The 101,388-nt window shown below is 46.2% G+C and overlaps 2 protein-coding genes across 5 annotated transcripts; both read right to left on the reverse strand.

The window, feature by feature from the left end:
• Positions 1 to 9,636: 9,636 nt before the first annotated feature.
• On the reverse strand, positions 9,637 to 57,879 carry TANGO6 (transport and golgi organization 6 homolog). Of its 4 annotated transcripts, none has more exons than XM_035118907.2 (18): positions 57,764 to 57,879; positions 55,502 to 56,157; positions 53,143 to 53,259; positions 52,891 to 53,041; positions 51,019 to 51,155; positions 49,780 to 49,945; positions 48,928 to 49,010; positions 45,744 to 45,856; positions 44,516 to 44,692; positions 40,800 to 40,926; positions 38,278 to 38,472; positions 36,427 to 36,564; positions 33,888 to 34,400; positions 32,850 to 32,907; positions 26,054 to 26,206; positions 17,981 to 18,132; positions 14,314 to 14,427; positions 9,637 to 10,571 (listed from the first exon to the last, which is right to left on the reverse strand). In XM_035118907.2, the coding sequence occupies exons 1-18, from the start codon at positions 57,837 to 57,839 to the stop codon at positions 10,395 to 10,397; spliced, it is 3,303 nt and encodes a 1,100-aa protein (XP_034974798.2). In that variant the 5' UTR covers positions 57,840 to 57,879; the 3' UTR covers positions 9,637 to 10,394. The 4 variants fall into 4 exon arrangements, with proteins under 4 accessions (XP_034974798.2, XP_034974797.2, XP_060132009.1 ...); XM_035118906.2 differs by having other exon boundaries at positions 55,406 to 56,157; XM_060276026.1 differs by lacking the exon at positions 26,054 to 26,206 and having other exon boundaries at positions 55,406 to 56,157.
• An 8,072-nt stretch (positions 57,880 to 65,951) lies between these two features.
• Positions 65,952 to 100,790, reverse strand: CDH1 (cadherin 1). Its single transcript, XM_060276027.1, has 16 exons — positions 100,637 to 100,790; positions 99,844 to 99,961; positions 80,293 to 80,513; positions 79,986 to 80,129; positions 78,804 to 78,959; positions 77,357 to 77,501; positions 76,141 to 76,316; positions 75,671 to 75,799; positions 75,252 to 75,437; positions 74,853 to 75,097; positions 72,491 to 72,633; positions 71,732 to 71,953; positions 70,725 to 70,946; positions 69,591 to 69,721; positions 68,533 to 68,676; positions 65,952 to 67,829 (listed from the first exon to the last, which is right to left on the reverse strand). The coding sequence occupies exons 1-16, from the start codon at positions 100,700 to 100,702 to the stop codon at positions 67,617 to 67,619; spliced, it is 2,661 nt and encodes an 886-aa protein (XP_060132010.1). The 5' UTR covers positions 100,703 to 100,790; the 3' UTR covers positions 65,952 to 67,616.
• Positions 100,791 to 101,388: the final 598 nt, after the last annotated feature.

The following is a 101,388-nucleotide window of genomic DNA, read 5'->3' on the forward strand; positions in this document are numbered from 1 at the left end:
GGAGCCGGCTGGGGGAAAGGGGGAGGTACCGGCTCAAGACGGGGTGCGCGAATGTGAGTGAGTGAATTGAAACATTCCTGAATACATCCCCAAAAAGTCACACCCGCGCAGGCTGGAAGTTGGTATTGCCCTTGCTAGCCATACACCTGGAGAGATACCTCCTTGAAGGGCACACTAAAGCAGAAGTTACTCTCCACCCCTAGCTCGCATGGTGCTTGTGGAGTGTGGAGGTTCACTGCAGCCTAAAAGACCAAAGCGGGATGGGAACCTGCCCCTTTCCTCATAGGACACTGCCAAACCACCCTCTTTCTCAGCCTTCAACAACCCTGCCCCCTCCAGGAGCTTTGAACTACAACTGCCATCAGTCCCAGACAGTAGTTCTTCTCTCCATAAACACGATTTTAACAATGGGTCCGTAAGTGACTGTGGAGGCCAATTCTGGATCCACACGTCCTTTCACAGTGGGGACATTGATTTCCAGGCAGGAGTTGATCACAGTCTGGATTTGCCAGTACCTGGCTGAGTCTGATGGGAGTTACAGTAAAGACATATTGCGGGCAGCAGCCTGGCAAAGGCAACAGTGAGGAGGATTGAAAGGTTCCTCCACATGCAGACTGACGGAGGCTCAAGTTCTTACACACACACTTATTTTCCATGCAGGGACCTGAATAAAAGATGAGATTTCCACTGAGGCATCTCAGCTGCCCTTGCTGGTGGCCCCTGGCATCAGAGAAGCAGCACAGCAAGTCTGAGGATCAGGGGAGGGGGGAGCCTCAAAACCAGGATTGTGAGGTAGCCTAAAGATTTATTCTGGCAATAGCCTTCCTGGCCTGGAAGTCACTGCATCGGATTAGGTCCAAATCATTAGGAGCATCCTTTGTACATTGGATGAAACAGTCCACAAGAGCTCCTGCCATCCTAAACCCGTTAGCCTTTAAGGTACCATAAAAGTCTCTTGTCAGTTTTGCTGCTAAAGACTTTTGCTGCTAAAGACTGATGGGAGTTGTAGTTCAAAGCTCCTGGAGGGCACAGGGTTTTTGAAGGCTGAGAAAGAGAGTGGCTTGGTGGTGCCCTCTCCAGAAGGAGCTGCAACAAACAACTCCCATTGCAGCGTACCCAGTCTTGTTTCTGCCAGTCAGTATTGGGGCTGCAACGTTTCATTGATTAATCAATTAAAAAAGCTTTTAATTCACTATGAAGCTGCCCTCAATAAATCAGGAAGCAGATTTATTTCAATATATATCATTTCCAATGCAAAGATTTGTAAGAAGTGTAAGTGGCTAAGCACAATATTAGAAGGTACATTCTCCCTTCTTCCTAACAGAGGAAATGCCTTTTCCTAGAGAAGATCTGCTGTGAAACATTGTCTAAAAACAAAGTAAGCCATTTGCTTCAAAATTTCTGTTTTTACTTACGCAAATTTAGCCAACTAAATCCAAACAAGAAATCAACAAACAGTCCTACTCATTATACAAATGAGAATCACCTTTTTATTTGCTCTTTTTTCAGTGTCTCTGGCTGAGCAGTCAGAACATCTAAAAAATAAGAAGACTTAAGAACTCCCCCACCTTTATCACAAATATATTTTTCTACAGCCTTTTGACAAAGGATAGAGTTAGCAAAGATGTCATGAAAAACACCAACTCCGCTTATGCTGTGTACACACTTCCATTTACTGTGCATCCAATGCACTCCCACCCTGCTGATGTGGGAAGCGGTATACTGTATAGGCTACACCAAGTTAGCCACAATCCATATCTATCCTGTTGTTTCTTAGGAAATACTGCATTCTGATGCATTTCCTCCCAAACCACCTTCGATCCACACTGAGAAAAATAACGGCCTGGCTGCATTTCAAGTTGGTAATGTATACACAGCCTTAGATGGCTTTAAAAGTGGGGAGATTAAGGGTACTGGGAGTCGCTAAAGGGAAGGATAAAGAGGGTGATGCTGTCAGTGGCTGCTAGCCAGGATGCCGGTATGCTACCTGCAGTATCAGAGGCAGTAGTTGAGGCACATGTGCTAAGAGGTCCCCATATCCTACTTGTGAGCTTCCCATTGAAGCATCTGGTTGGCCACTGTGGAAAATGAGATGCTCAGATAGATGGGTGTTCTTAAGCATTTTTAGTTTTGGGTGATACCTATGATCATTTTGTTCTTGTGTGAGAGAGTTGCAGTGAAGCCAGTGTGTGTGTGTGTGTGTGTGTGTGTGTGTGTGTGTGTGTGTGTGCTGGGTTTCGCCTGCCAAACTTGATTGTGTGCACAATCCTGAATGGGGATAATAACTTTATCAAGTGCTCACACACAAGTCTGTTTCTTAAGAGAATCTTGTCGTCACTTGCCTGTCACCTCAATACACATACACACACAGAGAGAGAGACGAATCTCACACCTCCTTGCTTTCAGATGCATGTGAAATATAATACCCTTCTTTTTTTGTTAAGTTAAACTTAGCAAAAAGGGTTGGGTGTTTGCAGAGATTTCCAAGGAAATTCAGTAACTAGAACATCAGTAACACCACAGTGGAAGGATTTTGTAGAAAAGAGAATTCCAAAATCCAATCAAGCAATGAAGTCCTTTATTAGAATTTTGGATTTTTTTCTAATGGCAAATAACCCTTTTACCCCAGGAAAGCCTAATCTGTTCTCCCGCTCCCAATATTGTTAGATTCCAATTCCAAACAGCCACAGAAAACATGGCTAATAATCAGGGATGATGGGCATCTAGTAACATCTGGAAGTCACAGGTTAGCCACTTTGCCTCGTTTAGCTGCTGCATTAACTAATGCAGAATGGACTCCCCAAGGTGTGTCCAAGTTAAAGAGTTGGCTTAAGTGCACCCTTCATTAGCAATACTGTTGAGTAATCTTATAATCTTGTTCCCCTTGAGTTATTGTTCATGATACCCAAACATTCACTTCATAGCCAATTGTTACTGTTCAGATCATTCCTCTGCTGCTGATTTTTGCAACTTAATTTAGGCTTGTAAACAGCCACTATGCTGGCCACTGGTGGCAAGTGAATTACCTCCAGGCAATGAATCTTTTGCAAACTGGATTTTATCTCCCTCTTTCAGGTCAGGCTATCACATGTATGTTTGGGAAGTTGATCTACTGAACATACTTATGGACTAGCACAGCCTTTGCTAGCCTGGAGTCCTTCTGATGCTTTGAACTACAACTTCCCATTGGCCTCAGCCAGCACACCTGAATGATGCTGAGGTTGATGGGAGTTGTAGTCCAAAACATATAAAGGGCTCAGGTTGGCACGGGCTGCTTTAACAGATAATGTAAGTGAAATGAGCATAGCTGTCAAGTTTTCCCTTTTCTCGCGAGGAAGCCTATTCAGCATAAGGGAATTCCCCTTAAAAAAAGGGAGAACTTGACAGCTATGGAAAGGAGTACAACTGGCTATAAAATCACCTGCATTTAGAAACTGATTGGCAACTGTGGTAGACAGTGGAGGTAAAATAATCAGGTCTGCATCATGGGATCCAACCCACCTCAGGTGGATGCAGTGCTCAAATTAGAGGAGGTCTGTAGTGGGCATATGACTCCCTTACCTACCTTGAGTGATGTCTCACCCAGCTACTCTCTTTAGAAGGCTCTTCAGGGAGGCAAGGGCGCAGGGAAGATTTGGTGAAAATTATGGGGAAGCAGGAGAGTGAGATTATGGATTTCATTCAGCTCTCCTCTCATCTTTCCCCAAATAACTGAAACACTGTGTGGGCAGCATTCACTTTGATCCCTGACAGGTACACCTGAGTCCTGCATCCATTGTTTTCTGACAACAAACAAAAAGGTTTATTTGGGTCCTGAACTGAAGAGGGAAGGAAAGTCATAGTGATGCACTATTTTGCCAGGGCCTCTTCAAAAACATGTAAAACCTGAGAGAGATGAAAGTGTGTGTGTTTGTTCCTAGAAGAAATTTCCCCAGAGAATTCTGTAGTCAGCAAATGACCGGTGGCCCAGGTACGTTTGCGATTTCCTTGAACTCAAAAATCCAGTTGTCAAGATAAACTGGCATGTAAGACTTTAGGACAGAGCTTTTCATGTTGTTCACTTTTTAGACATGCTTTATTTCGTGACACAGTAATTCACTTTTACTAGCAAACTGGAGGTTAAATTAACCCCTTTCCCAGCCCCAGGAGGAGCACGCAGAGTGTTTGCACGACACACCTACACACTGCAGCTGACACACTAACATGTTGCAACACACAGTTTGGAAAGCTCTGCTTTAGGATTTCTTCATATACTATACTGCAAGCCTATCAATTGCAGAACTTAAGAGTTGACCTGCCTGCTTAGTACCCTCACGGCTTCCCTGCACACACATACGCATGCCAGAGATTAGCTCAACATTAATGACACTGTTTTTCTTACCAAAACTACTGTAAAACAACTAACAAGCTTTACTTGGTGTATATTCAAGGAACTACCATGACTTATGAGTCCATTAATCCCTTCCTAAAATCATGGAGCTGGAAAAATAACAAAAGACCACCTAACTGCATCGGATAAACCCCCTCCATTCATATTCATATTCACATATATGCACACACTGCAGAATCTGGACTCTGCAACTCTGATCACTAGAGGGACATACACAAGGCAGGGAGATGCTGCCAAATTCCAGGTGGCTCAAATCAAGGCCCACACTTCATGGGAAAGTACAGACCTGATCCCCCACTTCCAAAGTTACTAGGCAACCTGAGCTTGGGATCACAGGTTCCTAGCCCTGAATACGGAGATCCCTGAAGCCATAGGCAAGAGCAAAATCCTACCCATCATGTCGTAAAAAAGTCACTTCTCCACACCACCCAACATGCTGTGCCTGCCTTGACTGCCCCTAATGCTTCAGAAAGGTGGGTCTATAAGGGGGCCTCTGAATCTTACACAAGGGAAAAGATTCCACCACAACCATCCCCAGTTCACTTGTTCAATCTATGATAGGCCCAACTGAAACATCAGAACAGAAAATTTAGGATATCTTGAGCAATTTTCTCCACCACTGCTTTGACCTCAGTCTGGCTTTTGGTGCCTCAACAGGCCCAGGAAGGTTTTTCAGCTCTGGTGGTTTATGGTCTCCTAACCCCTTCCTAAAATCACCTTCCTCCCTCCTCCCCCCAAGTCCAGGCACACACACAAAAAAGGAAATAAAATAGGTTTTAAAAACTCACAGCTAGGAAATGGCTGGCCTGGCTTCTAAAGCTCTTGGTGCAAAATGCCAGAGAGGTGGAGGCTCCCTGGTCTGGTCCTGCCCCAGAAAGCCCGTTTCTGGGAGGAGAACGTGAGGCAAGGGGTGGGCACTGCCAGGGGCTGAGGAACATCAGATGGGAGGGGGCAAACTGCAGGGATTTCAGGAGAGAGGCCAGAGTTGAGCCTTGCCTTGCTCTCAGCTATCTCTTTAGACCCCACAGCTGTGCCCACAAGCAAAAGCAAACACAGGGTAAGTCCCATGACTTTCCCCCAAAGAATCCTGGGAGTGATTTTTAAGTTTTGCAAGGGTGCTTCTCAAGAGGTCTCCAAATCTCTTTGCAGCACAAAACCCTCTTGGACCTTCAGCTTCCTTGGGCGAGGCTGGTTGGAAAGGTAGGCCTATCCTTCATTTCCTTTCCCTTGCCAAGCCTCCCAAGCCTCCCTTTCAATACCTTCCACCATCCAAAGCAAGTGGTTTTTAAAAAAAAATAAAATAAAATAGGGGGCCTTTGAGAGGCTGACAGTTTGAGAAGCTACTTTTTCTCCTGGGCCTTCCTGATACCCCCTCTCCTCATTACTCATCTAGGCCTTTCCTTCACCCTCCACACAGTCTCAGTGAACTTGTCTAAACAGCGAACCATTAGGTTCAAAAGCAATAAAAGTTTGAGAAGGCCTTCTGATTACGAAAGTTACAAATAATGCCCGTAAGCCTTCTTTAGGCCTTCTGGTTTACTGTGGAGCCATGACACACAACTTGGTTGCTCAGAAGCACCCAGTTGATGCTATCCCACCCAAACAGACACAACTGTTCCAGAGGCACCCTGCAACCTACTAGCCAGTCAGTTAGTGAAATTACTGTATTTACATGTTGTTAAAAGCAGCGCAAGAGGCTTACAGTTATGCTTCTTTCCCTTAGCAGGGGTCAGCAACCTTTTTCAGCCACTGTCCCTCAGAGCTTGTGGGGAGCCGGACTATATTTTGGGGGGGGAAATGAACGAATTCCTATGCCCCACAAATAACCCAGAGGTGCATTTTAAATAAAAGGACATGTTCTATCATGTAAAAACATGCTGATTCCCGGACCGTCCGTGGGCCAGATTTAGAAGGTGATTGGGCCGCATCCAGCCCCCGGGCCTTAGTTTGGGGACCCTGCCTTACAGCCACCCCATAAGATTACTGTGATGCCCATTTTACAGATGAAGAAACAAGTCCCACCAGACGACAGTTTGCCCAAGGTCACTCAATGAGCCCATCGAAGAGCTAGGCATCCAGATCCATTTCTTCCCTGCCTGCTCTCACTGCCTCCCACTTGTAATTCAGAGACAGTCTCAAAATAATGCTGTAAGGGGATCTTCCATTTACAGGACCACACTTTATGCAAAAGGATTAATACAAGCTCACTTGCATCTTTTCAGGAACTGAAGGCAGTGCCTGGGGCTGAGTTTCAGTGTGTGCCACCCTGGATCCAGCGGAGGCACTCAGAGAGCACCGTAAGGGTCAAGCACACAATGGCCAGGAGCGATACTGCGAAAGGGGTCCCTTTGGGGGACACCCTCAGCAGAAACGGCACTTATAAGAGGGTCCCTTTCGGCATGCCGCAGCCGCAAGACACACCCCCTTGGCCCCCTCCCACGAGTTGCCGGGGTCCAGTATCTAGAGGACAATGAGGGAGCAGAGAAAGGACTGCTGTGAGCTTAAGGTTTCCTCTCCTCTTTGCTAGACCAGCTGCAGCAGGAGTTGCCCCGTGGCAAACCACAGGTGCCTCACTGAGGCTGGAGCAGGGACAAGAGTGCCCGTTGGGGACCACAAGCAAGCTCCACACCCTCCACCCAGGACCGTATCAGCAGGTGCTGCCTTTCAAACCCACTCCATTGTGGAATCGGCAGCATTGCAACATCTTACCTTTTGATGCAAAGGCAGCTCCCAGGCACGGCTTCTCACTCAGGGTTCTGTGCCTCTTCAGGAGAAAGGGGGGGGAGAGAAACCCTGCTTTTCCAAGGTAGAGAAGCAGCTTCCCACCCGCTCCTGCACAGGAATCGCCTTGTTTGCAGAGGCGGAATTGCAGCCAAGAAGAAAAGAGACTTTTCATTCAATAACCTTTGGCTGAAGCAAGCGTGGAGGGGCGGAGGAGCCAGAGCCCAGGCAAAATCATCCCAGGGCAGGAAGGTACCAAAAAAGAAAGGGGAAAAAACCAAAAGAGTCAACCTTCTACCTAGGCAAGGCTGAAGCCTTTAAGGGACTCCGGGGACTGCAGCCCCCTGCCCTGGGACAGAGAAGGCACAGAAACCGCCTACCCCAGGGAGTGGAACCTGCAGCAACCCGGCACTCCCCCTGCAAGGACAATGACAGTTTCTGAGCTGCTGCTTCTCCCCCCCCCCCTTTCCTCCAACGCAGAGACTGTATAGCTATTCCTGGAGTCTATAAAAACCATCTCTCTAAACACCCCCTGGCTGCAGAAATAGCTTCACCAGGGTTGATATTCTCAGGGACGGCTTTCCTTGCGTGATCCAGGAACTTGGGAAGAACAATTGTCTTCAGTTCGCTTTCCCCCACCCCCTTCTCTTTCTCTCCCTTTTTTTTTTTTGTTAGCCATCAGCTGCTGGTCCTTCTCCCTGGAACTCATTATTCTGTAGTGTGCTGGTTCCTCACAGGCTGCGGAAGAGTCACATAACAACTGCCAGCATAAGTGCTGGTGGCACAACCTGAGCTCCAAGCATATCCATGGCGCCCCATAGAAAGCAGTCTCTTTACCTGAAGCCGTGGTAGGCTCTTGACAGCAAAGCAGACAGATTTCACCCCTCTGCACCTGCTCCCCCAACCCAGCACTGGTGTCTGTGGGTCTTTGGAGCACCCCTTCCTTCCTGATGGACACCTGATGGATGTTAGCACACACTCCTTTCACAGGCTGCCTGAGGGGTCACCTGGGGACAAGCAGACACTCTCCAGCGGGACTTGCAGAGGAGAAAAAGGAAGGGACTGAGAGCAGGGGCTCAGGGATTGGGCCGATCGTTGCAGGGAAATTGATGCTGGTTCTTCGGAAGGCAGGAGTGTGGAGACGAAGGCAGGGCAACACTATAGTGGGCATTGGTACCATTATGCCCCAAAGAAGCAACCCTTCACCTGGTTTCTTCTCTATAAACCTGGAGTAGGAAACCTATGCACACCCTTGCCACAAATATTGCTGGACCAATGCCCAACAGCCCTAGCCAGCATGGCCAATGGCAAGAGATGTTGAGGGGCCAGGGATGGTGTGGACTGATGCTCCTCACTCAGTCCTACCCTAAACTCTCACACACTGTTCAGAGCCAAGGAAAACACAACAGAACCACTGCAGAACCAGTTTCAGTCAGTGAATCCAACACAGAATCATAGAATTGTAGAGTTGGAAATGATCCCAAAGGTCATCTAGTTGAACTCCCTGCAATGCAGTAATCGTTTGGGAGAGAGGATTATGGACATCCTGATACTGGCCTGAAAGTGTTATTTTATCCCTCTTCCCCAGTCCATACTCTCTCCATTTCAAGTGGCCCATGCCAGGTATTCCCCATGCCCTTTAGCTTGGCCTTTTAATCCTCATTCATTAAGAGTGGAACTTAAGTACATTCAACTTTATTTGACTGTGTTATTTCCTTTCTTCCTCTTTTCTCCATTGCATGCTCCAGGCTGCAAGCTTTTTGCCTATGTGTCTGTGTGAGGTGAAGATGGGAAGTATTTGGCATTCCAGACGTTGGGACTATAACACCCATCATCGCTGGCCATGCTGGCTGGGGGCAATGTGACTTCAGGAACATCTGAGGGGGGCACAGGTTAGCAATCCCTGGTGGAAGGCTCCATGCACACAGATTATACACTATTCATGCAGCTGCTACTACTCCAGATGAGTGTTAGGATCAGTCAAGAGTGAAGAAGCATTTCAATGCATCAGCAGTGTTTCCACCACACAACAGGGTATTTCAATGAAAGTAATTTGCATGAAGTAGGTGTGAGCGTTTCCAGATTGTCAAGACTGCAGTTGCAGCAGTCAACGTTGTTGCATAAGATGACTAGAAGAAGTGTTTCCCTTTAATGCTCTGTGGCACCTTTTTTACTCTAGTTCTCAAGAAAAGGGTTGGAGTGGTGGAAGGCCTGGTCCAGCAGCTCCCATTCCATACCTTCCTTTTATTGCATGGTGTACAGAAAAGGTGGACATATTGGATTTTGCCTTGACTGATTCTTTTTGTTGTCTAGAGCTAAGTTATGAGGCTGCACTAGGTGTAGATTTTGGGGAGGACTAATCAGACAGACAACGTGGCAGTGGCCTTGAGTGCCCCTTTCTAGCCACCACAGAAGGGATGGCTGAGGACTGTTCAAGCTCCACCATGCTATTCTGAGGTGTGAACTTGTTCCCCTCCCCGTTATTTCTTACAATTTTTACAGAATTTCCAAAGTACAATTAGGTGTAAACTTGTTGAGCTGAGTTCCTATAACTGCGTCATGCAGGATTTTTTTAAAAAAGAAATCTGAGCAAACTTTTCTCTGTTGCATTTACAGTCCAAAACAAAAAGCAAAAGGCAGAATGGAATGCCCCAGTCAAGGGCCTGTGAAGGACGGGACCACACTTCAGCTTCATTTCATTGCAAACAAGAAACATCCCATAAAAAGCAAGGAAGAGGATACAAGGCAGGAGTTCACCTAGGGCCAGCTGGTGATTTCACAGCCAACCAGGGATTACAGCCAGGGACTCTGCGATTCATGCTCATAGCCACTCCTCTTATACCTGCTCTAAATTTGACTCCCTCTCCACTGGACACCATCTGCTCCCAGCCAGGTGGGGTATCTGAACCCTGGTCTATGAAAGCATGTACACTTTTCACACAAGAAAGTTCCCCTATTAAATTTATTGCATTGACTGATCCCAGGAGCAGCCCCAAGACAGCCCTTCCCTCCTAAGGGACATCCTTGAATAAGTGTCAAATTTCAGCACAATCTGCCCACAGGAGCAATGTTCCAGGCAGGCAATGGCCCAGTCTGCTCTCAGGAGCCACAGCTCAAGGACCAGCCACTCCCTCACTGCAGACTATCACTTCTGAGGCCACATAAGTTCAAGAGCTCTGCTGCTCTGCTCCCAAACCCCACTTCCCTGAGAGACCCTGGTACAGTTCTGAGGTTTTGCCGCACAGTAGCAGGAGTCCTCTGATCCACTGGGATTTATGCTTCCCTAAGGAAGGACCTCAATCTTCTTCTCAAGAGTTTGACGGGGAAACAGGAGCTCCCTCATGATGCCATCCAGCTCCTCCAAGGCCAGCTGTGCGTGAAGTACAGTGACCTCATCTTGTTCGCAGCGCACCACAAACTTCAGCAGGTGGTAGAGTTCCAGCAGGGCATCCTGGAGAACCTGGGGGCAGGGGGTAGGGGAAGAGGAAAGAGAAAGTTGAATCAGGGTTGAGTGTGTGGGAGTGAACTATTTGGATCCCCAGTGCCTATAATGCACAGGCAGAGTATGGGAGTGTTCTTTCTGAGCACCAAGCAAAGGCTAGACTGGCCTCTGCTTTGTCTTACAATGCTTTCTCAATAGTTTCCCACCTTTTTCTGAAGGATCTGAGAGCCAGAAGATTGTCAGGATGAGGTTCAGGGGGAGGGGGAAGAATACCTTTCCAAATTTCTCCAATCACAGTCTGCATGTGGTACAGCCAGGTAATCCCACCCAGACAAGCTTCTCATTAATGCTCAATGCATTTTCTGCCTCCTCCACCTCCCACTGTACAAAGAGAGTTGTGGCCACTGAGCTCCTGCAGCAGGTGAGCTTTGCAAAGCAACAGAGGCAGGCCTGTCTTGCATCTTGCAACAAACAGGAAGCAGCAGCAGAATCTGAAAACAGAAACTTTTATAGATAGGGCTTGCTGGAGACTGCCTGATGAATGCTCACTTCAGAAATAAGGAAAAGCCCTGTGGCTTCTTGTGTCCACATATCCACCACAGCAGATCAAAGCCTGGCTATAGGAACATACGGTAGGAAGCGACCTTATATGGAGTCAGACCATTGGTCCATCTAGCTCAGTATTGTCAATGCTGACTGGTAGCAGCTCTCCCAGGTTTCAGACCAGGTTTCCTTCCAGCCCTATGCGGAAATGCCCAGTATTGAACCTGGGACCTTCTGCATGCAAAGCTGATGATCTACCACTGAGCTAAGGCACTTCCCCAATAAAGGATTGATAGCCTTTGCCCCTGTTGAAGGTGTGACACCACTTCCTTTTCTGTAACACCATAGGAAAACACCTCCAGCAGGAAAGCATTGTACAAATCTGGGAGATTCCCTCTTATTCCTAGGAACAACTGAGGTCATGATAGTGAGCTGTCCGAATGCTTATTCCCACACCAGGAAAAGAAACACCCATTGGAGAGGCAGAGTTATGTGCAATGTCCAAAAGAACCTTTCATGCCCCAGAAGTCATTCAGCTGTCTAACCAACTGAGGTTAAAGGGCTCCCTTTGCAGCTGCCTGTCAGAAAATAATTTTGTCTAGATCTGTGCTAGAAAATTCCATAAGCCTGATCTGGCCCCTAGAGCAATGTTAGCTGGCCCTTTGTAGACCTGGCACATTCTAGTCAAGGTGTGATAAAATGTTTATAACAGGTAAGAGTGAGGAATTAGTATACACCCATCTATCATCTTTTGGATTCTGAATCTAAGGTGCCACCACTCTGCCTGCAGAGGTGTGCTCTACACACCCTTCTGCTTTGCCCAGGCTTCATTACAGATCCTGAGCACGTGAACTACTGTACAGAGCTACCTGGTGGCAGGTAATGGAGCTTGGAATGATCTAAACAGAGTTGCCTCACTGCATGACACATTGAGAAAAGATAATGGAGATTTCCCAGAACTTTCAATGTCGGGAAAGCGAAACAGCAAAAAAGAAAACGAAAGTCATTAAAAGCCAGAAAGCTTCAAATGGGAACCTGCACCGGGTCAAAATTTGCAAAATTGCAGCCATGATTATGCTGGAGGTGAGAAGGCAACTCTTGTGCTGGGTCAGTTCAAATATGGAATGAGGGCTCCCGTCCTCATTTTCTTTTGAGGTGCAGAGCTCCCCAGAGCCCAACAGGAAAAGCGTCCACTGGCATTAGGATGCAATGGGGTCACAAGGCAAAGAGTTTTGCTCAGCCTGAAAGGTTCCCAATGAGCTTGTGCACTGCAGTGGCATTTGATGAGCTTGTGCAGTGGCATTTGATGAGAGAGCCACAGGAGCAACTAAATTGTGGGCCTGGCCTGCAAAGGTGTGTGCATTCGCAGAGGGCTGGATTTTTTCCCCTTGAAAGGCAGTTGGGAGTGACTTGTGCATAAATGCCCTTTTCATTCCAGGTGCCTGGCACTGAGGCTTCTGCCTGTCCAAAGGTAGAAAGAGAAGCAGCCTTGCCAAAGAAACAGCACTGCTATGCAGGAGAGGCAGAGAGTCAAGCAGCTTCTCTCAGAGCCCAGCATAGCTAGCCCATCCCCACATAGCTTGGCTAGGAGTGAAGGTAGAAAGGAGCAGGAGGAAGAAAACACAGTCCCTGGTCTTCCTGGATGGGGCACTCCCCAGTGTCCTGCCAAAAGAGATCCGCTGGTGGCAGCTTGTCCAGGGCTCCTGGCCTGCACCTGGCCAACCATGCCAAGGCAGCTCCACCTGATGCTGCTGCACTTTGAAACTCAGGTGGGCAGTCTGTAGAAGCCCCAAGTCCCAGCAGGCCTCATTCACTATACACAGCCTCAATACAAGGAATACATCCCAAAACCCTCAGCAGTTTGGCAACTTGCTTATCTCCTTTGGGAAGTTTGCTGATTGTTTTGATTGTTTTTAAATTTTATTACCGGTACTAACCATGCAGAGGCTTTAATGGAGTAACATTCATCTCCCATTCTTAAAAGGAAGTGGCCTGTGCCATATTATTGGGTTAGGGGCAGAGAGAAACTTGGAAATAAAAAACGAACAATTTATCTGTTATGGAATACTGGGGAAAGGGATTAAAATCCAAAAACCCTTCCCCAAAACACTCCTGCTCAATGAAGACCTGAAGATTTTCATTTCTCTGCTGCTACTCTGCAAATGTTTTATACCTGTTTGACAATGTCAGGGGAACTGCATGCATATTATATCTTTGAGCTCCAGTGATATAAATTGGGTTTGGTACTGGCAGTCTAGTAAATACTAAAATTAATAAATCCAAATCTTTCCAAATGTCTTTTCCCCTTAAAAACTGCAAAGGGGATAATGCTTCCCATGCTTTCAAAACTTTAGGAAGTGTTTCCACCTCCCATTGTGTCGCTCATTCAAGGTCACTTCCATCCTTTGTAATAATCAAGGACAAAAGTGCAACAGCAGCAGCAAGCTGAGAATATGGCTGGAGAGAAATCCTAGTGGGAACAGAACTTCCTGGGCCTGGATGGTGTTCCTACTGCCCCTTGCCTCAACTTGGGAGGCAGTTCACCTTGGAAGGGCACCAGGGCGGTTCTAGGCGGCCACACCTTTCATTGACTGCCTGCAGCAACAATCAGATGAATATGATTCTTGTCATCTTTTTTCCAGTGAGTCAATGGCAGTTGCAAATGAAATTCCCACTGCTCAGAGCCAACTTCTGGGATAGAACCCAGCTGTGGCAGTCTGAGCCTTGTTGCAAGAATGCTGCCCACACAGGAAAAGGGAAGAGGCAGCCTTCAGTCTGCTGCCGGAAAAGCTAGTCGTTTATTTTGTTAAGGTGTCACAATGTGTTCAGACCATTAACAGGTCTTATTCTGAGTAAAATACTGTTTGCTCTTCAGTATAGGCTTTCACTTTCAGTACTGAAAGAGGTCCTGTTGCTAGGCTATAGAGGGGAGAAGACCTACAGTTGAAACATGATGGGCAATGTTCACAATATAAACGGCGGCTTCCGGGCACCATCTCAAGGCATGCTTCTCCTTTTACTTTTTGTCCATTTTCTTTGGTGTTGCCCCCGCTCCACTTCTCTTCACACAGGGCACTTGCAGGGCAAAGCACAGCCCTGGGCAGAGATACCTGGGTGCTGGCCCTTGGGGGAGTGGGGGAAAACTTTTACCTCCAGGGTAAAGAGATGCTACAGGGCATCTCTCTTTTGGGCAGAATCAAGAAGGGAAGCAGCTCACCTCCACCGCTCTTGTGCTGAGGCCACGCAGCAGAAGCACCACCACATGGACGGCTGCTCTCCGCACTTCAACCTGACCGTCGGTCTTCGCTATTGCTGTCAGACATGAGGTCACCTGTCAGACAGATAAAGTCATAGGTCCTATTAGGACAGGCAGACTACTTTGCCCACCTGTGATGGTTTGTGGGCTGGGGACTCAGGAGTGCCTGCACAGGAAACCCGAGCGCAAGATCAAAGCCCACCACACCAGAATAATCAAGAGAATAGGAGGTTGAGAAAATGATCTTTCCAGCCCCACCTAAAGACTGAACCTGGGACCTGCTGCATGCAAAGCAGATGCTCTGCCATTGAGCGACAGCCTTTGCTCTCAAAACCCCTTGTGGAATGCTGCACTAAGAAAACTTAAGTGAAATAGAAAAAAAAGTTTTCTTCCCCATCTTGGTGCGAAGAGTTAGTATTGCAAACTCCTGAGCAAAAGCAGCTGCTCTTTCCTTGGAACTTATTCACATTTGTGGCATGGAAACTACCACCCAACTTGGGGTGAGTGGGCAGAACTCCTGTTTCCTGGCCTCCAAGGAGGTCCCTGCTGCTGGTTCTGAAAGTGGCAGAGAAGCCTCTGCCCTGCACAGAGTTCCCCACTGTATCCTCCTTCCTTCAGCTCAAGGGCAGCATTTTCCCCTCCCCCTCTGCAGCAGCTCCTGCTGAATCAGCTGGCACCTGGCCCGCTGCAGAGCCAGAAGCATCCTTCTCTCTCCCTCCTCACACATAGAAAAGTGCGGCTTGAAATCTGCACCAAGCCACCCACAAGAGCTATAGCAATAGGCAGCAGCAGAGCTGTCATGCACAGCTCCTGACACGAAGAGGGCATTCACACCTCCTGCTATTCCAGCTTCAGCACTGCAGGGGGGAGGAGGGGAAGCAGCTTAGTGGTAGAGCACCTGCTTTGCATGCAAAAGGCGCCTTGTTCAATCCTGCCAGGTGACACCTCTCCAATTAAAATAATCTCACATATGTAGCAGGTGATGAGCAAGCTTTCTCTTTTTGCTCAATACCCTGGAGAGCCTGCTGCTGATCAGAGCAGACACTGCTGAGCGAGACAAAGGGTCTGACCTGCTAGATGAGGCTGCTTCCAATGTGCCCAGCAGGATTCTTTCAAACCTTTGTGGGAATGAAGCTTATGATCATTTTACCTAGATACCCTATAATGTGCTTTTTTAATAATAATAAAAAAACCCAGCCTATTTTACTCACAGCTATTGAGGACAAAGGTTGTGTACACACTATGTCTTTAAGGCACATTAAAAGTGCACGCACGCACACACACCCCTCAAATAAACTGGGGGACCGTGGTTTGTTAAGGGTTGCTGGGATTTGTAATACTGGGAGGGGTTAATAATAGTGCCCAGAATTCTTTGAGGGAAAGGTGATTTGAATGTGCTTCAAAGGTATAGTGTGAACACAGTGGTCCAGTTATGGACTTCTTCTCCACCCCATAGCCCTTTTCACATATACGTATGGGTGGTTTGCAGTTTCTCACCTGTGGCAGCAATTAGGATGTCATTCTGGTTTAATTAAACACCAAACATAAGGCTGCATTATGTAGTGTGTGTCTCTGCAGATTAGTTAACCCTAGACAGAGCTTCCATCAGCTTTCTCAACCCAGCAGAAGGTCCAGGGTCAGGTGACCCTGAAATGGCACACAACATGCCTTTGAACTTATCATCCTTGGAGGTAGCCCCCAAAAGCATTACTGTGCAGAATCCAGAGAACTGATCCCTCCTGCCTGTGAATACCAAGATGTACCTGCCTGGTGGGCACATATTTCCATGGCACCCATCTCTATAGCACCGAAGTGCATCATTGGACGCACATAGCATTCATAGCCCTGCTCTAGCTAGTTGTTGGAAAAGTGGCAGAGGGCAATTGGAAAACACAGACTTCTTGGCTGTTAAGGGTCCATTCAGCAACCTTCCAGGCAGCAAAAGGCACACCCTAGCTTCCAGTAAGCCTTACTTACAGGGGTCAGCAACCTTTTTCAGCCATGGGCCGGTCCACTGTCCCTCAGACCGCGTGGTGGGCCGGACTATATTTCGGGGGGGGGGGGGGAAATGAACGAATTCCTATGCCCCACAAATAACCCAGAGATGCATTTTAAATAAAAGGACACATTCTACTCATGTAAAAACATGCTGATTCCCGGACCGTCCGTGGGCCAGATTTAGAAGGCGATTGGGCCGCATCCAGCCCCCGGGCCTTAGTTTTGGGACCCTGCCTTACAGCCACTCCATAAGATTACTATGATGCCCATTTTACAGATGAAGAAGCAAGTCCCACCAGACGACAGTTTGCCCAAGGTCACTCAATGAGCCCATCAAAGAGCCAGGCATCCAGATCCATTTCTTCCCTGCCTGCTCTCACTGCCTCCCACTTGTAATTCAGAGACAGTCTCGAAATAATGCTGTAAGGGGATTTAGAAGGCGATTGGGCCGCATCTGGCCCACGGGCCTTAGGTTGCCTACCCCGTACTAGATACTCAGCATCGTGCTTGGCCTGTGGCTCTCATCTCTGCAAAGGAAGCTGCCTTTTACCAAGTCAGATCATTGGGTCCATCTGGCTCAGTCCTGTCTGCAGTGAACAGCAGAGGCTCTCTTGGTTTCAGACAGAGACATTCCCAGCCCCAGCTAGAGACCCCAGGGATTGAATTTGGAACCCTTCTGCATGCAAAGCAGATGCTCTACCACTGAGCTATGGAGGAGGAGAAAATGCAGATACAAAAACCCAGGAGAGGTTGTGGAGACTGAGGTAGAGTTGTGACTCATTGATAGAGCATTGGCTTTGCAGGCAGAAGGTCCCTGGTTCAGTTCCCAGCATCTCTTAGGGCTGGGAACGTCTCCTGTCTAAAACCCTGCAGAGGTGATGCCAGTCCGCATAGACAATGTTGAGCTAGATGGGCCAATGGCCTGACTCAGTATGAGGCAGGTGTTCTGCAGCTTGACACAGAAATGCATGGTTTTGAGTGTTCTGTCCCTGGAGCACCCAGTTGTGGCTCTGATGGACATAAACTTGAACGACACCAGTCAAACTGCCCATGTTTAATGGAAGATACCCAATTAGCAAACAGCACAGGACAGTGGAGTGTATTAGTGGGCAGAAGGCAAGAGGCACTGGAAAGCATTACATTGAAAAAAAAGAAGCCTGTGAGAATGCCCTACAGCAGCCTTCCCCAACAGTGCCCTCCAGATGCTTTGAACTACAACACTCAACAGTCTCAGTATCACATGACTGTGCTGCCTGGGGCTAATGAGAGTCTTAAACAGGCATCCCCAAACTTCGGCCCTCCAGATGTTTTGGACTACAATTCCCAACATCCCTGACCACTGGTCATGTTAGCTAGGGATCATGGGAGTTGTAGGCCAAAACATCTGGAGGGCCGCAGTTTGGGCATGCCTGGTCTAAAACATCTACCTGGAGGGCACTAGGCAGAGAGAGTATGTTGAAGGGGCTCTCAGAGGCCAAAAAGGCAAAAGGATTTCATAGCACTAATCAGGCCACAGGCTTCCATTTAGGAGGAAGTTATATAAGCTATCCCTTCCAAGCATGTCACCCCAGTAGCCTGCTATGTTCCAGTAGCAACAAAAGCTTTTGAGAGGAGGTGATGTGGTCAATACCTCATGGACCACAGAGCCCAGCTGAAAATGAAGTATCTGGCACAGCTCTCCCAGATTGGACAGGCTGCTTGCCCTAAGAGTGCCATCCAGATCTCTTGCTCCTCGTAGAAAAGTGTGGATCAGGTTGTCTCGGTGTGAGAAGGCCATGTCTCCTGCAAGAGTGGGGGTGGGGGAGAGAAAGGTTCTGATTATTTAAGTCACTCACCTTTTGCAGAACAGAGCTCTATGCTATGGAGAAGAAATAGACAAAGGGATAGAGAATGTATTAAACCTATCACCTATGAAAAATACATAAAACTCTTGTTAAGCAATACGGCTGGGTGGGGGCCAGCACTGTTGATATCTCTTGGGGGAAAAGCGGCCTGCTCCATGGAGGACATGACGAGATGAACAGAGATGAGGAGCCAAGGACAAATGGAGATCCCAGGCTTTTGGCGCGCTGCCACCTCCCTTCCATCAGTAATGCTTTTCCAACTCACGTGTAAACCACCAGACAGTGCAGGTGGTTGGCAGAGGATAGCTCTCTCTGCTGGAGGTGGTAGCGTCACAAAGCCTGGACAATAAAGCTGTGGTGGTTTAAATTGAAAACTTATCTATCACATGGCAATGAGCTGCAGCTCCAATCTAGAAGTCACCTTGGCCAGCGGTGCTCTGCTATCGACCAGTCAAGATCACACGCTTTGGCGAGTGTTCACAGCTGACCAGGCGCCTGGCCCATCTGCACAACCCCCCTTCTTATGCAACCATCCACTGGCCTGTGGCTCATAGCGGCAGCTGTCAGCATGTGTGCCCATGGGCATCTACAATGTGACGCCAATTTTCCTGGACTCACCTCTGACCTCTGATCTGGGGGCGGCCCAGCCTCTTGTGGCTTCTGTGCAGAAGGATCCTCAGCACAGTCCTAGCTAATGACCTAGTGATTTTTGTTCCACTTTTTGAGCAGGTTTCCAGGATGGCTGGTCAGGCAGCCACCTGTTAGGAAAGGTGATGCTTCTTATTGCCCCAAACTCCTCTTCTCAGCCCAGAAGAGGAATCCTGAAGTCAATTCTTGCTGATTTGGGAGCAGATTTTTCTTAATGACAGAGAGAAAGAGTGCCTGGGACTCTGCAGTGCTGCTCACCCTGAGCCAACAAGCAGCACTCCTAGCAGATACATGAACAGCTGCTGGTGCAAAAAGCTCATTTTTTTCAGGGAAGGAGTGGTGTGAACTTCGACCCGGAAGGATGTTTTCAATTCTGCTCTCACTATTGCTTGCCCTTACTTCCCCATCTATAAAATGAGAGGAAGGACACTTCCAAAGTGACTCTGGTCACAGGGGCTGCAAAAGTTCCTGGGATTTTGCAGTAATAGGGCTGTGGGTGTGGAAGTAGCTATATTCCTGTGCCTCAAAGTGGTTGCTGTTAAGATGCCCAAACTCAGAACCATGAAGAACCAACCCATGTAAAAAGGATCTAGGTGTCTTGGTAGACCACAAGCTTAATGTAAGTCAACAATGTGAAAAATGTATCACAGTTTAAGAAGGATATTGGCAAGCTTGAATGTGTGCAAAGGAGAACAACCAAGATGATAAAAGGACTGGAAACCAAGCCTTATGAGGAACAGTTGAGAGAGCTGGGTATGTTTAGCCTAGAAAAGAGAAGCCGTTTTTAAATATCTGAAGGGGTGTCACATGGAGGATGGCGCAAACTTGTTTTCTGCTGCTCCAGAGGATGGGACCTGAACCAATGGATTCAAATTACAAGAAAGGACAGTAAGAGCTATTCAACAGTAGAATAAATTACCTCAGAATGAGGTGGACTTTCCTTCACTGGAGGTTTTAAAACATGTTGGGTGGTCATCTGTCAGGCAGCTCTGATTCCTGCATTGCAGGTGGTTGAACTAGATGACCCTTGGGGTGGATCCCTTCCAATTCTACAATTCTATGATTCTAGATGCATGCAACAGAATAGAATGTGGCTGTCATGTCAGTCCCAAGGGGGTCGGGCAGAAGGTAACATCATGCCTTTTACTAACGACACCAATTTAATGCCAGTCTAAGAGTACGCCAGCTTTCTTTCAAGTTTCACAAAATTATTCATGAGAGAATGGAGAAGAAGCAAATATACACAACTGGGATTTCTGTTTGCCCATTCAGAGGCCACAGCAGACCAAGTGCATTAGAAACAGCAAAGCGTGTAAAAACTAGAGTGAGCAATTCGATTGTGCTCCTTAACCCATGACACAGAACAGCAAAGGGCAACAAGTCTAAAAGGAAGAGCCAGAAGACTTTTGCTCTGTGGCAACTGCTCCCCCACCCACTGCCACTGTGACTAAGTAGAACCAGTGGGGTGTGCAAACTTGCTGCTGCAGAAGTATTGGGTGGGGGGGTGGGGACACGATGAGGCAGGACTGAATGTGGGTTTATTCAAGCACTCAGACAAGAACAAGAGTTACATGACAGGCCATAAGCACTTCTGCACTGGATACACCCTGGTGCTTCCGGCCACACTGTCAGGCAGGCACAGGATGAAAGGGTAATCCCTTAATTTTCATTAGTCGCCTCTCTGGTTCCCCCTGAATTCCAAAGCATACAAATCCCCCCCCCTGGTATTTGTCTCACCTGCATGTCAATGGGACAAAAGGCACACACATAAGCATCTGCCCTGAAGGGGCTTCAACCAGAGGAGGAGTGGGGGAGGGATGCCAGCTGAGGGTAGATCTGCTGTTGCACAGTTACAACCTTTGCTCTCTTTTGTCAGGTGAACTCTTAAGCTAAGAACCAATCTCAAATTCTGTATCTTGAATAACTTGTGCACAGTAAGCAGAATCTTGTAGATTTCTTTATTCCACAAAAATCCATTTTGGCTCTGAGACCAGCACAAGCCCGGCTACCTTTGCACACACATTTTCAGGCAGGCTGTAAAGTCTATAGTGGTAGTACTTGGGGTGAGATGGGGAGCTGTCTACTCTGCTGAAGGAAATTAGCTTGCATCCCTCGGAACTGTTAACCCCCCCCCCCTTGGTGGGATGCAAGGCCTGCAGTGCACCAACCCACCCAGGGTGTCAGAAGCATCTCCCTCCCAGGTGCCCCTCAACTGCTGAGGAGGAGGAGGAGGAGGAGGTCTAATTATTATGATTCTTGCCTATGAAAGCAGCACTTTGCCTGGATCAGGAGCTGAATGAACAAAGCAGGTTCCCTCCCAGCCTCCTCCCCCATGCAGTGAATGATCCCTGAATAAGAAGAGGAAGTGTCTCAGCTGACATCCTGGGGGAAGGTTTAATGTGTTTAAACTCAATTGATAATGCAAATCCTTCAGCAATGCCTGGAAGGGGAAGAGGAGAAGCACCTCTTTCCTCCCCACCCCAAGAGAAGAAAAATGAGACTACACAGGCACATATAAAGCCACAGTTCTAGCTGCTCCCCCCCCAACTCCTGAAGTTACACACAACAGGGGTCAGGTTGCACAGATTCCCTTTCCTTCCTTAACTGTTCCAGCCAGCTGACAGATCTCAACTTGTCTTCAGCTTTCTGCTGCCTGAAGAAGAAAATCTGCTTTCTAATGAGGGCTGACATGAAAGCAGCAGAACTGTTGCAAACCAGCCGCTCCCTCCTGGGATGCAGGCTGTCTGCTTGCACAGGAGTTGTCCCTTTGCAAAAGACATCCCAGAGCTTAGGGCATTTGCTGCAGTCAAGACCTGCAGGGCAGGGTTTGCCTAGGCACCCCACCTCCCATCCTCCTCCTTCCCAGAGCATCACTGGAGTCCTTCTCCTCAGCAACAGATGCATCTCAACCACCATCAGGCAGGGAGGGGGAAGCCAAAAGATGCACAGGCTCCCGGGGCAGCTGCACCCAGCAGAGTTGTCAGCTGCCACCAGCTCCCTCACCCCTGCCAAACGCTCTTGGACTATTTATGCTGAAGAGCCCCAACAGGTTGTCTTGCCTGGTGCTGGCGAGAAAAGCCAGAGGGACAGAACATCAACACACCTGGAGGAGGAGGAGGAGGAGGAGGAGGAGGAGGAGGAGGAGGAGGAGGAAGGAGGAGGAGGAGGAGGAGGAGGAAGGAGGAGGAGGAGGAGGAGGAGGAGGAGGAGGAGGGGGCACAGCTTGGGTTGGTTTTCTGAAAATCAAGACAAGTCCTTAGGAAGTAAGTGACCACCTGTAAAAGGGTGGGGAAGTCAAGTCTAGGGGCACTTCCAAATTATTGTACAATGGTACCTCTAGTTGCGGGCACGATCCGTTCTGGGGTGCCATTCACACCCTGAAAAGTCCGCAACTAGAGCAGCGCTTCCACGCATGTATGAAACACGCAGAATGCTTCTGCGCATGCGCAAAGCGCGCAGAACACTTTTGTGCATGTACGTGCGGCAAAACCCGGAAGTATACACTTCCAGGTTTGCCACATTCGCAACCCGAAAATCCGCAACATGAACCTAATGCAACTAGAGGTATGACTGTACTTCTTAGTCCAATAAATGAACACTACAGTGGTTATTCCAAGGCTCCCCTCTCCCCCACAGAGAACAGCCGCGGAATCCCAAAGGGCTGCACTTGAATGCCCCCCACCAGAGAGCTCTCACTGGTAGTAGGATCTTGCTGTGCCATGATGGAGCAGATGGGTCAAACTTAGGCCCCTTTTGCTTCCAGCAGTAAGTCATAGTTATGTAGTGGTGCAACTCTTGCTATTCCACTTCCACAAAGGCAGCACATGCCTTGTAGAAGGATGTGCTCAACCAACGTTGCTTTGGAAAGGTTTTCCTCCACACCAGAGACAGCAATATCCAGAGGTGCAGAAGGGTTTTTGCCACAGCCAGCACTCCCTGCTCCCTGTTTGGAGCAGAGACAGCCCCAAAGCAAAGCAAAGCAAATCCCAGAAAAGATTAGCAGCAGGGGGTGGGGAAGGAAATCCAGTGATTTTTAAGAATAGAGTCTTAAATAGTGCTGTAGTGTTGAAAAATGTGAAGACGCACAAAACACTTTGGTTTAATTTGGTCTATAAATAGACAGACTAGTTGGTGCATGCCAAATAGGGGGCTGTGCTGACAGCAATGCAAGAACCAGGGTGGCAAGGAGTGGCACAGGCCGGGAGTGAAGTATGACACCTCAGCAGCCTCAAGAGACCCTCATTCAGTCAGCAGCCCCACACCCCTAATGCATGACCAAGCAGTGGGAGAAGCCACAACACACACAGCCTCATAGCTGCAGTCCCCAGGGGTGCTGGGGTGTGTGTGTGTCTGTCGAAGCCCATGGCTGTTGTCGGGGGTCAGGGGGCCTGAGCTCCAAGTCTTTTGCCCTGAGGTGGACATCTCCTGCACCTTCTCCCCTTTATTTTTTTTAATTACTCCCCCTCTGAAACTCAGCCTCAGTTTGCATTAGCACATGCAGATATGTATCACAGGCCTGGGGCCTCAAAATCCTTTTAAGCCAATCACTGAGCACCTAAGTGGCCAAAGTGCTTCCATTCATTAAACAAAACTTCTAGAAGATTAACAATAAAATGCAATGAGAATAGGGCAGAAAGAGAAGAAAATTGTGACTGGAAAAGCCTTCCTAATGTTTAGCTGACTAAAGAGCACTCTTGCTGGGGGCAGGGAAAGCAGGAGAGAACAGCACCTTGAAAAGAAAAAGAAAGAAAAGAGATACAAACAGGAGGGTAAAGCTCTGACACACAGGGGAGCAATTATGCTATTATCTTTAAAGAAAGGGCCCTTTGCCAGCAGCAACTCATCAGTGAGCCAAGAGAATTTTCCAGCAGATGAGGTGTCTGAGTGCACCTTCTTTCTACCTGCAAGAAGAAAAAGCAGCTGCATAGACCAGGCACAGCAGTGGGTAGGAGAGAGTAGAGGGTGTGCGAATCACTGCCAAAAGGGCAACGTAGCACCAAAAGGGTCACATGCTCTACCTTCACAATTGGAGGTAGTATATCTTTGTGGAGGACCTAACCAGAAGCCCAGTGGTGAAGGTGGTTGTGTTGCCATGGAGAAGCTCCCTTCCTCATTCCTGAAGGGCAGCAAAACCAGAGAGAAAGGGGGCAAACAGGTGGGTAGATTCATTCAGGGGATCTGAGCTGGTACTAGCTGTGCTCTGTTTGAAGGCAGTTTTGCAAGAATCCAATGCTACATATGCCTGTGGGACAGGGTTGCTTGTTTGCCAGGCATCTACGAACCTGCTCATAAAATCACAGACCTGCTGAGGAAAACAAAACTCTGGCATTGCTTTTACACATGTGTGAACTTCAAGGAGTTACTTCAAAGAGCCATGGGCTGTATCCAACTAAGTTATCCTTGGACTAGATAAGATTAATGGGCCTAACTTAGCCATGCTCATTCCTTTCAAGGGGTCTGCTCCAAGGAATGCTGGACACAATTCATATTGCTGAATGCCAACAGTTGAGTTGGAACAAAGCCTATAACCAGGTGGTTAATTGCCAAATTTCACAGGCTGGAGCCTTGTCTCTTCAGAGGCCCCATTCTTTGCCCACAAAAGCTAAAGTCTCCAGAATATGCTTTATGCTTGGAGTGGGCAACCAGTCACTCAGAAGAAGCACAAAATATTCCAAATTGCTCTGAGTGGAAGGGCAGTCAGGGTAGATGCAGCTTAGCCCACAAACAGGAGTTTTTAAGCAGGGGGTGCATATTGTACTTTGGAAGCTTATCAGAAGAACAGTAATAATGGCAGACATGCTTCCTCACCACCACAATCACCCCTTTCTTGCAATGCATGATCAGATGGAAGTGTCAGGAGTGTTCTGGGCCACCTGTTCAGTACATAATGGTCAACAGCATGGCCCTGGTGCCTGAGAGTGCACATGTCCCAGGATCCTTTACATCATGCAGGGCTTCTCAAGCAGACAAGCTGATGTCAAATAGGCCAGTTCCCTCAAGGCAAAAAGCATGAAAACCAGAAGAGGTCCTCACCCACTGAACACCTGTTTGAGAAAATATTTATTTAGCTGCCACAGAAGCCAAACCAAGGAGGAAAACCTGTAATCCCCCCCTTTATCCAACTAAAAGATTTAAAAGCCAGTCTTTTAGCCATTTTCTGCTTCAGACAAACAGGTGGGATGCACAGATGGAGAAACATCTGGGCCAGATGGTAATTTAATGAGTTAGGCTCAACATATATAAAGCACAGTAAGGCTAAATTGGCCAAGCAGGATTTGCAGCACAGAGTACAGGGAGCGATCTGTTCACTGGCAACAGCAGTGGACAAAAGACTCAAGATGGCTGTGGTGGCACCATCAAGACTGGTTCGTGCACCGTGCTAAGCTGGCACCTGTCCCCCCACACCCCAGTTGTGCAGAGGAGCTTGGATGCCACCAAGAAGCAATCACTTTAACAAACAAAACCTTTAAAGAAAAGCCTAAGCTCCAGAGAACTCAGCCACTGTCATGCCCAGACAAGTCACAAGGCTCCAGTCTTAGGGAAACAGCAGGCAATGCAGCCAAGTTTTATAATGGTGCCTTGTAACATGCAGGAAACCGGTGGGCAATTCCTGAACTTCCATTTATGGGGAAATGAAGCAAGGAGAAAATTAATAGTGCCGTTAAATAGCATGCACAGATTCTAATACAACTTGAGGCCTAGAAAAAGGAGGTGACTCATTCCCTTAGACATGCCTAATTTTCCTTTGTAAGGGCAGCACATGCTGTGTTACTCCAATCTGTGCCAGAGGACATGACTTCAAAGCCAGGGGACCAGGGTGGGTCCAAACAGTAACTTCCCCTGCTGTCAGTTTGGTGCTTGGGCACCTGAAGGCCAAGATGCTGCTGTGGAAGAAGGAGCAGGGATCTCTTCTAGCACGACTCTGTCCAGGTGGAGTGTTCTGCCCACACACTGAACAGCAAAGCTAGAGACATTTGTAGATTGTGAAGGCTGGGTACCAAGTTGCCAAGGAACATCAATGCTGTTTGGCACTCTGCACTTAGTACAACCAGTTGTGGGTTTTATACCAGAAAATGAGCATTACTCAACCTCCTGGACAAGCATGATTATAATGCCAGCATAGGCCTCCTCAGAGAGCCACATGTTCTGGTGCTCCACACGCTGCTGGAACAGCTCTGGCACAAAATTCCCAGTGGGAGCTGCAAACTCACCTAGTGCCCGTGTGATGCGCATCAGGGCCTCCCCCACTTTCATCCTGGTCTCGACCGTCTGTGCTTCCTGTGTGCCTGGATGAGCGCTCCCATATTGGGCCAGCAGGTAGGGAAGGACTCGCTCTGGGAATGCATCCGACAGCAGCACAACACCTGAAGATCAGGAGAAAGAGAAGCACCAGGGAGTGACATAGAAGGCAAGCATTGGCAACTGTGTGGACTGATGTCCAAGATGCTAGTGGGGGTACTTTGAACTGATGGCTTTTTGAGCCCTTTCCCAGCTCTCCAATTCTAAATCCAGAGGGGATAGCAGAGGAAGCACTGCCTCAAAAGGAGGAGAGATTGAAAATCAGATTCACACAGAGGACTTGGAAGGATTGAGCAATGTGCCTAAGAAAGGTGTAGTTTGGATTTGATATCCCGCTTTATCACTACCCGAAGGAGTCTCAAAGCGGCTAACATTCTCCTTTCCCCTCCTCCCCCACAACAAACACCCTGTGAGGTGGGTGGGGCTGAGAGACTTCAGAGAAGTGTGACTAGCCCAAGGTCACCCAGCAGCTGCATGTGGAGGAGCGGAGACGCGAACCCGGTTCCCCAGATTACGAGTCTACCGCTCTTAACCACTACACCACACTGGCTACACCACACTGAATAGTTTAAAGTGATCTTTTATTCCCCACCTGGCTAATTATTCAGATTTTATTTTTTGCCCTTGTCCAAAGGGTGTTTATGATAGTCTTATTGCCACATTGCCTTATCCTGGGAGTGGGGATTCCCTAGATGTTGTTGAACTCCATCTCCCATCAGTTCCAGCCAGCATGATTAGCAGAGATGGGAGCCACAGTCCAGAAACAACTGAAAACCCCTAAATTCCTCAGCCCTGTTGGCAGTATGGGAGCTTTTCCAGCTTAACACAGCTCTCTTGCAAGGCAAAACAAACCAGAACAAGCCTCAAAAAGGGAATTCCCAACACATGAGACAGAATCACCTCTGAAGCAGAATTGACCTAGGAAACTAGAAACCCCTGGCTTGGCATAGCACCACACACCTTTGCTAACCTGGTGCCTTCCAGATATTTTGGACTGCTGGCTGAAGCTGATGAGAGTTGTAATCCAAAATTAATGTAGGGCACCAGGTTGTCATAGGCAGCAACAAAAGGTGCCAACTTAACCAGCTTCAACTCTGTCCTGATGGTGGCTGTGCCAAAAAAGCCACATTCCCAAAGGGGTAGCTGCATTCATGTGCAGCAACAAGGTGGCAAAGTTCTGGACGTCCTCAGAGATGAGCCGGCAAAGACTGGCTTCATCAGATGCCACCCACAAATCACAATGGCAGAAAGGTGCTACTTACAAAGGTTCATGTCACGTGAGTCACTGCCCCTGGAAGAGGCAAGGGCAGCACCAGGGAATCAAGCCCAAATCTGGCCCACTGAAGAGAACTAGAATCAAGGTTTCCCTTCTGAGTGTGCTCTTAGAAGTGTTGTGTGTCCTACAGCCTTGCTCCAAGAAGTCATGGCAGCATTCTACAGTCAAGCCAGAGTAAACAGTGGGGAGGAAGCACGCGTCACTCAATTGCAAGCTCCACCACGGAACCATCAGAGCAGTGAAAACAGCCCAGGTCCTATTGGGCCATGCCCAACACCTTCAGTTCAATAGCTGCTTGTATTTGGCCTTGAAGGCACAGGTTACGACCTCAACCCTTTGAGATGATATGGATGCAGCTGTCTTTCACATCCCTTTGATCTCCAGTTCCAGATCAGACATGCCTCTGGGCACAGGAAGAAAAAATGGAGGAGGAGGGAGGAAAATGCCCTGGGGATTAGAAGCAGCAGGTTGTTGGGAAAATAGGTATTATGGGATTGTTACATCTGCTAAGGGCATTGTCAGCTAGTGGCGGAGAGGGATGACTAGGCTCCATTTGGGAACTCAAGCACCTGTTGCTGTGCTTGACAGAGATCCAAGGCTTCCTATCCCCATGCTGGGTGGCCTGCCTCTTAGCCTAACCTACCTCATAGGGTGATTGTGTGGATTAATTGAGGAGGAGGAGAACCATGTACACCACACAGAGCTTGGGCAACTTGGGCATCCTTGGCAAAAATGGGGGTTATAAATACAATAAATAAATGAGAGTTCACAGCCTGAAGAACCGTATATGATATAATAACTGTTCCTAACATTTACCTGGAAAGGAAAACTCATGTTTCCCCTTAGTCCAGGCCTCCTGGACCAAGCCAAAGTTTAGCCCTTAAAGCTTCTGTCTGAAAGTGCAAAAGGAAAGGCCATGGATGGGAGCTTGCTGCAGAAAAGGCTGGCATAGGAAGCAGCACTTCATCACAACACATGGGGATATTTCCACCTTAAGAGCTGAGGCTGGCACACGCCACAGCTTGCCCAAGGTCTCCCCAGGAACAGGGCTCCAACCGCCAAGTTGCCCAAGCCCAAGGCCCAAACTGACAGTAAAAAGCTGTGTGGGAAAACCCACATGAAAAAAGAGAACAGGGAGCTCTAGGGCAGAGGGGAGCAGAATTCCTCTTTAAAGAGTTGGTTTGAAGAAGATGAGAAACCTTCTCCTCCTCCAGGAACAGAACCATGGAGAGGAAAAAGTTTCCAATGAGGCCATCTGAGGTAGCCCCTAAACCGGCTCAGCTGGTGCCCTTTGGCTCTAGGGCACAGGTGGCCAACTTCCAGCTCTGAGGCCTGATCTGCCCCGCCCTCCAAGCCTCAAGCAATTTTTTCAGTCCTCAGCCAAAACCCCACCAACTTTGGCACTGGGCGGGGGGGTCGAAAGTGTGGGGAAGTGAAGCAGACACAGTGCTGGAGCAGGCAATACTCTGTGCTCAGGAACGGATGCAAATTGCCCCCTCCTTGGTCACCACATCATGAACAGAGGGGGCAATAAACCCCTTTCTGCTGAGCCAGAAAGATTTTCATTTATGTAGGGCTGTAAGGTAGTTTGTCCTGGATCCTAGGCAAGTCAATTGAACAATTGCATTTTGGGGCCTTTTTAGAGCTCAACAACTTTCAGGGTGTCCTGGTTTTTACTTTTTGAAATATGGCAACCCTAATTTATGTATTTGTTTAACATTTACAGTGCACCAAAGGATCTCGGGGTGGTATACATAGTTCTCCCCCTCCCCTCACAACAACCCTGTAAGGTAGGTTAGGCTGAGAGACCGACTGGCGCAAGGTCACCCAGCAAGCTTTTCAAGGCTGCATGGGGATCTGAACCCTGGTCTCTCAGCTTAGTCCAACACTCCAATCACTACAGGTGGGGCAGGGAAGGCTGTGTGCCTGTGTGTACATGAGAGTGCGCAGGGTGGCTACACCCACCTCTGACCCCCAGAGAGTGTAGCCAAGGGTAAATGTGGCCCTTGTGCCAAAAAAGTTTATGCTGGAAGTGCAATGATCCTGCCCCCTTTCTCAGTTGTTTAGGCTTGCTTCCTTCTGCAGCAGGTAAGGTGCGGCAGTGGGGGCGGCGGCGGCGGCGGGGATTGCTTTCTCTGTGATACCATCCGCCAGGGAGTCTTGAGAATCACAGAAGATTCCATCTCCCACTCTGGGCGCAGTAAACAGTGCTCTGGACACTTCAAAGCTCAAGGGGCTCATTGCAGCGTAAAGCTTATTTTTTTACGGTCCATCACAAAATATCCAATACTGAATACATGCGAATCCCACATTGTCAACAGCAGGTTCAAGGACCACATCCAAGGTACAATTACAATTTCTTCCTGTGGCTCAGACTGGCTGAAAGCTGCCAATATCCTGGTTCTGTGCTCCCCCACCCCCTTTCTTTTGAGAACAATCATGTTACTCATTTCCGGCTTGTAAAGCAATGGGCTAGTAAATCTGCAATGGGACAGCAATACTTTTATGTGGGGGGTGCAGGAGGGAAGACTGTGGGGCCTGGAGCAACTTTGAGGGTGCCAAGCAGTGAGTCAGTGGCAGAGGCTACCTGGCCAAGACTGAAGTCTCTCCTGCCATGCTAATTTTCAGCTGCTTATCTAGCTGGAAATGGCAGGGAGCTGTGTGTTCGGGAATGGGGTGCATGTGTGTTAGTAGCCGGATGGCTCTCTGGGGGAAAGGGCAGCAGGTAAAATGTGACAGCTGCACCACATCTTAGCCTCTCCCCTACATCGTCCCAGCCCTTTTGAGGCAATGCCGACATTACTCTCAAAGCTGAGCCTTTCTTACTCAGCCCTCCTGGCAAAGTGGGAGGGTTCATCAAAGCCATCGCAAAGTTGCTAAACGTGCAAGGATCAATGCTTTCCATGTCACTGGTGGGAGTGGTGAGATGTCTTTCGCCTGCAGGGCACACATGAGCCCTTCACATGCTCAAGCCAACACAAGTACAGGAAGGAAAAGGCAGGGCGAGGAGGTTCCCCCTTCAGCTCCTTGGCTGTTGCAGCCAGAAGGGCAGGTCCTCTTTATTCCCTCTCTCCCACCTTCTTCTACCTGACAGGAGTCTGAGCCAGGGGCTTCCTGCTGGGACTTCCCAGGTGCCCTATACAAACTGCACAGAAAAGGTGCAGCATGAACTTTGCAAGGGTTGAAGACTTCCTCCTCCTGAAGCAACTTTTTATCCATCCATCACCTTATTTATGGGTTTTCTTGCTCAACCCCACAGTACTTTAAATAAGTGTTTGTTACTCATCCTGAGCCCTTAGGATGTTACTGGGATAAAAATCTGAATTATTATGAATTACACTGCACAATGAGGAAAGGGAGCTGGCTCGCACCCAAATGCATCCTTACACTTTGAGGGTGCCAAGGAATCCCCAGAGAAGAAACAGTGAAAAAATCCATCGGTCCAGAAAGCTGGTGGTGGATACTATTACTGTCTCACTTTCCTCACCTCTGTCTCTATGAAAAAGAGGTAGGAGGCCTCTTTCAGCCTCCATTTAGCCCAAAATATATGTTACTCTGCAGTGAAGCTTCCAGGACAGTTTTCAAAAACAAGATAAAAACCCCACAACACATAAATACATGGGAAGAGGAATCCCATACCTCTGTTATGATAGACTGCAAAAGGAGTTTGGCTACTTCATCAGGTTAAAGGCCTATATAGTCAGGTATCCTGTTCTCATAGCAGCCAACTAGATGCCTTTGATGAAGTCCGCAAGCAAGCCTGACTGCAACAACTCTCCCTGCTTGTGATTCCCCACAACTGGTATTCAGAGGTAGACTGCCTTCAACACTGGAGGTAAAACACAGCCATCAGGATTACATGGCTACACCAAGACTGCAGGTATGGGGCAAGTGTGCTCCTTCCCTGCACTGCCCCTGGCTCAGACCAGAAGAATGGCCAAGCTGGGGTGATGTTCTGAGAAAATTCTCTGGTTGCCACCTGCCTAAACAGGGCAACTGGTGGAGAGCCACTGAAGTTTGACCGTATCTCAGACCTCCCTGTGTGGCAATCTTGAGTTCAGCCTAGAATGTTCCTCTTTCCTTCTGCACTATCTGTACACAGCAGCTGATTAATTATGGACCCGGAGACATACACAACATTCATCCAGTGCCCTGCTACCACTGCCAACACACAAGTATGGGGGCTACCTTGGAACGACTCCTCCAGGACACACTGTACAAAGGGATGAAGTAACAGGGAACACAATTCTGTTGAATACAAGATGCCACAGTGCTCGTTTCCTAAGAAGACAGCCAGGGACACTGGCTGCCAGCTCAGTATTTGCATAGCATATCTGCCTGGCTTATACCAGATCACCTTGCTATTCTTCAGAAGGAAGCCAGTGAGAGATTGCTTTGTTCAAGGAATTAGTGGTGGCTTCTCCCAAAAGCAGGAGAGCAGAGATGCTGCCAATGGACAGGAGAGGAAGTGAGAGTTGCTTGACATGACGATGTCCAAGCAAATTGCACAGACCAGTATAACTGGCAATGAGACCAGGCCAATTCAAGTTTTCAGATGACCAAGAAGATTTCAGGGAAGAGCTGTGGCTCTGTGGTAGGGTGCTTGCTTTGCATGTGCAAGGTTCCAGGTTCAATCCCCACATTCCCAGGTGGGGCTGGAAAGGAACAACTCCCTGCCTGAACCCCTGGAGGGTTACTGCCAGTCACTGTAGAGGCAACCCTTGGCTAGGTGACCCAATGGACTGACTCAGCATAAGACTATGTACCTGATGTCAGCTGATGCTCTACTGTGCTCACATGCCCAGTATCTTCACGCTTAGTACCTTTCCAGAGCAACACTTAACTGTCTCCCAGCCACTTCTGGAGAACAAATGCCTCCTTCACATGGGATAAGGAAAACAGCATTTGCTCAGCAGAGCCACTGAGCCGTGAAGCAGCATTTGAATTACCGGTACTAGAGAGTCTGGGGTGTGGGGATTTTCTTTTGTCAGCAACTTTAGCTGATGTTTAAAACACAACCCAGTGAACGGGCTAAAACTGGAGGGAAGCAGGTTGTGGGGCTTCTTGATTTTATTAATGGCTGCCCCTCATTCCTCTTCTTCCAGTAAATTAAGTAGTGTTGTGAAACTCAACATCTCAACACCCAAAAAACAAAAGTGGAACCTGGGCAGAAGCAACCTCTCAAACACCTCCCATTCCTAGGAGTGAGGGTAGGGGATCTTAGTGCCCCTAAACTAGAGGGGCTTTTGGCTTGATCCAAGTAGGCGATCTGTCCTTTTTTTAAAAAAAAAATCATGTCCAAGCAGCACAACTTTCCACTGACAAGGAGCTTGGTGTTGGCCGCTACATAATTAGTCTGGCTAGACAGCAAAAAGCTTCTATTTTCATTCTCAGCAGAACTCAACACAAACAGTCAGACTCTGCCTGCTTACCTTGGATAGCAGAAAGATAAACAAAGGAGTCCTCGTGCTCCAAATTTTCCAAAAAAGCCTGGAAGGATAAAGTCCAAGAATCACCCAACTTGCATTCAAGTAGCATAGTTATCACAGCCTCAGTGCTGATGCCTTCCCAACAGAAGACAGTATCTCCTACATCCCTCATGTCACGCACAACCCCCCAAAAACCAGAGTTTTTGCTAACTGAAAACAGTCAGTGGTATAGCATCTGTTTTGCAGGAGGTGTCCCCAGGATGTATCTCCAGTGGCATCTCCAAGTGTTGCTGGGAGAGACTCCCAGCCTAAAACTGTGAGATGGACCAAGGGTCTGCCTTTTATAAGGTGGTTTCCCATGTTAGCTTAACTGGCAATTGGCGTCTAGGCAGGGAAGAAGGAATCCTGGAGGTTTTTGGAACCCCTCATAGATTTTACTGTTCTGACAGAGGGAAGGGTCAGATGCCCAAGGTTAGAACTGATTTCCTCAACCAATGGGAGAGAGGTGTCTCAGCCAGCATGTGGATGATGCCCTGCCACACCAGCCTGTGTTAACTCAAACTAGAAGTACCCCTGGCATGATGTACCAAAGGAAGAAAAGAGGGTCACACCCCACCAAAAAGGAGAAGGGTCTCCCTCACTTTTCAGGGAATTGAAGACTACTATCTGTTGGAGAGCAAATGCGAAAAAAGGCATGCAGGTATCTAGAAGTGGTTAGAATAGCTTTTGCCAACCCAGTGCCCTCTAGATTTGGACCACAATTCCCATCAGACCCAGCCAGAACAGCTGAGCTTGCTAGGGCTGATGGGAACTGTAGTCCAAAACATCTGGCATGCAGCAGGTTGGCAAAGGTCAGGTTTACTTAAACCAACAGCGACAGCCTTGCCTATGCCAGGGTTTCAAAGTGAGTTCTTCCATGCAGGAACACCCTTAGTTAGGCAGGCCATCACTAAAGGGAGTATGAAAGCAATGAAGGTGCACACACACTGCCGCCTCGTGGGTGTTCTCAGAGGGCTGACACAGTGTACTCAGAGTGTCTACCTTCAGCAGCTTCTCCTGGATCTTCAGGGCTTCCGAGTCCCTCTGCTCTATCAAGCGGGAAAGACTGCGCAAGGCAGCTGCTCGTGCTGGAATGTCCGGGTCATAAACTGATAAGAGGAGTTCTTGCAGGTCCTGAGATCCACAGCCTGGCTCTGCAACAGATTCCCCAGCCAGAGGCCCTTTTGGCAGGTTGGAAATGGGGTCTGTGCCCAAGCTGCTCTCCATGTGGTCCTGTGGCAGAGCCGCCTTGGGGTTGGAGGTCTCTCTAGGGAGCCTTTTGGTGAGGCCCTGTCTTACAAGAGCTCTTGGTTTGACCGCCACTCCTGCATCACTCTTGCCCAGGGTACTTTGCGCAGCAGAGCTGACTGTCTCTGTGGAAAAAGCTCCATGGGTGCAGATGGTGATACGCAAGTCGGCAGCAAGCTCCTGGATGACAGGCTCTGGATGAACGTGGGAGAGATCCTCCAGCAGGGGCACCAGCCCCTTCAGGGAAGCAAAGTCAGCCGGTTTCAGCTGCAGAGAGATCATCAAGCACGTTAGTCCAGCCACAAAGACAGAGGGAATCAGGGCTTCTCCTGAGAATTTTCCCCAGGGCTGAAGGGAGGCTGTGTCAGGAGAAGGAACTGCAGGAAGGAAGCCTTTGCTGTGGTTACCGTTATGGGCGTATATGAAGGATCTGGCAGGGGAGATAAGATCATGCCCCAAGCCTACAGGTGCAAAGAGCAGATGGGGTGGGAAAGGAGCCGCTTTCCGGGACTCGTGCTAAGGGCCTTGAGGTACCGTACATCTCAGGTGGTGGATTGCAAAGTAGCTGGAGAGCAAGCCGGGATGGGCAGAATTCACAGTACATATGCTGGAAACTGTCCACTTGAAATCTGGACAACCCACTGCTGCACCCAGCATTGTTACCACACCAAGAAGCATCTCCCCCTCCCCAACAACTTATTTCTAAGCAGCTTCTTAATGTGGCATTATTATAGTAGTAGATATCTGTAATTTGCCTTGCGTGTTAACCAGAGTGGAGGAAAATTATATAAATAAGATCATCTTCATCACTCAAGGGTTTTCTGGAAACCACATCAGATTTCAGCAAGAGGTGGTGCACATTTTGCTAGGGCCAGTGTAAAAACACAGGTTATGGGAGAGGAAAGAATAAATTTATGTCCTGGACCAAACCCAACAAGCAGCAACTTTTAAAACTTCCACTGTCATCTAGCAACAACCAGGCTATGACAGAAGGACCCAGGGCCTGGCTCCACTGGCTCAGCTAAGAAGACAAGCCATCTTTAGGCTCTTTCCATTGCAGCTGGTTGTAAGAACTCTGTAACTAAGAACTAGTGCCTGAGTTTTCTTTTCCTTCCTCCTCCCTCCCAATCCTTTTTCCTTTTCTGTAGTGCCTTTTACATTGTGAGCTATAAGACAACAAGGGTTGTCTTATCACTGACATTTGTATGCTGTTATGAAAGAGTGATTTTTTCTAAAACGTGGGATAAAAATGCTTCAAAATAAATGAACAAAATTGAGGTTTTACCCCTCACTCAACTTGTTTCAACTCTGGTCAGAAACCAAAGTACCGTCCATCTACCCCTAGCCAATCAAATAACTAAATGAAGTTGAATAACTTCAGCTCAAAGCAGCTTGTTTTTTTGTGGGGCTCCTGCCTACAGCCTCTTTGTAGGGCTACAGAAGCCAACTGGCCCTTACAGCCTTTATTCTCAGCCTTTTAGCCAAAAAGGTTCTCAGAGTAACCTAAAAATATAAGTACTGAGATGGTCCTTGCCTTCTGGTTCACAATCAAAAAAGACATGGCACGTGAGGAAAAATGAAGAGGAGGGAGAAGGGAAAAATAAGCTCAAGCACAAGTTATTACAGTTCTTGAAGTGATAGCTGGTGGTACTGGCAGTTCTAGGTACCTTACCCTTGATAAAGAGCAGATCCTTCCCTGAAAGGCCTGACAATGCCCAGGCCAAGAGGACAAGGCAGCTCCTGGCACATGGTTCTCCCTTCCCTCAGGACAGCTGACTTGTTGGCAGTTCAAATCCTCGCAGGAGGATTTGATAGCATTGCTCACCTCCATCGCTGATGCCAGTGACAGCTCTAGCCATCTCACCCTCACCAGAAGCGCTCTTCTCCTCCCACCCTGCCAAGGTCACATCCAGGAGCAGAACTTGCTGCATTCCGCCCCTTCCTCATGGAAAGAGAGTGCTTGCTCCAAAGGCACAAAGCACCTGACATGGGAGAAGTACTGCATCAGGCTCACTGTTCTCAGGTGGGGCCAGCTCTTTCTCAAACTGCCTTGAAAGGCTGGGTACTGGGTGGGCATCTGCTATGTGAGCTGTAATCTATGCCCACATTAGGCTCCAGCCAGCACTGTTGCCTCTCCCAATGAAGAAAGCTGCAGGATGGCCACACCATGTGCCCTAAGCGTGTCTGACTCCTTGCTGTGGCTACACATACACATCTCTGTCACAGAGATGACAGCAAGGGCACAAGAGCGAACCAGCCCTGATCCCCCCCTGACCGTGCCCCACAGTCTCACCTGCACTGCCCCTCCTAGTATGGCAGCCACCAGTCCCATAGCCATGCTCAGTGTCTGGGCCTCCACAGTGCTACCCCCCGAGCTGCAAGTGAGACTTGCACAGGCCCGCTGCAGAGTTGTTGCCACGAATTCCACAACCTAGAGAGAGAGAGAAGCAAAGAGAGATTATCATGTCATTCGGCTGAAAGACTGCCAAGACCTCAAAGACACACTGTACATCTATCTCAACAAACTCTCCAGAGTGTAACCAGGAGCAATCAAAATTAAGGACTCTTATCCTGAGGTTATTACTCAAGAGTATTCTGGGGCATTCCAGCTACACTCCATCACTGACAACCTCAGGCCACTTCTCAGGCCACTGGGTTTCCGCAAGGAACTACAATATCAACAGCTCCCATCCTTGCCAAGGACCAGAAATTCTCCTTCTGCTGATATCAGCCTGGATTTCCCCCTTGACTATGGAAACAGTACCAGCAGTTTGGGTCTATCTTAATAAAGGTATTGCTCATCTGTGGGTTTTGAAACGATGTGCAGTAACGACTTGGAACCCCAGAGAGTAGGTTTAAAGTGCAGCAAGGTAAGACTCTCTAGACATGCAAACAGCCATATAGCAGAATGCAACTCACAAAGGCTTATTGTCAGGGATGGGGAGATCCTCCAAATGTTGTTGGACTACAACCCTGCTCCCCCATCATCCGTGACCAATGGCCATGCTGGTTGGTGCTGCTGGATCAATAAGCTAGGAAGCTGCTTTATGCCAAGTCAGACCAATGGTCCATTTAGCCCAGTATTGTCTACACTGACTGCCAGGGGTTCTCCAGGATTCTAGACTGGGTACATTCTCATCCCTATCTGGAAACATTGGGGATCAAAACCAGGATCTTCTTCCATTGAGCTATGTCCCTTCCCAGCAGCTACCCAGATGCTTCTGGGAAGCCTTCAAGCAGGGTGCGAAGGCATGGTTGTCCATCATTGTATGCACCTCCGAACATGAAGCTAGGCAGCCCTCTGGCAGGGAAGTCAAGGTCCCCTTGAATTTCTCTACCCTAAATAAAATAAAACCATCAGGGAGCCAACAGATCTCTCCTCTCTTTCTTAGGGCGGCAGCACGGCAAATTATTGTTAGTATTGGTTCTCTTTGGGCATTACACCCATCTCTTTTTCTGATCCCAGAACAGGCATTTTTAAGCCCAAGCAAATTCTCCCTGCCAGGTGTGTCTGGCACCAGGTGTATCTGGAGGGCAAAGAGGGAGGTGGCGGCGGGGAGTTTAGTAACTAAATCCATTAACCAGCCGCCTCCTGGGGAAAACAAACTCCTTTGGGTTTCCTTGACATGCTTGTCTTTTCAACAAACTGCCTAATTATCCAAGGAAAAGACAAAAGGAGGGAGGGAAGATTAGGTTTTGTGCACTCAACAAGTCTGTTTTTGTGGGAGACTATTGGATACTTTTGTTCTTTCTAGGTCACAGATGAAAACTTTGCACCCAAAGCAGCTTCTCTCACTTGACAGTTTTGCTCTCCCCCACCCCACCTGCCACCGCCAAATCTGACAACCAGGCATTTTGCGCAACCTCCTCAGCTCTCTGAGGCTTGAAATTAACACAGCCCTTCCCCCACCCCTTTCTACTGGCCACCTAGCCTAGTGAAACTGGTGCGGCACCTAAGGAAGGAGGAGGGGATCTGCTTCCGCTATGACCACCCAGGCTGCTCCCAAGAATCACTCAGCCTGGGGCCTCTAAAAAAACCTCTGCTGGCCCTGAAGTCACCACCAGTGGGTGATGTGGCAAACTCCCCTCCCAATTGCAGACTTCTTGTCCAATTGCAGCTCGGGAGACCAAGGCCTCAGCGAACCTGTGAGATGTCTGTGAACAGCGCATCCGAGATCCTCTCGCACATCATGCCAACCAACTGCAGCACCTGCAGCTGCCTCTCTTGCTGCTCAAGGCCAGGGCTGCAGCATTGCTCCAGGTCCAGAGGGCTGTTGCAGGAGGAGAGCGGGGCAGACTCCATTTTGGAAGCACCCTGCCCAGCCATGCGTGTCAGCTCCTGTCAGAGGGAGGGGGGCAGAATGGAAGAAGAAAAAAACCCAGGCATTTAATCAGAGGAATGCACATAGGAAAAGGCACATGCATATATTGCCTTGGCATGTCATTGCACTTTGGCCAGCACATCGCTGGTCAATGGGAAAGGAGAAGATCTACAAGGAAGCAGAGGCTTAATTTGTTCTATGAAGACAACTTTCTTCTTTTTCTTAGGTAGACAAGTTGCTTTGGGAAGAGATTTCCGAGGTGCATATGCATGTATATATGAAAATGACAGCAGCATGCATGGTTGGGATCCTTCATCTGTGACAAAAAGCTAACTAGCAAATCCCCTGCTTCATCCCACAGTCATATCACAGTTCATTGAAAGATATTGCAGAAAAGGCCTTAGGAACTTTATACTGAGTCAGACCATCTAGCTCATTATTGTCTACACTTACTGACAGTGTTTCTCCAGTTGCAGACTTCGGTCTTATCTAGCCCTACCTGGAGATGCCAGGAAATGAGCCTAAGACCTTCTGCATGCAAAGCAGGTGCTCTACCACTTAGCCCTTCCTTGTGTCTTGCAGAGGCACGAACAGGTCTAGGACACAGACAGCAGCTGAGGCAGCAGCTTTAGGAATGATTCTAAGCTATTTACCTGCATTTTTACATGCTTTTTATAGAGCAGTGGGGCATACTATGAATTATTAAGTAAATATTGTTGAATAGTAAACACAGAGGAGGGCTGGATAGACACCCACCCACAAACAGGAAGCCCCCCCTCCCCCTGGAGAGAGATTATTCACATCTGTGAAACCCACAATTACACTTCAAAGATTCTCCTGTTGTCAAAACAGCCCCAGAAGGAACAGCAGTTAACCCTTTCCCACATTGACACTGCTGGCCTCTTTTGCAGACATGGTCCTCTGTGCAGGAGGCAGATACAAAAAACCCTGCCATTAGCATCCATCTGTAGCACTGCAATATTTGTACCAGCAAAACTTCACTCTCAGGAGTATGCACATACATTAACCAGCTGCTTTCATTCAAAAGGGGCTCCAGCGAATTTCCAGAGCATCTTTCTTCCCAACTACAGTATATGCCCCACACAAAATGACTAGAGCCATTCCTTGCTTTTTTGCATTTCAAAAGAACCTCACAATAAAGGAAGTTCACAACATTCAACAAACAGGCCAAACCTCACATGCTTTGCATCTCCATCACTGACTCATCATTCACCAAAGACTGCCTCTCACAGAGCTGATGCCTGACCCTCATTTTGCCTCTTGCATCCCTGAAAGTATCTTTGAAGGTTTGGTGTTTGGAGTGGGAGAGCAATCACTCTGCATTAGTTAAATAGAGACTAGAGGAGGAGTTGAGGAACCCACTTTAAGTTACAGGGGTTGTTTTCTTTTTTACAAACTTCTTAGTTTCTTCTCTAGTGTTGCCTGCCTAAAGCTGGGGGATGGCCCTTAAAACCACAGATGGGCTGATGGTGCAGCAAAGCTCAGTGGTGCAGCATCTGCTTTGCATGCAGAAGGTTCCAGGCTCAGTCCCTGGCATCTCCAGGTAGGACTAGGAGAAACTTCCTGCTTGAAACCCTGGAGAACTGCTGTCTATTAGTGTAGCCCAGAGGTTTTCAACCTTTTTGGGTCCACGGCTCCCTTGACCAACTACATTCTTTCTGTGGCACCCCTCTGGGGCTCAGGAGCCCAGTTATGTCACCCCTTGCCTGCGGACCGGGCAGACCCTCACCACTTTTTGAACACCCTCCTTTGTGGAGTGTTCCCTCAACCTCCTCTCTTCTCCCTTCTCCTTGAGAGTCCTCTGGACTGCTGCCCCTAGTCTCTGAGCAGTTCCCCATGCCCCAAAGAGAGGTGCCTCCTCACATTACCCCACAGGGGCCTGGGAAAGCACCCCTTGGCCAGCCCCAGAGGCACTATTCGCCTGGGGGGCTTATAGCCAGGGCTGCTGCAACAAACAGCTGTGCAAGCCTTTGGGAGCCAGAGATGGGATAGGACATCAGAGGAGGGAGGGAAGGAAAGAGGCACAGAGGCCACTGTTGGCTGGAGCACCCCTGGCCATCATTCAAGGCATCCCAGGGTGCCATGGCACACTGGCTGAAAACCAGTGTAGCCACTACTGAGCTAGATGGGCCAGTAGTCTGAGTATAAGAAAGCTTCCTATGTCCCTATGTTCAAGCAGAGAAGGATCTTCCCCATCACCTGTGGTTACCTGATATATATTTTTAACCTGGAAGAAAGACTACTGAACCCCCTGCAAACACACTATTAAACAGCCAGAAGCAACTGCCAAGATGAAGCAGCCCAAATGCCAGGAGGCCCCTACCTTTAGGCAACAGAGGAAGAAGTCTCCGGCTAAGCCACTGCTCTGGCAGTGAGAGAGCAGCTCCACCAGCTGCTCCAGCTGCCATTGCTCAGAGGACACCTTCTGGTAGAGAGCCTCGTCTTCATCGCTGTGAAACAAGAGGCAAAAATTTCACAAAGGGGAGTCACAGCTCTCCTGGCAGCAACTCTGAACATCTTACATTCCTCTTCCAACTTTCTGCAAGTGACCTCAGGCTAGCTCCTTAACAGAGGGAGGATCTTTTGAGCCACCAAGAACAGGCAGCTGTGTTGCCAATCAACAATCTTCAGAAGCACTTGAACAGCTCTACAGCAGCCTTCCCCAACCTGGTGTCCTCCTGATGTTTGGACTACAACTCCCATCAGCCCCAGCCAGGACGGCCATGGCAGGAGTTGCAGACCAACAACATGTGGAGGGCACCATATCCTGAGGTAATGTTTCACACTGCAAAGCCAAGAGTCCAGCAGTCTGCCTGGGAAGTTGATCTGAGAGGGTAGCCACCCAAAAGCATGCCTGCTCTCCCTCATTGTGTGCAGGAAGATCACAGGCCTGTTGACAGCAATGCTCTGGAGCAATGCTCTAACAGCATGCCATGTGAGCTATTTACTGGGAGAGGTTTTCCACTCCCCGCTACCTTGGTTAACAGGATTAGGTTTTGTGCTTTGACTAGCACAAGAGGCCCAAGTTTCCTCAGAGAAGTTTGTGGGGCTAAATACACGAACATTGGGTTTTGCTGCCAGGTGTTTTTTGTTTTTGGTGTTGTTGGCCATCCTGGAAGTTTTTAAAATGGAAGGATGGCACTCGTGTTTTGAAATATAAACATGGCATGGCAGAATGGCTAAGAAGAACTTCACCAGCCTTGCCCTTCCAGATGTATTAGACTACAGCTGCCATCATCCTCAGCTCAGCCAATATGGCCATATGATGTTGGGGCTCATGAGAGTTACAGCCCAAAACATCTGGAGGGCACCAGGTTAAGGAAGGCTAGGCTAAGAGATAAGGAAATTCCTCATCTGAATCTTGCCTCTGCCATACACCACTCTCTTTCTCTCTCTGTCTCAGTCACACATCTGCAACAGGGGGATAATCACACTAGCCTGCTTTACCCGGGCTGCTGTTAGGATCACAATGAGGTGATTTAGGTGAAGTATTTTACACACATGAATGGCAAACTCATGGAAAGCAAGAGTGGAGGCTCAACTCTGCAAGTCAACTCACACTGCAAGCCCAACATTCAAGAGAAGGCAGAGGCAACTCTTTGGCAACAGACTAAATCAGCAGAGGCTTGTGGCACTTTAAAAGGCTAGCAAATAAGGCACAAGTGTTCATGGACTGGAGATGTATGAATAGCTACGGTATCTTCAGTTGGCAGGTAGGGGTGTCAGGGGTGGGGGGGATGAATGTGAACTGGACACCAAATGGCTAAGAAATATAAAAATTCCAGTCTGTAACAATTATGTGCAAAGTGAAGTTACCATTACATCAGTAATTGGTGAAAACACCACCACCATAACATTATGAAGTAAATTAGCACCTTCAACGAGACAGGAAACCACCATCTAACACAGGAATGGTTGCAAAAAGACAAAACAAAAATAACCCCAGGTTATAAAACACAGTGCCCATACACGGGCTTGTGAGCGGGAAAATCTGACACTGAAATTGGTTGAACAAGAAGGAAAAAGGGGAGAGCTTGCACTGCACACTTGGGAGGCCAGAGTGCACCTTCACCCTCTGATTCTCAAGGGTTTGATTCAGGGTGCTGTGGGAGCTGGAGTGGGCCCCTTCAGCTCACTCACATATGCTGGGGTGAGGTAAGGGAGCAACTTTGACATTCTGTTCTCAGCACAGAGCAGCAATAGAGATCTGGCAGTAAATGTCTCCCCCGACCCACCTGAGTAGCACTGCTGCACTGAGTAGCAGCATGGCCTAGGCTGTTAAACTAGACTCCAAAAACAGGGTCCCCCTTCTCTCCTGTTAGGGCTGCCATATGTCCTCTTTTTCCAGGACACACCCTCTTTTTCATGGGTAGTGTCGTCATAGTGATCCATAGTTAAAAGTAGAAGTTGGCAAATGTGTCCTTTTTTGCTCTTCAAAATATGGCAGCCCTACCTGCAGCCTGCCATTAGTATACTGGGAGTGTTTACCATCAGTGCATGCAGCAGTCATTGGGGGTTCTTGGGCTGAGAATTTGAGCCTTCGCTTCTGTTCATTTGCTGACTCCTCAGAGCCAGCCCTCCCTCCAGCCCCTGGGGCTGACTGCTTTGTGGTTTTCAGTTTCAGTTACCTGAGCCTCTGGCAAGGAAAACTTTGGAAGTCCAAGATAAGGCCCACAAGAGCTCCAGACTCCCTTCTCCTTCCTTCCGGCATATCACTCCCCAGTGCTTGGGGCTTTACACTGTTTCATCACTTCATCATTACATCAGCACTCATTCACACAGAAATGAGAACACCAGAAGAGCTTAGCTACTGAATCAGGCCAAAGGGGGCTATCTGGTCCAGTGCCTGGTTCTTACAGGGCCAACCAGATGCCTCAGTGGGAAGCCCAAAAGCAGGACCTGAGCACAGCAACACTTGTGCCACTTGTGATTCCCAGCAACTGGTAATTCAGAAGTAGACTGTCTCTAAAAGCAGAGGGAGAACGTAGCCACTGTTAGCCCTATTCCTTTGTGACCCTTCTACAAATTGGCATGTGCATACACACAACTGCTCTTAAAGACACATAAGTGAAGCAACACCTCCATATGTCCTGTTACTTGCTCAAAAAGCCAGACAGAAGCACTCACTCCACTTCACAGTCTGCAACCACTTATACATGAATGCAGGTGACATGAGTCTGCCCAGCCTCAAGAAAAGCTGTGGCCCTCTTCCCCCAGCATGCCACCTGTGCCAACGAGCCTGAAGCTTCACAAACACCTAATCTGAAAGATTCACATTTCCGTTAAATTTTTTTTGGGAAATGATATATAATGAACTGAAAAAGGTTTCTAAGTACACTTTTCCCAAAAAACCAGAAGCATTTTTGTTAGGAATTATGGGACAAGAGATCACAAAGGAGGACTATACACTATTTTTGTATGCGACAACTGCGGCTAGGACATTGTTAGCCCAAAAATGGAAAACTCATGACTTACCGACGATTGAAGAGTGGCAGACAAAAATGATAGATTATGCGGAGCTAGCGAGACTGACTAGCAGGATCCGGAACCAGGGGGAAGCAAGGTTCCAAAGAGACTGGAGTAAATTTGTGGACTATATGGAAAAGAACTGTAGAAGTTTAAAGACACTTGCAGGACTGAAATAAATCCTACGAATTGACTTTAAATGGGAGGTATAAAGGAACTGCGAGATAAGAACTGAATAGAAAACCAAATGAGGGGAGGGAGGGAAGTCAAGCTCGGCAGAGCATTGAGAATGAGAGATTTGGAAAGAATTGTTAAAAAGAATGATGTATGTGTTGTATTGTTTTTTAATGTTTGTTTGTTTTGTTTATTGTTTTATATGTGCTTTAATTGGAAAATCTAATAAAATGCTTTTTTTAAAAAAGAAAAAGAAAGAAAGATTCACATTTCCAGAAAGGTATTTTAAGGTGGTGGAGTTTGCCACAAGGCTCCATCTCCTTTACTTTGAGAAGACCACCCCAGAACAACATCAGCCTGCAGCCACACAGGACTGGAAAACCACATGCCGTTTCTCACCTGATAGCTTCTCTGATGGTGACTACAGCACCCCCTTCACTGCCTGCCTGAAACTGACAGAGCGGATGGAGCAGGTGGGTGGCTCCTCCAAGCCTTGCAAGTCCTTCCAGGATGGATAGTGCAATTTGCCTCTCGCATTTCTCCAAGAACCATAACAGGATCTCTTGGCATGGAGTGCTACAAGGAAGGAAATGTGGCAATGAGTGACTGCCAGGCAGTCCAAGGGAGAACAAGAATATGCCAATCTGTACCTGGCAGGGTTGAAGAGAAAGGGCAGGTGAACCTGGAAGGCAGTGGACTTCTCCATTGCTAGAATGGGCTAGACTAGAGGAGTCTTCTCTCACTGCTCTAAACTGCTGCATCTAGGCCGCATCAGGGAATCCCAGACCTTAAAGGAAGCTGATTTAGGCCATACCTTTCCTTAACATGAGGCCCATGTATCCCAGGAGAAGGGATCCTCAGGCCTGGGGGTTGAATGCAGTTCTCCACGCCTATGTATCTGACCCTCAATACTCTCCCTAGGGCACATCTCAGTGGTCATTTCACATAGGCCAGGCATGATTTTGCCTTGCTGGAATGTGTCTTTAAATTCTGATAATGCCTCCTGCGTGCCAAGATAGAGGATAGAGAAGATTGTGCAAGAGTGTGCAGAAACAAACCTACTGTAACATTTACATTCATTGCTCCACACACTTTTGCCATTGGTCATGCCCACCACTGGCCTGTGGAAGATTCCCCAAAGGGAACACAACCCTTGGCCAGGAGGAGGTTCTCCACCACTGCTGTACCCCTTGCAAGATTTCCCTAAGCATTTGCCCTTGCACCATTAAGAAGTGCTGGGCTCATCATGCACGTTCCAAGCTGCAGCTGCCAACATTTAAATCCCATTTCCTGGACAAGTCCTGAAGATGCCTCTCTCTCATGAGAAGCAGCATCCAACTCCCTTGGATATGATCTGCCTAACTGCATCCCCAGCTTGTGCCAGCATCAACTCCTTAGAGCAGGAAGTCTGGTCTCCAGGTACTGCTATGCAGCACAAAACACTGTCTCGTTGTCTGTGAATAGAAAGCAAGCCACACATACACACACAAAGCAGCAGCAGCAGCAGTAAGAGAGAGTCATCTGTCCCCATACGAGGGATGTTTCTCCCAAGATGCAGCGGGAGGAAATTTTTTGAAATCAGATGGTCTTTGACTGCAGAACCCTTCCTCCGAGCCACACACCTTACCGTAAGAAAGACACGTTCTGCTTGGTAAAACACCAGAGGGAGAAGATGGTTCCTAGCACAGGCTGCAAGGAATCCAATAGGAAAGCTGTGGGTTCATTGCCAACCACGTACACCTGAGATGAGAGAGGAAGCACCATGGGATGAGTGGATGGAGAGAGACGGGAAGCACACACCTGCCTTGCCTGTGGACTATGACTCACAGAAACACAGAGCAGGGCTGGGCACAAGAATTGCCATCACCTTGAGAGGCACTGCTCTCTGCAAAAACCCTTGAGAAATGAACATAAAGGTTATAGATACAGAAATGGGCTTGGAAGTGCATGGGCAATGAGAGCTAACAGAGGTGTGATAAACCTGGACAAGCTAGGACCTATGCAGATTTCCATAACTGAAAGCTCATTTCTTTGCTCAGAATTCTGATGTATTTATCTAGAGCCATACCTTGAAAGTCAAATGGAATCCGTTCCAGAAGTCCGTTCGACTTCCAAAACGTTCAAAAACCAAATTGCGGCTTCTGATTGGCTGCAGGAAGCTCCTGCAGCCAATCAGAAGCTGCGGAACCCCTGTTGGACGTTCAGCTTCCCAAAAAATTTTCATAAACTGGAACAATCACTTCCGGGTTTGCGGTGTTCGGGAGCCAAAACATTTGCGCTCCAGGGCATTCGGGATCCAAGGTACGACTGTATTTGCCACAGCCTTGTGTAAAGGTGTCAGACTGCTCTGAGACTCTCTTTAGAACTACCATGGCCTGAAGGAAAGGCTGGGAACATCTGTGGCTGCCATCACCCCGACCACTAGCCATGCTGGCTGCTGGGAACTGGGAGTCCTACAGCATCTAGAGGGCTACTGGTTAGTCACATTGTCTTAGACCTTCATGGTATCCCTGGTCCAAGCACAATGGTGCCCTGCCCAGCACGCACACACGCGCACACACACACAAAAGGACCTCTGTGAGAAAGAGATTTCCTTTATAAAATATGGCCTATTATTTCCGCCTCAGCTAATCCCCCATGGAGCCACTCATCCTCAACGAGCATTATTTGTACTCGCTGCTTTCCTGCTAAAGGCCTGAGATGAGTTTCCCACTCTGGCATCAGATGACACTTGGGAGGCAAAGCCCCAGAAACACCTTCAAGCTCCAATCTGCCATCTTAATCTCCCCTCTGTCAGGGCTCTAGCACTCTGCCATTAGCAATGGACCCACCCTGCGCTCCCAGACATTTGCAGAAGTTACAGCGGCCACCGTGCAGCCTCTGGGACCCGTTCCTGCCTGCCAGCTCATTATAACAGATCATTACTGCCCAAGACGCTGTCGAGCAATCACAGTATTTAAGAGCTCAGACTGCCAAGGTGTCTGCCAAAGATCTCAGCGCTGCTGGCTTGTGGCTTGGCTCCCTGACGCATGGGATTGAGCTGCCCAAAACGTTGGAATCGGACCAAGGCAAAGCAAGCTGACCTCCAGGGAAAGAGAAAGATTGCTTTACCTGTCGTGTCCACACAACTGGCTAACCTGGATACAGCTGGAAGGCCATGCCACTCCAAGGCAGCACTGCACAAACTTCATCCAAGGCGGATCTAGGGGAATGCAACTGGTTCGGTCGCACTGGGCACTGAGCTTTTGGGGAGCCTCAGGAATGATGTCCAATTAAAGGCGAGAGGCCACCAAGGTCCTCCACTGACTACATCTATCCGTTTCATCAAGACTGAGGGATTTCTAGGCCCCTCTTCAAGAGCTGGAAATCAGGAGCTTGGTGGGGAGACATTCACCCTGCAGCATCGGCTGCAACATGGGCTTTAAAAGACAGGCAGACAGGCACTGGCCCCACTGGACACTGACAAGGCAAAGGGGCTCCAGTTACCTTCCCCCAGTGATCTCTGCTGATTTCCCCTGCCCAGGCCAGAGTGTGCAGAGCCACGAGGCAGTACAGTCGCTATTCGTTTCAGTGATTTCTGCTTGCATAGCAAGCCACTCGGTCAGATCCCTATCCATCTACTTTAGACTGCTGATTGTCCCATGCAGAAATTGCAGGTTCTGATGCAGGCTTGCCAGTTATTATATTGCTTGGCAGTGAATTGGAAAAACGAGCAAAAGATTATGCTTCCAAAGTGCTGGGCTAGCACCACCATATGAGAAGGGGAATTACTCCTAGTGGAGCAGAGCATGAAGGGCAAAGCGTAATGCACACACACACACACACACACACACACACACACTGCGATTCTAAGCATGGATACTATGATGCAGAAGCATAACTGAAGTTAATTGCCACCAGTTCTAAAGCAAATGCACTTATAAACTGACCAGGTAAAAAGCATAGGTGAAACAAGAGACCTGCATTTGGCAGACCAGTTTGTACAGGGCACAGCACAGAGCAAGTCCTGGAAGAATATGGGGAAGAAGGGAAGCAAGATTGCTATGGGGCAGCAAGTCACCATCAGTGTTCAGGACTTGGAGGTGTGGGTGCTCTCAACAGCTAGGAAGCTAATATAACCGCCTCAGTTTTGGTTTTAGAAATACTCAAAATGGCAGCTCAAAGAAGATAATCTACTCCTTCAAGGTCTCCAGCTGCAGCTGATGCTTCTTTCCTTTGTCTCCAGGAGTTTAGCCACTGGGTGCAAGCACCTAATGTTACTCCTTGAGCACAATTAGGCATTCAGCCTTCCCTGCCCTGATGTTTCCCCAGGGAAGGGGCAGGAAACTGAAGAACCATCTGTTCTGGTGGTTCAATTGAAAAGAGAACTTCTTGAAAGGGTCGCTTTCCCTGCTTGCAATATTGAGTTTTAGCAAGGCATACAGGAAGCGAGGTTACATTACAGTGGTACCTCGGGTTAAGTACTTAATTGGTTCTGGGGTGCCATTCACACCCCGAAAAGTACTTAATCCGAGCAGCAATAGTGCACGTGCGTGAAGTGCCGATAGATCGCTTCTGTGCATGCACGCGCGACAGAACCCGAAGTAAACACTTCCAGGTCAGCAGAGTACTTAAACCAGGCATCCCCAAACTTCGGCCCTCCAGATGTTTTGGACTACAATTCCCATCTTCCCCGACCACTGGACCTGTTAGCTAGGGATCATGGGAGTTGTAGGCCAAAACATCTGGAGGGCCGCAGTTTGGGGATGCCTGACTTAAACTGAAAGTACTCAAACCAAAGCATACTTAAACTGAGGTATGACTGTATATACCTTAAGCACGCTTTCCACACACTCACTGAGCTCCTCCTCTTTCACCAACACAGTCCCTGCCAGCAGCTCTTTCAGCGGTACTTCTGAAAAAAGCAAAGAATAATAAGATCATCAAAACAGGGGAGGCTGAGACTGCAGGCTGTGTCCAACTCCTCAAAAGCATTTTTGTGGGGTGGGAGCCTTCAAATATATCCGTTATTTATTTATTTATTATTTTTATTTTAAGACAGACTGCTCCCATGGATCGCTCACTATAATAATGCCAAAAGGTTAATTAACGATGGAGGATTTTTTTTAAAAAAAAACATAGTACAGAATAGCTGATGGGACCCCAGGGTATAGGGCAGTATGAAAAGTCAATAAATAAAAATAAATAAAAGTCTTTTGAAAGGCAGATCTCACCATAACCACTTTCAAAATTCTCCCCCTAGAGGACTGACCATGGGTCATTGTAGCCCTAAAAGGGCAACCCACCCCCTGTAATCGTGGTAGGGTGCTCAATGCATCATGCTATTATGGACTGCTCCATTTAATGCAACACAATAATGGCAATTGAATTAAACAGAATGGTCCATAAAATGCAGAATGAGTTACTTGGAGCTCTGCCCAGTTCGTAACAGGCTGCTAGGAGAGAGCCCGCTAGGCTTCTGTCACCGAGGAAATGAGATATCCAAGAATCACAGAGCAAATGATTCCAAGTAATGAAGACATTGAACAAAATAAGAAACCATTTTCGCAGCCTGCCTGAACCGATGATGCAGGACAGGTACAAAGAAGGCGACCTGCCCCTCTCACAGAGGCCGCCAGATTCCTTAGTCTGGTCCAGGTGGCTGAGAAGAAGGAAGCGGTTACCTGTCACATCATCTGAGCAGCGCAGGAGGGGCTCCAGTATGGGACGCAGCAGGTGCTTCTCTGCTTGCTGGGGGTGTTGTCTTGCCACGGTGAGGACAGTCATGGTGGCAACTTGCTGGAACTGACGGGCTGTCAGCTTATCCTGAATGAGGAACAGCTGCAGAACCTGGGAGAGAAATGGCACACAGACCATTTCTGCTGCTGCTGGGGGCTGCATTTGCACTGCTCTCCAGTGCCGTTTATTCCTCGGTCACTGATCCTTCGTTAAACAGTGTTTCTAAAACCATGCATGTGTTTCTCATTGTTAATAGGCCAATAAAAAGCAAATGCAAGTATGCCCTTTTTTTAGTAATAGGCCTATAAACAACGAGAGCTTGGTATCAGGTCTCTTCAGCCTGGCCTTTGACAGCTGAGATGTGTGTTTTCAGGACTTGCCCTATGCCTGTGACTGTCCTCTGTTTTAACTGTTTTTAATTCTGAATTTTAAACTGTTGTGACCTGCCCTGGGACCTAATGGTGTAGGCTTGGTAATAAATGTAGTAAATGTAGTATGTTACTACTACTATTGGTATTACTACTGCTACCACCACAGTTACTGCACATGTTGTAGAGGGAGACGAAGGGCAGGTGGAGCTCATCAACCTGGGAAGGTAGCCCACCTAGAAGAAAAACTCTGATCCTAAACCTCCACTGCATTGTGGATATACTCATTCATGAGAAAGGCTTTGGGAGTAAACCCCGAGGAAAAATACACACCCACTGTCTTGTGGTACATCTCTGGAAGAAGAAAAGGCTAAGGACTAAACCCTACACAAATCCACTGCAGTCCCTATGACAGTTGGATGGCATCTTATACACCTCCTTCCAGCAACTCCTGCAGTCAAGTAGGTGACAAATATATCGCTCTGGTTTCCTTTGGATCACGTTGGCAAGGCCAAGAGGGCAGGGGTGTGTGTCCTTGTCATCTGGGCAGCCCATACACACTGCCCAGACTTGCACCCTGGAGAGGTCACTTCAGTGCTGCAAACGCAGTAAAAGCAATGCAGGAGTTAACAGTCTCTGCAGCCACAGTGGGCGATGTGATTCTCCAGGAGTTTGAGTTCACCCCAGAGGTGCATTTCATTGTCTCTCAAGACAGATGGATGCCACCACTACCACTACCACTACCACTAACAGCCCCTGCATGAATGATGCCCCTATAGATAGAATAATGGAGGGGAAGGTGGGAGGAGGACATACCTGTGGGCACACCTGTTGGCAATAATCCTCCAGGGACAGAGACTGCTGAGGACAAGTGGAGAGGATCCTGGCCACAGCGTCACACTTCCGCCAGTCAGCTGCTGCTGCTTCGGCACTGCTGCCACCTGCAGCCCCAGCTGGAAGGCACAAAGGCCAGAGAGACTCTTTGTTAGGCTCTAGGATACTATGAACACTCCAGTCAATGCATTCTGATGACCTGCTCTAATCCCTAGGGTCCCTGTATATAGGAAGGTACCTTATACAAAGTCACACTATTGGTCCATCTAGCCCAGGCATCCCCAAACTTCGGCCCTCCAGATGTTTTGTACTACAATTCACATCTTCCCCGACCACTGGTCCTGTTAGCTAGGGATCATGGGAGTTATAGGCCAAAACATCTGGAGGGCCGCAGTTTGGGGATGCCTGATCTAGCCACTACTGTTGCCATTGACCAGCGGGAGCTCTCTGGGGTTTCAGACAGGGGCCTCTTTCCCAGCCCTAACTGGGGGTTGAACCTGGGACCTTTGGCATGCAAAGTAGGTTTTTCACTGGGTTTTCAGGGGGGAAGTTTTCCTATGCAAATAAGGACAATTTGCAAAGGGTGATTTTCATTTTGCATTAGCAAATTTTCTGATGCCCTAGAGTGAACTTATTTAGCACATCATATTTTATTTGTTATCTAAAATGACAACTAAAATGGGGAGAGCACTCCAGTCAATTTTGACACACTAAGTTTGTAAAGAGGAAATGAGGTGATCCCAAATGTTCCTCAATAAGCAACTGGCACAAAGCCAGTAAAATGACAGCTTTTATTGGACTAACTTTGGTAGATCTATGAGTCTGCAAGCTTTCAAGTTTCACTGACCTTTCAAGCAGAAAAGCTGATGGAGAATTCTGCAAATCATTAAAAATCAGCATACGCCGCAATAACCAAGGATGACCCATTTGAAAGTGTCTTTTATGCCTCTTGTCATCCAAAACAAACTGAACTGAAGCAGCGAGGGGCAAAATTCCTCAAACATACTTAAATAACCTTTGGAGAAAAGAGTCACAGAACTCCCAGGTCTCAATATGTTTTCTCACACTGGATAACAGAATTAGCGGGATTTGTGGCAATTTACCATTGCAGGGTATAGGGGCCACTGGCTAAAATGGCATTCAAAAGAGATCAGATAGGTTCATGGAGGACAGAATGCCAATAGGAAACCTCCAGGCTCAGAAACAGTCTACTTCTGATTGCTCACTGTTGTTTAAAAAATAGGGACATCTGTTGCCTTCCTATTCCTGCTGGTGAGCTTCTTGAGGGCCTCTAACAGGCCCCTCTGGGAAGCAGGAGGCTGGACTACACGCACCTTCAGTCCACAAAGGGCACCCATCTCTTCAGCATTCTGTTCTCAGTGTGTCCAACCAGATGCCTCGGTGGGAAGCCCACAAGCAGGACCCGAGTGCCATAATAATAATAATAATAATAATAATAATAATAATAATAATAATGAATTATTTGTACCCCGCCCATCCAGCTGGGTTTCCCAGCCACTCTGGGCGGCCGTGGCAACTCTCCTCACTTGCAATTCCCAGCAACTGCCTCCGACTGTGGAGTTGGAACAAAGCCATCATGGCTAGTGACCACTGATAGCCTTAATCTCAATTAATTTGTCTAATCCAACCATCCAAGTTGGTGGCCATCACCACGTCTTGTAGAAGTGAATTCCACAGGAATCTTCTCAGCATTCAGCTTCACTAGGTTCTAGTACTATGGGAGGGGAAGTAAAACCTAATCTTCTCCCATGCCAGACACAAACTTATACAGTTCTAATGTGCCCCGTTCTCCATGCTTACTCATAGCTTTTCTTATGTTATCATCTCACTCACCTCCTGCTCCCTCCAGGATGCCACGGACCACAGCCTGAACACCACCTGGTCTTATCAGCCTCTCAGAGAGCAGCTGCCCACAGAGACGCCGGAGCCAGGCTGGGGCTGGTGCCAGACCACGCTCACTGCTGCGTCCACTGGAACCAGAGCCCTGGAATGGTCAGGAGGGAAGAAGAGGACAAGTAATGGGTTGCAGAGCCACACCAGTGAGCACACTTAGACTCCCCAGGAAGCAGGGTCCACCTGCAGTACCTGTTTGGGTCCACCTTGCAGCAGCAGCAGTTCTCGAACCACCAGTGGCTGGTAAACTCTGTCCAAAAGGCCTTGCAATGCCTCCCTGCAGCTACTTCGCTCCTCTTCTGTAAGGCCCTAAAATAAGTTTGCATAAAACAGCAGCAGCAGTAAAATTAATTGTACAGTATGGCTTTGACTCCCTCTACTGGGCGGTTGGCAATGTGCTGAAATCTTCCACAATGGTCTGCATTCCTAAGCAGAAGACATAAGATTAACCTCCCCACAGCTTGCTTTTCTTTCTTCTTCTTTTCTGAAAGGCAGCTGCAAAAGGACAGCAGTCTTGAGTTAAGAGATGTGGGAGGCCTGCTTATCCCTCTTCCTTTCTCCAGTTTTACACCAAACCACCATATTTAGCTACTTTTCTCTCAAAAACAGCCCTTCAGGTTACTTAAAACCAATCAACAGACTGTTCATACTCCGTGAGTAGCATCTAGTTTGGCTCTCAGGCTAGGAGGTGGGTGCCTTGGGTAGTTGAACAGAGTTACTGCACTGGTGCAATCTTGTTTGCACCTTGTGGTCTGTTTGGCACAAACTTGATGTTGCCATTCACAATGTTCTGTTGTGTCAACATTATCTCAGTGCAGAGAGAGACCTTGTTGATGCGGACAAGTTTGCACATAGTCTTACCAGGCCCATGTCCAACCTGAGCAAAGTGTTACATGATGTCATTCCAATGTCCCATGCTGCTGCAAGTGATGTAAACACTGAGTGTTTGCTGAACCGCTACTGCTTCATAGGTTGCATCCCTCAAACCCAGACACCATCACTTGTACCAGTCCAGTGTTTGAGTTGCACAGATGGTCCCACCGGCATCATGAGGATGAAGAAAATAATAATAATTTCATACTGTATTATTTTGATGATTCCGTTTTCTTTAGAGCCTATGGCCTAGCTAAACTGAAAAGGCCCGTGCTTGCCTGCTTTTACAGTACAGAACTAGCAGCTTTTAGGTACTACATGTAGCGAATGTCCATTACAGAACAATGAAAAGAATAAACTGTTGGAATTTATGGTGGCCACTGTATGCATGAAAAGAGAATCAGCTAGGCATGGCAATTGTGATTAATCTTGAATTGTTTTATAGATGGATCAAATAGCATATTGGGAGACACTGAATGAATAGGACAATTAGTCAAAGTCTCAATAAAGAAAGACACTGAAAAATGGTTATATATAATCACATGATATTATAATGAGGGCTTATCTGAAGAGCCAAATTATTTTGATTGGTTCAGAATGGTGACATTGTGTTGCAACTATTAAGACTGCTGTGATCCTTTGATTGGTAAATAGAAATCATGTGTATAATCTAGAAGTGTATAAAAACATTGCTTTGGATGTGGTTCTTCACAAATTCCTTCTTATTTTTAAAGGCTGTTTCTATTTGTAATTCAATAAACGCCTATCACTTGGAGCCTGCATCCTTTTCTTTTGGGTTTCTGGGAGGAATACCTCCAATCCAGGAACCCCTTTTAAATTTCTCCAACAATGTAAGACACACTCTCTTAAATTTTCTAAGGAGAAGACAGATTAGAATTCACCTGTCACACACTCAAAACCCAGGCTTCTCAAGTAAATATCAATGTCTCTTGAAAACTTTTGAAGATGTCTGACGAAAGTGTGCTTCTTTCAGTTAAGCACCAAAAGTGATACAGTGGAACCTTGGTTTACGAGGCACGCTTCTACGCGTGCGCGAAGCACCAATAGAGTGCTTCTGCACACACACATGCTACGCAGATCGCTTCTGCGCATGCGTGAGCTGCACAGAAGCGATCTGCGCATCCGACACCGTGGAACCCGGATGTAAACACTTCCGGGTCTGCGGCGTTCGTAAACGGAGGCATTCATAAACAGAGATAGGTGTAAACCGAGGTTCCACTGTACTTACTTGTTTGTTCAGCACTATATGTCCACAGCAGTTTACCAAAAAATGACAAAGGTCTACGATTTGGAAAGTTATCAAAAACACTTTTCATCAAGAGATGTGCATATTTAAGTGATGCTCTATAAAAATGTTGAGATGCCCATCCTAACTATTTGGAGTTGGTAACTGGTGCTAAACGAAGTATACTCTTTATGCCACAGGTGTGCAACCTGTGGCCCTCTAAACATTGCTGGATTTGAACTCCCATCATCTCTGACTACTGGTCATGCCAGGGAGGGCTGATGGAGTCCCACAACATCTAGAGGACACCAGGATGGGGAAGGCTGAACTACACACATTTCCCATCACACCAGGGGCTGATGGAAGTTGGAGTCCAACAGTAGCAGAAGGCCACAGCAGGTTCCCAACCCTGAATCCAAGCTGACAACTCACCACCTGCTCCTCTAAGGGTTTGGCTTCTTCTTCACCCTTTCTTCTTGCTGGACAGAATCCGAGCTGGCACAGCCCCACCAGGAGATCCCCCAAGTGACGTGTGAGAATAAGTCTGCTCAGGGATGTGTGATTAGCGACCTCCATTAGGACAGTGCAGGTTGCATAAAGCCGGCGTGTGGCACTGGAAATGCATCTGGGTGAGGCCACCTCTTGAACCAGGGCACTGAATTCTGTCCTGCTTCTCAGGGGAAGCCCAACGCCAGGCAAGAGATATGGGCAAATGCCCAAGGTCACAACAAACTGTAAGGCCGCCTGCACAGTTTTCTCCTGGGCAATGCTGAGGGTGTCGGGACTCAGAGGAGGTGCAGCTTCAGCTGTCTTGGAGTTTGGCTGAGGTGGGCAGTAAGTTGTTGCTAAGAGGACCATGCACTGCTTGAGACACAGCAGAAGGAGCAAGGCATGGCAAGTAAAATTCCAAGGCACATCCGAGCAGGACGCCAGGCACTGAGCCTGCTTAGAGACCTCAGTTCTCAACCTCTGCAGTTCATCCCATTGCGGGTCCTGGGCAAACTTCTCTTCCAAAATGGATATATTGAAGCGCAAAGATTCCAGCAAATCGACATGCTTCGTTGACTGCAGAGGGCCTGAATCTGTCCCTGGAAAGAAAGACAGACAGTTGATCACATGCAGCAAATATATCTACACCACACTCTAAAACGGGTTTGAAATACAACCCCCCCCTAAACACTGGAAATTATGGTTCTGTATGCAGACTAGGGATCTCTAATAAGTCCATAACAATGGAATATTTTGCTCTATTTGATGATAAATTGATGAGAAGTTTGAAAGGAGCATGCTGCTCTTTGTGCCAGAGATAATGTCCAATTTTATTTCTGATTTTGTTGGAATGATTTTTTTAAAATGTCAGACAATAATGTTGCTGAACACATTTGATTTGGAGCTGCATCTTATTATATAGGTATATTTGAGCCCTTTGCCAGATTAAATAGCCTATCAAAGTGTTCATTCCTTTCTTAAATCAGCCGAATAACGCCTGACCTACATTGCAGGGTTGTTGCCAGGACAAGACAGAAAGTAGTGAAAAGACAAAGCATGCAGGCCACCATTTGCTTCTGGAAGCAGAATGGAAGACTTACAACATAGTCAATAAAATAGGAAGCTGCTCTGCAGCCTTCAATGCTTCACAGATGAAATTAGGGTCACCCATCACAACAGCTGCTGGGAAGCAGGAATGAGCTTTTGTCTGCAACTGCAAGCCCTGCTTGTTCCTGCATTTCTGATCAGATCTAACAGAACTCTTATATTTTTCCCACCCCGAAGTTTCTCCTCTCCTTTCTGGGTTACAGCATAATTTTAACCATGTCTACTCAGAAGTAAGTCAAAAGACATGGGGCATATTCCCAGGTTAAGTGAGGCTAGGACTGCAGCCTTTGTTTTTCTGAGAACCTTGAGTTGTCTTCCTCTGGCTTCTGAAGCAGCCAGGCCATTCAGAAATGTCCCTGTTCCCCCACCGCTTTTTGGACCACCCCACTTTTTACCATGTCATGGGTTCCTGTAGGAAGGTGCCAGAGTAAGACCATTAGTTCAGCTAGCCCAGTATTGCCTCTACTCTGACATTCTGTTATTCTTTGAAGTAGTGACAAGCCCTTCTCAGTTGTTCTGACTGGCAGGGCAACTCTCCAGGGATTCAAGTGGGCTGTCTTTCTCCACCCTACCTGCAGATGTTGTCAGTGATCAAACCTGGGACACCTTCTGCACATGACACATGTGCTCTGCTACTGAGCAGCTACTACTGTGGCCGTTCCCCTAAAAACGAAGCAAGCTTCCAGTCCTCATGGTTCTGTATGAAGGGCTGATTTAAACAAGAACATAGGAAGAAGCCACCTTGCACTGAGTCAGACCTTTGACCCATCGCGACCAGTACCGTTTGGCAGTGGGTTTCCAGCAAGGGGTGGGTGAGAGGGCGGGTGATAGCTTTGTACTGTACAGTATATCGCTTTGAGCTCTTGGGATACAAAGGTATAAAAATAAATAAAATAGCAATACGTGGCACACCACCCCCTAAAACTGAACAGAGGGGATTCCTTGGAGAGACGGGCTTTCCCGCCCCGCCACACCCGCCCCAGTACAATGTCTCCAATGAGGCCGTTCAGCTGCGGGAGCGACCAGGCCGCCTGCAGTCTCCCTTGAACCGCAAAGGTGCAGGAGCCCTTGCCTCCAAAGCCCCCCCCCTCTTCTCACCGGCAGCTTTGGCTGTCCCCAGTAGCAGTTCCAGCGCCTCAATCACCCGCCTCAGCACCGCCTCGCTCCCGGCCATCGCGGCTGCTTCACGCTGTGCTTCTGGCCGCCATCTTGGGAAGGTCGGATAAGCCGAGACAGTGCCGTCATTTCAGGAAGGTCGGACGCCACTTTTCGCCATCTTGGGAAGGTCAGGAGGTACGCGAGCGCAGCCTTCTTGCGAAGGTCTTCGCCAGGGTGCGTCTCTTCTGGACTTAAAGGGCTCTCTTAGTAGCTTCTGGGTTTGGGATCAGCATCAGTGCGGTTTTTTATTTCAAAGTGAGTGAGTCCCGGATATCTCTGAACAGGCTCAGCACCGTATTGTGGCTTCCCCCAAAGAACCATGGAAGTTGTAAGGATGCTGTGAATTGTAGCTCTGTAAGATGGTGAACTAGGGACCCAGGTGGCGCAGTGGGTAAAACCACAGAGTCTCAGGGCTTGCTGATCGGATGGTCGGCGGTTCGAATCCCTGAAATGGGGTGAGCTCCCGTTGCTCGGTCCCAGCTCCTGTCCCTGCTCTGGTTCGCCAGAAGCAGATTGTCTTTTTTTCCAGATTCATTTTTTATTGTTGTTTTCATTTATCATTCGTCATTTATATATTTTTGTTAAATTTACATGCAAATAAACTGTCATACATCTTGTATTACATGCCAATTGCATTTTGTTTCACAAAAAGTAAAATGAAATAAAAAATAGTTACTTTACAAACATAGCAATGTGTCAATACTTATTTACATCTCCTCTGATCCTCTTATTTGTTCATATAGTCTAGCCTTGTTCTCTTGAACTGGACTTCCTCTTTTCTCCTGGTTTTATTCACCATCTTTCACATTCCACGCTTTATCTTTTATTATCTGTCATTTACCTCAAATATTTCCATACATATCTTATTGACAACGACTATATATCTTTTATGTTGTATTTTCATAATGTACCTACTAGTGATTTCATGTTTTAACAATATTCCTTTAGATATTCTACAAACTTTCCCCATTCTTCCTGATGCCTTTGTTCTTTCTGGTCTCTTATTCTTCCTGTCAACCTTGCCAATTCTAAGTATCCTGTCAACTTTTCCCTCCATTCATCTGTAGTTGGAATTTCTGGAGTTCTCCACCTCTGTGCTAAGATTATTCTAGCGGCAGTGGTGGCATACATAAACAACCTCTGGTCCTCTTTTTTAATTTCTCTTCCCATTATTCCCAAAAGTATAGCTTCCAGTTTCTTTGGAAAGGTATACCTTAACATCCTTTTTAACTCATTGTAAATTGAGTCCCAAAATACTTTCACCTTTTCACACCGCCACCACATGTGGTAGAAATCTCCCTCTTTTTTGTTACATTTCCAACATTTTTTGTTATTTGTTTTATAGATTTTTGCTAGCTTGACGGGCGTTAAATGCCATCGGTACATCATTTTCATGATGTTTTCCTTTAACGTTATGCAGGCAGTGAATTTGATATGATGGTTCCACAAATGATGCCACTGATCAAAGTCAATATTGTAACCTAAGTCAACTGCCCACTTTATCATACATTCTTTTGTCGCCTCGTCCTTAGTGTGCCACTCTAATAGGAGGTCGTACATTTTAGTCATCAATTTTTCTTTACCTTCTACTAGCTCTACTTGAAACCTAGATTTTTTGTTCTCAAAGCCGTGATTCTTTTTGTCTTCTTTAAACAGATCATGGATCTGGTGGTATTGCAACCACCCTATCCCTTTGTCTTTTAACTGCTCATATGTTTTTATTTTCCAACCTTCTCCTGTTTCTATAAGAATATCATCATAAGTCAGCCAGTTAGTTTCCATATTTTTCTTTTTAATAGTCAAGACTTCAGTAGGCGACATCCACCTCGGTGTTTTTCTTTCAAGTAAACTCTTGTTTCTTACCCACACTCCATATAGCGATTTCCTGATCACATGTGATAAGAAACCTTTGTGTACACTGATCTTATTATACCACAGGTAGCTGTGCCAACTGTATATATCATCAAACCCCTCCAAATCCAGGAGGTCGGTGTCTTTTAATGCTGCCCAATCTTTGATCCACGTCAAGCAAGACGCCTCGTAGTATATTCTAAGGTCCGGCAGTGAGAAACCTCCCCTCTCTTTTTTATCTATCAGAAGCTTGTGTTTTATTCTAGGGGGTTTCCCCTGCCATATGTATTTAGATATTATTTTTATCCATTCATCAAATTGTTTTGTTCCTTTAACTACCGGCAACATCTGAAATAGGAACAGGAGCCTTGGTAATATATTCTTTTTTACAGTAGCAATCCTGCCCCATAATGATAGGTGCAGTTTATTCCATAGTTCTATATCTTTTTGGATGTCTTTCCAGATCTTAACATAATTATCATTAAATAGATTAATGTTTCTGGGGGACAACCAAATACCTAAATATTTAATCTTTTTTACTACTTCAATGCCGAACTTTTCTTGTATCTCTCCCATTTCTTTTTTAGTCATGTTTTTAATCATCATTTTCGTTTTTCTTCTGTTTAATTTAAACCCAGCCAATCTCCCAAACTGATCCATTTCTTTCATCATTGCCTCCATACTGGTATCAGGGTCTTCTAGTGTAAGCACAAGGTCGTCGGCGAAGGCCTTTTGTTTAAATTCTTTCCTACCTATCCTTATCCCTTTTATCTCCTTATTCTTTCTCATGTTTTCTAACAATACTTCCAATACTAAAATAAACAACAAGGGTGACAAGGGGCACCCCTGTCTGGTACCTTTTGTTATCTCCAATATATTAGTATATTAACAATTAGCCTTGTATTGCATCAATACACCTCATAAATTTTTCTCCCATCTCCCTTTTTGCCAGTAATTTTTTCATAAATCTCCAAGAGATGTTGTCGAACGCTTTCTCCGTGTTGACAAATATCAACACGGCTTTTTTGTCTATTTTTAATTCTAAATACTCAATGATGTCTACCACATTTCTTACGTTGATTCTCATCTGACGCCCTGGTAAAAAGCCAGATTGGTCCTTATGAATTATTTTGGACAACACTCTTTTCAATCTATTTCCAATAACATCCACAAATAATTTATAGTCTAGATTCAGCAGAGAGATCGGCCTGTAGTTTTTTACTTCTAATAAATCTGAATTTTCTTTTGGGATTAACAATATGTGGGCTTCTTCCCATGTTATTGGTATCTGTCCCTTCTCAAGTATATCATTCAGCATCTGTGTCAGTATCGGTAATATCTGATCTACCAATTCTTTATAATATTTTGAAGTTAACTCGTCCGGGCCCGGGGCCTTTCCTACCTTCATTCTTCTAATGCCTTCCTGTATTTCCTCTGATGTTATTTTGGCATTAAGCATAGTAATCTGTTCTTTTGATATTGGAACCGGGCCACATTTGTCTAAAATAGCTCCATTTCCTCCTCATCTTCCTTTCTGATACAGATCTTTATAAATATTTTGGAAAGCCTTCCTGATATCTTTTTGGTTTTCTGTTATCTTATCATCTTTTCGTATTGTTGTTGTTGTTTAGTCGTTTAGTCGTGTCTGACTCTTCGTGACCCCATGGACCATAGCACGCCAGGCACTCCTGTCTTCCACTGCCTCCCGCAGTTTGGTCAAACTCATGTTGGTAGCTTCGAGAACACTGTCCAACCATCTCGTCCTCTGTCGTCTCCTTCTCCTAGTTCCCTCAATCTTTCCCAACATCAGGGTCTTTTCCAAGGATTCTTCTCTTCTCATGAGGTGGCCAAAGTATTGGAGCCTCAGCTTCACGATCTGTCCTTCCAGTATTAAATTTATACAATTTTGCTTTTGTCTTTTTTTAAGTTGCCAGGCTAGTAGCTTTCCACTTTTGTTCGCATATTCAAAATTTTTTTGTTTTGCCCATTTTAGTTTCCATTCTATCTCTTGATTTACTAATATAGCAAACTGGGTCTGCAACCTTTTTATGTACAGTATTGGTTTAGTTTCCTGTCCCCAGGCTTTGATATCAATTTTTTTTCATTTTCTATGAGTTGTCTTCTTATTTATTATTTCTTTTTCTCTCTCTCTCTCTTCTTGATGTTGTTCTGCTGGATAAAGAAACCCCGCATATATGCTTTTCCCGCATCCCATACTACATTTAAGTCAGTCTCTTTATTTAAATTTATTTCAAAGTATTCCTTAATCGTTTTTTTTTTGCTTTATCTAATATTTTTTGGTCATTAAACAAGCCCTCATTTAATCTCCACCGGAAAGAGGGTTTTTCACCTTCTAATTCCAGGTATATGGGATTGTGGTCTGAAAATACTCTCGGTTGGATCTCAATTTTGTTAATTTTTATAGTCAATTCCTTTGATATCCATATAAAGTCTATTCTCCCCGAGCTTTGGTTTGGCTCGGAGAAGAATGTAAATTGTTTTACTGTAGGGTTTTTAAACCTCCAACTGTCCACCAATCCTAGTCTCTCCACCAAGTTAAAGAAGGATTTAGGGAGCTTACGTCCATGCTGGGTTTTTTCTTTGCCATTCTATCCATTGTTTGTGACACCACCCCATTCAAGTCACCCAGCGAAATCATTTTTTCATCTTGATATTCCAATAAGCTTTTTTCAAGGTTCTTATAAAATTCCGCCTTCTTTTGATTCGGGGCATATACCCCTACTATCAATAACTTTTCTCCCTGTACCGTTATTTGGACAACAATCACTCTCCCCTCATTGTCTTTAAAAACTAGTTCAGGACTATATTTTTTGTTTACGTATATTACCACACCTCTTGTTTTCTTATCATTTGAAGATACAAATTCTGCGCCTAATTTTTTATTTACCAAAATCCTCTCATGTTTCTTTGAGATGTGGGTTTCCTGTAGGCATATTATGTCTATTTTTTCTTTTATCAAAACATATTCAAGCTTATTTCTTTTACATTTGCTGTTTAAGCCATTCACATTACATGATTTTATTTTCAATGCCATTTTTGTTTATTTTAAAAAATAGTTATATTGTTTTCTTCCCCCCCACCTTTATACTTCTTCCTCCTTATCTAAATCTATATCTAACTCTCCTTCTTCTTCTTCTTCCTTACTTTTCCCTTCTTCTCCTCCTTGTGTCCCTTCCTCATCCACCTCTCCTCCTGTTACCCCTTCCTCCTTACTTTTCTCCATTCCTAGTATCTGGCCGTACTTTCTTCCAAACCTATCAATCTCATATTGATTTCTGATAATAAATCTTTTACCCTTGAAATAAAATGAAACTCCATCTCGTATTTCCCACCTGAAACTGATTTCATTCCCTCTCAATACCTTTGTAAACTCGGAACTTTCCCCCTTTTTTTAGACATTCTGGTGGGCACTTCTTTAAATACAATTATTTCTCTGCCATCAATTACTAATTTTTGTATGAAACTTTGTCTCAGAATCTCATTTCTTATCTGCATAGAATTAAAAATCACTAAGCAATCTCCTGGGAGCTTTTTTGCCTTTGCTTTTACAGATTTCACTTTGATTCTAAAGGCATTCATGATTGCCACTTCTATCTCCTCTTTATTTAAACCCAACCCATTTTGCTATTTCCGCCGACAGTTTTTCTCTAATGTTTTCATTCTGTTCCTCTGGGAGGCCCCTAAATTTCAGATTAAGCTGTTTTTGTCTTAGTTCCAAAAGAGCCAGATTATCCAGGATATCATCCTTCTCTTTTTTCAATCTATTAATCTCCTCTTTTAGACCATCAGACTCTCTTTTTTATTTCTTTCACATCTTTTTGCGTTTTTTGTGTGTGCTTTCTTCTAATCCCTTCAATTTTACTGCTACCTCCTTTATTTGCTGGGATAATTCCCCCACCACTTTTTCAAATTTCTGGTCTATTGAGTTCTGGATATCCCCTCATCATAGCTGCCAAGTTTTCCCTTTTCTCGCGAGGAAGCCTATTCAGCATAATGGAAAATCCCTGAAAAAAAGGGATAACTTGGCAGCTATGCCCCTCATCTTTTTTCAATATTTTGTTCACTTCGTTTAATTTCCTTCTTAATCTCATTTAGGAGCCCCTCCCAATCTTTGCCTTCTTCCTGTTTAGAGGGTCGTCTTTCTCCTGGTGTTGTTAGTCTTGCTCCCTTCTTTTTTTCTCCCATACTTGCTGTATGTTTTAATCACCACTAGATGGCTACCCGACAAAGTTCCTTTCTTAAATCACCATACACTCTACAGTACAGTTACAATCTATCCTTTACCCTCCTATCCTCTTAGGTACTTAATTTACAAGGTAACAGACCTTTTAGTAATGACTTTCCTGCCCACACCCGTCACCCTTTTTTATGCCAGTCCATTCAGTGTTTTTTGTTGTTGTTCCTCCCATGTCTATTTTTTTTCCTTTAAGAAGCAAGCAGTATTCATGGGGGGGGGGGCGCGCCGTACTTCTTCCTTCGCCATGGGTCATACAATGTTTTAGGTCCTTTACGAGTAATATATAGATTAGTGAGGGTAAAGTATAAGTATCCACGTTCCGTGCACAAATAAAGTTCCGTATATTAAACAGTCCCCTCTGCGGCGGTCTCTTCTAAAGCTCAAACCCTTACGGAGTGAGAAACAACTGTCTGTCCCTTTAAATCATACTTTACCTCCTCTTCACCCCCTTTTTCTCTTATTTCATCACACGCATTGTTTGTTCCAGGAAGAACGTTTCCGCGTCTTCTCTCCTTGTAACAAAGGTATACGTTTTGGCTAAAAGTTCTTTCCTTATTCTTTCCACACCCCCTCTTGCTGGGGTGGGACAAGAAGGTCCAACAATCTTTTTCTCCTTTGCCTCCATGCACACACACCTTTCTTAGTGTGCCCCCACAGAATGCCGAGCTTTCTTTCTAGCACGTTTTAAAAGGTAAAGGTAAAGGGACCCCTGACCATTAGGTCCAGTCGTGACCGACTCTGGGGTTGTGCGCTCATCTCGCATTATTGGCCGAGGGAGCCGGCGTATAGCTTCCAGGTCATGTGGCCAGCATGACAAAGCCGCTTCTGGCAAACCAGAGCAGCACATGGAAACGCCGTTTACCTTCCCGCTGTAGCGGTTCCTATTTATCTACTTGTATTTTTGACGTGCTTTCGAACTGCTAGGTTGGCAGGAGCTAGGACCGAGCAACGGGAGCTCACCCCGTCACAGGGATTCGAACTGCCAACCTTCTGATCAGCAAGCTCTAGGCTCAGTGGTTTAACCACAGTGCCACCTGGGCTGTCACTTAATTAGCTTCCTCCTACAACCCCGCCAGGCGCCATTTTCACGCCAAGATGAAAAGAAAGTCATTGGTATTAAATCTTTGTTACTGTAGCCTCTCAAACCCCACAAGCCTCTCAGTTTCCCGAAGAGTCTGCCAGGGTTCAGGGAACAGTATTGAGGCTTTCTAGTTTAGAAGAAAAGGACACATTCTTATGATAAAGGTGTGTAGAATTTTGCATGGTATGGAGAAAGTGGATTAAAAAAGTTTTATCCCAGTCAGAATACTAGACACTGGGGCTATCCAGTGAAATTGAACAATGGAATATTGAGGGTGGACCAGAAGTACTGAACACAACATGTAGTTAAACTATGGGATTTGTTCCTACAAGATGTAGCAATGGCCACCAAACTGGATGGCTTTAAAAGATGAGGGTTAAACAAATTCACAGAGGATAAGGCTCTCAACGTCTACTAACAACACTGGCTATGTTCTTCTTCCACTGTTGGGCATAGGGAGGGGGGAAAGTGCTACTGCATCTATTCATCCAATGTCAGAATAGGATGCTGGACTAGTGTTATATGTAAGAGATCCAAAACACTGGAGACAAATGCTGCAGCTTTCTTTATTTCAGGAACTCACTCAGAACTGAAATTAAAGCTAGCTTCACTCTTTTTATGTTCCTCAGGAATCCTTGTTATGCCTTTGAGTCTTTGACTATAAATCCCAGTACACAGTTCACCTACCACAATACCGGAACTAGAGGATCTCTGGTCTGATCCAGCATTATTATTATTTTCTTAAGGGTTTCTTACCTTGTTTTTGTAAGGAGTCCTGGAAACTCTACTGAAGGGCAGCTCATAAATCCTTTAAATAAATAAGGAATATGGCTGATACATTCTAATGCATTTATTCTGAGTCAGGAAAATATTGCAAGTTTAAGAGGTTGACCAATTTGAGAAAATGATGTAGAGAAATCCAGCAACAAACAAAAAGACCATTTTTAAAAAATATGTTTTTATTAAAATCTTATTAAAAAGGAATCACATAAAATAAAGGGATAAATAATGGCTTTAAGGCATGTTCCCCTCCACCTGTCTTCTAAACATTACATATTCGAAAAGGTAAGCTAAATATACAGACCTAAAACCAGAGAAAGCCACTTTAAAAAACAACAACAACCCTATCAGTTGTACAGTAATCATATAAAGCACCTAACTCTGAAAAACATTTCGTAGGAAAAAAACTGGCACCTTCACCAGAATGTCCACCTAAAATTAAAAATGGATTTCTTGGCTGATAAATGCTTAAGAAGAAAATGTACACCTTATTCAACTGCATTTTATACACACAGAAAGGGGCATACAGTATATGAACAACAGAACACAAAAAGATACAATCCATGGCATAAAGGATTGAAACTAGGTTTTAAACATGGTTAGAGATAGCATGAGCATATGTCTGCAATATTATGGGAGATCCAAAAGGTCACCAAGAGAATGGTCAAGAGGTCAGTGCTAAGGCTGCAGGGCAAAGGCACTTGGTATCAGCTGAATCAGGGACCCCTAAATATTGGTCTTCCTCCTCTGGGATTTCTTGTCATCTGCCCCCTCTTAAATCTTGCTACTCTCTAGGACTGCAATCCTACACACATTTGCCTGGTAGTAAATCCCAATCAACTCAAAGGGGATTATGAATAGACGCATATAGGATTACAAGGTAAGCATTTGGAATAATCACAGCTGTTTTAACTGCACTAAAACCAGCACTCCTATAAACTCAACAAACCCGCCAAAGTCCTGCACCAAGGAAATATGATTTATGCAGTGTGCACCACATATATCTACAGATAAACCCTGTATATTGTGGGTAGGGAAACTTTCTGATCCATGGGCCAGATCCCAACCTTGCAGGAAAAATTCAAATCCCTGGCAGACCTTGCACCAAAAGCCTGCCTCATTCCCCATATGCTAGAAAACCTGCCTCAGCTTCCACTACGTTAATCAGACACCATCCATCTTTGCAGCCAATTGTCCTCTGAAAAAAAGCCAAGATTCTCCAGAGGCCTAAGATTCTTCCCCGAGTTCCAAATTTCACATTTGTGTTACACTTGTACAGAACTGCTGGATACACTCAGCAGCCCTGGGAATAAATCTTTGGTTAGTGCTTTGGAATGACAGTGCTAGAAACACCTAAAGTGCATTAGTACTAAGGGTTCCCAAAGAGTTAATAATTTCAGACCATATAACTTCAGCTGCATTTCACAAAACTGCTAGGCTTGAAGTCATACCTAAAATATTCCTTAAACAGTATTCTATTATTACTGTATTAATAAATCAAGTAAGTTTGGCAAATTGCCTCATAGGCTCTGGTAGTGATAAAAAACACCCTTGAAGTTTCCATATAATGTAGGCTCTTGCCTATATAGAAATCATAATCTTTGGTGAACAAGGGTGGAATCATGAAGAAATTGTGGTCTTCTGAATGCACCTCAAGAGGGGCTAAGATTGGGAGTAAGGCAAGTTTTATGCAGCATTTTGGCAACTTGCAAGAAAGAGCAGCAAATTGGACCAATGGTCAGCTGCCGGGAAAAGTTGATGATACATCGATTCCATTTCTGTCTTTCCACACAGAGCTAAACCCTACTTAATCCCAGTGACATCTAGTCTTCTTCCTCGCCCCCGCCATACATGTCAGCCAGCTTCTTGAAACGGTTGCCCCAGTCATTCAGATAGTCATAATCTTGGTCTCTGTCACCATTGGAGGAATTCAGAGAACTCAGGGAGGCTGCTTCAGAGCCACTGCCCTCATAGTCAAACACAAGCAGAGAGTCATATGGGGGTGCCGTGGGGTCTGTATCTGCTGCCTTCAAGTTCTGTAGGAAGGGAAAGGAAGATCTGTTTAGTTTGTTCCACATTAGAGCAAGTTGATTGTAGCAATAGCGGCCCTCTGCTTTAGAGCAATGAGATACCAGCTCTCTGGAGAAAATCATGACCCCTGACCAAAAGGCCACATCTAGAAACATTACTTTGGAGAACACTGTATGACCAGCCATTGGGCAGCTATGGTAATTTTCTTCCCTGTTATTAAGCATGCTCTTCCTCCCACCACCACCACATTTGCATTTTTTCAGAGTAATATAAAAATGAAAACATAAATCAAAATATGACTAGAAAATCTAACATGCATATAACCAAAACTGAAGATTTGTCATTAATTGGGACATCAATTGAATTATCAGTCATGCAAATGGATAAGGTGATCAAGTTGTTCCAAAAAGAATTGTGGTGACTTGAGAAATGTTCTATAAAAGAATTCTTTTTTCTTTCCTAAACAGACTTACAGTAAACTCATCAATAACAAAATCCAATTTTGTTTGTCTATCAGATCCCCAAACTTCAGTTAATTGGTCAATCAAAGCTAAACCCTTTACACTTCAGTACCACTGCAGAAGTGTAAGTAGATCATCATCATCATCAATTTATGAGGATTATCCAAACATATTGCTAACAGTGACAGCAAATGTGATGGGACTCTTTTGTGTGGCAAGTGGCTGCTCAGCTGCCAGTTTAACTCACCTCATCAATGAAATTGCCAATCTCATCAGGGTTGGCAGGCCGTGGGCGGTATTGTGGAGCCGGCATGAGAGTCGGAACAACATCATTGCGGGTGATTTCAGGGCGGGAATCCAGACCACGGTGCAGCTGGCTCATGTCATAGTCCTAGGAAGTGTAGAGAGACACATTCAGAAAATAGATGCAAGAGGTAAGATGAGCCACAGTATAAGATGCTACCATTTTCACACATCACCTTTTGCAGGACATAACATCTTTAGTTAACAAGGATCAGGAGGATTGTGAGAGATGGGCAGAATGCATCTTCCAGTGTAGAAATGAATGTATATAAACACATGCTGTTTACTCCCTTGGGACAACAATGCATTTCTTAATCCATTCTTACATTTTTGTTTTTTAAAAAATATATGGCTGGTCAGGCCAAAGTAAATTATGAAGTAAATTTATGGGAACTGCTTGATCTAAGCCAGACATGGGGAACCTCAGGCCTGGGGCTGAATGCGGTCCCTCCTGTGCTACCCCCCCCCCCGGGACATACCTCTTGCCAGCCCTGCTTTGTGCTTTGCAACCTTCCAGAGTGTTTTAGCCTGGCTGGTATGTGCCCTTCTTTGTTCTATGATAATGTATCATATGCCTGGATGAACAGAGGGGGAGAGTGTGTGCGTGCACATGTGTGTGTTTGTGTGAAGCTGCTTGGCTTATAGCCTGCTGTATGGAAGAGTCCCACCCATTGCTCCACCCACTTTTATTTCTTGCTCCATCCTTCACTGGCATGTGGCTTCCAGAAGGGAATGTGGTCCTCAGACTGAAAAAAGTTTCCTATCCCTGATCTAAGCAAAGGCTCAAGAGATGTGGCCAGCTTGCAATGTGACCTCAGGACTAGCCATAGTATTATCTTACTCTACAAGTCAGGTGCCAAGATGTGACGTTCCCAAAAGAACAAAAATGTGTAGAGGAGGAAAGAGGTGGCATGACGACTTGGAAAGCAGGGCAGTGATGGCTTTTGTGGGCAACCCACAGAAGTAGCCCCATCCCTCTTGGGCTAAGACTCAGCAGCTCACCTGATCCTCCTCTCCACCACCCTCTTCGTCATAATAGTAGACGTTGTCTCGTGTGTCATCCTCTGGTGGAAGCAAAGGCTCCTTCACTGCCGTCCTCCTCCTCACAAACAGCAGCAGCAGGAGCAGGAGGACTGAAAGAAAATAAAGTTGGAGAAGCAACTGTGAATGCCAGCCTGGACAGTCTGCTTGGCTGATTCAGGGAGCTCTAAAACAGAGTGGGATCTATTCTGTACTTCCACAACTACAGAACGGGCAGACAGGTGTACAGTATTTGTCTCAGCTTCAGCCATACTTTTTCCTACAGCGGTGCCCACCCAGAGCTGAAAGACATTTTTCTGCCCCTATCGGCATCTTGCAAGTAGGTCAGCTCTGCAGCACAGCAGTATGGTTTTACTCAAGGTAGACCTGTTTAAATTAATGGATGCACAGGAGGAAGTGTATCTGCAGATACCTCAAACACACCCCAAAGTTTCAATAGCTGGCAAAGGAGCGTGTCCTCTAGGTCCTCTTCTTCTCTCCCACTCCTCAACACTTCACCCTGGCCAGCTCTGCCATTTTCCACTGGAAGCTCTTGATATTAAAACATCTGTCTTCCCATCACATTTTGGAAACAGATTTCTAGGCATTGCTTTTCTTCTTCCATTGCATTTGGCTAGGGCTCTTGATACTACTAGTGCAAAGTTAGTCTTACCGGAACTGGCATTCAGCATTTTTTTATTTTTACAAAACGCTCATACTGCTTTTTTTGTATTGCTTTGGGAAATGGACAGGCAGGAATGTCTGGCGAAATCTGAGTTGCTGGGAAGAAGAGGACCCAGGATAACTTCCACTAATCACCTTCAATGCCTTGCATTTCTCCTCCCTGCCGCTGCCAGTGCCATTCCCCACAAGTATCAGAGGCAAAACAAATTCATCTCTGCAACTGCATCTGTGTGGATGGTCTACTGAAGTTGCAGAATCCATCTATTATTATTTACTACATTTGTCAGTCGCTTTATGGAACGGGAAAAGTCTCAAATTAACTTAACAAACATATAAAGAGAGGTGTGTTGGTGTCAGGCATAAAATGGACAGAATACACTTTCCCATCCCCCACCTTCAAGGGCAAAATGAGACCTTGCAGGAAATACTCACTCAAGAAGCCAAGGATGCCACCAAGGATGCCCAGAATGGCTGGAATCCCCATCCCGCCTGCGATATATGCCCTCTTCTCGCAATTCTTGGCTGCCCCCTCACAGTCACACACTTGGGCTTTGACTGTTGTTGTCTGGGATTGTTCCCCGGCATCGTGCAGCTCAAGGGTAATGCTGTATTCACCTGGCTCCAGCTCCTTGGTCAACTGGAGGACCAGTTTATCTATGGGGTAACATAAGGAGAGAGAAAAAGCAGGCTCAGGGTTAGGGCTTGGCAAAGCAAGGAAAAGAAACAGACTCTGCTCGGCCTTTTTCTATCCTAATCATGAACCAACTTGAATATTAAAATGATTCTGGAAAGGGACAGCAGTAGATTATCTGGTTAACACACGTGTTTGTTATGCACATTGTCTAATTTTGGTCTCATTCTCACAGAGCTGCAGCTGAGGTAGGAAACTTGAAATGTGGACAGTATTGCTTTCAACACCCCACTCACCTCATGGCATGCTTTTCCATGCAGGAAGTAGAGGGGACAGGACCTTCCTACACTTAGATAATTAGTAAGTCAGGTAGAAGCCCTGATTAGAAACCTCCTCCCTGATATTATAGTTTCCCTGCAGGTATTATTATAGTATTTATTTATTTATTTATTTATTTATGCGCTGCCTTTTCCCCTGATGGCACTCAAGGCGGCTTAAAGATAAAAGCAAAGAATACTAGATACATATAGAAAACTAGATACCAAGAAGGAGGATTCTACTAAAGCCTTCTACTTGCCTTACTAGTTTTCTATGCATAGGAAAGTCACACAAATCCTGTTCTGCAGTCTAAAGTAGTACAAGCAAGGGCACAGCTTTGCTACCTCAGCTGCTGTTCATGAATGAGGCCTCTTAGGCAGAGCAGAACAATATGTCCTTGGACAGCTCAAGGCTAGGCGGTCAAGCAATTTCCTTCCACACATGCATACCGGTCCACAGAGTGCAGACACCACCCCTCCCACTAGCTTACCTCCGTTTACTTCGACTGTCCAGTTGGCGCTTGAGCCCAAGAGCAGCATTGCTTTGAAGGGTTGGGTGTTTGGAGGAAGATCCTTGTCCACAATGCTCAGCTCCTTGCGTTCAGGTTTCCGGTTGCAGATCTCAAAGGCTCGTGGGTCTGGCACTGGCCCATTGTCATTCACATCCTCCAGGTACAGGAGAAGAGTTCCTGTTCCTGTGAGTGAAGGCATCCCTAAAGAGAGGTAAACATATTTCAGTTAGTTAAAATAATGTGCAAATATGCAGTATAGTAGGACTTTTTGTTTGCAAAAATATTAGGGAAAGTTGATTACAAAAGTTCAGTTAAGGAGAAATTGCAACAAAAATATACTAGAAGAAATTGTGGGTGTGTGGATTTTTAAACAAACAAAAAATGTGCAACAGTGGAGAAATAAGAAACTGAAATGGATAGGTTATTAACCTGCTCTATGTTTTAGAAGTTTTCATTGTTGCGGCACAGTATGGTTTCCCCTCAATCTTTGAATGCTTAGACACAGCAATGTACACGTTTTCAAAGATAAATGTGAAATTGAGAAATCTCAGGAGGAACTGGCATCAAAAGGAAAAGATGGGCACTCCTTGGGTCTTGGGATATGCCAGTTAAACTCCTCAGCTTCCAACATTTTGCACAACCATCCATCACAGTCAATGTAGCAAGGGCCTGCTCCTGCCTGTGACTTGGAGGAGCACCTGACCCCAAGGAAAAGGGCTAAAAATGTGTCCCAGTTACCATTGTCACTTGCCAAGATGAGAGCCGTGTAGGTGTTGTCTACCACAAATTTAGACTCCCTGTCCAGAGGGGCTTTCGTCTCTATGATGCCATTTTCAGGGTTAATCTTCAGCCACCCTGCTGGGTCGCTCCCAATAGAATAACTGCAAGAGAAATGAGGGTGAGTGACAGCAGCTCTGACATTTTGCCAGTCAAAACAATTGAAGGTTCATCCCTGTAAGTCAGGGATGGCCAACCTGCAGCCCAAGAGTCACCTGTGGCATCATTACTTGCTGGTAAAGATAAAGGTAAGGGACCCCTGACCATTAGGTCCAGTCGTGACCGACTCTGGGGTTGCGGCGCTCATCGCGCGTTATTGTCCGAGGGAGCCGGCGTATAGCTTCCAGGTCATGTGGCCAGCATGACAAAGCTGCTTCTGGCGAACCAGAGCAGCACACAAAACGCTGTTTACCTTCCAGCTGTAGCGGTACCTATTTATCTACTTGCACTTTGACGTGCTTTCGAACTGTTAGATGGGCAGGAGCTGGGACCGAGCAACGGGAGCTCACCCCATCGCAGGGATTCGAACCGCCCACCTTCTGATCAGCAAGCCCTAGGCTCTGTGGTGAAGCCCAAATTTGGGGGGGGGAGGGGGAGGGGAAAATGGACAGAAAGGGAAAACGAATTGAGCAATGGAAGGGTCGAGTGAGGGGGTGAAAAGCTTTGCAGAGGTAAGCTGAGAGCTGTGGACAGGGAGAGAGAAGGAGATGGCAGAAAAAGAGAGGAAAATGGAAAAGAAAGGCCCCACCCATTGGGCTCTGGCCCTGCCCACTTTCAGCATGTCCCCCCCCTGCCCCCTGCCCCCTGAAAAATGCTCCCCCATCTTTCTTTAACACACCTTGGCTATAGTTACAGGTAGGTAGCCGTGTTGGTCTGAGTCGAAGCAAAATAAAAAAATTAAAAAAAATAAAAAAATTTAATTTTTCAGGTGCTACTGAAGGAATTTTTTTATTTTACACCTTGGCTATTGCAACAGATATAGATAATAAGTGCTCATTCAGCTGAGTGTACCTAATGGGCCAAATATGGAGTGGGAAGGAAGCCAAGCCTACAAGAATACGCTCACACACACCTCAATAAGAGCATGCCATCTCTTCTAGGTATGTGCCGTCCAATGGGACACTTAATTTGGGCTGCTAAGTGGTGTGGAGTGTCATTTAGCTATTATTGCTTTTTATTAACAAAGTTATACCTTGCCTTGAATTAAACAAATTTCTGGGTTTTTGTTTTTTGTTTTAATATGATTTAAAATTATTATTAAAACACCACAAAAAAACCTGCAGTAAAAACATTCAGGTCTAGAACTTTTTTTTTTTAAAAAAGCCTTCATTATCGCCTTATTTTATGGGGAGGGTGGTGTGAAGGTCACAGTTCCTTCCAGTATCCTGGGTCCTAAGCCATAAATTGCCTTAAAAGTCAAACACCAGTGCTTTGAATTGCACCCAGAAAAACAGATGAAATGCCCCTGCAACTGTTTAAGGACTAAAGCAAAACCCCAGTGTTGCAATACGGAATAATCTGCTCAAATACAGCCGCAACACGTGGCTAATAAGTATGGTAAATGTATTATTAGTAGTAGTTAGAATATAATCCAAAATTTACAAATCATAAACATCATTATATAATATATGTACAGTATAAGTCAACATAATGATACTTAAAGACCAGGGCTCACCAACCAGTGTAGCCAACAGTTGGCTACACTGGTTAGTGAGCCCTGGTCTATAAGTATCACATTTACCTGAATGGATAATTTATTAGAAATTATTTGTTGATGAAGATTCATCTTTGAAACAGTTGACTTGATCCGGAAACACTGTTCTGCTTGTTTGCTGTTCATTACTGAATTCTACATGTTGGAGCACCCACCACTACAATACTGTTGGACATTATCTAGTGAAAGGCATTCTACCTCTGTCGTGGTGTTCCCTGAGGGCAATTCATTACGTTGACTATTTCTTGTTTATGGACTTATACATACATTATATAATAATGTTTATGATTTGTAAATTTTGGATTATGGTATATTCTAACTACTACTAATAATACATTTACATTGTCAGTTTAAGGACTGACAAGATGATGTTTCCAAGACCTGCTCTGAGCAACCTTGCAGCTGTATTCTGAACTACTTATGAGCTTCTCCCTTGGCTTCTCCCTTGTACACTCTTCCTTGCTCTTTCCTGCCCCCTTTAGCTATCTAAAAGTCTGACAGGGGAATGAGCTCTGTTCCTGACCCTTCAGCTCTGCCCTATCTGAGACTCGCTCCTTTGTTAACCTGCTCACCTAGCACCCTTGCAAAGCACTTGAACCTTTCCAGTACCTGACTGTCTGCTTTTGATTTGTGTCGGGGTCCTGAGCAGTGTAGGTAGTCACCAGCTGCCCAGCAGGGAGGTCTTCAGACTTTGTCACAGACTTTTCAGGGGGATTAAAGATGGGGGCTTCATTCTCATCCCTAACGTTGACAGTGATTGTTGCCGTGGATGTTGGGAGAGTCACTGAAAAGGGAACTTCATTCACCACAGTAACCAGAAGGGTGAAGAGATCCTTCGCCTCAAAGTCCAGACCCTGGAAAGGAGGCAAGAGAGAGAGAGAGAGAGATGATGCAATCAGGCGGTGTCAGTAACATCCACCTAAACACCAGGGCAAAGCATGAAGTCCCAGCAGCTTATGAGGCAGAAAGCTTAAGAGGACTGCAGCTCAAGGAGGGACTTCAGCTTACCTTAATGGTTGTCAGGAGACCATCATTGGTTTGGGGATCGGTAGCCACTTCAAAGTTGCCTTCCTCATTTCCTTTCACAATGGTGTACTTGGCTTTCCATGCTGAGGTCCCTGCCTGATCTGCGTCTTTCACCAAAAGCCTGGCAACTTGGAATCCCACCTTGTTCTCTGGCACAGTTGAAACATACTAGAAGACAGAAGGAAGACACTGACTTAGACTGAGTGTGGCTTTGCCTTGCTGAGGTGCAGAGGCCCAGCTCAGTGGGATGCTATGATGATGCTATTCTGGAACTTCCCCAGGGCCTCCCCCTTCTTTTCTGGAGAAGACAGGAGTTTGGGATACAGGGACAGAGGATTTCGGCAGGGTAGGACGCGATGCCAGACTGGCCAAGGAAGGCATAGGAGAAGCCTCAACATTACCGTGAGTGGGTCAAATATTGGCTGGTTGTCGTTCGTGTCCGTGACAGTAATCACTGCTTTCCCTGTAGTACTTAAGCCTTCTCCTAACATGTCTCTAGCTTCAATGACCAGCGTGTACTGGGGGAATTCCTGAAAGCAAACCAAATAACCATGTTATGTTAACATTACAGAGAGAGAATTCTCGATGGGGAAGTGGGAGCTCATAGCCTTGCGTGTGAAAAGATTAGCCTAGATTAGCCACTTCTTATCATTATCATTACAACAGTTAAATTCATACAACATAATAAGTGAAGAGGTGGCTTCAAATCAGCATTTGATCGGGTGCTTACGTATCACTGCTTCCAACAGGGTTTAAGTGCAAGTGATTCATTGCAAGAGTGCAGACTTGGAAAATGCGACAGGTGTGCTTGACAGTGATTGACACCCTCAAACACTGCCCGCCCCCACCCACCCACAGCCAGGACATTCACCTCTCGGTCAAGGCCTGTTGTGATCACACTGATCCACCCTGTTTCATTGTTGATGGTGAACATCTGACTGTAGGGCTGCATGGGCTCCTGGCTGATGATGTAGTAGGAGATGACCCCATTGTAGGTATTCACGGCATCATCTTTGTCTGTGGCAGACACTTGCATCACTGGGGTACCTGGGAATGCATAAAAAAGCATTTGAGAAGCAGAAACGGGGTGCGGGGAGGCTGCCTTGATGCTAGTTAGGAAGGCAGAACAGATTCTGTCTCAGACAGGTGTTAAAAGACGTGCCAATCTCCAAGTGAATGCAACTCACTCCAGAGTTCAGGAGTGAGCATCTCATCTCCAGGCAGGGCTGACAGTGTCTTTCCAAGGTTTCAGCATACTTTCTGTGCTGTCAGCAACCCTGAGCTAGGTTCCTAAGCCACAGAGCACCTGAGCACAATACATGCCAGTCTGCACTACAGCTGAACGGATCTGTGGGCTCCATTACCTGCTGCATAATCTACATAGGGAGGTGGAAGCACAGCTTGGCCTGAGCGGGCTTTGTGGACAATAAACTAGAGGGGGGCAATGAAGTAGTGCCATGCACATAAATCAAGCTTGGGGAAGCCATAGAGTAGACCCCAGGCAGAGTTGGACTCCATTTCCCATCATGGGAAAATGGCCAGCACGGTCAATGGTCAGGGATGAGAGGATTTGCAGCAACTTCCCAAGGAGGCTGGTCCATGAGGACAAATGGGGCACTGGCCCACAAATGTCTGTCTGTCTTCAGCTAGCCCAACCACTCTGCCCTCCTTGTTAAATGCATTCATTCTGGAGGGTGGGATGCCACTGGCTGCAACCTTCCTTCTCCTTTCAGCCTCAGTGTTGCCCTTGTAGAACTCAGCAGGGCAGGGGGGACAAAGCTAGAATTCATTGGCTCTGCCTCTCATTGGCTGCAACCCTACCTACAACCGGGTTCACGGCCTTCCACCCAACCAGTCCCAATGGGCACCAGCTACCGATGGCCTTTACAGTCATACCTTGGTTTAAGTCTGCTGCGGTTTGAGTACTTTCGGTTTGAATTTACTTACGGGTTCCGCTTTGCACATGCACGCTATCGCTGCTCCATTTAAGTACTTTTCGGGGAGCGTACGGCTCTCCGGAACCAATTGTGTACTTAAACCGAGGTACCACTGTACTCACATATATGCAATTACACACGCACACCTACCTGGGGTGGCTCCTTCTGCTACAGATCCTTCAAAGACGCTCTGGGTGAAAATGGGCTTGTTGTCATTTTGGTCGCTGACCTTGATGATGATCTCCATGGGGTCCTCCACAGGCTGCCCATTCACAGACACAGCATGAGAGAAAAGCTGCAGAGGAGAAGCAACAAAGGGCCATTAATTAACTAACATGGACACAAAAATAGAACAAGTGCTCCTTTTCTATTTTTAAAGGAAGGAACCACAGACATAGAAAGTTTATTATTGTTCTAGGCAAAAGTCATACGATGGGGACAGCTGCAAAGGGCTTCTGTCAGTCCCCCTGTCACAACCGCCTCCTCCTTTGCACCTTACAGCTTCACTCCAAAAAATAGCAAGACTCAAGAAACCGGATGCCCAGCTTTTAACCCCTAAAGCTTTAGAGGTTTCACGAGGCTTTAGAGATATCCACCCAATATTTCAAGAGGAAATTTCACTACAAAGAAACCTGAGACAGACAAGAGACCTCATGGGAGTCAGGACATGCTCTTCCATTTGCCAAATGGACATCATGTTCTCAGACTGAAAGTTCCTGAAGGAGGACTGCAACTATCTTCTCTGGTAGGGGAGTGAAAACAGGCAGGTAGGGGGGCCTTGTGGAAGGGCCATTGCTCAGCTGCTTTGCATGCCAAAGGACCCAGGTTCAATCCCCACAAGACCCTGCTACCAGTCAGGGCAGGTAAGACTGAGCTAGATCAATCTGATCCTTTATATCCCTGCTCACTCACTTAGGGGAGCCACTGTTAGTGGTCCCCCATGTCTTGGATGCACAGGTTTTCTCCACTAGAAGTCTCATGTTAAGAACTATGGGGCCTTCCAGTTGAGGTCAGAAAGGCCCTACCCCACCCTCATTGAACTAGATGGAAACTTTTTATTCCAGCAGGCTTTTTAATTGAACTAAGATTTTATGGTTCAAACGAATTTTTAATCTTATTATACTGGGTCTCCTGTATACTGCTTAGATATGACTGCAATTAAGTGGTATAAATTATATGTGGTATAAGTGGTAAATTATAACTAGTATTTATAAAATTGAAATAAATAGATGTGCTAATAGTTTGACCCGTATAAAGCAATTTCATATGTCTCCAATCTACAACATAGCTTTCACTAACTTGGCAGCCTCCATATGCTCATTGGAGCTGATGGAAGTTGTAATACAAACTATCTGGAGGAGGTCAGGCTGGGAGAAGCCAGCTCTAATGCAACACCAAATAGCTTGGCAGTTGCCGACAAACCCCTAGAGGGCACCCAAGGGAGACTTCTGTCTCACCTAATGGTATGTTTTCTCCCATCCATTCCTCCCACCCACCAGAGGAGCAGCACCCAAGCACTGAATGCTGCTCAACAGCCAGCTCCAACTCCTGAAAGAAGAACCTGAAGCTTGATCGTGAACAGTGCACAGGGACTCACAACGTATCTGTCCATATCCTCTCTGTCCAGTGGGCGGGTCACCTTCAGCCAGCCAGTTTCCGTCTCAATGATGAAGACTCCAATCGGGGGAGTGTCAGCCCCCTGCCCAGTGATGCTGTAGAAGACTGTCGTCTCTTTATTCTTATTAGATTGGATCTGGTGGAGAAAATAATCAAGACGATGACAGATATTGAGCATTAGGTGGTCAAGGCTGGTTGAAACATGCCATATCCCTTTCCCTGACGCATGTCATATTTCTGCCCACCCTCCAAACCAACAGAGATGCACCTGCAGCTCATGAGCCCAGCAGACAGCCTCCAATGATGCACAGCCCACAAGATGTAGTGATGGCCACTAATGTGGATGCCTTTAGAAGAGTCAACCTATTAGATTATTACTTGCCAAGAATTGGAAGACTCAAGAAATACCAACTATAGAAGAATGGCAAATGAAGATGATGGACTTTATGGAACTTGCCAAACTGACTGGAAGACTCCGCGACCAGAAAGAAGAGAGGGTGGAAGAAGATTGGAAGAAATTTAAATTATACCTGAATAAATATTGTAATATTTGATATTTTGGAATCCTTTTGGAAGTGGATACAGTATAGGCTATTGGTGTAGAAGTAGGAATTTTATTTAGTGTGTTAATAAGTGAGGAAGTTTTTGAGAGAAATTTTTGAAAAGGATATAATTGTTTATTGTAGAAATATTTAATTTTGGTAACTGGTAAAGATGATAAAAATTGAAATTCAGTTAGGGGGGACTCAAGGAAGTCACCCAAAGAGGTTAAGAAAAATGATGAAATGACAAGAATTTATATGTATTGTTTGTTTGTTTTGGTTTGTGGTGGATTTGTGTGTATAATTGTATGTGGTGTTATAAAATGAATTAAAAAATGGGTGGGGAGAGTCAACCTATTGATGGAGGATAGGGGTACCAAGAGCTACTAGCCACAATGATTATGTTCTACTTCCACAGTCAAGAGGTAGTATGCCTCTGAATGCCAGCTGCATGGAATCACAAGTGGAGGTAATGTTGGACACTCATGTTCTGCTTCTGGGCCCATCTAGTTCAACCCAAGGTGACCCTAAGACATTACCAACTTGGGCATCAAGGAAAGTAACTTAAAGGGAAGCAGGCCCCTGCAGGGACTCCAGGAGATGCTGCCGCCTCAACCTACCTGCACCAGTTGCTTGGGGAAAGGACCTCTCTCATTCTCAGAGCAAACAATGGGTGGGATGACCCAGTCTCTCTTCTGCCTCCTCAGGCCTGGGCCGGATACTGGGAAAGTCAGCACCTCTCCATGACCAAGGGAATAGGGCTCCTGAAAAATAAAAATAAACACACCTCTAGCTCAGCAAGGCATGAACAAAGCAGGGCATTTCATCATGGAAGCCTTGGTTGGTGCCTCTGGAAGGCTCCCTGGCAAACAAAGAGGGCAAGGGAGGCTGGCAGAGGAAGGAGGCTCTGAACATAAGGCTTCGTACCGTGTGAGGATGCTGCTTGTGGGATCCATGGCCATGACTTCGCAGGGTCACCTTGGCAGAGTGTTTCTTTCCAGCCCCGTCCCAGGCATGGATGAAGAAGTGCCACTCGCGAATGTGGACAGGCCTTTTCACCACCACCACGCCATCCGAGCGCACCCTGAAGCGAGTGTCGTCCGAAGCGAAGGGTTGGTGTGTCCTTTCTGAGCATCCCTCAAAGTTTACTGCATGAAAGGGAGGAGAGAGAAAGATTGGGGGGGGCATCAGAGATTCAGCAATTAGGAAGCAAGAGGATGAACTGGCAGGTGGGCTTTACCAAAATAAGCTTTTCCAAAAATGCTGCAGCCAGGGGGTGCTCATGCACCAAACTTATGGGCAGAGGAAGCACCTTTTCCAACACAAACAAGGTAAGTTTCCACAATCTGGGGCCACTCCCAGGGTGCGGACTCACCAACTGTGCAGGCAGCTTAGTAAGTGTTTCAGCCGCTCCAGTTGGAAATGGTTCACTTTGGGAGAATGGTGAGAAACAGGCTAGCGGCTGAAGGGCTTGGTTGTGTGGCAAGTAGGGAGAGACACAATTTGGGGCTACCCCTTTCTGTTTACTTAGTGTTAGCGCAACTGTTGCAGACGATAGAAGCAAAATAAAAACAAAATAGAAAAATTCCTTCCAGTAGCACCTTAAAGGTAAAGGTAAAGGGATCCCTGACCATTAGGTCCAGTCATGACCGACTCTGGGCTCATCTCGCGTTATTGGCCGAGGGAGTCGGCGTACAGCTTCCAGGTCATGTGACCAGCATGACAAAGACGCTTCTGGTGAACCAGAGCAGCACACGGAAACACCGTTTAGTTACCTTCCTGTACCTATTTATCTACTTGCACTTTTGGTGTGTTTTCGAACTGCTAGGTTGGCAGGAGCTGGGACCGAGCAACGGGAGCTCACCCCATCGCAGGGATTTGAACCACCGACCTTCTGATCGGCAAGTCCTAGGCTCTGTGGTTTAACCCACAGCGCCACCCACGTCCCGCATACACACGAAAGCTCAAACCCATGACAAACTTAGTTGGTCTCTAAGGTGCTAATGGAAGGAATTTTTCTATTTTATTTTTATTTTGTTTCGACGGCAGACCAACACGGCTACCTACCTGTAGATAGAAGCAAAAGTTTTTTTTTTTTAAAAAAATCTTTATTCAAATTTTTTTTAAAAAAGAAAAAAACCACATACATAACTAAGGAAAACACATACATAGCTAAGGAAAACGAAAAAACCAAAAATAATAAGAATATTCAAATTATATACATACTCAATTAATTTATAAAAGAAAAAAAGAAAAAACAAAAACAAAAAAAACACACAAGCAATATTATCGCGAATAAAGTGAAAAAGAAAAAATATAGATAAAAAAATTACTTCCTGTTATTTACAGCACGCGTTTCTTTGTTTCCTCTCTTCTTCTTGCTGATCCTCTTAGTCTATTCCGCAGCCCATTTTCACTTTTTATTTAATTTCATTCCTTCTCTCCTTTTAAATTCTAGTCTAGGCACTTCACTAGATTAATCTTTATATTTTCTCTTTCTAAATAGTCTTGAACGTACTTCCATTCTTTCATTATCTTTTGTCTCGGAACGTGTCTAATTATTGCCGTTAATTTTGCCAATTTTAAATATTCAATTAGCTTCTCCTGCCATTCTTGTATCGTGGGTAAGCTAGCCCCTTTCCATTTTGAAGCGAGCAATACCCTTGCCGCTGCACAGGCGTACAGCAGGATATTCGCTCTATCTTTTGGTAAATCCAACGGAGTCATGCTCAAGAGAAAGGTTCCAGGGGTCTTTTTAAATGTACATTTTAAAATCTTTTTTAGTGTTTCATATACTTGATTCCAAAATTCCGCCACTTTAGGACAAGTCCACCAGCAAAAGTTATTGAACAATAGAAGCAAAAGTTATTGAAGCCCATGCAAGGCTTGTAGGAGTTTTGTTTCTCCCCCTCAGCCCTCCTGGTCTTAACTTGATTACTAAGATTCTGCAACAGGTAGGTAGCCGTGTTGGTCTGCCGTAGTCAAAACAAAATTTAAAAAATCATCCCAGTAGCACCTTAGAGACTAAGTTTGTCATTGGTATGACCTTTCGTATGCATGCACACTTGGTTGCAATGCCCACAAGATGAGGATTATCAGGCTTTGATTTCTTTCTCCTTCCGTTAGTGACCACAAACAAATCCCCCAACAACAACACCCAGCCTGGAAAAAATAAACCTCCAGCCTGCAAGGGAGCAACGTCCTTGGAGCTTGTCTTGGGCATTTTATTTTATAACATTAACCGATACTGATTGTTTCACTATTTCTATGTAAACAGCTTTGGGAGGGGCACTATGTAAATACCTTAAAGTAAATCAAGCAATTCCTTTTGAAGGAATTTCAGCCTTTGCTCTTTGTTGCTACACAGCAATCCCCCGCCCCACCTGCATATACAGGGCAGCATCAGAACAGAAAGTGGGTTTTTTTCGTACTCCGGTCTTACATGCATGGACAAGACTGGGGAACAACAGTACAGATGTTTGCTCAATAGTAAGCCCCACAAATATTGAGTTTGCTAGCATTGTAGCACAGAGAAAGAAGAGGAGAGAAAAAAGGGTAAAGTGCAAGGCAGAGGGTTAATTAAGCATACTCAGACTCCTGAGAGGTAGGCAAAGCTCTGCAGACCAAGGGAGCAGAACATGACCCAAGACAGTGAGTCAATTATCCAGCACAAATGCCAGAGCACCCTCATGGGTCCCAGGTCACTAATGGGCTTGGAAGCAGCTTTTCTTCTACAGGCAGGGCCTTGAACTGATTTCCACACAAGTTGTTTTCAGAGACTTTCCTGTAAACAGAGGAGGGCAACTGTGGGGCCTTCAGTGTTTCTCCAGTACTGTATCATTTTCAGCCCTTGAAGGTGCACAAGCACCAGAAATAACCTCCCACCCCATGGCCTGTTGTTCTCCTCCACCTGGTCAGAACAGGAGAAGCAGGTAAGGATTCCCTTGCAGCTGCCCCTGAAACCCATAATCCTAGCAGATGCTGCCGGAAGATAATGCAAGGAATGAAGCAGAGGGTTTGCTCGCAACATCTGGCATTCAAAGGCATACTGCTGTGAGATATGGAGGCTGGGCTACTAGGTATGCTACTACAACATAAGGTTATCTGCCATGAAGATGTAAAGGAGTCATTGAGATGGATGCTGAACCCCATTTGGTAAATGCCCAGAAAGTCACTGGTGTTCGATTGCTGGAGTTGGGCAGTGGCAGTGGAATCCCTCACTAATATGGACATGGACAACAGTAATAGCAGAGGCCAAAACTACAGAGGGATGCACTAATGCAGAAGGTGGTGGGAAGGGCCAGGCAGAAGAATACTGGCCATAGTCAGAATCTAGAAAAAGGCCTGGCCAAACCCCAGGAGCTGTTGCAGGCTCTGGGCCCTCCTCCAAACCAGAGGCTGGGCAGTCATGCAAAAGCTCACTACTGGGTAGGCCTTTCAGGGTCAGATCCTTCTCTTCCAGACCCCTTTTCCCCAAGCCACATACTCCACTGGCCTTGCTTCTCTGCATTGCAGGGAGATGGCCTAGTAGAAGATGAACCTTTGGGTCTTTTCCAACTCTTTTTTTTAAATTGGGTTGTATAAACAAGAATAATGTTATACAAACAAGTACAGTATACTAATTTTCTCATGTCATTTGCATATCACAAAAATAGTATAATAAATGTGGGAAAATATCTACAACATAAATTTCATTATTAGTGGTCAATGTACAGTATAAGTTCTTGGTTCATGAATTGGTTCAAACAATTAGGAAGAAGAAAGAAAAAAGGGGAGAGGGGAATGGTGAGTGGTGTGGTGTGGTTATGCTTCTATTATTCTACTTAGTGTGGAGAGAGTTGTGTCAGTGTTACTTGTATGGGCTCTTTTACTATTCACTTGTTGTATTTCCTTGGTGGTGAGAGAGGCTGGGGGTGGCTTAGGGTGTCTTTGGTTGGCTGTAGTGAGAATTGTTTTTGTGTGTGAGGGGTGTGAGTGTGTATTTTTGAATCAGGTATTTTCCAACTCTACAATTGCTTGTTTCTACAATTCGCTGAGCTCCCCTTAAGTGTCTTTCCCTGGCTGGAATATGTCCTTGAACTCTTGGCAATGCCTCTTGCTTGTCTGGGGGTGGGGGAGTGATGTAGGAAGCAGCCATCTGTGTATTTGTTTCTCCACCTACTTTTGCCCTTGGCCCCACCCACCAATGGGCATGTGGCCCCTGGGAAGTTTTTCAGAGGGGAAAGTGGCCCTTGAGCTGAAAAACATCTCCCGCTGTTGGCCTAGAGACAGTACTAAAAGCAAAGATATCATGCACTTAATGGAAGGGGCATTGCTTTTTGTGAACTGCGCTGAGATCTTCGGATGAAGGTTGGTACATGAATTTGAAGATGAAGAAACAAACATGGGACAACAGGGAGGAAGCTCACACAGCTGGCTGTTCTGATTTACACATGTACACAAGACACAAACTGACTCAATCTGCAATCTTTCAAGGGGGAGGCAGGGAAGTTACACTTTTGGAACAGAAAAACAGAACCACCCACCAGAAGTGAAAACTATTGTGGGATGTTGTGCAATAACCTCGAACAGCTGCACCCTCTGCATGCCCCAAGAAGGAGTAGGGGTTTTTCAGCTGCATAGCCAATATGCCCTAAACACCAGTGCCTCCTTAAAGCAGCCCAGGTAGAAAAGCTGCATGATGCTGGACCTGATAGGAGTTGTAGTCCAACAACCTATGAAGGGTACCTGGCAACTTTAGCCAACATAGCCAACATAGGATTCCATAGATGCTTTTTTTTACTACACACTAGCTGGGGCTGAGGAGAGCTGCAGTCCAAAACATCCGGAGGGCACCAGGTTGACCAATGTTGCTTTAAGGAAATGAAAGCAAATGGAGGAAGAAGGTTGAGAAACCACAGCATTAATGGCTTGTCATAAAATAAAATTTCCCATTACAAGAATCTGAAGTTGTTCCCAGCATTAAATATGCACGATCAAGGATGAAAAACAAGCATCCACTCATTAACTAGAACATAGCAATGACCACCCTGCAAAGCTGCAAGAGCCATTACAAGGAGCTGTCGCCAGTTCAGCACCATCACTCTCTTTATTAACTGAGCAGCCCTTGCAGGCGAGGCTGGCAGGGCTCACCTGCTCTCCCATCTCCCAAAGAACACTCAAGTTCCACAGATCCAGAAATGGGGGACTCAAACCGCCTCTGCCCACATCCATGAAAGGAGGAAGCGACCAGAGTTTACCATGCAGAGTACTACCAGGAACTGACCTCTGGACAAAGTCTACCGCAGTCACAACTGGCAAGCAGGGAGCTCATGCCACGTTTGACTGTGGGCTAAGCAAAGAGGCTGTAGAGGGCCCGCACATGCAGGCATAGTAATATCATCATCATCATCATCATCATCATCATCATCATCATCATCATTGAAACAAAAAAAATCCTTCCAGTAGCACCTTAGAGACCAACTAAGTTTGTCATAGGTATGAGCTTTCGTGTGCATGCACACTTCTTCAGGTACCCTGAATAATAATAATAATAATATTTATACCCCACCCATCTGGCTGGGTTTCCCCAGCCACTCTGGGCGGCTTCCAACAGAATATTAAAATACAATAATCTATTAAACATTAAAAAGCTTCCTTGAACAGGGCTGCCTTCAGATGTCTTCTAAAAGTCTGGTAGTTGTTTTTCTCTTTGACATCTGGTGAGAGGGTGGGTGCCACTACCGAGAAGGCCCTCTGCCTGGTTCCCTGTAACTTGGCTTCTCGCAGCGAGGGAACCGGCAGAAGGTCCTTGGCACTGGACCTCAGTGTCCAGGCAGAACGGTGGGGGTAGAGACATGCTCCTTCAGGTATATTGGACCGAGGCCGTTTAGGGCTTTAAAGGTCATCACCAAGACTTTGAATTGTGCTCGGAAACGTACTGAGAGCCAATGTAGGTCTTTCAAGACTTGTGGTCTCGGTGGCCGCTCCCAGTCACCAGTCTAGCTGCCGCATTCTGGATTAGTTGTAGTTTCTGAGTCACCTTCAAAGGTAGCCCCACATAGAGCGCATTGCAGTAGTCCAAGCGAGAGATAACTAGAGCATGCACCACTCTGGTGAGACAGTCCGCGGGCAGGTAGGATCTCAGCCTATGGAGCTGATAAATAGCTGCCCTGGACACAGAACTGACCTGCGCCTCCATGGATAGCTGTGAGGCCAAAATGACTCCCAGGCTGCGCACCTGGTCCTTCAGGGGCACAGTTACCCCGTTCAGGACCAGGGAGTCCTCCACAACTGCCCACCTCCTGCCCCCCCCCAAAACAGTACTTCTGTCTTGTCAGGATTCAACCTCAATCTGTGTGTTTCTGTTCTCTCCCTCTGCCCCCACTCTGCCTCTGATAAGCTTCTCCTTGCTGGCACTTTTCCTTTCTTTTTTCTACAAAATGCATTTCCCTTACAAAGGTGTGGCTGTTTTGAGGGACACCTGAACGCTCCTTTCCCAGTGCTGGCAGCACCCCAGCAGCTTCCCGGTTGGAAAAAAGATTGCTGCCCCTGGAGGCACCCAGGACCAAGAACCCTCCCTTTGCACACAGACATGGCTCCAGCGCTAAGCCTGGGTGCTAGGCAATGGTGACAGGCGACATATGTGATGGATGGCATATTCAGCATCAGCTTTGAATGGACTCCACTTTGCTCAGAGGAAGAGAGCAGCGCTAAGCCGGTTGCTCCAGCTGCCCTACTTCTGAAGCAGAGCACATTCCTACTGAGCCATGCCTAGGCAGGATCCGGCAGGCCCTGAATCAGCAGCTGTCACCCTCCCCACCCAGTGGCTCTAAGGACGCACTACGCATAGTCTGCATTTGCTAGAGGGCATTAAAAGCAACACCAGAAACCCAACACAGAATCTCTCCCCATGTTTCTTGGAACATCCAGGCAGAGAAAAGAAGAAAGTAGGGCAGTTGTCGTAGCTCAGTGGGAGCGTTGCAGGTGGGAAATTCCAAGTTCAATCCCTGCCTGGCACAATAGGGCAAGCAGGTGGTGGGAGAAAGCCTCCTCTGCTAGAAACCTCAGTCAGAGGAGACAGTGCTGAGATGGACCAACAATTGGACCTGAAATAAGGCAGCTTCCTCTAAAAAGCTGGTAGTGGGGGGCGGGGAGAAGGGCTGCTGTTCACTGGCAGAGCACCTCATGCAGAAGCTCCCGTGCTATCTCCATTCAGAAGTACATAAACCAGCACATGAGAGGTTCCAAAATGCATGTGAACCCTTCTGCAAAACTGAGCCAGTTTCAAAGCTTTCCCTCGAACTCTGTGCCCCAAGATCAGACCATACCACCGGCCTTCACTAAGCTGCACAGCAAAGCCTGCATGAAACAACATGAAAGCATTGTCTGGCACATCTGCAAAGAATCCAGAAGTATGTTTTTAACTAACAAAATGTATGGTCTTGACTGAATTTATCTATGTGTGTGGAGAATATGGTAAAGCTTAATCATGATTTATTCTCATGAATATTTTTAACAAGTATCACACATTGTCAATTGTTAATCTGTTGACCAAGGGCACCTGCAAATATGGCTATGTTTTAATAGGGATTGCTTGATTGTGTAGTTTGATTCTGGGTGCTTATATTTTACTGCTTGCCTAATGGTTTTTATACTTGTAAACCGCTTACAAGCCAATTTTGGCATTAAGTAGAATATTATTAAATAAATAAATAAATGAAATAATGTTCTACTAAGATGTGCCCTTTAGGGTTTGCTGGGTGAGATGATGATGATTATTATTATTATTATTATTATTATTATTATTATTATTAACTAAATTTGTATACCGCCCTGTACTTGTAGATCTTAGGGTGGTTTGCAACATAAAAATACAATATAAAAGCATGTATATTTGCCTTCTTTAAATGAATAGGGTTTTTTGTTTGTTTGTTTGCATTTATATCCCAGCTTTTTCTGCAAGAAGCCCAACGTGGTGTACATGGTTCACCCCTCCTCATTTAATCCCCACAACAACCCTGTGAGATAGGTTAGGCTGAAAGGCAGCGACAGGGCCCAAGGCCACCCAGGGAGCTTCATGGCCAAGTGCAGATTTGAAACCTGGTTTGTATCATGATGTAACAGTGAACAAATTCAAAACCAGATCTATAGGGATCTAGTAACTACAAAAAATAAAACCAATTATGAAATCACTACCTAAAAGGTTTTTTTGTTTTATTAAATTATAATATTCTTATTGATATATACATCTCTCTTGTAAAATATGTTGGGCTGTTTCCAATGTTAGTTCTATTCTGAATTGACCCGTTCGAATTAATGGACGTGACTAACTTAACCTCCTTAATTTCAATAGATCTACTCTGAATTACGTAATTCTGATATTCAAAAAGGCAAAATGTTGTGAAAGAAAAGCATCTAGGCATCAAAACAAGACAGCATTATTTCCTCCTCAAAAAGGAACGGTTTGGAAATAATTACACTGGACTTCCCGTTTCCAGCGATGGGAAATGGCTGACTCCCATACGATCGGACCCCGGCCGTGCAATGCATTCAGGGCTGATATGGGGGTAATTAGCCCTGGCAGACTCCCCAGGGTGGGGGAGGACTGTCTCAAAGACCTGCAGATGTCCGAGATTGTCGGTTTGCACTGTGCAAATGGCAGGACCTGGGTCAAGAACCCGACACAGCTGGCACTCTCCTCAGCCGGGAATATCTGTTTCAATAAAATAATGAGATTTGGATAATAAGCAGACATAGTCTGGACCGAAGGAGATGGGAAAAGACCTGCAGATTTTACAGCCCCTGGCTTGGACTTTAGAGTTTGATTTAAAGGAGACTCTCATCATGATTTCTGGAGTTACGCGGTATGCACTCTTTGTTTTATAATAATAGAATTGGCTTTTCCACACCAAGCCCCATTAAGAAACCTAACTTATTTTGAGGAGTACAGACGGACTTTCATCTATACGGTAATTGGACATTTAATTGCACAGCTTTATCTGGTTTGAGAGACTTGATAAGGAAAAGAAGAAATAAAACAAAATGGTGCTGATTTATACAGTTCCGCTTCTAATAAATCAACTCCTGTGCATTTCAAAATGGTGTTGATTAATGACACAGCACAGAAAAACTTGAGTTTCTCCCTGCTTTGAAGGAAATAGAGGTGTTTGTTGGTTGATTTTGCACCTGAACTGAGAATAATAAGTTGGACAACATGTAGTGCAGCTGTTTGCAGGATTTAATCATTGGATGCGAGAGGAAAAGCTATTGGATGGCTAGCCCCCTCCTCCTAGGGCCCGGGAGGGGGGAAGATGTGGTCTCTGAAATGCTGATTGATCGCTAAATGATTTACATATGTGGAATACAATTAATTTACATTGCAAGATGCAAGCAGCAAGTGGAGATTTTCAACAGTATCCTGGAAGGAGGTAATTAACAATTTGATAACACCGGAGAAGCTGCATCATTAAAAATTTTAATGAGGAGTTGGACAAAAGCCTGGATTGGACTGAAAAAGAATTTAGTTAAAGCTGTGCTGGAAAAAAACCAGACTGGAATAATATATATTTTAAAACAAAGCTGTATTTCGATGGATGCAAGGATATATGATTTTGGACATGATTGAAAGCCGAACAGCCAGGGGATGCAGAACTTTGAATGTGAAGATCCGATGTGGAAAAAGGAAAACAACAGAAAAAGGGAGAAACGAGATGTGGAAGATGCTCCAAGAGGTCCAGACAATGGGAAGTCCGGGAAAAAAATTAATTATAAATAATTGGGAATATAATTTGGTCTTTTTTGTTTTAGTTTGTTTGTTTTAATTGGAATATTATGATTATATGTTGATTGGCTGTTTTTATTGGAAAATAAAAATGATTTATTTTTTTAAAAAGGAAATAAGTACACTGAAAAAAGAAAAAGAAGCCTATGATATCCTCATGACACCAGCTTCCATTTAGGACGGAACACCCTAAGTGCTTAATATAAGGAGAGTGCCCCTATTGCCCTATAGACACTGAAGGGGACACCACAATAGTAGCACAACACACAGGTCTAATTAGGACTGGGCACCTCAGGTTGTTTATGCCTCAAGCAGCTGCCCCACAACATCCAAGGGAGGCTACTCCATTATGACCCTTGGCAAGATGGGGGGTGCCCCACTGCTCCCCCTTCTCTCAGCATCCTCCAGACCAGTGGTTCCCAACAGGTGGTCCGGGGACCCCCAGGGGTCCGCGAGCTATGCCAGAGGGGTCCGCAAGATGCTATTAGAATAAAAAATATATTAAATATATTTCGTATGATAACAGATTTTTTGTTTTGGCCGCTTCCTGCATGAGCAGAGTCTAGCGCAAAACTAGAATTAGATAGAGGCAGTAGTTCTGCTGTATGCCGTTAGGTGGCGCTTTACAGACACTACTGTTTTGCAAAGAGGCAGCGCGCACATTCTACTAACGCTCACCTCCTCAAGATGCTTTGCGCACATCGGCTTAATTTGTGCGCTACTGCACAGGTACCCTGTCTTCTCCATTCCCCTCCCTCCTCCCTGGCGTGCGCTGCCTCTTTGCAAAACAGTAGTGTTTGTAAACAAAGCGTTGTTTTTCGTGGAAGCTACAGTTCACGTAGTTAAAAATGGACCGTTGGTTAAAAAGTGGTTCGTTAAAATGACAAAGGCCTGCAGATGAAGAGGAAGATAATGCATTTGATGTTCAAGCAAGTAAGTCAGTGACTCTCGAACATAGCTGCCAAGTTTTCCCTTTTCTCGTGAGGAAGCCTATTCAGCATAAGGGAAAATCCCTTTAAAAAAGGGATAACTTGGCAGCTATGCTCTCGAACCGATCTTGTCAGTGTCCATTGGACCTAAATCGTAACTGTAAAAAAGTATAAATATAAAATATAAAAAGACTCTTAATTTGGCTCTCACTTTTTAATTTTAGGATTAGGAATTAATGGGGGCCTTGTCACAATAGCGGCTCGATGAGGGGTCCTCGAGAAAATTTTGTTGGGAACCCCTGCTCCAGACTGAATTTTTCTGCTGTGACTGAGGGGTTGGCCAGAACAGCTGGCCTGCCCTTGAATCTCAGTCCATTTTCTCAAAACAAAGTACGGAGACTCCGTGTGGATATTTTGGCTGGGGGGAGGGGGCAGCCATGGCATATATTATCAGGGCCAAAGTTCCCATACCTCTGCCCCATGCATGAAATAAAGACCTTATCTTCGGTTCATTGAGGGCTAAAATGACTCACTCTTCTTTGAAAAAACAAACTTGCTTCTTGGGCCTTCTACTGCTCTGCTCAGGAAAAGAGAATGAAGCATTCACTGAGTTTTAATTCCTGTGGGATGGAAAGAGAAAGCCCCAGCAAATAATAGGCAGCAAGAAAGCAGACCCATGCCCCTGGTTGTGGCTTGTTATCAAGCTTCAAAGAACACCCACACCCGAAAGCATTAGCTGTGGCTCCTGACTGTAAATGTCTGAGAAACCAAGAATTCTTTCACTCAGCACCAAATATGGGTAGCACTGCCCTGGAGAATCCCACTCCCTGAGGAGAGCCATCTCCCCATGTTCCCAGTCCAGGATGGGACACCAGAAGACGACAGGACCAAAACAAGACTCCACTTCCCTATGCACAGAATCTACAGCTTCCAATATTATTTATTCATTTATCCTATGCATTTCTATCTCGCCTTTCTCCCAAACTGGGATTCAAGGTGGTTTACAACATGTTAAAAATGTCCTTGTAATGTACAAAGTGATAAAAACGAGTCAAAATACAACAAAGCACATTTAGAACAAGCACTAAAATACCAATCATCCTGATAGCAGCGCAGTGGTCAACATCACCTGCACCTTGTTTCTATAGGCCTGTCAGAATAGGAAGGTCCTAAGCTGCTGGCATAAAGATAACAAGGGAGCAACTCTATCCTCTCTTGGGAGGGAATTCCACTATATTGGAGGAGCTACAGAAAAGACACTCTCATGTCACCACCAACCATGTTTCCAATGTTGATGGGGCCCAGAGAAGGTGCTCATCTGAGGAACTTGGCACACAGGCAGGTTCAGAAAGGGAGAAGTGATCTTTCAAGTAACCAGGGCCCAAGCTATAGAGGGCTTTATATGTCATAACCAGCATCTTGAATTGTGCCCAAGGGGAAACATGCTTCCTGTATCCAGCCCCAGTCAGCAAATTGACTGCAGCATTCTGGACCGGATGAAGCTTCTGGACCAGCTGAAGCATCACTGTGGCCAGATCTGACATCTCAAGAAACAGACACGGTTGGTGCATGAGCCATAATTGTGCAAATGCACTCCTGGCGACTGCTGAAAGCTGGATAACAGGTTCAGGGCAGAATACAGGAGTGCACCCAAATTGCAATGCTGAGTCCACAAGGGGAACTGAAGCCCTACTCCCTGCTCGATCTTCCAACTGACCAGGAGCACCTCTGTCTTAAATATTGACTTATTCACCCTTATCCAGTGTTGCTGCCACCAGACACTGGTTTAGAACAAAGACAGCTTCCTTGTAAGTTGGAGTTCTGCCCATCTCTGGAGCTCAAGCACTTAATACAACCAAAGTGGATCCAATAAGATCTCACCTGGCTTGTGTTGGGTCGCCAACTTGTAGCATCAGCTGCTGCATATGAACCATGCATATCTCTGTGGTTAAATTCTATACTCAATGGCAAAAATACAGACTCCGTCGTCTGAAATGGTCGATGAAGGAAGGAGGACAGACAAACTGTGTGACCAGACATGGTTGCCCCACTCTCCTCTTGCATCGAGACACAGGCTCTGTGTTTGAGCAGTGACATCACCCTGGAGTTTCGCCATGACTTTGAATCTCACAGAACAAGTGTTTCACCTGAAAACTGATTCAGGTGGCTGTCATATGTTTGCACACAGACAGAAATTCAGTGGGTGGAAGTGAGCCATCAGGGGCTTGGAATCTGACGCTCTCTAGCCTGGGAAATCAGCGACTTTCTCCAAAGTCACATGAATCCATTTTTTATTTTTTATTTTGCACTTGTCATTCCAGATCAAAATCAACAAGGGAACAAAGCAACCTCTCAGGGGATTCAAGGAAGCTCACTGGACAGGTTTCACTTTCACACCCCAGGGCAATTTTGTTCCTGCAGAAAAGAGCAGGAATACATTTTCCTCTCCTCTCAGTCTAGAACATAGTTTTAATCAGAAGCTGCTGGTGGGGGGAGTTTGTCATTTGAGCAGGGCTGAATCTTGCACCAAGGCAGGAAATCTGGCTGGCCAGGTGAATTTTTCAGCCCCAGAATCCTACTCAAGGTTTGGGGAGTTACTGCCACCTTCTACTACTTCCTGGGGGAGCACACTTTAGCGCAAAACAAACACGGTCAGCTGTAGCCGATTAGTCCCTTGATTTAAAAAAGGGGTAAGTTTCCAATCCAGTCAGAGAAGTTCCTCCAAACACAATCTCTCTCTGTGTGTGTGTCTGTGTCTGTGTGTCTGCAAACAGGGCTCTTTAAATCAGCCAGTGTCACAGCCCCAAAGCTGAGTTTAGCTCCAGCTGGGTAACAGAAATAAGCTTTTGCCTCTACAGCAATGGCTACACAGAGAGAGACACACACCTGCTGGAAAAATGCACAGAAGAGAGAGAGAGAGATTATTGCCTAATTACAGGCCAGTTTGTTAGGCCTGCGGAAAGCCCTTTGCTCCAATCAAGGGCCTTTGAAGTGAAGCACCTCTGAGGATTAGCAGGGCTGGGGGATCTCACCCTATCATCAATCCCTGTCTTGGCTGCCACATCTGAAAGAGCTGGGCTAAAGGGCTGCCCAAGTGCACCGCTCTGGGGCTTAAGTGCTACTTAATTAAAAACCCTGTGCCCAGCCAGTGTGTGCACCAAATCCCAAATAGATTAGAGTTTGCTTGCTTTCACCTACAGTGAAAGAAGAGAGAATATTGTGGATACCACATCCACCACCCCAAAAAAGATCATAGCTCTTCGGGGAAATATCAAGGTGATACAGAATTATGCAAGCTTTTAAGGCATACAGACTTTATCAGGCAATTGCCCATGTACATCTCAAAGCTTCCATATGCTTGCTCAAATACTGGCTTACCTATTTTGTATCTCCACCCTGGTAGAAACAGTGCAGCCCACTGCACAGAGCAGCAGCAGCTGCAGGGGAGGCACTGATTGTTTGGCAAAACATGCAGTTTTGCCCCAGTCAAGAACAAAGGGACACCGTCCATATTTATTTCCATCAACCAGCAAATACAAAGATGTCTGGAGGAGAAAAATCCAGTCTCCTCTTACCAAAAGGTCTCCTACAAGGAGCAATACCTGTACACCTTTAGCTCCTGTTGTCTTACAACTCTTGTTGGAGCACAAACTTAGAACCCAGCCTCGTACTTTTTCACATGCTTTCAAATACAACTTCCAATAGCCGCAACCGATGTGCTGGCTGGGGGAAGCTGTAATCCAAAACATATGGAAGGCACCAGGTGGCCAATTACAATTGGAAAACAAAACATACATTTAAATATCATTTGCATACACTAATTTATATGCATAGATGCACATTTTAAAATTCCTAACTATAATTTAGATAGCAATACATGATCGAAAAGGCTGTTCCCTGGCTGATCTGCATGCCTGTTGTACGGGTGCTCACTGTTGAGGAAGGGCTGTGGCTGGGTGGCTGGCTGAGCATCTGCTCTGCATATAAAAAGGTCTTGAGTTCAATACCTGGAAGAATCATCTCCAGTGAGGACTGGGAAGGTTCCCTGCCTGAAAACCTGGACAGCCATTGCTGCCAGTCAGCACAGACAATACTGAACTAGATAGGTGAATGATCTGAAGTTTCCCGCTTCCTATGTCCCTAACTTCAACTGGACAGCCTTTCAAATGGGTTCAGCAGTGGACCTTTATCTTGGGCAGCCTTATCAAGAGTAGGCCAAGCAAGGGCGTACCCACCATGGGGCAAGTTAGGGCAGCTGCCCTACTCTAGAAGCAGGGCTGGTGGGCAGAGGCGGAGCACAGCCCGGCGGAGCGCGAGTTCGCCATTCCCGCCGCGCCGCGCTGCGCCCTCCCTCCATCTCCCCGTCGCGCCCTCTGGCAAGGCCAAGCGTGGCGGGGAACCAGAGAGCGCGGCGCGGTGGGCGGGAACGCTGAACTCGCGCTCCGCTGGGCTGGGCTCCGCCTCCGCCCACCAGCCCTGCTTCTAGGGAGGGGCACAGCCCGGCGGAGCTCGAGTTCGCCGTTCCCGCCCACTTTGTGGCCCCTCTCCTTCCGTGCCTTGGCCCCTCCCCTTGCCCCCCCTAGTTTTGATCCTGGGTACGCCCATGAGGCCAAGGCCAAGGCGGTGAGCAATAAGGCTCTAACTCGCCCACAAATACCTAGACAGATTTTTCAGGCGCAATCTGGCAAAAAGATGCAACTTCACTTCCACGGAGCTTCCTAGATTCCAGGGAGAGTTTGGAGTGCTTTCCTAAATGTAACTGTTTCATTGTCATGTGCCCTTTCATCAAAGTGGGAGCCTTAAAAACCTCTAAAGTGGTACCATTTGGTTCAGGTCAGCATCACAGTATCTCAGGTTGAATGTGTGAAACTGGAAGTCTAGGTTTTTATATGCAGGTGACTCTCAACTTATGATGGGGTTATATTTTGGGGAGAGCACCTAAAGCCAAAAATCGTGTATAGTCAAAACACACTTGAGTTCAGTGGTGGGTGGGATTGTCAAAGTCTTTTCTCCCACAGATGCCTGCCCACTTTTGAGCCCCCTATTTATTCACTTTAATTTGGCAAAAACACAAATGTGCTAAATGTGCACCAGTTAAATGTGTGAGTTGTGCGTAACCTGTATACACTTTGTATACCGTAGTTCTTTCAAGTGCACAAAGTGCTTTGCAGGCAACCCTTATAGGTAGATCAGTATTATTAACTCCCCCAATATTGCAGATAAGCTGACTGAGACTGAGCTGGAGTGGACTGCTAACCATTAGAACATAAGAAGAAAATACCCCAACAATTGAGACAGAGAGTTGGCAACCGAATATTTGTCCACCCATTTGTTATAATTCAGGGGGTGGTTTCCCACCAGCACCACTAGTTTACAGGACTGAAGTTGCAGGTTCAAATTTTGCACTTGTTCGTTCGGACACCTTGCTAGTTGTGCAGAATCTGCCTGCAGACTTGAACCACGGAAGGTGGAATTAACAAGTGCTGTTGTACAAAGAGGAAGGAGAGGGGCGTTTTGCCAGACTAAGCACTTCTTCAAGCTTCTTTTAAGTGCCATCTATCCTTTTATACAAGTTGGTGATTGTATGCGCTATCAACTCAGACTGGCAAGTTAATAGTTCCAGCGTCCCTCGGTCCGTGGTAAACTGGACAGGTGGTTGTGATAGCTCGACTGGGGTTGTTTGCGATTGCTCAAAGGTCTGTGCCCCCATATATTGTCTCGAGGTTAACTCTGCCCATACACCATTCAGTCTGGCTCGTCATGAGAAGCACTAGAGGCAAGAACAGCAAAACTGTTTGCAGTAGGAAAGTTGCTACAAATCTCAAGCAGGTCACCATCAGGCAAAAAGTCACTGATTTTCATCTGTTTCTTAATAGAATTCACAGATTCATTAGAATGCTGCCTAGTGCGCTTGTCAACCCATTCCGGGGCGAGGAAAGATATCCTCAAGGCCGCAAAGTCAATACAGGGTGGGTTGCACTGTTAATGAGCACAGCTCCCTTTAACAGTTCGCTCCTTAGCGGTCTTAAACTGCAGCGCTGTCTTATAGATTTATAGGCATGATAAAAATAATAAGGGTAGTAAAGGAATTCCAAGACCGTAAAACAAACCTAAAACTGCTCTAAAGCACCCTTAAAGCACTTAGAGGCTCTTAGGAACAGAAACTTTACCGAGAGCACGCCAAAGCTACCCTTCACGTCGCCATCTTGGATTTGCAGTCCAAGGCAGTCTAGTGAGTTTGTAGCAAAGCTGATTCAACCATATGATTTCCTTGGTTGCAGCTCAGTCCTTTCACCACAACGCCAAGCAACTCTCAGATTTGTTACCATAGCAGGAAATCACCAGCACTGACTCACTGGCAACAACCCCCAAAAGCCTGTGATAAGCAGTGCAATTGTGGGAGGCACAAGTGCAATTTACACACGCACACGACAACCTGACTCAGCTTCCCTCTAATTTTGCAATACAAAAACAAGCAGGAAGTATTGCATGCATATTCACACGGAGAGGAATTGTGTCATCATCAGTAGGACACCCACTGTCCTCTTTAACTGGGTGGGGTCGGGGTGGGGGAGAAGGTAAAGGGCAATCAAGTACATCCAAATAGGTAGCGATATCCTTCAATGTCCTGATGAAGAGTTCTGCGCAATTCAAAAGCTTGCAGAATCCTCCACCAAGTAGCACCATAGTATGGCACAAAACAGAGACACTCACTCACTCCTTAAGAATATTAAGGAGTGCCTGGTCCTCCCAACTCTGACTGGCAGTGGTTTCCCAAGGTTCTTCCTAGCACTACAAGTTGGCAATGCCTGCGATTGAAACTGGTACTTTCCACTTGCAAGCAGGTGCTTTTCTACTGAACGATGACTGCTCTAGTTCCAGGATCAATACAGCAACTCTTGCACTCTGCACTAAGATGCGCTAAAGACCACACAGTATTAAAGAACAAAAATCCCTATAAACAAAAAATATACACCATTCTAGCAGGAAGTGGGCAGTTGTTATTTACATGCCTGGCTGCTAAACGCCCAGTGTTCTGCCATCAGCTATGCCAATTGTTGGTTTCCTTCAGGACTCTTGTGCCTTTTAACAGTCTTTACACTTTCACAATTAACCACGAAAAGGTTTCCGATTCTGGAAAAATGTTTCAGAATGCCAGAGTCTCTGGTCTGTTGGAAGCCAATAAAATATTTTCTAAGCTCATGTCATTAGCTTCATTTTGATGATGAGCAATATGTGCATTTATGCAACTTTCTCTGCTTTCCCCTCTGTCTTATCCAACTAAGCACTAAGATCGAAAATAGGGATGTCTCTCCCTCCCACTTTGCATTTTGAGACAAGTGTGCAAACTCCACTTGGCAGTTAAGATCAACTGCATTTGGGTGTGTACCACATTCTTGCCAAGAACCTGAGTCAAGTTTAGCTTGCTTACCTGAGGCTTAAATCTGTCCCTTTAAAATCAGTTACCGTAATCACCTCTGAAAAGGGGAGCCCTTTCCCTTTCACAGGAGCAAACAACAGCTTTCCCAAGTCTAGATGTTTTAGACTACAACTCCCATTAACCCCAGACAGCACAGGGCAGCCAAAAACCTGCATTGCACAACATTTCTGAACACTTTGCTGCACTGTCCCCACATTTACCAATAGTGTTGCTATGATCTGAGTCTCTATAAGAATGGAATCTAGTAATTGGCAAGAACGAACATGGGGAAGGGCAAGACTTTCCAAAGCTTCTCTTTTTTAAAAGTCTTGACATTACTAGTAAGATCTGTTACTTAAAAGTTAGATTGCTTTAAACTTTATTTGATGAAATACCAATAATAAAAGCTGCATAAGCATGATTATTATTATTATTATTATTACTACAGGGGCCTGGCCTTGCATTCAACCAGGGTAAGAGGACATGGAGAAGAAGAGGTCAGGACATAGGATAGCGACCTGCAAAGCCAGCTAAAATTCAGGATTATTTCATGATCACCAGCCAAGGTCAACGGTTAAGAGCCAATCTTTTTCACAGCAGAACGGAAAATAAGACTCCAAGCCGATTCCATGTGAAACAAGGTAAATGATTCACAAAGGATTATTGACATGGCCCGCAGCCCGCCTCGTCATGCTAACGAAACTACGATAAGCAGAAAAGCAGGAAGCCCCTGATTGGGCTGCCAGGTAACCAGTCAAGAGCGATAGTCAAAGTTCAGATGAACAAACACAAGCTACACACCCAGCAGCTGCAGGTTGGAACAAGTCAGCGTCTCCCTACCATCCAGGCTCCACCTTGAATCGCTGGAGGGGGAAAGGGCAGATTTGAAGCTACCTGAACTTCTTGTTAACACTTTGGTGGCTCAAAATGCCTCTTCCTGTCTCTATAAAGTACTTAGGTTTATACCAGAGGACTGAAAAGCATGTAAATTCTGTTATTATTTGAATCTACCTCATGGGTGCTATAGCCTGTTTTTTCTCGCAGGATTGTCCACACTTATCGGTTGTGAGTCATCCTTCGCCAGAAGAATGAGCTGCAATAACGTTTAGGAAACAGGGCACTTTCTTGTCCCTGGAAACTCCCAGACGGTGACATCACAGCAGGGGGCTTGGGCTCTGCTCTTTAGCATACTTAGCAGAATGATGAATCCAGCCCCCTAAATACATTACTGTGTTTTAAAGAAAGAGACTGGGCTACACAGCAAATTTGACAAGGTTATTCTGTGATTATGGATAAGTAAAGGCGGAATGCCCAACCCACAAATGGAAATCTTAAGGAGAGGGGGAGTATTAAGAAATATCTCTTACCCTTGCCCAACACACGATATCTTTCCAAGTTAGACCTGGGCACATTGAAAGTGTAAGTCTGTTGACTGAAGCCTGGTTGACACGGGGCTGCCGTCTCCTCACAAAGCCACCTTCCAGCCTAGCATGCAGGAAAAATAAGGATGAATCAAGAGGCTAAAAACCACCTCCCTTGAGCTTCAAGAAAAGCAGTCACTTTTAAGCCTGCCTGCTAGACCTTGTGGTAACAAGAAACTGGAAACAAGCGAATTGTAACCTGAAAGGAGACAAAGCTGGACCATTGTCTCGATTGACAACTAAGTCAAATAAACCTTCCACAACCAAAAATATAGTTTTCAGAAGAAGGTGGATTGTTTTATAATTCATGTGGTCCAAAAGGAACATGACCGCAGCCCAAACTGACTTCTACTTCCTTCTGGAAAGTTATTTTGGGATAACATATAATATCTTTATTGTACCACAGCTTCAGAGAAGGACGCTGTTTAAAACTGTGACATTTATTTCAAACTGTGGGATGCAACACTGCAAGTTTATGTTCTCTCCAGAAAACTTCCCCGCCTGTTGCCCGTTTACTACATCATATTAATTATATTATTATTAGTAGTATTAGCTATCTGTGCATATTATTATTAGCTATCTATGCATATATCTGTACACTACACTTAACCCAAAAGTTTTAATAGAAATAGTTTCAAGAAAGAAAGGCTCCCTCTCTGAGAGCAGGGTGGGCTTCAGCGGTCGCGGGGAGATTGGACAGATCCTCTAGCCGAGCAGCGCCCCGTGAGGCCCCTCTTACCTGTAAGAGCAGCAGGAATAAGCAAAGCCCCGACGGGCGTCCTGGCAGTGGCTGCAGCATCGCCATCGTGCAAGCGCAAGCGTCGAGCGCTAGGCAGTTTCTGGCCCTCGGCGCGTACTCGGCTCACGCAGGTGCGGTACCCCGCCCTAAAACGAGGCTCCGCCCCATGTGTAGAGAGGGGCGGGGCTCCCCACCAGCGTCACTCTTTTCCTCAGGCCAAGCCAGAGCCCCCATTGAACCCGAAGCGGGGGAGGAGGAGAGGGACGTTTCACTGCTCCTTGCAAGGAGAAAAGTAGCGGCGTATCGAGAACCCTTCCTCCGCAACTGCGAGACTAGCTTTCTGCTTACAGGCAGTCTTGCCTTTTCCTCCTGAATGGGGAAATCCCCTCTGCCGTGCTTCACGTGTAAAGCCAACCTGAAGGGGTGGGGGAGCGGGGGGCTGTGGTGCCTTTCTGCCCGAACCCCTTGAAAGGCGCGGGCGGGCTCACTGGCGCCTCCCTTCGACATCAGCACGTCCTGAAGCTGTACTCGTGGAATCGCTCGGAGTGGGTCTCTCGGGGTAGCGGTACTAATCCGAATTAAGCACCCGTGCTTCTAGTATCTGGGTAGCACCCCAAACCTCGCAGGATGGGCTGTGCCGCATTGATCAGCCTGGGCCCCTATTGCCAAGGACAGGGCAAATGGGGCACTGCCCCACCGACCTCATTCAATCCTCAGCCACCCCCGCCTGCCTGCCTGCCTTTCTCACTTGC

The sequence above is a fragment of the Zootoca vivipara genome, chromosome 6 (genome assembly GCF_963506605.1).
Source record: "Zootoca vivipara chromosome 6, rZooViv1.1, whole genome shotgun sequence".
Taxonomy (NCBI): Eukaryota; Metazoa; Chordata; class Lepidosauria; order Squamata; family Lacertidae; genus Zootoca; species Zootoca vivipara.

Bases quoted from the DNA above. Each gene is read 5' to 3' on its own strand.
- TANGO6 (XM_035118906.2), bottom strand. From the start codon at position 57,839: ATGGCCGGGAGCGAGGCGGTGCTGAGGCGGGTGATTGAGGCGCTGGAA. The intron at 40,927-44,515 runs GTGAGAAACGGC...CTTGTTTCACAG, and splicing joins ACCATCAGAGAAGCTATCAG to CGATGAAGACGAGGCTCTCT. The intron at 38,473-40,799 runs GTAGGGGCCTCC...TCCCTCTGACAG, and splicing joins TCTTCCTCTGTTGCCTAAAG to GAGCTGACACGCATGGCTGG.
- CDH1 (XM_060276027.1), bottom strand. From the start codon at position 100,702: ATGGCGATGCTGCAGCCACTGCCAGGACGCCCGTCGGGGCTTTGCTTA. The intron at 75,098-75,251 runs GTAAGCTGAAGT...CCTCCTTTCCAG, and splicing joins GTCTCCTGACAACCATTAAG to GGTCTGGACTTTGAGGCGAA. The intron at 69,722-70,724 runs GTGAGTATTTCC...ATTTTCTTTCAG, and splicing joins TGGCATCCTTGGCTTCTTGA to TCCTCCTGCTCCTGCTGCTG.